This window comes from Musca autumnalis, unplaced genomic scaffold (assembly GCF_047663935.1).
Source record: "Musca autumnalis isolate F117 unplaced genomic scaffold, ASM4766393v1 scaffold_1, whole genome shotgun sequence".
Taxonomy (NCBI): domain Eukaryota; kingdom Metazoa; phylum Arthropoda; class Insecta; order Diptera; family Muscidae; genus Musca; species Musca autumnalis.
Window position 1 is genome coordinate 274775176 of NW_027411644.1, and position 144179 is coordinate 274919354.

Genomic DNA, 144179 nt, shown 5'->3' on the forward strand with positions numbered 1-144179 from the left:
TCTATTCTTTGGCCTTCTAATTCTGCGTGCACCGCCATGTGGCTCCAATTTATACGCCTTTTTAGTGGGTTGATCATCGCTCATTCTTATGATATGGCCTAGCCAATGCAATCGCTGTATCTCGATACGTTTAACTATGCGGGTGTCGTTGTATAGCTGATACAGCTCGTGGTTCATACGATGTCGATATTAGCCGTCAACGCAGATTTGTGAGTGCACGCCAAGCACTGCCTTATCTGCTTGCGCAAGTACTCAGGCTTCGGAACCATACATCAGCACGGGTAGTATCAGTGTTTTGTAAAGCGTTATTTTTGTTTGACGAGTTGTGGCTTTGTTGTTAAGGTGCTTACTTAAGCCAAAGTAGTATCTGTTGGCCAATACAATTCTTCTTTTTATTTCACAACTGATGTCGTTTGTTGTGTTTACGGCGGTGCCGAGATTCTTCAAAATTTTAGGAACCCCACTTCAACAGTTGGTCCGATCTTCTCGCCGTTTACCGCCAGACCCACTTTAGCAGATTCTCCTTCGACCTTCATAAATGTAGCGGTTACTTCCTTTACTGATCGTCCCATGATGTCTATATCATCAGCATAAGCAAGTAACATGTGGCTATTGGTGTAGATTGTGCCACTTATTTTGACGTTTGCCTATCGTATAACCATTTCTAGCAGGATGTTGAAATGATCACACGAAAGGCTGTCTCCTTGCCTGAAACTTCTGTTGGTACAAAACTCTTCGGAGAGGTTCTTTCCTATTTTAACTGAAGATCTTGTGTCAGTTAGAGCCATTTTACAAAGCCGAAAGAGCATTGCGGGGATACCAAATTCAGACATGGAATACCTTTGAACGTAGCGGGCTGTCGAAGGCTGCTTTATAATCGACAAAAAGGTGGTAGGTGTCGATTTGCATCTCTTGGGTCTTCTCCAGGATTTGCCACAGGGTAAATATCTGGTCAATGGTGGATTTGCCAGGTCTAAAGCCGCATTGGTATGGTCCAATTATTTCGTTGACCATGTGCTTTAGTCGTTCGCACAATATCGCTGACACTATCTTGTAGGCGATAGGGAGAAGATGTATGCCCCTATAGTTGGAGCATCAAGTCTTATCTCCTTTCTTATGGACGGGACACAGGATGCTCAGGATACAATCGTCGGGTACGCTTTCTCCCTGCCAGATAGAGCTAACTAGCTGATGCATACACCTTATCAGCGTGTCGCCTCCGGCTTTAAACAGCTTCTGCTGCCTTATTATTCTTCAGCTGGTTTATTGCTGTCTTTACCTCACCTTGACCGGATGGTATACATTCAATATCATCTTCTGGGATTGGATCTGTGGTACCATCGTTACCAGATTACCTTGCCAGTTCCAAAGCCATTAGTTTGATATTACGCTTTTTGGTAGAATTTTCGGACTTCATTCTGTCTCCTGTACATCTCGATTTGTTCACACTCCCGCTTTTCCATCTCTCTCTTTTTCCTGCGGAAAAGACGTTTCTCCTCTCTTCTTTTCTCCCGATACCTCTCTCGTGCGCTACGCGTTGCTACTGATTGTAAAGCAGCCATATATGCCGCATTTTTCTCTTCAATAGCAGCACGACACTCCTTTTACCATACCAAGGATTCCTTGGTGGAGGTCTCTGGTATCCAAGTACTGATTTTGCGGCTGTTTGAATGGAGTGGGCAATGTTTTGCCATTGTCCTGATATGTTATCGGGACGAGGAGTGCTTTGATTAAGCGGTTGGACCAGTTGAGTGGAATATGCTGTGGCTATCTGTTGTGAATGCAGCTTAGCGATGTCCAATTTCCGTGTTGTGTCTGTTCGCACTTTGTTTGCTATGTTTAATCTGGTACGTACCTTTGCTGCAACAAGGTAGCGGTCCGAGTCTATGTTTGCACCTCGGAACGATCGTACATCCAACACACTTGATGCATGTCTTCCATCTATCACAACGTGATCAATTTGATTTCTTGTTCTCTGATCTGGCGACAGCCAGGTGCCCTTATGAATATCGAGATGATTAAATCTGGTACTGCTAAATACCACGTTTTTTGCAGCTGCAAATTCTTTTAGCCTCATACCATTGTCAGATGTTTCACTGGGGAGACTGAATTTCCCGACTGTTGGGCCAAAGATATTGTCATTTCCAATTTTAGCATTAAAATCGCCTAGTATAATTTTAATGTCATAGGCAGGGCAACGGTCATAAGTTTCTTCTATGCGCTCGTAAAATATATCTTTGGTCTGTTCGTCCTTGTCTTCAGTGGGAGCATGAGCGCAAATAAAGCTGATGTTGAAGAATTTTGCTTTTAATCGAATTACAGCGAGTCTTTCATTCACTGGGGTGAAGCTGGAAACCAGATGTTTTAACCTCCGACCAACTACAAATCCATAACCAAACTCATGCTTTGTGTCATGGCAGCTATAATACAGTGCGTCATCTTTAGGTGTTGTCGTGACACCTTTCCCGTTCCATCGTATTTCCTGTATGGCAGTAATGTCGGCCTTGTACTTTTTAATTACATCTGCCAATGCGTAAACTGCACCTTCTCTACAAAGAGTGCGAACATTCCAGGTGCAGTTTCGACGTTAGTTGGGCAGCTCTTCAGACATATCGACTGTGGAATGGCTTCTCTGTCCTCGAACTTTTGGTTTTCCAAATGCAAATGTGTTGTTATACAATAACTGGTTTGTTTTTCTTTTCTTTCGTTTTTTCATAGTAGGCTGTTTTTTCTAGGGGAGGGTTGCTAACACTGTGCAACACGAAAATAATTAACCATATTTTGACACAGCAGCGTGATAGAAGATGATACTTGTCCCGGCGTTTTTCCCTATCACTTCTACTTTCACGGTTATGGGCCCCCAAAAACCTGAGGCCTTGATGTAAAAAGGGATCATTTTGTCAGGCACATATCTTCTAAACCACTAAGAATTTGGGTTTACTCGTAGAGGAAGAGTTGTAGCGCTCGTCATAAAGAATAATAAAATCATAAAAGACATTCAACCTCACATTCAAGGTCAAAATCGTCAAAGTTAAATTTCCCTTTTAATTTTTTCTCGGATTTTAGTCTGCAGATATCCGATAACCGATCAAAATTGAAGCAAACAACCAACTAGAAACATGTACCTTAGATCTTAGTAAACTACTTTCTAGAACATACGAACTCTGTAGAAACTGTTCTTAATGGTCAAAATAGCAAATGAAATGCAAGGAGCGCAAGCTGAAATTCAGAAAAAAAATTAAATTATTTTAAACGTTTCCCCAGCTCATGTCTGTTCTAAACTCAAGGATATTTGAAAGGTTTGTAATTTTGACCTTAGAGAACCGTTCCTAGAATCTTTTTATGTTCTAGAAAGTTGTTTATTGAAATCTTACGTACATTTTTGTAGTTGACTGTATCCTTAATTTTTGGGCGGTTCGGTATCTGTGGACCGTATCGGAGAAGTATAAAAATCGAATATTTTCAAAAGTTTTTGGCTCTTTTTATATTTAAGAACCGGTCACAGACATTTCGAATGTTTCAGAAAGTTCTTTGCTGATATCTTTGCCACATTATTGTGGTCGATTGTTTTCATGAATTTTGAACGGTTTAGTATCTATGGAGCAGGAACAGAGAAAAGAGGATAAAAATTTGATTTGCTATTTTGACCATTAAGAACCGTTTCTGGAGAGTTCGTATGTTCTAGAAGTTGTTTACTAAGATCTAAGGTAAATTTTTTTAGATGATTGTTTGCTTCAATTTTGATCGGTTTGAGATCTGCAGACTAAAATCCGAGAAAAAATTAAAAGGGAAATTTGACTTTGACGATTTTGACCTTGAAGGTGAGGTTGAATGGATTTTATGTGTTCACAATTATTATTCTCTAAGACGAGAGCTACAACTCTTCCTCTACAAGTAAACCCAAATTCTTAGCGGTTTAGAAGATATGTGCCTGACAAAATGATCCCCTTTGACATCAAGGGGATCATTTTCTGTTGGCAACCCTGTTGTGATAGTTATCAAATTTTTTGTGCTCCGTGCTTTTTTTAATAAATATAGATTTTACTTAGTAAATTGTGTTTTTGTGTGATCAGAAATTATTTAATTATTTTTATAACTGTGTTCACTATTTGCTGTGCTTATTGGTGCATTGAATGTTAACCTTTTTAACCTGATTGTGCTAAAACAAGTTTTCTGTGCTTCATAATAATTGTAATCTTCTTTTTGTGCTTTATTTTCTATTCATTTGTTGTTATAACATTTCGTTAGTCGGTTTTATTTTGTTTTTCTATACAGAGTTACCAACGTTGCTTCTTTTTATTTAACATAAGGAAAGTCGAATTCCCAGTTACCGTAGTAAGAAATCATTAAAGAATTTAAAAATAATATTCTAAGATGGCGAAATATGTAATATTAAGGATGATAATGAATTGTGTTTTAGCTGCTGGTTTTGCCTTGACCAATGGCACGTTAAGTGTGCTCGTATTAGTGCAAAAGTGGTAGATACAATTAATCAAAATGTTGGTGTTCGTTGGTGTTGTGTAAATTGTAGAAAACTTTCTGCAGATTTCTATAATTTTGTAAAAGATTTGCAAAATGAATTAAAATCAATAACAGAGGAATTTATTTCGGTATCATCGCGTTTTGAAAGGTTTTCTAATTTATTTGATAAATATCGTGATTTGGATGATTTTGTATCGTCGCCGTTCGGATCTGGGCAGAAACGTAAGAGAGCAGCGAAAAAGGCACCTAATAAATTTGTGCCTATTCGAAAAGCGCTCTTACCTGCTGGGAATACTAGATCACAATTGGTTTCAACACCTGACAAAATTGAGGCTGTGTGTGATCAGTCATATGCTGGTATTGCGGCACAGCCGGCTTTGGAGGTTGGCAAATGTTCGGTTGTTGGGGTTGTGCCTCTTGAATCAATGAGTAATGGTAGCGTAGCCCTGAAAAATGCTTTACAGCCTTCTCAGAGTATTCAGGAGCCGCAGGTTCCTACAACTGTTGCTGCTTCAGGAGCTGGTTCTGCAACAAATGGCAAACCCTTGCAGTCTGACCAAAGACCATTATCAATGACTCCAGTCACGAAAGCGGTCTTTTTGTCTAGGTTTCCATCGGAAACAACGGCTGATGATATAAATTATTATATCAAATCAAAGATTGAAGGTGACTATTTTCTACGAGTTTTTAAGTTTCGATCGTCATTTTCTATAAATAGATCGTCTTTTAAAATCGTGGTAAATGAGAATACTTTCAATCAATTGATGTTGAAGGAATTTTGGCCTGCTAAGGCGTTCATAAAAGAATTTGTTGAAAGATCTGACAATTTAGCCCATTTTCCTCAGAGACCAGTTTCGATGTCAAAAAACTAAATAATTCCTTTTCTATATGTTATCAGAATGTAAGAGGGTTAAACACAAAATTAACTCGCTTATTTACTGATAGTCTTGGATTTGATTATAATATAATTGCATTCTCGGAGACATGGTTAAAACCATCGGTATTAAGTACTGAAATTTTATGTTCAAATTATCAAATATTTAGAAGGGATCGCATTGATAAAACAGGTGGTGGAGTTCTCATTGCAGTTGATTGCAAATATTCCACCAACTTAATTGAAGTAAATTACTCGGACATTGAATTTATTGCCACATCCACTGAATTTCACAATTTTAAGTTATTTGTCACTTGTTCTTATATACCTCCATCATCCCAGCTTGATGCTTATAATAAAAATATATTAGCAATAAGCTCAATACTAAAAAATGAATGATTCTGATAGAATTTTGGTCCTTGGTGATTTTAATATGCCGTCTGTTAAGTGGCTTTCATTGCCCGATTCTGAAGCATTGACTCCTTTAACATCTGATGCAAATATTAATCAAGATACATTTGATATTGTTAATCGTTTTTGTGACCTCAGTATTCAACAAATCAATAATATTCGAAATAGCTATGATAGAATTCTAGACCTAGCATTTGTAAATTTTACACAATATTTTGAAATAATTAGAATTTTTCCAATTTCTACACCTGAAGATAATCATCACCCTACATTATGCATATCCATGATCAATAATAATAATACCATTGTAGACAATCAGTCTAATTCAACCAAATCCGTTCTTGATTTTAAAAAAACCGACTTTAGAAAACTCAACTCCCTAATTTCTTCTGTTGATTGGACTTCATTATGCCTCTGTAAGAGTCTTGCTGACCTTGAATTTGCATTAGATAGATTTTATAATATCCTAGATCGATTTGTTTCAGAATGTGTCCCAACTGCTAGAATCAAAAACTCAGGTAAATATCCATGGATAACACCTGAACTTTCGTCAATAAAAATTCCAAAAATAGGCTTTTTCGAAAATATAAAAAAAAAACTGGCTCATCTGTTGACTATGCCAAATACTCCATTGCTCGATCAAAATATACTTTGGATTCCAATAGATTGTATAATAATTACCTCGATCAAGGATAGTTTTGAATCAAATCCAAAATCCTTCTATGAATTTGTTAACTTGAAAAGAAAAGTTTCTTCTAAACCTACTATCTTGAAATTCAATGATCATGAGTAGGTAAAAGACTCTGATATCGCTGAAGGTTTTAAAAAAATTTTCGCTACAACATATTCAAATGCAGTTTATCAATTTAAAGATACATATCCTTACAAGATAGATAAGATAGACCAAATTTGTATGCCATATTTAAAAACTCAAGACGTTTCCAGAAGTCTACGAGCTTTAAAGTCAATTAAAAGTCCAGGCCCTGATGGGATTCCCAGTATAATTCTTAAGTTCTGTTCGTCTACATTATTAAATCCGTTAACACAATTATTTAATTATTCCCTTAAATTTGGTCACTTTCCTGCTTTATGGAAATCATCTTATATTATACCTTTACGTAAATCTGGCAGTCTATCAAATGCTTCGAATTATAGAGGAATTGCAAAATTAAACGCTATTCCTAAATTGTTTGAAAAAATAGTCACGGAAGTAATTTCCAAAAAAATTCAACCCATTCTAAGTGGTCTCTCGTAGTGGTCTCTCAACAATAACAATACTTATTCAATTTACATCTATTGTAATAAAAGGATTTGTTCGACGTTACCAAGCTGATACAATCTATACAGATTTTAGCAAAGCTTTTGACAGAGTCAACCACAAGCTTTTGCTATATAAATTAGATTGTATAGGATTCAATGAAAACTTAGTCAAGTGGATAGCATCTTACTTGCACAATAGATCGCAAGTAGTTCTGTTTGACGGATGTCGATCAACATCGATTATAGTTCCGTCGGGTGTTCCTCAGGGAAGTCACCTTGGGCCGGTTCTCTTTCTTCTGTTCATAAACGATTTACCAAGTTCAATAATGCACTCAAAATTGCTAATGTATGCCGATAATGTTAAGTTGTTCATTACCCATAATTCTGTGAAGCAAGCTGATTTACTTCAAAATGATTTAAATAACCTTTTTCAGTGGTGTAAGGTAAATTGTATAGATTTAAATTTGAATAAATGTAAACATATGTGTTTTTCCAGATCATCTTCTTTAATAAAGCAATTCATTATTAATGATTTTGTTTTATCTTCTGTAGAATCGTTTGTTGATCTTGGCATTTCAATGGATCAAAAATTAAATTTTAATAATCATGTTATTTCTATGGTAAATAAAGCCTATGGTGTCTTAGGATTTATAAAAAGATGGGCCGAAGAGTTTTCTGATCCATATATAACAAAGCAATTATTCACTTCCCTTGTCAGATCTATATTAGAATACAGGTCTGTCATATGGGATCCGCAATATGCTTTTTAATCTGATAAAATCGAATCAGTGCAAAAACAATTTCTACTTTTTGCATTGAGGGGATTACATTGGAGTAGTAATTTTGAACTGCCTTCATACTCTAGCAGGGTCGGGGCCGGGACACATATCTTCTTATTTTTCATCTTCTGTCACGCTGCGGTGTCAGAATATGGTTAATAAACTATGACTCAAAAAATTACACACAGTGTTATTCAAATAATTCAATTTTCGTTTAAAACGATGCATAGTGAAAGAAAGAAAGTCGCCAAAAAGTTTCCCGTGTAAATATCAAGCTAATTTGCTGGTTACAAATTGTTTTAAGAAACCATGAGCGTAGAATTCTCCCCTATTTCCCTTTTGGAGGGGGTATACGATATGAATTGTTCTATGCTGTTAATACAAAATATCTTGAACAGAAATATCGATTATCTTATGATGCAAAAAATCTGCATGGGGAAACAAAACAATCCACAAAAAATCATAAAAATAAACGAATTTACTGGGTTAAATAGACCAAAATTTTTGTCTGAAAACTGGTGGGCATCATGACTACAAGCTTAAGTCAAATTTAAATATATGATCGAATTTGCATTATAAAATACACTGAAAACATACAGCTAACTGGAATTCCACAATTATCTCCTACTTCAAAATCTATTATAATATTTTGCAATAGCTATTAGTTTCGCGAACTTTTGAATAAATTTTCTTGCACGTAAATTGTAAGTTGTACTCACAACAAAAATATTAGTCAAATGTTCCGAATTTTGGGGCAATATTTAACAAGAACGCGTTCGAATGAAACAAAAACTAGTATACTTTAAAAAAGGTCCATGTCATAGCTGTCAGATTTGCCAGATGTTGTACCAAAAATTTCACATTCAGTTTTTTATTTTTGGCCAATGGGTGGAACCACTGTGCTTGGGCATGCCTTCGCTGTTTATACCCTTAGCATTTATGCTAACGAGTGTATATACATACACTTTCATACGGGCAAAATGTGCCTAATCGAAATAATGGTTTTAGACCCCAAGTATGTTTGGACGAAATCTGTTTCAGACAATTAGAAGTTGATTTAGCACTGTCCGTCTGTCTGGAGCGCTCGATAGGATCAACCGATTCGGTTAATAAATTGGCTTTTGTAATATTTTGTCCAAACTTAGTTTAAGTTCGAAGATGGGCCATATCAGTCCACTGCTTCAGGTACCTCCCCCACAAAAGTTTGAAAATGTTCGGCAAACTTGTGCCCACGATAAATCTTAAAGGGAGTAACCGATTTGGTCAATACTTTGCACATCGTAAAATCTCTACCAGACTTAGATGAGGTTCCAATATGGACTCTATCGGTCCACTCTTTCGAATACTACCTCACACACAAAATTTCGGAAAAGTTCAGTTTAGGACCTGCCCTTGAATTGCTTCGATTGTTGTTTTAATAACTTGTATTCGCTTCCCTCCATACGAGTTGCATCAGGGGCAAGTCCATACTTCCTGAGAAAATAGCCTGAAAGTTGAAAAAACCCTACGACACCGTGTGTAGTGGTTGGAGAGCAAGATAACACTGGAACGGATCTGCCGGATCTGCCTGGTCCAAAATATGAAATTCGTAATATTTTTCCAAACTTAGTTTAAGTTCGAAGATAAGCCATATCATTCCACAAAGGTTCAAAAATGTTCGGAAAATTTGTGCACATCATAACTCGTAAACGGAGTGACCGATTTGGTCCCAATATTTCTACCAGATATAGATCAGACTCGAATATGGACTATATATGTTCAAGACCTGCTCTCGGATCACCTTGATTTTCGTTGAATCATATTGCATTCACTGCTTGAAATAGGTTGGTAAAAGTTTTTTCAGGGGCAAGTCCATACTTTACACCTCAGGTGTAGAAACCCTTTATGTAGTGGCTGGAGAGCACGAAAACTCTTGAACTGATCAACAGTCCAAAATTTGGACTGCGTCATATTTTGTCCAAACTTGGTTTCAGTTCGATGATGGGCAATACCGGTTCCCAACTTCCGGTACTTCCTTGAAATATTTAAAAAATTCCACTAAAATGGTATGCACGATATCTCTTGAACAGGGCAACCAATTTACCCAATGGCCCATATCGGTCCTCTCCTTAGGTACCTCCCCGACAAAAGTTCAAGATTTATGTCTTAGTGCAGTTTAGGGTCTGATCGAAGATCCTTTGGAAATGTATACCGATGCTGTTCGTTGTGTTCCTGTTTACAGCGATATTATATTTTCCTTGGACAAGTCCATGCTTCCTGGCATACTGGTCCAAACTTAAATTACTAGTGGGCCCGATATCTATGGAAAGGTATGACTCCCAAAATAATATCCACTTCCATAATGGACTACGACGGTCCATTTCTTTAAGTACCACATCCGCAGCACTTTTGAACTTTAATCTTAATCCACATTTTTGTCGGGTCATACGCCCATAATTTTGAAAAGTTATGTTTTTTGGTTGAGGATATGTCTCTGTCGGCAAAGCCGACTGATACTTTTTTTACTTGTTATACCCTCCACCATATGGAGGGTATAATTAAATTTGTCATTCCGTTTGTAACACATCAAAATATTCGTTGGAGGCCCTATAAAGTATATATATTATTGATCAGCATAAAATTCTATGTCGATTTGACCATGTCCGTCTGTCCGTCTGTTGAAATAAAGATACAGCTCGCAATTTTAAAGATAGAGAGTCAAAATTTGTTACAGAAGTTTTTATTACTTGCAAGATGGTTGGTATTGAAAATGGGATATATCTGTCCACGTTTTGATATAGCCCTCATAGAACGGTTCCTCCCGATTTTTCGTATTTTGAAGGTTGTGTCTTCAATATTCCATCAAAATGGCTGAAATTTGGTATTTAGTCTTCAATGTGATATAAAACTGTTCGCCAGAAATATGCCTGTACAGGTCCACGCTTTCATATTGCCTCATTTCTGACTACAATTCGTCGGTATATGTCCACGTTTCGATATAGCCCCCATAGAACGGTACATCCCGATTTTCGTAATACTGAAGATTGTGACGTCAATATCCAACCGAAATGGCTGAAATTCGTTATTTCGTCTTCCAAGATTTATAAAATACTGAAAATCAGCCGAAAATATATATAGAAGCTATATTCAAATCTGATCCGATTTCGATATAATTTGTCCCATTTATTTCTAGAACGTCACGCTTTCGAAATTTCAGTGAAATTGGACATATATAGCGTCTTTGAAGCATCAAATTCAGAAAATCGGCCGAAAATATATATAGGAGCAATATCTAAATCTGAACCGATTTCGATATAATTTGGCACATTTATTTCTAGACCAAGTTTTGTAAAATATACCAAATTTCAGCGAAATTGGACATATATAGCGTGTTTGGTGTATAAAATACAGGAAATCGGCCGAAAATATATACAGGAGCTATATCTAAATCTGAACCGATTTCGATATAATTTGGCACATGTATGTCTAGACCAAATCCCGTTACGCATTCCAAATTTCACCGAAATCGGACATATATAGCGAGTTTGGTGCATCAAATACAGCAAATCGGCCGAAAATATATACAGGAGCTATATCTAAATCTGAACCGATTTCGATATAATTTGGCACATTTATTTCTAGACCAAGTTTTGTAAAATATACCAAATTTCAGCGAAATTGGACATATATAGCGTGTTTGGTGTATAAAATACAGGAAATCGGCCGAAAATATATATGGGACCTATATTCAAATCTGAACCGATATCTATATAATTTAGCACATTTATTTCTAGAATAAATTCCGTCAAACCCTCCAAATTTCAGCGAACTTGGACATATATAGCGTGTTTGGTGCATCAAATGTGGAAAATCGGCCGAAAGTGTATATTGGAGCTATATCCAAATCTGAACCGATTTCGATATAATTCGGCACATTAATGTCTAGACCAAATTCCGTTACAAATTCTAAATTTAAGCGAAAGTGGATATATAAACAGTGTTTGGTACATCAAATGCGGAAAATCGGCCGAAAATATACATATATAGGAGCTATATCCAAATCTGAACCTATTTCGATATAATTTGGCACATTTATTTCTAGACCAAGTTTTGTAAAATATACAAAATTTCAGCGAAATTTATATATTTATATATATGTTATAGCGTGCTTGGTGCATAAAATACAGGAAATCGGCCGAAAATATATATGGGAGCTATATCCAAATCTGAACCAATCTCAATATAACTTGGCACATTTATTTCTAGAACAAATTCCGTCAGAAATTCAAAATTTCAGCCAAATTGCACGTATATAGCGTGTTTGGTGTATTAAATAAGGAAGTCGGCCTAAAATATATGTGTATGGGAGCTATATCCAAATCATAACTGATTTTGATATAATTTGGCACATTGGAGCATGTTTGGTACATGAAATAAGGAAATCGGCCGAAAATATATGTATGTGGGAGCTACATCCAAATCTGAACCGATTTGAATATAATTTGGTTAATTTATTTCTACATCAAATTCCGTCACACATACAAAATTTGGAGATTGTATCTGTAACAGTTCTAAATATATTTGCATACAAAATCTAAATTTGTTGGAGGTACCTCCGGTTTTGATGTTATATCTCCAGATCAACGCGAAATTTCAAAAAATGATATAGCCTATTTTCATTTCAGGCAATGTAGCAATGTGCCCTAAAAATTTCACTAAGATCTGTTCAGCGGTTTTCGAGTCTATAAGGCACAAACAAACAAACGTACAAACAAATTTCAATTTTATATATATAGATTTATAAAATGTCCACAAAATTGCAACAATTTCATTTAAATATTTTTCTTACATTAACCATCATGTAGGATGAGGTGTAAATGACAAAGTCATTATCAACAATGAAGTTAAATTTTGTCTTCATCCTCATTGACCCATTTCAATTTTGTTTTGCCATGGATGCTAATATGCATTCAGCTATGGCATAGTTTTTTTTTCTTTGAATGTTTCTAAAAGCTGTTTGAAGACATTTAAATTCCATTTATAAACATTTTAATTTTCTTAATGTACAAACGAGAAGGACAAACAGCAGTCGTACGTAAGAAAAAACATGCATTCATCATATTTGGCTGGTGTCGCAAAAGTAGGCCTAAATGAATGGAATGACAACAAAAAATTAAGTCTACAGTGAGTTATGCTTAAATTATACTGTGTTTTTTTTTTAATTTCAATGTGGTGGTGCAGGGTTTTACAATGAGGACTGTGCATTTGCTATAAGGGTATTTCAATATTTATTTTTCCGATATAAAGTGTCTACTGTAAGTCAATAAGTAAAAAATAAAAAACCTGTTTAGTCATTCATGTTGTGTCCTTCTTGGAAACCAATACCAACACTACATAAAAAAGCTAAGAAAATGAATTTAATCATTTATATGGAAGAGTGGACTTGTAGTAGGCCCTAATCTAGTGTAAAACACAGGCCGGTAAAGCACACCTTTTTCATCCACCTCCAAGAACAAAGATGTTTGTTTTTTTTTTATAGAGAAAAAATAGCTTTTAATGTTATTAAAAACAATACGTTAATGATGAAGATAAAAAGGAAACAACACACAGATGACGTTATTTTGTCTATCATTGGATCAGAAGGTAGACGGACAAAGCTTCTTATGCAGGACGATGAGTTTCACATTTAAGTAAAAGATTAGACGGAAGTAAAAATATCAAATTGAATTGGAAAGGATGACAATGATGAAGTAAATTTGTTGTAAGATTTTTTTAATACATCTTTGTTGTTGCTGTTTTTTTTTAGAAAATAAATTTAGGTTATGTGATATTTTGAAATTATTTCTATAATCTTTAAAACCGTTTAGACATTGTTGATTTATATCTTTCTTTAGTTTTGTTGTTACAAAGCACACACGCACATTAGCTTTTGGCTTTATTTAAACCCTTGTGACTCCTCTTTAAGCAAAGAGTTCATGGTAACAATTCATATGTGCATGCATGGGATATGAGGAATGGAGCAAACACTCGAGAACAAGTGTATGCTGCTTGCTCATGGCATATACAGGGAACAAATTATTTTGAACCCATGGCAAAAACAAACAAAATTCCACAATAATATTTTATAAATCCAAAACCTTTGCATATTTGCTTTGCAATTTCCTGTATTTTTGGCCTCAGAATTTTCTCGCTAAATAATTTCAATTTTTCTTCGGGTGTATTGTATGTCAAACGGAAACGGATAAAATGTGAAATATCCCTTTTTATGTTTTCTGTGCAACATAACCAACCTAACGTTTATCTAATCTATAAATCTAAAGGTTTTTGTTAACAGAGAACAAGAAAAATAAATTCTTAGCCTATCATTGTTTAAAGTATCAGGGCAAAGATTTATTACCGGCATTTCATGGAAAATATGTGACGTCCGTTATTGTTGTATTTTGCTGGTGATATACTACACATTATCAAAAAAAAGCAAACAAAAGACTAAATAGAAGAGAACAAATGACAAAAGATTGAATGCATGCATTGTATTGTTGGTGGTAATATCTTGATTCCATAATCCTCTGCTTAGAATAACATCTTGACAATGTTCATAAAGAAAAATACAGCAAAGTAAATTTTAAAGTTTGTAAATACATATTACGATATTTCACCAGTTAAAGTTATAAAGAAATCCCATATGTACAATTATTACTAGGGCTACTATACTTATAAAACAAATAAGTAAGCAGGGCGTTAAGTTCGGCCGGGCCGAACTTGTTATACCCTCCACCATGAGTTGAAGTAAAATGGAACAATTAGTTTCATTGCGTTTAAAACAATGTGGCTAACCTTCTATGGGGGCTATATAAAAACGTCGATCTATACCGACAAACTTCTGGCGGAAAGTATTTAAACTCAAATACTAAATTTAATCAAAAACAAGTAAGAACGGCGTTAAGTTCGGCCGGGCCGAACTTGTTATAACCTCCACCACATGTTGTATTGAACTAATATGGAATAATTAGTTTCCTTTCGTGTATGAAGAAGACTTAATACTAAATTTCAGCAATTTCGGTAAAACAATGTGAGGCACCGTTCTATGGGGGCAATTTCAAAACGTCGATCTATACCGACAAATTTCTTACGGAAAGTTTTTAGACTCAAAGAAGACTAAATACCAAATTTCCTATATTTCGGTAAGAGAATGTGGCTAAAACTTAAAAATACCGAAAATCAAGAAGTACGCTTTTATGGGGATATAGGCAGTGTTCGAAAATAAACATTATGGTATCGTACCGTACCGTTCTGTACCGTACCAAGGTGGATAGGTACACTACGATAGTGTACCGCTCCGGAACACAAACACTAAAAAATATTTTAGTGATACTGTACCGGAACACAACGATAATCGTAGTGTACCGCATGCCGGAGCACTAAAAATCGAAGTGCTCCGACTGCGGAGGACTAAAAATCGTAGTGTTCCGACTGCGGAGCACTAACAATTTTAGTGTTCCGACTGCCGGAGCACTAAAAATCGTAGTGCTCCGACTGCGGAGCACTAAAAATTTTAGTGTTCCGACTGCCGGATCACTAAAAATCATAGTGCACCACGTGTTGGAACACTAAAAAATAATAAAGGTATTATGTTTTCTTAGGAAAATTAAATATTTGGTTAAATGTGATCAAATAAAAATTAAGATAAACTGTTACATCCATGTATGTTTAAATTAGTTAAACACATTGCGAAATATGGTCAAAATTATGAAAAAAACAATATTTAGTTTTTGTGGAATGAAGCAGAAAGATCGTCGTGCCGGAGCACTAAAAATCGTTTTGTACCACGTTTTGAAACTATAAGGTAATGAACCATACATTAATTTATTATGATTTCTGAGGAAATTAAATATTATATATATTTTTTTAATAAATAAAAATTAAAAGAAAATGTGAAAAACATTTGATTTGGTTTTTGGACAATGGAGCACAAAAAAATTTTAGTGTTCCGACTGCCGGATCACTAAAAATCGTAGTGCACCACGTGTTGGAACACTAAAAAATAACAAAGGAATTATGTTTTCTTAGGAAAATGAAATATTTGGTTAAATTTGATTATTAAAAATTAAGATAAAATGTTACATCCATGTATGTTTGATTTGGATCACTAAAAATCGTAGTGTTCAACTGCAAAACATTAAACATCGTAGTGATCCGACTGTCGGAACACTAAAAATCGTAGCGTACCACGAGCCGAAACGCTAAAAAGTAACGTTAAGGTCTGTTTATTATGATTTATGAGGGAAATTAAATATTTTATGTTTTTAGGATAAATAAATACATATTAATAAATAAAAATTAGAAGTAAATGTGTAAAATATCTGATTTGATTTTTGGACAATGGAGCACTAAATCGTAGTATTCGACTGTGGAGCACTAAAAATCGTAGTGTTCCGACTGCTGGATCACTAAAAATTGTAGTGTTCCGACTGCCGGATATCTAAAAATCGAAACAATGGAACAATAAAAATCGTGGTGTTCGGTTGTGGAGCACTAAAAATCGTAGTGTTCCTATTGCCGGATCACTAAAAATCGTAGTGTGCCGACTGCCGGATAACTAAAAATCGTAGTGTACCAAGTGCAATACGAGTACAATAAGGTAATGTACCACACATGAGGTTATTACGATTCGTGAGGAAAATTTAATATTTTATGTTTTTTTTTTTTTTTAATAAATACAAATTAAGAAATAAAAATTAGTAGGAAATGTGAAAAACATCTGACTGGTTTTTCGACAATGGAGCAGTAAAAATTTTACTGTTCGACGTTTCGGTAATCATCTGTTTATTATGATTTATGAGGAAAATTAAATATTTGATGGCTTTTGGGTCAAGTAAAAATTAATAAATACAAATTAAGATGAGCATGTTATATCCATGTACTTAAAATTAGTTACAAAATTTGAGAGCGTTAGTTAGCATAGTAGCAAATATGACAAGATGTATGCGGTACACATTTTTATAAAACACTATATATTACATTTTTTGTTACATATAATCTAAAATATTACACGTTACTGTGGTTGCACATTTAGACGCTCAGTATATACGTATCAGAATAACAATACTTAGTTTCATAAAGATGTACATATTCGTATAAAAATTGTCTTCTTGATCTTCATGAATTACTAAATTTTTTTAATGTGAACAAAAGAAATAAGGAACGGAAAATATTGATAACAACACAATGTTTGCGGAAATTGTACCTGTAACTTTTTGTATCAAAAAAAAAAAAAAAAAAAAAATTCCTCAGTGAATTCAATTGAAGAAAGTGTGTGGATTTTCCCAAGTAGACTCGTAGGTTTGAAGACACTTATTATTTTGGGGAAATTGTACCTGTTGATATTTGTACAATAAACAATATCACTCAATGAGAATGTGCTGATTTTCCGCAAGCAGGATTGTACATTTAGAGTCAACATTATGATTTCGGGATAAATACTACCACACACGTATTATTTTGGGGAAATTGTACCTGTTGCCATTTGTACAAGAAACAATATTCATCAATTAATGATGATGATTTTTTTTTCTAATTTTCTACTAAAGCTATCAACGTTTGTAATTAATTTAAAACACGTGCATTTTATTTATTAATTTTTACTCGTCCCACACCCCATAAAATATTTAATTTTCCTCAGACATTATAATTAACAGCGTTTCGATTTTTAGAGATCCGGCAGTCGGAACACTACAATTTTTAGTGATCTGACAGTTGGAACACTACGATTTTTAGTGATCCGGCAGTCGGAACACTACGATTTTTAGTGCTCCGGCAGTCGGAACACTTAGATTTTTAGTGCTCCGGCAGTCGGAACACTACGATTTTTAGTACTCCGCAGCCGAACACTACGATTTTTATTGCTCCATTGTTTCGATTTTTAGAGATCCGGCAGTCGGAACACTACGATTTTTAGTGATCCGGCAGTACACTACGATTTTTAGTGCTACGCAGCAGAACACTACGATTTTTATTGTTCCATTGTTTCGATTTTTAGAGATCCGGCAGTCGGAACACTACGATTTTTAGTGATCCGGCTGTTGGAACACTACGATTTTTAGTGTTCCGACTGCGGAGCACTACGATTTTTAGTGATCCGGCAGTCTGAACACTACGATTTTTAGTACTCCGCAGCCGAACACTACGATTTTTATTGTTCCATTGTTTCGATTTTTAGTGATCCGGCAGTCGGAACACTACGATCTTTAGTGCTCCGCAGCCGAACACTACGATTTTTCTTGTTCCATTGTTTCGATTTTTAGAGATCCGGCAGTCGGAACACTACGATTTTTATTGTTCCATTGTTTCGATTTTTAGAGATCCGGCAGTCGGAACACTACGATTTTTAGTGATCCGGCAGTCGGAACACTACGATTTTTAGTGCTCCGACACCGAACACTACGATTTTTATTGATCCATTGTCCAAAAATCAAATCAGGCGTTTTGCACATGTTCTATTAAATTTTATTTTTTAATTTGTATTTATTAAAAAAAATTATAAAATATTTAATTTTCCTCACAAATCATAATAAACTCATGTATCCACAGTCAGAACACTACAATTTGTAGTGCGCCATTGTACAACAACCGAATCAATGCTTTTCATATTTTCTACTTAAGTTCCCAACGTTATTAATTAATATGTATACATACATGGATTTAAGAGGTGTATCTGAGTTTTTATGTCTTAATTTGTACTTATCTCAAAAATTATAAATATTTAATTTTCCTCGCAAATCATAATAAACTCGTGTGTGGTACATTATCATTACGTTATTTTTTAGTGTTCCGACATGTGGTACACAACGATTTTTTAGTGCTCCGACTGCGGAACACTACGATTTTTAGTGTTCTGACTGCGGAGCACTACGATTTTTAGTGTTCCGACTGCGGAGCACTACGATTTTTAGTGCTCCGACTGCGGAGCACTACGATTTTTAGTGTTCCGACTGCGGTACCCAACGTTTTTAGTGTACCAAAATGTGGAACACTACGTTTATCGTTGTGCTCCGGAGCAGTATCACTAAAATATTTTTTAGTGTTTGTGTTCCGGAACACTAACGCTAAAAATATTTTAGTGATACTGTTCTCGGAGCGGTACACTATGTTAGTGTACTGTTTATTTTCGAACTCTGGATATAGGACGACCTGGACCTATACTGATAATACTCTTCTGGAATATTTTACAACTCTTGGAAGACGAAATAACGAATTTCAGCCATTTCGGTTGGATATTGACGTCACAGTCTTCAGTATTATGAAAATCGGGAGGTACCGTTCTATGGGGGCTATATCGAAACGTGGACCTATACCGACGGATTTTAGTCGGAAATCGCGCAATATGAAAGCGTGGACCTGTACAGACATATTTCTGGCGAACAGTTTTATATCACATTGAAGACTAAATACCAAATTTCAGCCATTTTGGTGGAATATTGAAGACACAACCTTCAAAATACGAAAAATCGGGAGGTACCTTTCCATGGGGGCTATATGAAGGCGTGGACCTATAGCGACAAATTTAAAGGGGAAGTTTGAGTACCCCCAACGAAGTGTAAATACCAAATGTCAGCCATTTCGGTGGAATATTGAGGCCACAACGTTCAAAATACCGAAAATCTGGAGGTACCGTACGTAGAGGTACCGTACGGAGGTACTACCAACGTAGACTAAGTACCAAATTTCAGCCATTTTGGTAGGACAATGAAGCTAAAACCTTCAAAATACCGAAAATCGGGAGGTACCGTTCTATGGGGGCTATATGAAGGTGTGGACCGATACCAACAAAATTCTGGGGGAAAGTTTTACACCCCTAAGGAAGACTACATACCAAATTTCAGCCATTTTGGTAGGATAATGAAGCTAAAACCTTAAAAATACCGAAAATCGGGAGGTACCGTTCTATGGGGGCTATATGAAGGTGTGGACAGATACCGACAAAATTCTGGGGGAAATTTGTATACCCCTAAAGAAGAGTACGTACCAAACTTCAACCATTTTGGTTGGATAATGAAGCTAAAACCTTAAAAATACCGAAAATCGGGAGGTACCGTTCTATGGGGGCTATATAAAAACGTGGACCGATATATCCCATTTTCAATACCAACCATCCTGCAAGTAATAAAAACTTCTGTACCAAATTTTGACTCTCTATCTTTAAACTTGCGAGCTGTATCTTGATTTCAACAGACAGACAGACGGACGGACGGACATGGTCAAATCGACATAGAATTTTATGCTGATCAATAATATATATACTTCGTCTCCGAAGAATATTTCGATGTGTTACAAACGGAATGACAAATTTAATTATACCCTCCATATGGTGGAGGAATCAGTCGGCTTTGCCGACAGAGATATACCCTCAGCCTATGTGAATTGAAACTTTTATCTACGGACAGATCGAATGTATTTAGGGTCTTTTCAGAATTTCGTGGCTATTTTTGGACATTTTAACTTGCGGATAAAAATGTGGATTAAGATTAAAGTTCAAAAGTGTTGCGGAGAAAGTACTTAAAGGAATGCACCGACATAGTCCATTATGAAAGTGGATCCTATTTTGGGAGTCATATCTTTCCGATCGATATCGCGCCCACTAGTAATTTCAGTTTCTTATAACTTTTGGACCAGTATGCCAAGAAGCATGGACTTGTCCACCGAAGACATTATATCGCTGTTAACAGGACCACAACGAACAGACCCTAAGCTGCACTTAGACCCAAATTTTGAACTATTGCGGTGGAGGTAACCTAAGGTACCTCCATTTTAGAAGTTAATCCAAATTTGGACAAAGTTTGGAACAAGTGAACTTTTTTAAATGTTCCGGGGAAGTACCTGCAGTTGTGGACCGGTATTGCCTATCTTCGAACTGAAACTATGACAAAATATAACAAAACCCAAGTTTTGGATCAAATTGGTTGATCGGTTCGAGAGTTATCGTACTCTCCAGCCACTACATATTGTGCCATAGTTGTTTTTACATCTTTCGGACTGTTTTCTCAAGAAGAATGGGATTGCCCCTGAAAAACAGTTACCATTGTAATTGAGGCAGCGAATGCAAGTTGCTTCAAGAAAAATCAAAGTGATTCGTGAGCAGGTCTTAAAGTGAACTTATCCGAAATTTTGTGTGATAGGTACCCAAAGGAGTGGAGAAATATATACCATATTTGAACCTGATCTATATCTGGTAGATATATTAGGATGTGTAAAGTATGGACCAAATCGGGCACTCCCTTCAAAGTTAACGTGCGAACAATTTTTTCGAATAATTTGAACTTTTGTGGGAGAGGTACCTGAAGAAGTGGACCGATGTGGTTTATCTTCGAACTTAAACTAAGTTTGGACAAATTATTACCAAGGCAATATTTTGGACCAAATCACTTGATCCGTTCGAGAGTTATCTTGCGCTCCAACCAATACACACGGTGTATTAGGGCTTTTTTGAACTTTTCAGACTATTTGCTCAGGAAGTACGGACTTGCCCTGATGAAACTTATACTTATGGGGGGCAGTGAATACAAGTTAATACACCAAAATCAAAGCGATTCGTGAACTGGTCCTAAACTGAACATTTCCGAAATTTTGTGTGGGAGGTACCCGAAAGAGTGGACCGATTGAGTCCAGATTGAAACCTCAATTAAGTCCAGTAGAAATTTTACGATGTGCAAAGTATGGACCAAATCGCTTACTCCCTTCAAGAGTTATCGTGCGCACAAATTTTCCGAACATTTTCGACCGATATGGCCCATCTTCGAAATTAAACTAAGATTGGACAAAATATTAGGATAGCCAAATTTTGGACCAAATCGGCTTACCCGTTTGAGAGTTATCGTGCGCACCAGCCAGCCAGACAGAGGGACGGACATTGCTAAATCTACTTCAAATTGTCTAAAACACATTTTGACAAACATACTTGCCCCCCATACCATTGCTATCGCAAACGATCCGTTTTCGAATGTTTTTCGATAGTTTTGCGGATATTTTGTTCGAAAACGACACACGAGAACGAATTGAAAACGATTCATTCGTCGCTCAGTTTGTGGCAGGAAAACCATCGAATTCGAATATCGTTAATAATATTATTAGCGAATGAAAGATGATAGTTTTTACGATAGTGGCGAAAAACATTTTTTGTGGAGTTTCTTGATGTTTCTGTTATGTACCTTTTCCGTTTTTATTTCTTTATGTTTGCGCCTCGATATGTAACTGTTGATAAACATTGTTGTCTTGTGTTTGGCAACCTACCCATATGTTGTCTTTATCAGCACTTATTGTCTATATTATACGTAGCATTTATATCGAAATTATTTGAAAAAAGCAAATGGGAATTTTTTACAAACAATATAATTTTTTTTTTTTGAAACAAAAAAATTTTCAAAGTAAAAAATGTTTCTCGAAACAATTTTTCTTTTGAAGAAAAATCATTTGCCAAATGTTCGAAAACGATATCGTTTTTAAACTTTTGACGAACAAAAGAACAACGTGCTGGTGTACACCCGAAAAACATTTGCCTATTCTTCGAATGTGATATCGTTTTCGAAAGTTGTGCCGAACATTCGAATAATATCCGCAATTGGTATGGGGGGTGGGGTTTAAAACCATTATTTCGATGAGGCACATTTTGCCGGTATGAAAGTGTATATACCCTTTCTAGCCTAAATGCTGAGGGTAAAACTAAAAGCAAATAGAAGAAAGCTCCAAAAATCTTAAGGAGGAATTGTGTGCTAAATTGGAAGTAAATTCTAAAGAAGTGAAGGCAATCGCTAAGATCATTAAGGAAAAAATAGAAGAAAATTCTAAAGAAACAAGTGTCAAATTCGACATTAAAATAAAATTCTAAAAGTCTGAAGATGGAATTAGAGGCAAGTTCTGGGAAAATTAACGAGAAACTCAAGAACATAACATGTGTTATGGACAGGAAAGTAGAAAACGTAAAAGTACAAATAAATGATTTGGATAAGAAAATTCAGTACGTTGATGAGAAAATTCTGGCTCAAGTCAAGAAATTTCTGGATGTTGAGAAGACAATGTTATGTCCCATAAGAGTTATTGATAGCACTATGAACGCCAAAACTCCCGAGTTCGTTGCAACTACTTCATTTACTGTATTCAAAATACAGTTCGAGACTGTGGCTTCCAAGCTAGTGGAACACCATGGAAAGGTGGGACTACCGATGTAATACAAAGTATTCCTGATAAATTTTCTGTATAATGTTTTACTTGTTATCCTCAAGTACTTAATAACAGTTATTCATGGATGAAGTCTTTGAAAATATTGTTCTCATTACTAGATAATTTTGGCAATTTTAAAATCCCACAGTTCCCTTTTGCAATAGCACATTTCTCAGATGGCTAGCAATTCTTCTAACTAGGTCTTAATTCAGAGCATCAAGTAGATCACTTCAGTATTTTATAAATAAAAGATATTTTATTTATTGTCTATACATACATATTTACGTGTATATGTTTGTATTTGGATATTGTGATACCTTTGTACACACATTTATTTGTTTCCTCATATCTAAATAAAATATGTACCTCTGTCCTTATTTCTTCTTTTGTAAACATGTATGTCCATATGTTTATACTCGTATTGTCCACTTATACCACATTCTGGTACAAGTGTGGTTGATGACATTCATTGGGTGTAATTCCCATTCGGTTCTGGTCCATTACTTGTGTGGCAAATTAGCTCTCATTTGAAAGATTGCTAAGGACAACCAAATTGGTCAAAGTAGGATCATTGATGTCATTGGTTTTTGCGGTTATTGTCTACATTTGAACTTTGAACGTAATATCGAGTGAAGTGCCTGCCATCAGTTGGAAGTATTCCAAAATTGATATTTTGACTTTTGAGGGCAAAAATGTCCTGTTGTGTTAGTTGACTTTGTAATTGTTGTGGTGAATACATTGTACATACATATGTATGTTTATAAGTTTGTTGATGCACAGAGAAAAAGTTTGATAACCACCAAAGAAACAAGGAACAATATATTGTAATGGAAAAACGATGAAGCATTTACAAAGGTATATACCAGCATTTTGTCAAATTTTTCCAAAAAAATATTAGCAGGTGCTCTTTAAATTGGTAAGCATTGGGGAAGCCCACCAAGTTGTGCCAGCGAGCTTCTGGATCATGTTGTTTCTTGAATTGATTTTTTGAACAGTTTTATCTAGGTCCTGTCTGAAAGACAAGATTCTGTTTTGGGTAATACCAAGGTATTTCGGGTAGAAGTGGTGCCTGAGGAGGTTGCCGTTTGTGAGGATAGACAATAGATAAGGAAGACATTCTTGAGAAATCTGAATCGAGAACCTTTTGATACCGATTCCGGAAAAACTGAGCCTGGTGCAAATCGTTATCGAACTTTCTCGTTCTGATTGAGGTGTCGCTTAGATGAACTCTAAAAAATCGTTATTTGATGTGGCTGAAAATGGCCTAAAACAATTTTTTTGCTTTAGGATTCTTAATATTCTGTCTTAGGTCTTACCCTTGGGCGAAAACATTATCCGCTTAAAACCATGTTTTAAATTGAGTCAAATTTTTTTCCACGACTTTTCCACCATTTTTTGCAAGTGTAGCGTAAATCACTTGCTTCACAGACATTGGCATTTTATTGACCCACTTAGAGCCACTGGTCGTTTAACCGCCACAAATATGGTTGCAAAAAATTTACGTAAAACTCGAGAATTTTCGTATATTTTCCTGTGGTTTTTTGTACTTTGTTATAGTATTGTCTGTTATCTATCATTCTACGCTTATAACGCTTTATTCGGTCCATGCATTTCAACACAATTGGCCTAAAACGCAATCAATTCAGAAAAATCGACTACTTTATAATTTTCGACCTTTGGTGACAAATTTAAATATGCGTTAAAAATTTAATCATAAATGTTACATTCATATAAAGTCAGGGAATCGTTAGGAATATAGTAAGAGTATTTTCTGCATCAAAAGCCACGGGATTGCCAGGTAAAAATACACAGATATTACCCTTCCAAGTTTTTAAAAGGAGGCACGATCACAGAAAACCTTTGTTTTAGAAAACAAACCTTTTTTTAAAACAAGTAAGAACACGTTAAGTTCGGCCGGGCCGAACTTGTCATACCCTCCACCAGGAGTTGTATTGGGGGCTATGTTAAGACATGGACCTGTACCGACAAGAGTCTGGGGGGAAAGTTTTATACCAATAACGAAGACTAAATATCAAATTTCAGACATTTCTGAGGAATATTGACGCCACAATCTTCAAAACACCGAAAATCGGGAGGTACGTTTCATTGCGGCTATATGAAGGCGTGGACCTATACCGACAAACTTCATATGGAACGTTTAATACCTCAAATTAAGACCAAATACAAAATTTCACCCATTTCAGTGAATTATTGAGGCCACAAGCTTCAAAATACCGAAAATTGGGAGGTACCGTTCTATCGGGACTATATGAAGGCGTGGACCTATACCGACACACTTCATATGGAACGTTTAATACCTCAAAATAAGACCAAATACAAAATTTCACCCATTTCGGTGAATTATTGCGGCCACAACCTTCAAAATACCGAAAATCGGGAGGTACCGTTCTATTAGGGCTATATTAAGGCATGAACCTGTTCCGAAAAATTTCTGGGGGAAAGTTATATACCCCGAACGTAGACTAAACACTAATTTTCAGCCATTTCGGAGGAATATTGAGGCCACAACCTTCAAAATATCGAAAAGTAGGAGGTGCCGTTCTATGGCTATATGTAGGCGTGTACCTATTGGGACGAATTGAATACTTAAAGTTTTATACCCCAAAAGAAGACTAAATACGAAATATCAGCCATTTCGTTTGAATATTGAGGCCACAATTTTCAAAATACCGAAAATCAGGAGGTACCGTTCTATGGGGGTTATATGAAGGCGTGCACCTATGCCGACATATTTCGGTGAGAAAGGTTGAAACCCCCATCGATGTTTAAGTACCAAATTTCAGCCATTTTGGTGTGATAATGAGGCTAAAATCTTCAAAATACCGAAAATCGGGTGTTACCGTTCTATGGGGGTATATCAAAACGTGGACCGATATAACCCACTTGCAATTCCAAACATCCTAGGAGTAATATAAACTTCCATACCAAATTACAAAGCTCTATCTTAAAAATTGTGAGCTGTATCTTGATTTCAACAGACGGACGGACAGACGTACAGACGGACATGGTTATATTGACTTAGAAATTTACCCTGATCAATAATATACAAACTTTATAGGGTTGCCGATGAGTATTTCGATGTGTTAAAAACGGAATGACAAATTTAATTATACCCTCCATATTATGGTGGAGGGTATAAAAATGCTTAAAAAGCTTCAAATCTATCATTTTCATACAACATTTTATGTTTTCACGTAAAAAAATTGTCGCTAAGTGGGTTAAGTAACTTATAAGTTAAACATATTTTATTTCCTCAAAAAAGTATTTAACCTCAAAACCAACATTCTCTCATTGACATCCTCGCATTCCACATCGATCAAATATTCAATAGTCTAATCTGTAATCCACCATCCGCAACTCAAACACCTGTCTTCATCTGTTTTTTCCCCTTGGTGTTTGAACAATCTAAGATACGTTTGATGTATTAGTCTATTTGACCAGAAATTGTATTGGCATTGGCGTTAACAATTCACAGAATGTGTCACTCAGCCGTTTGAACATCAAAATTGGTAACCTGAAACATAGCACGATGGAATTCCTTTAGAACACCACGACTAGATTGTGGTGTTATGTCCATTCTGTCCACTTGTCTGTTTTGCTGTACATTTCAATTCGTTTGTTCTGCTTTAGCCTTTTGTATTGGATTTTGGCCAATAAACGTTTGTTTGGCCAATTGGTGGGGGTTTTCTCTCTTCCAGTCGCGCTTTGTTGCGCTCTTGTAATACGATTGTCAATCGGTGTTGTGTTACAGAGTTAAGTGGGGGAAAGAATAGACGATTTTCTGCTTATAGAATTACCACCATTTGGTGACAAAATTTGATGTTTGCATGTAATAGGGTGGAGCGGGGAAAGTGTGGATTGACTCCTTTTTAAATGTTTATTTTTTGCCCTTGTGATGCTCGTACCAATATAAATGGGAGTTTGGCTCGAAAAAAGTTAAAAATAAGAACAGTTCTAAGATGAACTACGTCGGTACCTCCTTCGCAATAGTTTAACTCTTTTGCGAAGTCATTTAATATATATTGTTAAAATTTGAAATTCCTGTGATCAAGAGCTTATTATTTATTAATTTGTATTTTTCGTCAAGGGTAAGCTAAGACTTCCAGAGCTGTGAACTCCGAAATATCCCAATATTTAGGCCATTTAGGGGGATGAAAGATACCAAGCAACGGCCCTGACCAACTTTAATATGACAAAGCCCGGGACCTATGTTGGTCCATCTTCCAATCCAATCTGAAACTGAAATGTCCGAACCCTTTTGTAGAGAAGGCCCAGTTTCGATGGACTAAGAGGGCGTTATAACCTAATGCTGATGCACTCTAGTATACGAGGGCTGAACTATAACTATCTGGCCTAACAATGAAAACGCGATTATTTACCATCAAAAACGATTTTATTGTTTTCTTAAGTAGTCTCCAGCATGATTTTTACACTTTTTCGTTCGCTCAAACCTATTGGCGAAGCACTTTTTCCACTCCGATTGAGACACCTCCAAAACATGGTTTTAGAATGCGTTTATAGCATCTTCAGGCAAAAAAATCGTTGATCACACTTCAGGCAAACACATTATAGTGTACCACTCAGAATTAACCGTCCTATATTTCTCAAGCCGTATAGTCGCCAAATGGTCAGTTTTTCTGAAGAAACAGGCAACCTTTTGCTTGGAAGTGCTTCTTATATTAACTTCTTTCATTTGATTTGGCTCGCTTTCGAAGACACAAGGGGCCGATTGCTAGATTCATCGTCTGTGACGATCTTATAAACGTCGTTTGAAGCAGCGTGATCGATTTTATGCTCCATTTCTTTGAACCAATTCACGGGAGCCTTTTTGTCCAATTTTGCTGGATCTAACGAGAAAAATCCATTTTTGAGGATTTTTGCAAAGTGATTTTTTTTCAAGTCACTGTAAACAACAGAACGCATGGTCGTACTACAAACTGTCCTAAGTAAGTGTGGGCTAAAAACTGTCAAACTTTCCAAAACATTTTTCAAATGGCGACTGGCAATACTCGGTGTTGCCTAGTAGCTGCTATGACATAAAGCTTGAGTTTGGTTTCTAATTTGTAATTGATCGAAGGTTAAGACATCTGGTCATTCTCCAACTGAAGGCAATGACGAACAGACCAAAGAGATATGTATCTTACTAGCGCTTATGGTACCAAACTCATGCTTTATGACATTATGTCAGTATCAGTTCGGAGAAGTTGTACCAAACTGTGGTATTCGACAAAGATATTGCGTATTCATTTTCATTATTAATTTGGTTTTTAATATAGATATATATCTATATATATAAAAGAGCTTAGTGATAAGTGAGTGAGTGAGTGAGTGACATGTATATCATCGCCCAGACGAAACCGCTGAAGCTAGAAAGCTGAAATTTTGACAGTGGGTTGCTGTTGGTGTGTAGGGGTGAGATAAGGCTGGGTTTTTGGAAATTCGACCTAGAAGGGTACGAAAAGTACTAAAAGGTACTAAATATGGAGGAAGAGCTAGAATTCTGAAATTTGGAATGAGGGTAACTGATGGAGCGTTAGAAAGATGTACCAAAGAGTTTTTGGAAATTCGACCTCTAAGTGTGCGAAAAGTACTAAATTTAGTACCAATTGTATATTTTGAAAGGATTTAGCAAAAAACTTGGAATTTGGTATGGAAATGAAGGTTGGGAAGTTTTGATTATAAAAGGAAATGGTTTATGAAGTGTGTACTTATGTGTACGAAAAATACTAAATGGTACTAAATTTAGTACAATTTGGATTCGTGTGAACGGATAGAGCTGGAAACCTGAAAGCTGGAATTAAGATTACTGTTGCAGAGTAGGATTAAGATATATGGGTAGTTTTGGAAATTCGTACCTATGTGTACGAGAAGTACTAAATGGTACTAAATGTGGTACAATTTGGAATTGATTGAACTGATAGGCCTGGAGATATGACATTTGGAGCTAAGATTACTGTTGGAGTGTACGATTGAAGAAGATTAGGAAATTCGTAATTATGGGTACGAAAAGTACTAAATAGTACTACATTTGTTACAATTTGTATTTGGGTGAACGGATAGAGCTGGAATCCTGAAATTTGGAATTAAGATTAATTAGGATTGAGGAAGTTTTGGAAATTCGTACTTTTGGGTTGAAAATACTTTTCGTAAATGGTACTAAATATGGTACACTTTAGATTTGGGTGAACGGACAGAGCTGGAAACCTGAAATTTGGGATTAAGTTTACTGTTGCAGTGTAGGATTGAGATATAATGTTAGTTTTGGAAATTCGTACTTATGTGTACGACAAGTACTAAATGGTACTAAATTTGGTACAATTTGGAATTGATTGAACGGATAGGCCTGGAAACCTCACATTTGGAGTTAAGGTTACTGTTGGAATGTAGGATTGAAGAAGATTTGGAAATTCATAATTATGGGTACGAAAAGTACTAAATAGTACTACATTTGTTGCAATTTGTATTTGGGTGAACGGGTAGAGCTGGAATCCTGAAATTTTGAATTAGATTACTGTTGGAGTGTAGGATTGAGGAAGTTTGGAAATTCGTACTTATGGGTATGAAAAGTACTAAATAGCACTAAATTTGGTACAATTTGGATTTGGGTGAACGAATAGAGCTGGTATCCTGAAATTTGGAATTAAGATTAGAGTTGCAGTGTAAGATCGAGGAAGTTTGGAAATTCGTACTTATGGGTATGAAAAGTACTAAATAGCACTAAATTTGGTACAATGTGAGTTTGGGTGAACGGATAGCGCTGGAATCCTGAAATTTGGAATTTAGATTACCGTTGGCCTGTAGGATTGAGGGAGTTTTGTAAAATTCGTATTTATGGTTACGAAATGTATTAAATTTCGTACAATTTAGATATGGTTGAACGGAGGGAGCTGGAATTCTGTATTTGGAATTAAAGTTACTGTTAACATGAAGAATTGAGGTAGTTTTGGAAAATCGTACTTATGGGTACCAAGAGTACTAAATGTAATCAAGATTACTGTTGTTATTTTATATAATTGTCAGTGTAGGGTTGTGGCATGTGGTTGACAAAATACGTACCATAAGTTTACGAAAAGTACTAAATGGTACTCAATTTTGTGTTGGGTGTAGGGACGGAACTGGAATCTGTATTTTTGGAGTTAGGGTGAGTATTGGTGTGTAACATTGGTATATTTACGAAAAGTACTAAAGATGTCTAAATGTTGTATCGGGTGCAGGAACGGGTGGAATTCTAAACTTTGTTCTTAGAGTCACTGTTGGTATGTGGGGTTAAGATATGGTGATGGTTTTGGAAATGCATACCACAAAATGTACTAAAAGGTATAGAATTTGATATAATTTGTTATTGTGTAAAGAGGTTGGTAGGAATTTTTTGGAATTTTAGGATGAGGTTTCGGAAATTCGTTCTTATGTATTTATATGTACTATAGTACTATAATTGAGATTGAGGGAACTGATTGAGCTGGAAATGAGAATCGCGGTTGGTATAAATGGTTGATATAAGAAGGTAATTGTTTTAATACCCACGTGTTCGAAAAGTACTAAATTTGGTACGCCTTTGTTATTGCATGAACGATAATATAAGAAGTTTTTAATGCGAACAAATTCTGAAAGGAGGGTCGTTAATGGCTGAAATGATATGGGAAATACTTACTATTAGGTAACGAAAAAGTACTAAATGGTACTGAAATTTGGAATTAAGATTACTGAGGGTTTAAGTAAACTTTGAAATTCGTTCTTATGTGTACCAAAAGTACTAAATTATATTTAACGTGAAAAATTTTTTTCTTTGGTCAACGCATCGAGCTAAAATCCTGAGGATGGCAGTTGGGGTATAGAGTGGAGAACAAATAGAGCTGTAAATGGGTATCGTTGTTTCGATATAGTTTTTAATATGGGGATGTAATTTTTGAAACTATTACATATTATAAGTACTATATTTGGTACAGTTTTGGTGTTGCATAAAGGGATATAGCTGAAATTTCGGATTTTTGTATTAGGTTCTGTGTTAGTATTTAAGTATGGAGGTCGCTGAGGGCTGAGGTATTGGGCTGGTGTTGGAAATGCGGAAATAAATTTTGATATAACGAATTCCGAAATTACAGCTACTTCGGTTGGAAAACGTGGATACATTTTTTAAACTACCTGTACCGTTATAATGAAACGTAGTCTGAAGTTTGAAATGTTGACTCGAGGATGCGACAAGGTATTTTTTTTTTTTTTTTAAATTAGAACTAAAGGTGTACGAACGGCATTTAAATGAAATTAAATGCCAATTAAAATAGGTATTGATACATCAAAATTGTTAGTGTTCACCATTTTCATATAAAGTATTGTTTATTTCCATATTCTTCCTTGTCCGCATACGAAGTAGCGGGCATTTTGCTAGTATAAATATAATTTTTTCTTAATTTGTAGTAGTAAAAAATTGCATATTTTTACAAAAATTTTGTATTTTCTTAAATTGTGAAAATATTTTTGAAAAAATCGCGCGATTTTTTTCAAAAATAATTTCACCTTCAGCGCTTTTCGTTTTTCAGAAGGTATTTGCATAATTTCAAACAACTTTTTATTTTCTTAAAATGTGAAAAGCACCATCTGGTGGAAAGAATTCGAGGTTTCAGACAAGGAGATAGCATTTCGTATAATCTCTTCAACATCCTGCAGGAAAAGGTTATACGAAATGCAAACGTTAAAAGAAATGACACAATTTACACGAAAGCCACATGCTACTTACTTCTGCAGTCGACATTGACATAATGGTCAGTAAAATAAGACGTTGGAAGGGAAATCTGCTAAAGTGGGTCTGACCGTAAACAGCCTCGGTACAGCCATAAACAAGAGCAACAGATGCTACTTTGGTTTAAGTAAGCAGTTTAAGAACAAAGCACGATATTATCCGTGCTAATGTATGGTTCCGATAATGTACTATATGGGCGAGCATAGTTTATATAGACGTCGTATGTATCACGATCTGTTTGGGCTATACAACGGTTGCTTTGGCTAGGTCATGCCATAAGAATGAGCGATGATAAACCCGTTAAAAGGCTAATAAATGTGGGCCGCATGGTGGTACACACAGAATTGTAAACCCAAGGTTTTGAAATATTTTCTTAGTTCATATAACAACGATAACATTTTGTTTTCCATACCTCCTTCGATGGGAGCCCCGAAAGTTTAACAAGTAGGAAAAGCGTTAAGTTCGGTCGGGCCGAACTTTTTATTAGAGTTGATTTTTTGGTCTCTGGAGACACAAAATACCAAACTACAACCAATTCGGTGGTAAAATGGGACAAATATCTTAAAAATGCCTTAAAACGACGACGCGTCACGCGTCATTTTGTATGGGGGCTATACGAAAGCGTGGACCTACATAGCCCGCTTTCAATACCAAAAGTCCTACGTACATATAATAGATTTTCCCAGAATTTCATCCACCTACGTCAATCCCTTCGGACGCTAGAGTGATTTCCACAGACGGACAGACGGACGGACATGGCTATATCGATGTAGAATTGCACGCTGATCAAGAATATATATAGTTTGTGGGGTCTACAATTATTATTTCGAGTAGTTACAAACGTAGTGACGAACTTAATATACCCCCATCCTATGGTAGGGGGTATAAAAAAAAATCATAAATTAGGGTACCCTTATATGGGGGTTATACTTACGGTGACCAAAATTTTTGGATGAAAATAGAGTACACATACGAGGGCTACTACAGAAGTTTCTGGGCTAGACAACAATGTCAGGCGCCATTTACCATTTCCATTGGAAAGCTTAACATTTTCTAGCATAAGCGTACTCAGTACGGTTTGACGTACCACGTATTGCGTTTTTACAGGACTTGAAAATTAATTTGCAAAAAAATGTGGAATTTACTTGTGAATATTTTCGTCCGACAATTTATCACAATTTTCTACGCGATGAAGCAACATTCTATAGTCAGTAGTCGATAGGGTTTCGTAGTCTGCGTTGGAGCCGAGCAATTATGCTGTAGTCGGAGACTGAGTCAAAAAAATAACTTGGCTCCAACTCCGGGCAACAATTTTTTCTACATTTATCAAAAATGAATTTCAAGAACTTTTGCGGTCCAATTAATACTCTAAAGCAAACTTAAAATTCCATGACAATCGTATTAGAGTTTCAACTTAAGCGTGAATTTGTAAGCTGGGTCGATTTCTTAATATACGATAAGAAATGTATAAATATTTTGGAATATCCAAGAAGATAGTGATCTCAAACTGCTCATATTCCCGAGCGAAAGCCTGCCCACTTCAGAACATCTTACACAGAGTTTCAAATTACTGTGATCTTGTATTTTTATTATAATCGTAGAAGTTTTAAACAAAGAAGTTTTGTATGTAGTTGTGTATTATATTCGACAAAAGTTATTTTCAAGGAACACCGCAGAAAATGCCCAACATATAGGAAAAATTTGGAAACTTTTGTATATTTTATTCATTGAGTGCTATTAGAAATTGTCTTGTGAAAGGTTTTCCTTAAAGTAAATTGAGTTTTTGTGAAATTGATTGTAGAGGAGCTCTATCCTTCCCGCTCTATACCAAACATTCAATATATTTTACGGCAAACTTTGTACGTCCAAGAGAAACGACACCATTTGTCAGACAAGGGCCCTATTCCTCGAAACAACTTATCGCTTTTCATTTTGCACTTATCAAGAAGAAGTTATTTTGAAAAGTGATAACCTTTTTTTGTTCCAGAAAATTACTTTTCAATTTCCCTTGCACTTAGCAAATTTGTCTATCACTGTTCTTTTAGCACAGTTGTTGTGCTCTCTTGCTCAATTTTTCCGCCATATTGGTAAGTCTCTCAGTTCTCTTGCAAAGTGTGAATGATATTTGTTCCACAGAAAGTTTTATCATCTTTGCATTATTTTTACTTGGCAATAATAAATAAGACATGTAAAATTGAGACGAGCGAAAAAATGAAAAGAAACTGATATTATTAAAAGTAAATAAAATAAAATGAAATAAAATAAAACAAATAAATTAATATGAAATAAAAATTAAATAAAATAATTTTATTAATTTTCTCGTTTAGAGTTAAGCTTAATGATCTGAAATTATTTGCAAGTGAAAAAGGAAAGGCATGGACTCGAACCCACATAGTCACCAAATTACGTTACCTGGTTTCATTGGTGGTAAAGCAAATCTTCGGACGTATCGACTATGTAATGGCTTCTCTGTCCTAGAACTTATCGTTTTTCAAATGCAAATGTGTTTTTATACATTAACGGATATTTGGCCGTTTTTGAAATGTATTTTCTTCACAACAACCGCTTTTTGCGATGCCTTTGAAGTTATGAGTTCTGGCTTTGAACGCTAACACGCCGTGACAACATTTTTTTGATATGTTTTCAAGGACGTGGGTTCAAATCCCAGCCGGGCTCAGCCTATTTTTTATTTTTTGAAATTTTGCCTGTTAGGGCGAAGATCATTTTTTTAATGATTTTATTAATTTTCTCGTTTAGAGTTAAGCTTAATGATCTGAAATTATTTGCAAGTGAAAAAGGAAAGGCATGGACTCGAACCCACATAGTCACCAAATTACGTTACCTGGTTTCATTGGTGGTAAAGCAAATCTTCGGACGTATCGACTATGTAATGGCTTCTCTGTCCTAGAACTTATCGTTTTTCAAATGCAAATGTGTTTTTATACATTAACGGATATTTGGCCGTTTTTGAAATGTATTTTCTTCACAACAACCGCTTTTTGCGATGCCTTTGAAGTTATGAGTTTTGGCTTTGAACGCTAACACGCCGTGACAACATTTTTTTGATATGTTTTCAAGGACGTGGGTTCAAATCCCAGCCGGGCTCAGCCTATTTTTTATTTTTTGAAATTTTGCCTGTTAGGGCGAAGATCATTTTTTTAATGATTTTATTAATTTTCTCGTTTAGAGTTAAGCTTAATGATCTGAAATTATTTGCAAGTGAAAAAGGAAAGGCATGGACTCGAACCCACATAGTCACCAAATTACGTTACCTGGTTTCATTGGTGGTAAAGCAAATCTTCGGACGTATCGACTATGTAATGGCTTCTCTGTCCTAGAACTTATCGTTTTTCAAATGCAAATGTGTTTTTATACATTAACGGATATTTGGCCGTTTTTGAAATGTATTTTCTTCACAACAACCGCTTTTTGCGATGCCTTTGAAGTTATGAGTTTTGGCTTTGAACGCTAACACGCCGTGACAACATTTTTTTGATATGTTTTCAAGGACGTGGGTTCAAATCCCAGCCGGGCTCAGCCTATTTTTTATTTTTTGAAATTTTGCCTGTTAGGGCGAAGATCATTTTTTTAATGATTTGGGTTCGAGTCCATGCCTTTCCTTTTTCACTTGCAAATAATTTCAGATCATTAAGCTTAACTCTAAACGAGAAAATTAATAAAATCATTAAAAAAATGATCTTCGCCCTAACAGGCAAAATTTCAAAAAATAAAAAATAGGCTGAGCCCGGCTGGGATTTGAACCCACGTCCTTGAAAACATATCAAAAAAATGTTGTCACGGCGTGTTAGCGTTCAAAGCCAAAACTCATAACTTCAAAGGCATCGCAAAAAGCGGTTGTTGTGAAGAAAATACATTTCAAAAACGGCCAAATATCCGTTAATGTATAAAAACACATTTGCATTTGAAAAACGATAAGTTCTAGGACAGAGAAGCCATTACATAGTCGATACGTCCGAAGATTTGCTTTACCACCAATGAAACCAGGTAACGTAATTTGGTGACTATGTGGGTTCGAGTCCATGCCTTTCCTTTTTCACTTGCAAATAATTTCAGATCATTAAGCTTAACTCTAAACGAGAAAATTAATAAAATCATTAAAAAAATGATCTTCGCCCTAACAGGCAAAATTTCAAAAAATAAAAAATAGGCTGAGCCCGGCTGGGATTTGAACCCACGTCCTTGAAAACATATCAAAAAAATGTTGTCACGGCGTGTTAGCGTTCAAAGCCAAAACTCATAACTTCAAAGGCATCGCAAAAAGCGGTTGTTGTGAAGAAAATACATTTCAAAAACGGCCAAATATCCGTTAATGTATAAAAACACATTTGCATTTGAAAAACGATAAGTTCTAGGACAGAGAAGCCATTACATAGTCGATACGTCCGAAGATTTGCTTTACCACCAATGAAACCAGGTAACGTAATTTGGTGACTATGTGGGTTCGAGTCCATGCCTTTCCTTTTTCACTTGCAAATAATTTCAGATCATTAAGCTTAACTCTAAACGAGAAAATTAATAAAATCATTAAAAAAATGATCTTCGCCCTAACAGGCAAAATTTCAAAAAATAAAAAATAGGCTGAGCCCGGCTGGGATTTGAACCCACGTCCTTGAAAACATATCAAAAAAATGTTGTCACGGCGTGTTAGCGTTCAAAGCCAAAACTCATAACTTCAAAGGCATCGCAAAAAGCGGTTGTTGTGAAGAAAATACATTTCAAAAACGGCCAAATATCCGTTAATGTATAAAAACACATTTGCATTTGAAAAACGATAAGTTCTAGGACAGAGAAGCCATTACATAGTCGATACGTCCGAAGATTTGCTTTACCAGCAATGAAACCAGGTAACGTAATTTGGTGACTATGTGGGTTCGAGTCCATGCCTTTCCTTTTTCACTTGCAAATAATTTCAGATCATTAAGCTTAACTCTAAACGAGAAAATTAATAAAATCATTAAAAAAATGATCTTCGCCCTAACAGGCAAAATTTCAAAAAATAAAAAATAGGCTGAGCCCGGCTGGGATTTGAACCCACGTCCTTGAAAACATATCAAAAAAATGTTGTCACGGCGTGTTAGCGTTCAAAGCCAAAACTCATAACTTCAAAGGCATCGCAAAAAGCGGTTGTTGTGAAGAAAATACATTTCAAAAACGGCCAAATATCCGTTAATGTATAAAAACACATTTGCATTTGAAAAACGATAAGTTCTAGGACAGAGAAGCCATTACATAGTCGATACGTCCGAAGATTTGCTTTACCAGCAATGAAACCAGGTAACGTAATTTGGTGACTATGTGGGTTCGAGTCCATGCCTTTCCTTTTTCACTTGCAAATAATTTCAGATCATTAAGCTTAACTCTAAACGAGAAAATTAATAAAATCATTAAAAAAATGATCTTCGCCCTAACAGGCAAAATTTCAAAAAATAAAAAATAGGCTGAGCCCGGCTGGGATTTGAACCCACGTCCTTGAAAACATATCAAAAAAATGTTGTCACGGCGTGTTAGCGTTCAAAGCCAAAACTCATAACTTCAAAGGCATCGCAAAAAGCGGTTGTTGTGAAGAAAATACATTTCAAAAACGGCCAAATATCCGTTAATGTATAAAAACACATTTGCATTTGAAAAACGATAAGTTCTAGGACAGAGAAGCCATTACATAGTCGATACGTCCGAAGATTTGCTTTACCAGCAATGAAACCAGGTAACGTAATTTGGTGACTATGTGGGTTCGAGTCCATGCCTTTCCTTTTTCACTTGCAAATAATTTCAGATCATTAAGCTTAACTCTAAACGAGAAAATTAATAAAATCATTAAAAAAATGATCTTCGCCCTAACAGGCAAAATTTCAAAAAATAAAAAATAGGCTGAGCCCGGCTGGGATTTGAACCCACGTCCTTGAAAACATATCAAAAAAATGTTGTCACGGCGTGTTAGCGTTCAAAGCCAAAACTCATAACTTCAAAGGCATCGCAAAAAGCGGTTGTTGTGAAGAAAATACATTTCAAAAACGGCCAAATATCCGTTAATGTATAAAAACACATTTGCATTTGAAAAACGATAAGTTCTAGGACAGAGAAGCCATTACATAGTCGATACGTCCGAAGATTTGCTTTACCACCAATGAAACCAGGTAACGTAATTTGGTGACTATGTGGGTTCGAGTCCATGCCTTTCCTTTTTCACTTGCAAATAATTTCAGATCATTAAGCTTAACTCTAAACGAGAAAATTAATAAAATCATTAAAAAAATGATCTTCGCCCTAACAGGCAAAATTTCAAAAAATAAAATAATTTTAATAAAGATTAAATAACACTTAAATGAAATAAATTAAAATAAGATCAAAAAAATCAAATGAAGTAAAATAAAATAAAAAATGAAATAAAATAAAAAATAAATAAAAATAAAACAATATAAAATGAAGTGATATAAAATAAAATTAAGTGAAATAAAGTAAGGTAAATTGAAATAAAATAAAGTTAGAAAATAAATAAAATAAAACAAAATAAAATTAAGTGAAATAAAATAATCTAAAATAAAATGAAGGGAAATACAAATAAAAAAATAAAATACAATAAAATTAAGCGAAATAAAACAAGTAAAAAGCGTTATGTTCGGCATAGAGTAATTAGTTTTCTTTCTACACAAAGTGGAGAAGTTACTTGCCAAATTTACTGCTATATGGGGGCTATAAAAAACGTAGACCTATATCCATAATTTATTGTGGAGACGTTTCTTGGTGATTGACTGAATTATACCTAATTCGACCTGGAAATGTAGCTAATAACCCCAAAGTAGCTGAAATTGGGCGGTATATGGGGGCTATAATAAAAGATGGGCCTATGTCGGTAAGTTTTGGAAGCATAATTTAACCAATTCGTTCTGAAAATGTAGATAAAAACCTTAAAATAGCTGAAATCGACGGCACTGCTATATGGGGGCTATAACAAAGCTCAACTTCCAACTTGATTTAAGACACGTGTGAACAGCATTTCATCCCCCTATCTCAACTCGTTCAGAAGATAGCGTGATTGCAACAGACTGACGGACGGATGTGGTTAAATCAACTTAGAATTTTACGCTGATCAAAAATATATGTATATACCTTATAGGGTCGCAAATGATTATTTCGATGAGTTATAAATGAAATGACAAACCTAATATACCCTCCATATTATGGTGGAGGGTATAGTAATAAATAAAAATAGTCTCTCAAATAGAGTTTAGTCTAAATGTAAAATCGAGAAACATCGATTTGTGAGGTTGTTCGAAGGGCGGAAGTTCGGAATGGGGTTGTTCGTAGGGTGGAATTTCGGATAGTGAGAGTTCGAAGTAGGATGGTTGATTCAGAGGGTAGAAGTTCGGAAAAATCTTTACAATTTCTTGTCATAACCTTGTTTTTACTATTTCCGAACAAAATCTCGCTTTAACAATGTACATTGGCAAAGAGAACGTTTACCTCGCAAATTTAAGGCAAACTTATCAAAATTTGATCTGCAAAATCAAAATGCAGAGTTTTCTGTGGAACGAAAGAGCAAATTTTTTTTGCAAAATCTTAGCAAAATACGGTTTGCCGTTACAACTTTTCACTTAGCAGAAATAACGTTTGTGGAACAGAAATCAAAAAAAGAGCTACATTTTTTTGAAAAGTAAGCAAACTCACTTTATAATTAGCAACTTATCACTTATCAAAATATAATGGTTCTGTGGAACACTTAACTTTGACAATTGTCAAAAATATTGATAAGTGCAAAATGAAAAGTTGATAAGTTGCTTCGTGGAATAGGGCCCAGGTGACACGATGGTTATGTCTGTGACACTTGCCGCTAATTCATGGGCTTACATCCCATACTGTATGAAAACCTGGCCGTAAAAAAGGTTTCGTATCGGTGGATTCCGTACAGATTGGTGCAAGAAATTTCAAAAAAAAAAAAAAAAAAAAACGATCGCTGTATAAACCTTATACGATGCGTATTAGCCCGAAACAAAACAGCAATCGACAGAACATGCTGTTGACACGTTCAAAAACCACGTTTTGGCTTGAGCGCGTGCAGAAGTGTTTAAATCAATAAACAGTGATTTGAAACTGATTTCATTTCAACAACGACAATATTTGGTCAAATTTCTGCCTAGGTCTCTCGGATTTCATTGCATTACCTTGTGAAACAAATCATGTATTTGTAAAACAAATCAAAAATAGAGGACATAGAGTACATATGATGAAAATAGAGGACAAATAGAGTACGTTGAAAAAATAGAGTACGGACACCTCAAATAGAGTACTGTCCTCTATAATAGAGTACGGTTGGTCACCGTAGTTATACCCCAACGTGGACCTATGTCGACAATTTTTGGTGGAGAAATTTTCCAAATTTTCAGATATATAGCAAATTGTTCGGAATTTGATGTAAGGTTATAAAATTATGTTTCATTTATCGCAGCGAATGGCAAATTGAAATGGTGTTTTTTTTTCTTAAAATAAAGTAATTTTGATTTTTTTTGCAACATCGACCACAAGTGATCAAAATTATGTCGGTTCAGAACAATTCTAAAATTGAAAAAAAATTTAATAATTTTAGAGGGTTCCAAAAATATGTTGATCTCAATGGTTTGGCTGTTACATGCCAAAATGTCTAAAAAACGTGGATAAAAAACTTAAAGTCAAAATCGGGAGGCTCGATTTTCACCGTAGACCTATGTTCTAGTGGACTTTTTTTGCTCAGTTCAATCCCAGGAATCAGAAACGCGAAGGGCCCATTAAGGTTGTTTCCTTCCATACAAATCGCCCCGGCCTAGCCTAAAGGCTGAGAGTATAACAATACATTTCTAAAACTCTGAACTTTAATTTTTGATTTACAAGGTTTGAATTTATTATGGCAAAGATGGGAACATTTATTTGTTATTTTGTTGCATGTGATTTGCAATATTTTGCATTTGTGTCATAAGTGTGGATATGGAAAAATTCGACAAAATGTTCTATATAAATCCTGTCAAAATTATAAATATTTTCTTCATTCAGCTCCAAGCAGTTGTGGCGCAAAAATTCAAATGCGATTATCCTAAAACAAGAGATTGGAGTAGGGAGCACTTAAGCATTACACCTCCACAATAAGTAACCTAGAACGCTTTTGCACGCGGGTATCTGTTTTTCCTAGATATGGGTGTCACCGTGGTGCAATGGTATACACCAGGGTTTAAACTGCTAACGCCATATTAGCAAAAGCAACGAATATTTGCAGCTTTGCCTGCTAAAATTTCTTCGAAATATATTTAGCAACAATGAACAACGGCAACATGTAGCAACAGATTTCACAAAAATATTGCTAGCGATGCTGATGCTTTTTGATATTGTGGCTTTAATAAAATAGCATCGGGCACGCATACTCATATTTTGCAGCACACATGATCAACACATACTATCAGAAAAGAGAATAAGCAACAACGTTTCAACGGCTTAGCCATGTTTTCAGCAAACAATTGTTTTTGAGATCAGGGTTACCAGTGCAATGTATTAAAAATCACGATATAATTAATTCCACTTTTTCGTTCAAAGGACATGTGAATTTTTGGTGAAGCCGTTCAATATAGGTATGTATATATTTTTTATTTTTAACAATAATAATTAGTATTCTTTATGTTCTACCATGTGATGGAGGCATTTTGACATTAAATGACACCTTTTTATACCCTCCACCATAGTATGGAGGGTATATTAAGTTTGTCATTCCGTTTGTAACACATCGAACTAATCATTTGCGACCCTATAAAGTATATATATTCTTGATCAGGATAAAATTCTAAGACGATCTTGCCATGTCCGTCTGTCCGTCTGTTGTAATCACTCTAGCGTCCGCAATAATTGAGATAGAGTGCTGAAATTTTGCACCCGAGGGTCTTTCTTCCATAGGCAGGTCAAGTTCGAAGATGGGCTATATCGGTCCACTCTTTGGTATAGCCCCCATACAACGGTACCTCCGGATTTGAGGTATTTTGACGTTCTTCGCCACATTTACAGACCGAATTAGCTATAATTTGGCACTTCCTAGTGATCAACAAACTTATATCCCAAAGGATATGGGTATAGGTCCATGTTTTGGTATAGTCCCCATATAACGGTACCTCCCAATTTTCGGTATTTTGAGAATTTTAGCCACAATTTGTAACCGAACTATCTGCAATTTGACATTTGAGGTTCTCAGTGGTCACGAAACATCTCCACCAAACATCGTCAACATAGGTCCATGTTTTGGTATAGCCCCCATATAACGGTACCTCCCGATTTTCGGTATTTTGAGTATTTTAGTTACAATTTTTAACCGAACTAGCTGTAATTTGCCATTTGAGGTTCTCAGCGGTCATAAAACATCCCCACCAAACATCGTCAACATAGGTCCATGTTTTGGTATTGCCCCCATATAACGGTACCTCCCAATTTTCGGTATTTTGAGAATTTTAGCCACAATTTGTAACCGAACTATCTGCAATTTGACATTTGAGGTTCTCAGTGGTCATGAAACATCTCCACCAAACATCGTCAACATAGGTCCATGTTTTGGTATAGCCCCCATGTAACGGTACCTCACGATTTTCGGTATTTTGAGCATTTTAGTTAAAATTTTTAACCGAACTAGCTGTAATTTGCCATTTGAGGTTCTCAGCGGTCATAAAACATCCCCACCAAACATCGTCAACATAGGTCCATGTTTTGGTATGGCCCCCATATAACGGTATCTCCCGATTTTCGGTATTTTGAGAATTTTAGCTGCAATTTTTAACCGAACTAGCTGTAATGACCGGTATTTTGAGAATTTTAGCTACAATTTTGTCTATTCAAAAATAATCGTCAATATAGGTCCATGTTTTGGTATATCCCCCCATATAACTGTACCTCCCGATTTTCGGGAATTTTCAGTGGTCACGAAATTTCTTCACTAAAATTCGTCAACATGGGTCCATTTTTGAGGGTCTACATTGTTTTGATGAAACTACCCTAAATTTGACTCTTGAGGTTCCCTGCAGCTATAAAACTTTTCCGCCAAAAATTTAAAGATAGGTTGACTCTTTGATATAGCCTCGTATGTGGTACCCTTCACCTCGCTGAACACATTTTTTTAGATTAGATAACACTGTGCAACAAAATGGAGGTGAAAGTCTGGGGCACGGAAAATTCCTCTTGAGGAAGAAAGGCCTTGGTGAGTATATTATGAACCCCGAAGGACAGATCCGCCGTTAGTCGAACTTCCTCGTTATGGCGTGATGAAATTTTTGTTAGAGACCCTGTGGGCCATCAGGAATTAGCGTTATATCTTTGTTCACTGTTGCTTAAGTGCTCTACAAAAACAACAAACAAAGATATAATGCTAATTCATTTTGGCTTACAGGGTCTCTTGCAAAAACTTCATCACGACATAACGCTGAAGTTCGACTCACGGCGCATCTGTCCTTCGGGGTTTTTAATATACACAAACCAAGGGCTTTCATCTCAAAAAGGAATTAATTCTGCCCCAACATTTGTGTTCACAGTGTAATTTAAGCAATAGTGGGAGGCAGTAGGAGTCTATTCATTGTCGAAAAGTTGTTCCGGGCCGAACTTAACGACTTTTTACTTGTTTATTACTGCTTTGGCAACTCTAATCAAAAAACCACCCTCGAATGCTAATTCGTTCTTACGAATGGTCAGCCCACTGCTAAATATGTAGCGTTTTTGTCGACTATGCCTAACGCAAAATAAATTAGTGTGTGTCAATATTGCAGTAGCAGTTGAAGTGTACAGCTAATGCTAATGTTTTTAGATGCTGGCTTTTAAACCCTGGTATACACACCCGTATTGCACGCTGAAGGTCGTGGGTTCGATTCCCCGGACAGGCAACATCAAAAATTTCAACGTTGGCAAAATACCACTCAGTAATGTTCACGACAGTTTCTGAATATTTCAGCCATGTGAAAATTCTCCCCAAGGGGTGCCTTAAGACACGCCATTCGGACTCGGGGATAAACAGTAAGTCCCATGTCATTGAGCTAATATGAATTGGTGTTCACTCATTCATATAAGAGAAGTCTCACTTGTCCTGCCCCCAGTTTCCAAGCATTCGCAAAACTTCTCCGACAAAAATGTCAATATGGCTCCATTTTTGGTATACCCCCATATAACGGTACCTCCCTATTTTCGTTTTTTCAGGATTTTAAGTAAAATTTTTTTCTTATTTTAAGGATTTTTTGTTCATTTATAGGCTGAGGGTATTTAGCTATTTGGAAAACCGCCCGATTCTTTTTTTCTTGCTAATATTCACCCTAATATCTAAAAAGTTCAATCTGTCAATGATTAGTGTTAGTGAAGATATTTGACAGGACAGCAAATTGAAATGTCTTTGTGCGAATATTTATCTTTGACTTTTTGCTGTATTTCTGTACGAATGTCCAACATTTTATGGAGAGTGGCAATGTGGTCATCCATATCTTTCACACGGTACCAAGAAAGAAGATTATTTTCGTTATGTCTGTGTGTGTTTTGCTGTTAGTTTGTCTGTTTACAAATGGACAAGTTGTAAACATTTGCTTTTTTTTCTTCCTTTCCTTTGGCTTTGCTTCAAGAGATTGATTATGATGACTTGTGAAAGTGTTTTTTCTTCTCTTCTCTGTTGCCTCAGCCAATTGAACATTGGATATTTGCATTGACATTAGATTTAATATGCATCACCTCAAGCAATATTTGTTTTGCCAATATTCGCAGCACCATGGGAAAAGCAGCAACAACAATAATAATTCCATGAATAGCTAATGGCAGTTTCTTATCGGTTTAATTTTTATTTCAGATCAATAAATATTTATTATTAATTTTGTTGCAAATCCCTAAAGTGTCCCTCTGAGGAGGTATTCGTGTTTCACATTGCCGTGAACAAAAGGGGGTGTGAGAAGAAAAATTACAATTAAACAATCAGAAGGAGTAATTTGTTTTTTTGCAACAATGGGTACTTTATTCTACATCGAATCCCCCTCTTCCAGTCACACACATGTTCGCCTTATTCAGGTAGACATAATGATGCTGTGCGTGTCCTTTAAACATATAACATCATACCCCACCCCTTAGCATGCCCTTCTGAATATGGCCTAATAATCCATGTGAAACATGCATACAACAATAACAATACCATTTCATTTTATTTTATTCGTGTTATTCGCAACATTGCCGTTGTTATTGTTGTTGCTTCTTTATGAGCACACAATTCTTTGTGCTACTTCATTGTTGTGTAACGATGACGGTGTGTGCTACATTAATTTCCTATAATGTGCCGGTAGTGGATAGTGGATGAACCAGTCCTCATGCAAATATTGAAGTCGAACAAGAATCGTCGACATCAGCAACAACAACAACAAAAATATGAAGATGATAACACAAACATATAGCATTCATTCATTTCATCTTTAGTATCCCTGGGGTTGTGCAACACACGGAAATGTTGCACTTCACAGTATTCGGCCAAATAATTATTGTAGATTAAGTTTGCAGAAATAAATAAAACATTAAATGCAGATACATAAGATCTATGCATAAGATATAAGAGCTTCGGGAAACCTTTAGGGATTCAGTCGAATTATTAATTTTTTATCCTCAAAAATTCGACCAAATTTTGTCATAATAGCTCAACAAGAAAGATAAGTAATTTGAAAGTAATACATGCCCTCTCCAATATTTCGGTAAACCACTGTTACTCACTCACATAAATATGTTCTTCATAAAATAACATAATTTTTGTTCATTTTGTATTGATAGAAGTTGTTATTGTTAATGTTTTGCAAAAAAGAAATAACATCGATGTTATTAAAAGATTCCTTTTTCCAAAGAAGCCACTAAAGAAACGCATAACTGGAAATGTAATGAAATAAAATGAAATGTATGTAATTTAATCAAATAACATACCCACTACACACAATGAGATATAATTATGGTTATGTGCTGCTTACATGCGCTAATCCTTTTGTATATTGTGGCTGCAAATGGAAAATTTTCAAGTAAATTAATAATTGTTTGATTACAAAACGAGTAAAAAAGGATCAGTCGGTTTTGCCGACAGAGACATACCCTCAGCCTGTGTGAATTGAAACACTTTTTTCCCAAAAAATTAATATATTTATGGGGGTTTCAAAATTTTGGGCGTATGAACCGACAAAAAAGTTTTGCGGGAAAAATATCTAAAGGAATGGACCGACACCGGGTGTCATTCCCCTCGATAGTTATAGCGACCACCTGTCGTTTTGCGGGAAAAATATCTAAAGGAATGGACCGACACCGGGTGTCATTCCCCTCGATAGTTATAGCGACCACCTGTCGTTTCAGTTGGTCACCATATAATTCTGAGGTTTTGCACCATTATATCAGGAAGCATGTACTTGCATACGAAAAACGTAATATCACTGTAAGCAGGACCACTAGGTAAACATTTTCAAGGAATCCTCGAACAGACCCTCAACGGGTTGCTTTCTTTATGAGATATCGCGCGTACCATTTTAGCGATTTTTTTTGGTGCCATAGAGGGTTTTTACACCTTTCGGGTTGTTTTCTCAAGAAATATGGACTTCCCCCTGAAAAAACTTTTACCATCGTAATTGAGGCAGCGAATGAAAGTTGCTTCAACAAAAATCAAAGTGATTCCAGAGCAGGTCTTAAAGTGAACTTATCCAAAATTTTGTGTGGGAGGTACCCGAAGGAGTGAACAAATTTAGTCCACATTCGAAACTGATATATATTTGGTAGATATATTAGGATGTGTAAAGTATCGACCAAATCGGTCACTACCATCAAGGGATATCATGCGCACAATTTTTCCGAAAATTTATGAACTCATGTGAGGGAGGTACCTGAAGGAGTGGACAGATATGGCATATCTTATCTTAAACTAAGTTTGGACAAAATATTAAGAACACCAAATTTTGGACCGAATCGGCAGATCCTTTCGAGAGTTATCTTGCGCTCCAACCACTACACACAGTGCCATTGGCTTTTTATACCTTTCAGGCTATTTTCTCAGGAAGTATGGACTTGCCCCTGATGAAGCTTGTACCGTCGTATAGGGGACAGTGAATAGGAGTTGCTACAACAAAAATCAAAGCGATTCTAGAACAGGTCCTAATCTGAACATTTCCGAAATTTTGTGTGGGAGGTACCCGCAGGAGTGGACCGATTGGGTCCATATTGGAACCACATCTAAGTCTAGTAGAAATTTCACGATGCACAAAGTGTGGACCAAATCGGCCACTCCCTTCAAAATTATAGTGATCACAATTTTTCCCAACATTTTCGAACATTTGTAGGTGAGATACCGGAAGGAGTGGACCGATATAACCCATCTTCGAACTTAAACTAAGTTTGGACAAAATATTATGAATGGCAAATTTTTGACCAAATCGGTTCATTCGTTCCAGAGTTATCGTGCGCACCAACCAGCCAGACAGACGGACGGACATTGCTAAATCGGCTCCAAATTGTCTGAAACGGATTTCGTCCAAACACACTTGGGGTCTAAACCCATTATTTCGATGAGGCACATTTTGCCTCTTTAGCATAAATGCTGAGGGTATAATAAGGATGTGGAAATTTACTCAATTTAATTTGTTTATTATTCTTACTTACTTAGATGGCCTATTAAACATTTGTCCAATAAGCCGAACTAAGAAAAGATTTCCATTCCTTTCTGTTGGTTGATTTACTTTTTGAAATACCGCGTCTTTCCATCTCCTTTTCCACTTGTTTGCTCCATCGAAGCTCCAAATAAGCAAGTAACATGTGGCTATTGGTGTAGATTGTGCCACTTCTTTTCACGTTTGCGTCTCGTATAACCTTTTCTAGCAGTATGTTGAAAAGATCACACGAAAAGCTGTCTTCTTGCCTTAAACCTCTTTTGGTACAAAACTCTTCGGAGAGGTTCTTTCCTATTTTAACTGAAGATCTTGTGTCAATTAGAGTCATTTTACAAAGCCGAATGAGCTTTGCGGGGATACCAAATTCAGACATGGTTTGGAATACCTTTGAACGCAGCGGGCTGTCGAAGGCTGCTTTTTAATCGACAAATTTGTGGTGGGTGTCGTTCTGCATCTCTGGGGTCTTCTCCAGGATTTGCCACAGGGTAAATATCTGGTCAATGGTGGACTTGCCAGGTCTAAAGCCGCATTGGTATGGTCCACCTATTTCGTTGACTATGGGCTTTAGTCGTTCGCACAATCTTGTAGGCGATAGGGAGAATACTTATGCCCCTATAGTTGCAGCATAAAGTCTTATCTCCTTTCTTATGGACGGGGCACAGGATGCTCAGATCCCAATCGTCGGGTACGCGTTCTTCCTGCCAGATGGAGCTAACTAGCTGATGCATACACCTTATCAGCGTGTCGCCTTCGGTTTTAAACAACTCGGTTTAACCATTCCATCGGTTTATTGCTGTCTTTACCTCATCTTGGCCGGGTGGTATACATTCAACACCATCTGCTAGGATTGGATCTGTGGTATCTTCGTCGACTTCGCTACCAGCCAACGAAGTGAATCGAATTTTTCGGCGGCGGCGGCTCATCAAATGTAAGCCCGCCGGCGGCGGCGCCCTGCCAATATTGTCGGCGGCTGAATTTCGGCGTATTATGAATATGAAACAAAAACCAAATATGCCATTAATAACAAGAAAGGTGACCGGTTATGAAAAAATAAAAAATATTGGTATGTTCCAGAACTGGAAGAATCTAGCATTCTTTACTATTTTTTCCGATAACATCGTAGCAAAAAATAGTAGCTTCTTGCAGGTTCTGAAACAGAGCATATATAAATAAAATAAATTGTCAAAAAATATTGAATAATAGGGTCGTTCTTGAAAGTTTCTTAGGAAAAACATAAATCGCTACTATTGAATACCAAAAGTTGAAAAAAATGCTCTTTCCATATCCTTAGCACACTATCTGTATCAGTTACCTGATTACCTTGCTGGTCTCTACAGGATGATGTGCCAGTTCCAAAGCCATCAGTTTGATGTTTCACTCTTTGGTAGAATTTTCGCACTTCATTCTGTCTCATGTACATCTCGATTTGTTCACACTCCCGCTTTTCCATTTATCTCTTTTTCCTGCGGAAAAGACGTTTCTCCTCTCTCCTTGTCTCCCGTTACCTCTCTCGTGCGCTACGCGTTGCTACTGATTGTAAAGCAGCCCTATATGCCGCATTTTTCTCTTCGGTAGCAGCACGACACTCCTGGTGATACCATGGATTCCTTGGTGGAGGTCTCTGGTATCCATGTACTGATTTTGCGGCTGTTTGCATGGAGTGGACAATGTTTTGCCATTGTCCTGATATGTTATCTGGACGAAGAGTGCTTTGATTAAGCAGTTGGGCCAGTTGAGTGGAATATGCTGTGACTATCTGTTGTGATTGCAGCTTATCGATGTCCAATTTCCGTGTTGTGTCTGTTCGCACTTTGTTTGCTACGTTTAATCTGGTACGTACCTTTGCTGCAACAAGGTAGTGGTCCGAGTCTATGTTTGCACCTCGGAACGATCGTACATCCAACACGCTCGATACATGTCTTCCATATATTACAACGTGATCAATTTGATTTCTTGTTCTTTGATCGGGCGACAGCCAGGTGCCCTTATGAATATCGAGATGCTTTAATCTGGTACTGCTAACTACCATGTTTCTTGCAGCTGCAATGTCTATCAGCCCCATACCATTGCCAGATGTTTTACTGTGGAGACTGAATTTCCCGACTGTTGGGCCAAACATATTCTCCTTTCCAATTTAGGCATTAAAATCGCCTAGTATAATTTTAATGTCATGGGCAGGGCAACGGTCATAAGTTTCTTCTAGGCGCTCGTAAAATATATCTTTGGCCTGTTCGTCCTTGTCTTCCTTGTGGGAGCATGAGCGCAAATAAAGCTGATGTTGAAGAATTTTGCTTTTAATCGAATTGCAGCAAGTCTTTCATTTACTGGGGTGAAGTTGGAGACAAGATGTTTATACCTCCGACCAACTACAAATCCGCAACCAAACGCATGCTTTGTGTCATGTCACCTTTAGGTTTTGTTGTGACGCCTTTCCCATTCCATCGTATTTCCTGTATGGCAGTTATATCAGCCTTGTACTTTTCAAGTAGATCTGCCAATGCGTAAACTGCACCTATTCTATAAAGAGTGCGAACATTCCAGGTGCAGATTCGCAGATCATGATCCTTAAAACGTTTGCAGGGTTCGTCAACTTCAGAGGGTTTTTTCTTTCGTTTTTTCATAGTAGGTACCAAGATAAATTCTGGACTTTGCCATGTTCAAGCTGGCCAGGACCGTTCCTTGGTATCTTTTATCCCCTACGTTTAATTTTAATTTTAGGCCATATCAAAATTCGATCCGATTTTCAAAATTTGTTGTCCTGGTTTACTTGTTCTGATAAATGTTTTCAATTCCCTTTATTTGTATGTTTCCATATCAGTTCGTAATGGATTACTTACGTGCATTCTAATTTGCTGAACAAATGTTCTTTTGCATTGCCGTATGCATATTCTTCCCTTAAGCAGTGTCCAAATATTTCGTTGTATGAACAAGATTTTCTTATTTTTTTATTTATTTCACTCATTTCCCAGAAACATTGCAATTTCCAAAAAACCCGTATCCAATCGTATGAAATGCCATCAATACCATATACATGTGAAATATGCCATTGGGTATGGAGGTTATACTCGTCGGAACAATTCCAATTACTTAAGGCCAAATGGTCATGTCATTCCTATGCCTACCTTCTGGGGGCAAATGTGTGGTTGAATTGATATTTCCGGTTGCAAGATGTAACCAAACGTATTTTGTATTCCTGCAGCAAAGCGTCCATTAACTTGTTTTTAGCCATCGCACCACAAGCAATATCTAGAGCAACAACAATGACTACATGTTGATAGTTTTTAACCTACTTGAGGGTTATTTTGTGCTTTGCACGTTCATCTCCCGAGATGCATAATAATAATAATGAAGGTGTGGTGGTCAGGGCACAGGTATGTAACACATTTATATCTGCCTCCAACAACAGCAAAAACAACTAGATAAAGGATAACCAGACTGCATTCGTTTTGAGATTGGAATTTTAGGTGACTTGCATACAAATGATCCAGGAACAGCATCCAGCAACAGATATCAATGTAAAAAATGGCGAATCTAACATTTCCAAGCATTGCCACGTAAGATGAAGACAAATTAAATGGTGTTTGGAAGCGTGAAAAAAAAAACTAGTAAATGGACAGTTGGGCGATTACGTGATGGCCATATGTGTATTTTCAGACTAAAAAAGTGGATATATAATTGCATTTGGTGGAAAATGTAAGTAAAGGTATAAGGTGTCCATATACCCCAATCATCATTGTCAATGTATTTAGAAGGTGCAACCCAATGTAATTATATGTAATGGGTGTTAAAGCAATTCCCATTTAAGACCTTATTGCCTGTTAATATCAATCATACGCCCCATTAGCCAGGCGTACATTTTTATATTTTTATTTTATTTTCCAAATGGACAAGTTTAAAGTTAGTCTGTCGTTGTTTCTTAATTCCATGGCTTCACAGTTTTGCATCCTTTTTTGTCAGCTTCTGCTTTGATAATTCCCCGAGGCTACTAATGACTTTTGCATACTCTTTAAAAAAACTTTTGCTCATTAATTAACGTTAAAGAAACGGTAACGTTAGTTTATTCTCTGGCTGACTGATGTTTTACTTGTTATGTGCGAAAAAAAAGAAGAAGAAAAGGAGCAAATCAACAGAACGTCAGTAACAGTTGGAACATATTCGTTTAAAGTAACCCTACGTCGTTTTGAGAAAGTTTCAGTTTTTAATCGGTTTTGGTAAATGTGAGAAAAATGGAAACGTAATGTGACATTTTTTCTGGAGGAAGAACTCAGTGAAATGAAGAGCTCACCAGAGACACATTGTATACATCACACCGATGCTATCCGATATGTCGTTTTCTGTAGGGCAAACCTTTGTAAACGACGTCAATGGCATTTCTTCCCAAAACCACACTGACGACAACAGTTGGTTGGAATTCCGCGTTTGCTACAGCTTCCTTCGGGTAGACAAACGGGATCCGGTGCCTGACAAGGTAGTGTCATGGCTCTACTATACGGTTGGTTTATGAGATCCTCAACCCCGTTGTATATGTCCTTACGTTATTATTTGTGGACGTGAACACCACATTGAGATATGAACCAAACTGAGGTAAAGCAGGTAAAGGGTGCCCGAAGTATACGCAGCTATCTTAGGCTAAGGGGTTGAGCAAGACTCGCACCTTCCGTTGAGGCTGAATCTTCCCAGGGATGTGCAAGTACGCTTCGGTCGTCATCCTCATCCAGTTCCTTTTGCTAATGTCCAAGGCATGAATGAAGGTGTGATGAGCCAGTTTGCAGATGCGGCAGCACCCTTGTGATGGGCAAGCCGAGATTCTGTGACTCATGCGAAGGCAGTTCACACAATACCGAAAAATGCGCACAAACAACATTTTCACCTTTGGACCCAGTTGGAGGAAGGTTCTGCAGTGACACAAAAAATGCTTGGAGTGGCAGATGGGACACGTAAAGTGATCGTTATAGCTCATCTACAATGAAGAGAGAAATCAATGAGATGCAACAGTATTTTAAAGGTAATACTTTATGGAGAATATTTTTTTCGAACAAGACTTCAAGGGACAACATTGGCGAGCCTGCAGCAGGGGACTTATTCTGAATGAGGAAGAAGGACAAGTTTGTGAATCGGGAAAGACAGGGGTGGAGAGATCACCGACAGACTCCAGATGGATGGCCTTCGAACAAACAAACAAACAAATATACCCCTTTGAAATCCGACAGCCTCGCCCGTTAAATTTCTGAAATTCTTCCTGTAACGCGTTTTCACCAGATTCCTTCCACAGTGGTTCGTCTGCCTGTGGACATGATCGACATGCGACGGCTCTGCCAAAACTCCCATTACCAAAATAGGTATTTATATAGCATTTTTTGGTAACTACTTACAAATCTTTCGATTAACCCATTATTTCAACAACCCTACGAAATTTTGCTAAGAAAAATATGTGTCGGTGAGCGTTGAACTGACAACTCACTGTTTTATAGTCGGTGTGAGTGCCACTGTTAATCATTATTTATAACTAAATAAAATAAGTAGTTTTGCCTTTTAAATTTTTAAGGAAATATTACATTACTAGCAGACCCCGATCCGCGTTGCTGGCCCGTCGTAATGAGTTTTATTGACAATTTTTTATGGGCTTTATATGTTGACAATTCAAAAATAGGTATTTTCTAATTCACTTCTTCGGTCCATTGTCAAACCTATGAGGATTTTAAATTTATCAACACATTTTGTCTCTAACCTTTCTTTTCTCTTACGGACTTTGTCGGATTTTTTCGCCCATTGATGCTGTTTAGGATTTATTATCGTCCATGCCCCCAGCCTTTATACTAAAGCGATCTTATTACATATAAAAGTTAACAAACTTTTAAGTCTAATTCTCCCGCTTATATGTTTTAGTTGTTCATGACCGTTGAACCTCACCATTTAAGGAAATTTGTAAATGTATCGTTTTTCTTGATCGGGGGCGCAATCATCGCAATTTGCAAGCCGATGCACTCATAAGTTTAACAAATATAACGATTAGAAAACAATAGGCCCCCGAAATTCGCCTACAAATATATAGCATTTTGAACCACGGGACATTCCTGAACATTTTTTGGAAATTGCATGAAATTAGGTTCAGTAGTCTTGGAAAAATATGTATTGAAAAGAGTGAGTGTCGCAGTCAGTTTTGAAGATATGAAATATTTAAAAACCACGTCCGGTACTTTGGCTCGAAATGTGTACCTAAAGTTCACACAACTCCATTGCCTCCCAAAATTTATGCTGAAACCAATAAGTTTGGCTTATACATATAGCGTTTCAAAGAAAACCTTCTCCGAAAATTTACATAACACCGAAAAACCTTGATCTTTTGCTGCCAATTTCAAAAAAATCGGTTCAGTAGAATTGGAGATATAACATATTTAAAAAAAGCATGGTCGAGTCTTTAGGCCCCAAAGAAGTACCTATATTGTAGACTAATTCGTACATTTTTAAACCGATACATTCGTAATTTTTGCAAATATAACGAACAACATTTGATTTTTATTTATATAGATATATCATTTTTAAAGAATTCAACAAAATATTTCACCAAGGGACATTTTCACCAAGGGACATTGCTATACATTCCCTGACAATTTCAGGAAAATAAGTTCAGTAGTTTTATATAGATAGTATTTTTAAAGAAATATGGTATAGGGGAAGCACCCCGCCCCTCCGAAATTCAACAAAATGTTTAGCCCATTTGAACCGGGGGCTCTCCCTGTACATTCCCTGACAATTTCAGGAAAATCGGTTCAGTATTTTTGTAGAAAAGATAAAAATTGACAAATTGCAAACAAGTGGGCGTGTTCAAATGTTCTTTGCATAAAAACATAAGCTGGGTTATGGAGAACATTTCACAAAAAGAATTACCCAACGAACAACATTTGAATCTAAAATCTAAAAGAAGATACCGACAACATCAGTTCGTGCTATGGGATTGCCATCAAATAAACAGTGGGAGATATCAATTTCAGGCGTTTTTATTATTATTATTTTTAATGTAAAACACCTCTAAAATTATATCACGAATTCCCCAGAAGAAGTCGCCAAAAAAGCGACGAAACGTCGGGAAGAAAAAAGCAATAAAATCTTTGTTTTATTTGCTTAAAATATCTGAGGTCTTAAAGCTTAATCAAAAAATACAACAAAAACCTAAATTGACCAAATCACCAACAATAAACATTTGATTTTAATTTATAAAGATACTAGCAAAATGCCCGCTACTTCGTAAGCGGAAAAGGAATAATATACAAATAAACAATATTTAATATGGAGAACACTGAACATTTTGATGTACTAATACCTATTTGAATTGATATTTAATTTCTTTCAAGAACTACTCGTATACGTTTTGTTCGAATTTCAAAAAAAAATACCTCTACACTTCAACAGCGGCCTACATTTTAAATTCCAGTCCATGTTTTATTAGAACGGTATGAGTATTTTGAAAATTTTATCCACATTTTCCAACCGAATTTTGGAATTTGTGATATCAAAATGTAGAAAACCTTTATTCAGAAGATGTTACCCTATAACAGTTAATTTTTGAGAAATTTTTTTCTCAGGATGTAAAAACCTTCTCGTAAAACATTAGCCGCATAGATCTACCCTTTCAAATGAACTTACTATAACATTTAGAATAGACAACAAAGATAAAAACAATTTTGTCGAAAAATTACGTTTGACTTTTTGATTTCAGTACATTATTAGGAACCGAATTCGTGTTAACCTAGAAACAATAGTACATTATTCAGTACAAGTTTTAAAATCCAGGACCTTAGCTCAAATGTTGCAGTTTTAGCTCTACCTTTTCACCAAATGTCAATGGTATTACATGTAGAAACCTTTCATACACTTAAAGCCGGATTTAAATAAACATTGTGATCCAATCTCTACAGTTATCCTCATAACAAATTTCATTTATCGATTCACCCAGTACCAGTGCTTTAATATTTAGTATTATTTAATACTTCTAGTACACTTATTACAGGACCACCTCTAACAATGAACCTGACAAATCAATAATATATCAGAATTTCACTTCTATTCCTTAGCCCAATACCAAATTTATTGCAATTTTGTACTTTTTACGCACTAGTGATATAATTCCATCTTCATTGCTACACCCAACGTCAAATTTAATAGCATTTAGTACATTTCGTATTTCTCAATAAATCATCCAGCCCTCAGCCTAATTTTAGAATTTGTATGCATTTCAAAACATCCGTATCTAAACACCAACACAATCCCTCATACAACAATTCGAAATTCCACCTATATCCCATAATGCAACACCAAACTGGTACCAAATTTAGTACTTATAGTATGTATAAGTTTCAAAAATTACTTCCTTTTATCCAAAACTATATCCAAACCGCGATTTAGTATCTTCCGTATGCATTAGTACGAATTTCCAAAACTTCCTCCCTATCTCCACTCTAAACGTCAACTGCTATACTAATACCGAATTTCACAATTTCAGCTCTACCCCTTTACACAATAATAATTTGGACAAAATTCTGTGCCATTTAGTAATTTTCGTACACTTATTGTACGTATATCCACAGCCACATCCATATCTCAACCCTACACACGAACAGCGGCTATAATACCAAATTTCCGAATTCCATAATATCCATAATACCATTAACACTTTTCGTATGAAAGTACGAATTTCAATAACTATCTCCAACAGTAATTGCGAATTTCAGCATTCCACCTCTATCCGTCCACCCAAATCTAAATTGTACCAAACCATTTATTACTTTTCGTACCCATAAGTACCAATTTCCAAAACTTATTCAATCCCACACTCAAACAGTAACCTTAACTCGAAACTTCAGGATTCCAGCTCTATTCGTTCACCCAAATATAAATTGTACCAAATTTAGTACTAATCGTACCCATAAGTACGAATTTCCAAAACTACCTCAATGCTACACTCCATAAGTAAACTTAATTATAAATTTCAGGATTCCAGCTCTATCTGTTCACCCAAATCCAAACTGTACCAAACTTAGTACCATTTAGTACTTTCCGTACCCATAAGTACGAATTTCCGAAACTACCTCAATCCTACACTCCATAAGTAATCTTAATTCCAAATGTCAGGATTCCAGCTCTATCCGTCCACCTAAATTTAAATTGTACCATATTTAGTACCATTTAGTACTTTCGTACCCATAAGTACGAATTTCCAAGACTAAGTCAATCCTACAGTCCAACAGTAATCTTAATTCCAAATTTCAGGATCCCAGATCTATTCGTTCCCCCAAATCCAAATTTTACCAAATTTAGTACTTTTCGTACCCATAAGTACGAATTTCCAAAACTTCCTCAATCCCACACTCCAATAGAAACCTTAACTCAAAATTTCAGGATTCCAGCTCTATTCGTTCATCCAAATATAAATTGTACCAAATTTAGTACCATTTAGTACTTTCCGTACCCATAAGTACGGATTTCCAAAACAACCTCAATCCTACACTCCATCAGTAACCTTAATTCTAAATTTCAGGATTCCAACTCTATCCGCTCAACTTAATTTAAATTGCACCAAATTTAGTACCATTTAGTAATTTCCGTACCCATAAGTACGAATTTCCAAGACTAACTCAATCCTACACTCCAAAGGTAACTAAATTCCAAATTTCAGGATTCCAGCTCTATCCGTTCACTCAAATCCAATTTGTACCAAATTTAGTACCGTTTACTACTTTTCGTACCCATAAGTAAGAATTTCCAAAACTACCTCAATCCTTCACTCCATCAGTAAACTTAATTCCAAATTTCAGGTTTCCATGTCTATCTAAATCCAAATTGTACCAAATTTGGTACCATTTAGTACTTTTCGTACACATAAGTATGAATTTCCAAAACTACCCCCATATCTCGATCGTACACTTCAACGGTAATCTAAATTCCAAATTTCAGGTGTTCAGTTCTATCCGTTCACCGAAATCCAAATTGTACCAAATTTAGTACCATTTAGTACTGTTGTACACATAAGTACGAACTTCCAAAATCATTTCCTTATATCAACACCACTTCCCAACCTTGATTCCCATACCAAATATGAAGATTGTAGCTATGTCCGCTCAAAATATACAATTGGTACCAAATTTAGTAACTTTTTGTACACTTATAGGTCGAATTTCCAAAAACCCTTTGGTACATCCTTCCAACTATCCATCAGTGACCCTCATTTAAAATTTCAGAATTCTAGCTCTTCCCGTTTGTCTAATACAAATGGTACCGTATTTAGTACATTTTAGTACTTTTCGTACCCTTCCAGTTCGAATTTCCAAAAGCCCAGCCTTATCTTACCCCTACACACCAACAGCAACCCACACTCAAAATTTCAAGCTTCTAGCTTCAGCCGTTTCGTCTGGGCGATGATCTGTCACTCACTCACTCACTTATCACTAAGCTCTTTTATATAATAAGATTCCTATCCGCCCTATGCACGGTGTTCTTGAAGCAAATTGAAATGGAAGGCGCTTGCACCTGGGAAGTTTTTGCAGATTCTGAAACTACAATGATCATAGGTGAGAAAAATCAAAAACCAAAAAAATCGCCGGAGCGCTTTTTAAATATATCGCGATTCAAGTAGACATTTTTAGGGGTTGTTTAGGTTTTTTAGATTTTGCTTGGAAACTGCCTGTCCTATCAAAATGGTGCTTAAGAAAATGTTGTAGCTATGAAAATTTTCTACAAGATTGGTCTTTATGGTATCCTCGTCGGTTTTACCGTTTTTAAGATATAGAAGTTCAAATTGGGAAAATTCAGTCATTGTCCCAATTTCAACTTCTATATTTCAATAATGGTAAAACCTACGAAAATACCATAAAGGTCAATCTTGTAGAGAATTTTGATAGCTATAACATTATCGTTAGTCCCATTCTGATAGGACTTGCGGTTTCCAAGAAAAATCGTGAAAACATAAACAACCCCTAAAAATGTCAACTTGAATCGCGATTTATTTAAAAAGCTTATATTTTAATATTTCTCGCGTCAAAAAGATGATAATATCAGTCAGATAGGAGTTCAGCCTTTCACAAATGACATCAGGGAAGGTACATGACGACAAGCTTGTACAATCATCCGCATATGTTACGATCTCGATGTCATCTGCTGCTCTGCTACTTTGCTAATGCTGCTCCTCAGCAATTTTCAGATTTTTTGTCTAGCGGTTTCACAGATATCGCGCCTTGAACAAATCGAATTCTGTAAAAACTAAATGCAAAAAATGCTCATAATATATTTACAGCCAGTTTCTGTATGTCGAAAGAAGAATGTGTGCGAATGAAACACGCCCGAACTTTAGTTTTCGAAATAATTTTACCTTTGCTTTTGCTTCAAAACAAAAAACAAATTTGAAAAACACACAAGAGTTTGGAAGTGTTTCTTTCGCACACATTCTTCTTTCGACATACAGACACAGGCTGTTAATACTGGTCCAAATAGAAAAGTATTTTTTGTTTTGTTTTTATGAGCTATCTAATAAAAAATAGAAAACAAATTGCACAGTGGGTGCTATTTTCGCAATTTAATGTTTAAAATCGATTTTTATCAATCATATTACTTTTCGGTGTTCTTGAGTTTTCCCTCAGCCTTTAGGCTAACGAGGGTATATATACTTTGATACGACCAAAAATGTGTCTCATCGAAATAACGGTTTTAGACCCCAAGTATGTTTGGACGAAATTTGTTTTAGAAAATTTGGAGTTGATTTAGCCTGGCTGGTGTGCACTATAACTCTCGAACGAATCAACCGATTCCAACCAAATTTTGCACTTCGTAATATTTTACCCAAACTTAGTTTAAGTTCGAAGATGGATCATATCGGTATACTCCTTCAGCTACATCCCCCACAAAAGTTCGAAAATGTTCGGAAAAATTGTGCGCACGATAACTCTTGAAGGGAGTAACCGATTTGGTCCATACTTTGCACCTCGTCAAATTTCTACCAGACATATTTCTACCATCGGTCCACTCCTTCGGGTACCACCCACACAGCATTTCGGAAAAGTGCAGTTAAAGACCTCCTCTCGAATGGTTTCGATTTTTTTTGTATTCGCTGCCTCCATTACAACGGTTTAAAATTGTTCAAAGGCAAGTTAATACTTCCTGAAAGAATCACCCGAAAGCTGTAAAAACCGACTAAGGCACCATGTGTAGTGGATGCTACGCACGATAACTCACCAACGGACAAACCAATCCAAAATTTGGCAATCGTAATATTTTGCGTAGACTTAAATCAAGTTGCAAGATGGGTCATATCGGTCCACTCTTTGGGTACCTCCCCTAAGTTCAACAATTCCATACTTTTCCCTAAAATGGTGCGCACGAAAATTCTTGAAGACAGTAACCTATATTACACGAAACAACTTATTAACTTTTCATTTTGCAATTAGCAATATTTTTGACAATTCGCAAATGTTTGAGTTCCACAGAACCCTTATTTTTGATAAGTGATAAGTTGCTAAAGATAAGTTGAGTTTGCTAAGCTTTTAAAAAATTATTGCTCTCGTTTTGATTTCTGTTCCACAAACGTCTTTTTCTGCTAAGTGAAAAGTTGTAACTGAACTATATTTGCTAAGATTTTGCAAAAAATTGTGCTCTTTCGTTCTACAGAAAAATGTTGATAAATTTGCCTAAAATTTGCGGGATAAATATTGAAGACACAGTAATGACTAGAAATTATAAGGATCAAATTAATTTTTCCGAACTTCCACCCTCCGAACCACCTCCTCTGAACTTCCCCTCTCCAAACTTCCACCCTAAGAACCATCGCCCTCAGAACTTCCACCCTGCGAACAACCCCATTCCGAACTTCGACCCTGCGAACCACCCCATTTCGAACCTCCAACCTCCGAACCACCCCATTCCGAACTTCCAGCTTCCGAACAACCCCCTCCGAACCACCCCACAAATCGATGTTTTTGGTTTTACACTAAGACTAAACCCTCTTTCAGAGTTTTTTATTTTATTTTTTTTTTTTTTCATTACTCATTTTTAATGAAACCAGTTTCTTTTCATTTTTTTGCTCGCGTCCCATTTTTAGGTGTCTTATTTATCATTGCCAAGTAGAAAAGAATGCAAAGATAATAAAATGTTCTGTGGAACAAATAGCATCCACATTTTGCAAGAGAACGGAGAGGTTTAGTAAGATGACAGAAAAATTAAGCAAGAGAGCACAAAAACTTAGCGAAAGAGAACAGTAATGCTAAAATTTGCTGAGTACAAAGAGAAACTGAAAAGTAATTTTGTGGAACAAAAAACAATTATCACTTTTCAAAATAGCTACTTTTTGATATGAGCAAAGTGAAAAGCGATAAATTGTTTCATGGAATAGGGCCCAAGTTATAACATGGAATATATATGTACATCAACTCATTCGGGTACCTCCACACAAAATTTCGAAAAAGAGCAGTTTAGGACCTCCGCTCGAAAAGTGGCTGGTGCACACGACAATTCTCGAACCGAATACTGCATATTATAATATTTCTTCGAATATTTGACAAAATTCGAAAGTGGTGCTTATGGGTTCACTTCTTCCGGTACCTTCCTCACAAAAGTTCAAAAATATTCCCTAAGACGGTACGCGCTATACCTCATAAACGGAGCAATCTATTCGGTCCAAACTTTGGATCTCGAAATATGTTGTCGAAACTTAGTTTATGTTAAAAAGTGGGCCCTATCGGCCCCCTTTAAATGCTTTATATAAGTGCCTTAAAGGGTCCGTTCGAGGATCCTTTGGACATTTTTAGCGAATGTACTACTAGTGTCCCTGTGTACAGCGATAATATTTTTTTCGTGTGTAAGTCCATGTTTCCTGATATAATGGTCCTATGGTCTAAATTATATGGTGACCAACTGAAATTACTTATCTATGGAAAGGAGTGTCTCCCAAATTAAGAACCACTTCCAAAATGGACTATGTCGGTCCATTCCTTAAGGTACCTCCCCGCAAAACTTTTGAACTTTAATATAAATCATACGCCCTAAATTCTGAAAACCTACTAAATAAATACGTATCTCTGCAGGCAAAGCCGACTGATATAACTTGTTTTTGTATAAAACTACGATTAATTTCAATAATTTTAAGTCATATTTTTTAATTTGTCAATACAATTTTTGCTTTATTCCACTGTGAAATATTTGTTATTTTAAAACAAATAAAAAATACATTTTCTTAAAAACTGTTTCATTCTTCGATTTCGAAAATGGTTCTATTTGGACCAATAAGTTGTGAGCTTTTTTTGCATATAGTTTTTACAGAATTCGACGTAAATCAAAAAATCTGGAAATATACTAAACCGATTTGCCGAGGAACAGCATCAACACATAAAAAAAAACAAGTAAAAAAGTGTAAGTCGGCTTTGCCGACAGATATATACCCTCAGCCAATGTGAGGTGAAACTTCCACCTAAGGTATTTAGGTGACCTAAATGTTGTGGCGCTTTTTGGACATTTGAACTTGCGGACAAAAATGTGGATTAGGAATTAACAAATGTTTGACCAACTCGGTTGAACAGTTCGAGAGTCATCGTTCTCTCCGACCGCCACATAGGTGACATAGGGGGTTTTTACACCTTTCGGGCTGTTTTCACAAGAATAATGGACTGGCCCCTGAAAAAACGTTTACCGTCTAATGGAGGTACTGAATGCAAATCGCTTCAACACATATCAAAGTGATTTGAGAGCAGGTCTTAAAGTGAACTTATCCGAAATTTTGTGTGAGAGGTAGACGAGAGGAGAAGACAAATATAGTCCATATTCGAACCTGATCTATATCTGGTTATCTACCAGGGATGTGCAAAGTATGGAATACATCGGTCACTCCTTCAAAAGTTATCGTGCGCACAATTTTTCCGAACATTTTTCAACTTTTGTGGGGGATGTACCTGAAGGAGTGGCCCGATATGGCTTATCTTCGAATTTAAACTATGTTTGGACAAAATATTACGAAGGCCAAATTTTGGACCGAATATGCAGATCCGTTCGAGAGTTATCTTTCGCGCCAACCACTACACACGGTGTCGAAGGGGCTCTTTGCAACTTTTAGGCTATTTTCTCAGGAAGTATGGACTTGCCCCGGAGGAAACTTATACCGTCGTATGGGGGGCAGTGAATACAAGTTGTTGCAACAAAAATCAAAGCGATTCGAGAGCAGGTCCTAAACTGAACTTTTCCGAAATTTTGTGTGGGAGGTACCCGAAGGCGTGGACCGATTGAGTCCATATTGGAACCTCCTCTAAGTTTGGTAGAAATATCACGATGTGCAAAGTATGGACCAAATCGGTTACTCCCTTCAAAAGTTATCGTGCGCACAAATTTTCCGAACATTTTCGAACTTTTGTGGAGGAGGTACAGGAAGGAGTTGACCGACATAACCCATCTTCGAACTTAAACTAAGTTTGGACAAAATATTGCGATAGCCAACTTTTGGACCAAATCGGTTCATACGTTGGAGAGTTATCGTGCGCACCAGCCAGACAGACGGACGGACATTGCTCAATCGACTCCAAATTGTCTGAAACACATTTCGTCCAAACATAATTGGGGTCTAAAACCATTATTTCGATGAGGCATATTTTACCCGTTTGAAAGTGTATATACCCTCGTTAGCATAAATGCTGAGGGTATAATAAAAGTATCCGATCTCACAAAATTCTCCACGTTGCACTATAGGTCAAACGAGCCATTTTATTGGCCAAAAGTCTTAAAGTTAAAACAAGTACAGTTGAACCTCGATTATCCGTGAATCGATTATCCGGGAACCTCCATTATCCGGGATAGAAATGAAATGTTGGTATTTTCCCCATTTCCTCTATTTTTCGTTATATATATTATCCGGGAGTAAAAGCACACCTTCCAATTAATTTGATTAAGCAAATAATAGGTAAACCAAAGAAAACTGCTCCCATATTACACAATTTGTGTATTAATGGTATGACAAAAGCCATGGGACAAAGTCAATTCAGATGAATCTGATGATGATATCATGTATCCTTCTAAAATTTGGTGGATTACTTTAATAAATATTATAAAAAATGCAGACTTTATTATTATTGTACAATACTATGCAATTTTTACTTAAAAATGTGTTCAAAAACTGCATTAAAAACACCGTAATGCCTCCGGTCCCGACCATCACGGATAATCGAGGTCCGACTGTATTTGGTTTAAGTTAATATAGCGTTTTTGGATTCAGGGAGAAAAATGGAACAACGTGGGCCAAAAAATTAAGTCTTTATGGGTCAAAGACACAACTGGTACCTTAACCCTTTGGGGACAACAACTGGAAGGTCTGTTATTTGTCTACAGAATTGAAGGCATCGACGTCCGATAAGTTCAGAAGCTTGTTTGTAGTGTTTCGTTTTAGTTTTAATATGAATATGCCTTAAAATTATTACCTTGAAAATCCCACATTATGATGTGACATTTTTTGACAATAACTGTATATATTTATAAAAGATTTGTAAATAATTTTACTTTAGAACACAGCAGAATGCTGTAGACTCCAATTTGGCTAACATTATTTGGTAAGATGTTTAACCCTGACTTCAAAAGAATCAATATTAATGGAAATACGGTAACCTAAAAAGAGTTGTATAATTCTTGTCGAGCTAATTTACGCAAAATCACATAAAATTTTCTGCATTTGGCACGAGTTAATGAACCAATTTCGATATTCACTTTTATTGCCGAACGTTGCCGAGACATAACCTCAAAATGTTCTACTTTCTTCGAAAATTCAAAGTTAACACCCATTTAATAACTATTTATACACATAAATGATGATAGGAGAGCATTTTTGATAAACAGATATCGAATACTTTCTCATCAAATCGTTACTTATGCTAATATTGTGATTTTGTTTCACCCTGAACGTATACAAGTAAACATGTATCGTTAATAAGTTTTTAAAGATATTTGGATAATACATACTTGGCAGCCTGCCATGTAACGGTATAATTTCTCATACAAAACAACATTTTTATACCCTCAGCCTTTAGGCTAAAGAGGGTATTTACACTTTGATACGACCAAAAATGTGCCTCATCGAAATAATGGTTTTATACCCCAAGTATGTTTGTACGATATTCGTTTCAGACAATTTTGAGTAGATCTAGCAATGTCCGTCCGTCTGTCTGTCTGTCTGTCTGTCGGTCTGTCTGGCTGGCTGGTGCGCACGATAACTCTCGAACGGATCAATCGATTCGGTTCAAATTTTGGGTATCGAAATATTTTGTCCAGATTCGATTTAAGTTCGAAGATGGGCCATATAGGTCCACTCCTTCAGGTACCTCCCCCACAAATGTTCAAAAATTGTCGCAAAACTTGTGCGCACGATAACTCTTGTAGGGAATAACCGATTTGGTCCATACTTTGCACATCGTGTAATTTCTACCAAACTTAGATGAGGTTCCAATATGGACCCTATTGGTTCACTCTTTCGGGTACCTCCCACACAAAATTTTGCTTAAGTGCAGTTTAAGGCCTGCTCTCCAATCGCTTTGATTTTTGTTGCAGCCACTTGTATTCACTACCCCCATTACGACGATATAATTTTTTTCAGGAGCAAGTCCATATATCCTCAGAAATCAGCACGAAAACTGCAAACAACCCATATAATACCATGTGTCGTAGTTGGAGTGCACGATAACTCTCGAACGGATCAACATATTTGGATAAAATTTTGGGTCTTTCAATATTTTGTCCAAACTTATTTTAAATTCGAAGAACGACCATATCGGTCCACTCCTTCCGGTACCTCCCCCACAAAGGTTCAAAATTTTTCGCCAATATTGTGGGCATGATAACTTTAGGAGGGAATAACCGAATTGAGCCAAACTTTGCTATTGGTAATATTACTTTCAGGCATAGATCGAGTTCTAATATGGACTATATCGGTCCACTCATTTGAGTACCTCCCACACAAAATTTGGAAAAAGTATAGTTTAACAACTCCTCTCTGATCTTATTAATTTGTGACGCAGCAGGTTGCACTTGCGGCCCCTGTTACGACGTTGTAATTTTTTTCGTGGGAAAGTCCATACTTCCTGAGATAATGACCCAAAAAGGTCCAGAAAATCCTACCGGCACCACCTAAACTGGATAATGTGTAAAATAACCCTTTAAGAGAGAAATCGATTTAGCTCAAACTTTGTAAATTGAAAAGTAAAATTGTAATATATTTAAATTCAGAAAATTAAGTACAACATATTTAATTATATAGTCTGTAAGGAAAATATCAATAAACTAATAAAGAACAAAAAATATTTCGTACAGATTTGTATTAGGTCCGAACATGTACTACATCGGATCACTCCTATGGGTACACCCTACCCAAAGTATGGAAAAAATGCACTCGTCTTGGATCATTCTGAATTTTGTTGCAACATGTAGTTTTTTGCAGCCCTTTCCATCCTGGAAAATTTTCCCAATAGCTAAAAACCCACAGAAGTATTGCGTTAACTTTTTTTCTTCGGGTACGTGGCTGAGGGTATATCTCTGTCGGCTCAGCTGACTGATACTTTCTTACTTGTTTTTTATTAAATTTGAAGTGTTTCTTACAAGAAAGTAACACAAATAATTGAAAATACAAAGTGCGAAATCTGACTTTTGGGCAGTAAAATGGGCTGTTTGACCTATAGTGCGTTGGCCTAAAGCCTGGGGGTAGAATCAGCGTTGTCTGTATTGGGGATTTTTCCCCAAATTGGGGAATTTTTATTTGAAATGGGAAAAAATTTTGAACTTGGGAATTGGGAAAATGTTGAGGAAATCTGAAAAATATTTGGGGATTTTTGGGGAATTTCTATTTTGACTAATTATTTCTGATTATCTGATCTTTTTTAATTTCAGTACGTGAATGGTAGTAGCGCACGTGTCACGCACAAATAACATGCATCATATGCTAACTGGTCTCGAAGACTGACAGCGTACTAGAACAGTGGGTTGAATTGAAATAACATTTTCCATCATTTCCACTGCTGAAGGGGACTTAACTGCAGAAATGATTTCTGGATTGATGGGCAATGATGAAATTAAACTTTATTTAACATTCATAACTCCAATTATAAAAGAGATAAATATGCTTAGGCTCGTTATTATATCCTTTTTTTAGTTAAATGTTGGCCGATATCGGACAGATAACTCGTTTTTTATTCCTACAAGTTTGCTTTAATAATAAGTGTCAGATAAATTAAAAGGAACTTTGTGAGAAAAATTTGAGAGCAAATTCAAATCTACCAATCCGATTTGAGTAAATTTGGAATGGAAGATGTATTAACAAATCCCTGGTAATGCGAACTTTATTCCCTATTTTTCTTAAAGTAAGGTATAACAAAAAGGGATTTTAAGGAAAAGATGTAAGAGCGGGCTTAATCTAAATTTTCAAAACCGATGCACATTGCTAATATGCATTTTTCCCTGTGCCATTGAATATTGAAACCATTTATAAAAAATTAAGAAGATATTGAAAAATAGTGGAATCGATCGAAAACGACTCGGAATATTTACCATGAGGAACCATGGACCTAGGCTCTAATTTTGACTTGTACTTTTTTTGAGTAAACAATTATTAAAGTTAAAAAGACCAGTGCGAAATATCTTAAACGCTGTTAATACAAATGCTGAAACCGATGTCTACAAATATGCATTTTTTATACATACAAGCAAATTTACCCCACTATTTGTAGCAATTCACTGGGTCAACACAATTTTAGCTCTATACGAACCTTTTTAGAACCAGTTGTCAACACAAAAATCTCCACGGATGTTTTCGAATCGCAATAGAGAAAGTTATCATTCGTAAATTGGAGATGGTATTAAATATGCTTTCCATTCCAAGAAATAATTCTTAAGTAGAAAGAGTCTTTTATTTTGAACCATATTCGGAAATAAAATGCAGTACGAGTTACTAGAAAAAATAATCAATTTTCTAACAACTCCATTTGTTGTAGAAATGTTGACCCACCTAAAGAAATGTTACAACTCTTTCATTATACAAATTTAAATAAATCCAATGAGACTAATGATTCTGAGTCACTTGAAAGTGAAGTTTTCAATATCGTTAATTTAAATCATACATAAGTGCATAGAATACTTTACAAGTTTAATGATATGAGTTTCAATAGTAATGCCATGTTCATACTAGAATTTGAATCACGTAGTTCGTTCTCATAATTACGTACACGAATTAACCCGTTCATACGACATGGTACACAATTAATAGCAACATGATTCATATTTTCATACTTTTTATTTTCTGATTTTAAAGAAAGTTTCGTCCAAAAGACGAGTAAAATTAATTGATATGAACTGAAAAACTATTTGTCCTTCTTTCAGATATCTATTTAATATTTAATTACATTATTTTCATTCAACTTTTCTATTTTTTTCTCACAATTTTTGTGTTTTCAGCAAATTAAAATTATTTTTCTATTTTCAAAATTAACGAGAGAGAGACCTGCCAAAATAACTTTTTGGTATACAGACTTTCTGGCAGGCATTTGATTTTTGTTTTTAAATTTGTACGCGAATTTGAAACGATGGACAAGAAATGCAACTGCAATAAACGAAAATAGAAAATTTGCTATGATTTACTTTTCATTCAGGTTTTGCAGTTTTACTAAAAAATTTTGGGTTTTTAATAAATTTTAAATTTTATATTTTTCCTGTCATAATTAATTTATTTCGATAAATTCTCTCATTTGTTAGAGATGGGACATATTTTATCGTCGTTCTGAGAGTAATTTAAATTGAACAAAGTACACAAATCGTTGTTCGTTCTCAAAATTTTGTATGGGAAATGAAGTAATTATATCGTAATTTGGGGTGAACAACGAATAGAGAACGAATTACCGTCAGTCTGAACAAGGCATTAAATAAAACTACTTTTGATTTTTTTGTAATTGTTTGTTAAAAAATCGTTTGGGGATTGTTTTGAGGAAATTCAATGAAATCTGGGAAATTTTGGGGAAAAGTTTTGGACAAGTTGGGGATAAGAGGCTAAAAAATACTGGCAACGCTGGGTAGAATAGATATTAACCCATATTTTTTTAAAAACAAAGCGCTTTTTTAGGGTAATTAGGACCCACTGATGTCAAAAATTAACTCAAAAAATTTTTCCGATTTTTCGTTTTCCCGGAAAGTGGTGTTCGAAATTTCGAATTTTTCAAGGGAACAATTTTTTTTATTTGCTGACAGATTAGACTTTATACATATACCAAAACTTGTTTAAAATTTAACCTTTTTCATCTATAAATATTTTTTTGAAAAAAGTGATTTTACTGTTCGAAAAATCGAACACCAAGTAAGAAAAGGGTTAAAGGGTGTTGCAGTAGTTCGTTTACATCCAACATTTTTTTCTGATAAAACTCAAAATTGTATGTTACTGGTTCTCTTGATAGCTGCCTTATGAAGTTAACAAGCACGTAGCACGTACAGACAGAAGTATGAATCCATGAGGCTAAAACATTTGTTGCTACATCAAACTTCATTTGAAATGTGCGCTGTTTTTTTTTCTTCTGTCAGTTTGCCATACACAGGTGGGGACTTTGGCAATGAATGGCATGAAGAGAAAACTTTAAAGAATAATGAGAAAAAACTAAAATTTTTCTTTGGTTGAGGCTTTTAATTAATATGAGATGCCCTTTCCCAGGAGAGGTAAAATTATAAGCAATCGTCGTCATGATAAGCCAGAGCCATGGATGAGTGGTAACAAAGTTTGACAACAAAACTCTACTCCTCATCACTGTTGCCATTTGCAAAATACGTTGCCCAAAAATACAAACGCCAAAAATTTCTCACACCAATAAACTGGAGTTTACAAATTTATATGCTAAGCACATAGCAGTAGTCAGAGGCAGTCGTCAGCAAGTAGCACGCACAAACATTCAAGTGCATTTAATAGACCATTATAAAAATTAAGGCTTTCATATAAAATGATGATGTTGATGATCGAATTAAAATGGTCATTACATCAATTTTACAGCTCATTCATCTACCACACATCTAGTCGCATGGTCGTATAGACGAAGAAGAATATCATGGGAGTGTTCTATAAAAAGGACATGTTAAATGGTAGGTGTTATCTAAGCTCGTCACATACACCCGTACATTGGCATGTTACAATTTGTAGTACCTTTGTACGTATGCATTTGCAAACAATTACATCGGCAATCACATGGACGTGTTAGTGGCATTCGCCACGCTTTGCCATTGGTGGTGAATGATACTGACACCGATGCTAAAATGAGACGAATATTTAAACAGTTACAAATGACGGTAACAGAAAAAATTGTTTTGTTTCGTTTCATTTTATTTGCAGCAATAAGACAAATTGTTATCATCTTATTTTCGCATTCCAATCAAGTCGGTTTTTGTAATGTTTTGGAACATTTCGTCGAGGGTGTTTTTTTATTTGCCCGCTGTGCCACGGTGGTTCGTGTGTGCATAGGAAATTTGAAGAAAAAAAACGAAAATGGCTTTCCTTTCGCATCAATTGTAAAAACATTAAATGTAATGTCTTCACACATACGAATTGATTGTTGAGTAGATTCGAGAAGATTTTTTTGTTACTTTATTACGAGAGAGAAATTCATCAATACAAAATTGAGGATACCTTTAATGATTGGGATTCATTAAAAATTAATGCAAACATGATTGCATTTTTTTGAGGTTTGGCACATTTTATTTCAAGGTTTATTGTGTGAAAATGAATTCTAATGTTCTGGCGGAAGGTTTACATGTTGGGCTTTTGTAGTGGGAATTGCCAAGCGAAAGGAATTATTATATTTATTCATTTAGCGTATTCCTTCAGGAACATAAGCCATTTACATAGAATCTCCATCTTTGTCTATCAGATGCAATATATTTTAATTCATTGAAAGTTTTCCAGGTTTCTGTAAAAATTGTGCGCCTCCACGTTTTCCTGTTCCTTCCGCGGCCTCTGTTTCCTTGGGGGTTCCATTCTAGAGTTGCGTGGAATATTTCGTTTGGTCTTCTTAGGGTATGCCCCAGCCAGCAGTATTTCCTTCTTTTGATTTGCAGATTGATGTCTTCCTGTTCAGCCATTTCTAGAAGGTTTTCATTCGATATGGTTCTAGGCAACCAGATTCTGAAGATGTGTCGCAGTCATCTATTTGTAAAGGTTTGCAGTTTTCGTTTAATTTCTTCGTTTCCGTCCATGTTTCTGAACCGTAAAGGTAGCTAAACTCTGTGACGTTTTTAATTGGGATGTTGTTGAGATGGAATGCAGTTTGATTGCTATTCCCCTTTATAACCATAGATTTGGTTTTGTCTGCGTTGTTTCGAAGTCCACATTCTGCAGCCCGTTTAGAGAGATCATTTATTTTATGTTGCATGTTTTCGTTTGTTGTGGCTAGTAGAACAATGTCGTCTTACTTACTTACTTAGCTGGCCCATTACAGAACATTTGTTCCATAGACCGAACTAAGAAAAAATCTCCAATTCTCTCTGTTTCGTGCTTCGCTTTCTGGAATACCTCGCCTTGTCATCTCTTCATCCACTTTTTTGCGCCATCTATTCTTTGGCCTGCAATTCTGCGTGCACCACCATGTGGCCCGAATTTATAAGCCTTTTTAGCGGGTTCATCATCGCTCATTCTTATTATATGGCCTAGCCAACCCAATCGATGCATCTCGATACGTTTAACTATTATTTATTTATTTATTTATTTATTACATTAACTAGTAGTAAATACAAAGTTAATAAGAGGGTAGCTTTGGCTACAAAGGCCATCAGCTAACGTTTAACTATATTGATGTCGTTGTATAGCAGATACAGCTCGTGGTTCATACTACGTCGATATTCACCGTCAACGCAAATTGGTCCGTAGATCTTTCGAAAAAAATTTCTCTCAAACACGCCAAGCACTGCCTTATCTGCTTGCTCAAGTACCCAGGCTTCGGAACCATACATCAGCACGGGTAGTATCAGTGTTTTGTAAAGCGTTATTTTTGTTTGACGAGTTTTGGCTTTGTTTTTAAAGTGCTTACTTAAGCCAAAGTAGCATCTGTTGGCCAATAAAATTCTTCTGTTTATTTCACAACTGATGTCGTTTGTTTTGTTTACGGCGGTGCCGAGGTATACGAAGTCTTTTACTATCTCAAAATTATAGGAACTAACAGTTGGTCCGATCTTCTCGCCGTTTACCGCCAGACCAACTTTAGCAGACTCTCCTTCGACCTTCATAAAGGTATCGGTTACTTCTTTTACTGATCGTCCCATGATGTCTATACACTATAGACACAACACGGAAGTTGGACATCGGTAAGCTGCAATCGCAACAGATAGCCACAGCATATTCCACTCAACTGGCCCAACTGCTCAATCAAAGCACTCCTCGTCCCGATAACATATCAGGACAATGGCAAAACATTACCCACTCCATCATCCACAACATTGCAAATAGCCGCAAAATCAGTACTTGGATACCAGAGACCTCCACCAAGGAATCCATGGTATGACCAGGAGTATCGTGCTGCCACCGAAGGAAAAAATGCGGCATATAGAGCTACTTTACAATCAGCGGCAACGCGTAGCGCACGAGAGAGATATCGGGAGAAAAGGAGAGAGGAGAAACGTCTTTTCCGCAGGAAGAAGAGAGAGATGGAAAAGCGGGAGTGTGAACAAATCCAGATTTACGGGAGACAGAATGAATTCCGAAAATTCTACCAAAGAGTGAACCATCAAACTGATGGCTTTGGAATTGGCACATCCTCCTGTAGAGACCAGCAAGGTAATCTGATAACTGGTACGCTAAGGATATGGAAAGAGCATTTTTCCAAACTGTTGGTATCCTAGAGTAGCGAAGTCGACGAAGATACCACAGATCCAATCCCAGAGCATCCCGTGTCCCGTCCATAAGAAAGGAGATAATACTTTATGCTCCAATTATAGGGGCATAAGTCTTCTCCCTATCGCCTATAAGATAGTGTCAGGGATATTGTGTGAACGACTAAAGCCCATGGTCAACGAAATAATTGGACCATACCAATGCGGCTTTAGACCTGGCTGTGATCTTTTCAACATCCTGCTAAAAAAGGTTATACAGAGAGACAAACGTCAAAAGAGCCACATGTACTTGAACAAGGCCGTATGCGTACTCTAAATCTTCGAGGTGTTGGTTTATTCTCCACTGCAACCTTTGTTTTGATTGTTGATGTATGCAGTATATCGTCAAGGGTACAGATGAAAAGTAGTGGCGAAAGTAAGCATCCTTTTTTTACGGCACTGTGGGTTTTGAAGGAGTCGCTGATTTTAGCGAGGTGGGACACTCTCATTGTGGCGTCCGTGTATTGTGCTTTAATAAGATTAATTATTTTTGTTGGCACACCTTTTCTTTCTAGAGATATTGCAGTCGAAACTTCTAATAGCGTAGGAGGATTTATGTTTATGGTACCCGCGGGGCTTTGGTGATTGTTCTGCCTGACATGTAGTATTTAAAACTTCTTCGAAATGTTCTTTCCACCTATTAAGTTGTTTTTCATCGCTCGTAAGAATATTTCCGTTTTTATCTTTAATGGGTGTTCTCGTATTTATCTTCTTTCCCGAAAGTTTTGAGGTCACCGCGCTGGGTTGCTATTTCGGCGTCACTAGCCATTGTATTACGTTTGTCATATCTGGCTCTTCTTTTAACATTTTTCATTAGCTGAGATAGCGTTGTTTGAAGTTCAGCTTTTCGTACAAGATTATTTTCTTGCATCATAGCTTCCCTTGCTTTACGTGGTTTTTCAACCAGATTCCAGAATTCGGGAGATAACCATTCCTTTTTTTCGTTTCGTGCTATGCCGACGATGGCTTTTGCTGTCTCCTTGAATGAATTTTTAATTTTGTTCCATTTATCATCCACGTCTGAATTTGTGGGGGGAGGTATGGGTGGGAGTTGTATCTAATATTAATGCTGTTTGCGAAAAGCTCTTTAACTCCATCCGATTTTAATTTGAGTCGGTTATAGAAGTGGCTTAGCTGAATTTTCGTTTCTTTTGTATTTTCTGAGTGTGAGTTTTCGGCAATCAAAAGATAATGGTCGGATGCGATGTCTGCACTCCGTAGCACTCTTGTATCAATTTAAAACGCTTCTTGTTGATACAGAAATAGTCTATCTGGCTTTGAGTGGAGAAACGTGGATCTCACGACTGCCAAGTAATTTTGTGGTGAATTTTATGGGGAAGTATGATCCTCCAACTACAAGATCGTAATTCGATCACGTTTCCATTTTCGTTTTTTCTCCAGGGCTTTGCCTTCCCATAACCTTTTCAAACCCAGTGTTATCGCATTAAGTGCGTGCGTTCATATCTCGCATTAATATAATAATGTCGTATTTGTCGACACTGGTCAAGGTGCGATTTAATTCGTCGTAGAACTTTTCTTTGGTTTGTAACTTGGTTACCTCAGTTGGCGCGTAACACTGTATTACTGTAATTTTTCCTATGCTGCTTTTAAGCTGTGCTTTTATAATACGTTGAGAGATTGCTGTCCACGAAATAAGGGAGTTTCGGAATTTCCTGTTTATAAATATTCCCACTCCGTGAGTATGGGGACTTCCTTCGTTTCGGCCAGAGTATAAGACGCGATCACCTTTTGAGTTTGTGAAATCACCGCTGTCGTTCCACCTCATTTCGCTGTTAAATATAACTGCAATGTTGAGTCTTGTGCATTCTGCTGATAGCTGGGCTACTTTTCCGGTTTGATATAGCGAGTTAACGTTCCATGTAGCAAATCTTATCCGTGGGCAGGCGAGAGTCGTCATCAGTGTATCGGTTTGCTTCGTTTTTCTGCTTTGGGTTTGGTTGAAAGTAATCTGTAGAATTCGGCTGCAATGGGTGATTGGCTTATTGCTGCCTTGTTTGGTGGTAGGGCTGCTACCTTATGTGGGAATAAATTGATTTTAGAGATGTGGCCTCTAAACTTGCCTACGTCTAGTTAATTTCATGGTGTCGGCAATTTTCTGCTAAGCATCGGATGTTAGAATGTTGTTCCGCCTATGGTCGGTCGCCATTTCGCCATCTGTGGCAACGGGAGCCGCCGCGTGAAGGCATATTGGGCTTTTGTAGTGGGAATTGGTATTCGGGTGAGGTAGGGGGTGGAAGATACCAAGCAAGTAGTGAGCAACACCAGGTTCCAAAACCTCGACAAACACAAGGCCGCGTGGATGTCCTCAGATGGGAAAACCAGAAATCATATCGATCATGTTGTGATAGATGGGAGACACTCTTCCAGTGTGTTACATGTCCGATCGATCCAAGAAACAAACATCCATTCGGACCATTTTTTTGTAGCAGCCAAGGTACACACTCGTCTAAATGGATGTCGAGAAGCTGCAAACTGTTAAAAAAGAGTTTATTACAAATTATTCACTCATTGATTTTTAACTTTTCGTTTATAGTTTTATTTTCACATAGTGAATTTAAAAAAACGTCGAGACTTGCTCTCCAAACATACAAACCAATGAAATTGCACAAAATTTACAAAATAATAATGATACCAATCAAATGAGTAACGAAAAACTCAGACTACCTCCCGTAATTGTATCTGGGGTGAGTGATTATTTAAAATTCCACGAAGAATTGAAGAACACAGTGAAAGGCGCCTTGCTCCTTAAAATGTTCGGTAATGAATCATACAAAGTAAACACGTTTAACTCAGACGACTATAGGAGTTTAACAAAATACCTATCGTCGAACGGAATTGCATGGCACAGTTACGAAAACAAAAGCACTAGGCCCATTAAAGTTATGGTTAGAAATCTGCATCATAAAGTCAACGTCGAATGGATAAAAAATGATTTGACATCTCAAGGATACAATGTACTTGAAGTCATAAATAAATTGCAATTTAAAACTAAAAACCCACTGAACATGTTTATAGTGTCGTTTGCTTCATCGGACGATATATCTAAAATATTTAAAATCCGTCAAATATGTGACACATCTGTAAAAATTGAACAAATTAAACAGCAAAAAATAATACCCCAATGTAAAAAATGTCAAGGTTTCGGACATACTAAAAATTATTGCAACAAACCTTCACGCTGCGTTAAATGTGCTGGAAAGCATAGTTCAGTAGAATGTAACACGGAAATAGACCATCCCAAATGTTGTAACTGTGGTAAACAACACCCCGCATCATACAGAGGATGCGAAGTTGCAAAAGAACTGCAAAAGCTGAGAGACAGAAAATTGAAATCTAAAGACTTACTAACGAAAATACACTCTAATATTATAATGCCTACTTATGACTTATGATGGGTGCCACCGTGGTGCAATGGTATGCACGCCCGCCTTGCACGCAGAAGGTCGGTGGTTCGATTCCCCGGCCAGGCAACATCAAACATTTTTCAACGGTGGCAAAATACCCCTCAGTAATGTTGGCGACATTTCCTGAGTATTTCAGCCTTGTAAAACTTCTCTACAAGTGGTGTCTTTAGACACGCCGTTCGGACTCGGCGATAAAGAGTAGGTTCCATATCATTGAGCTAATATGAATCGGGGTGCACTCATTGATATGAGAGAAGTCTCCCTTGTCCCGTATGGGATGTTGTGGAACAATGTTTTTTTTTTATGATGATACAGAAATGGTGTATCTGGCTTTGAGTGGAGAAAAGTGGATCTCGCAACTGCCAAGTAATTATGTGGTGAATGTTATAGGGGAAGTATGATCATCCAACTACAAGATCGTAATTCGAGCACGTTTCCAGGAAGAGTTCTCCATTTGCGTTTTTTCTCCAGGGTTTTGCCTTCCCATAACTTTTTCAAACCCAGTGTTATCGCATCCAATGCGTGCGTTTATATCTCGCATTAATATAATAATGTCGTATTTGTCGACACTGGTCAAGGTGCGATTTAATTCGTCATAGAACTTTTCTTTGGTTTGTAACTCGGTTACCTCAGTTGGCGCGTAACACTGTATTACTGTAATTTCTACTATGCTGCTTTTAAGCTGTGCTTTTATAATACGTTGAGAGATTGCTGTCCACGAAATAAGGGAGTTTCGGAATTTCCTGTTTATAAATATTCCCACTCCGTGAGTATGGGGACTTCCTTCGTTTCGGCCAGAGTATAAGACGCGATCACCTTTTGAGTTTGTGAAATCACCGCTGTCGTTCCACCTCATTTCGCTGTTAAATATAACTGCAATGTTGAGTCTTGTGCATTCTGCTGATAGCTGGGCTACTTTTCCGGTTTGATATAGCGAGTTAACGTTCCATGTAGCAAATCTTATCCGTGGGCAGGCGAGAGTCGTCATCAGTGTATCGGTTTGCTTCGTTTTTCTGCTTTGGGTTTGGTTGAAAGTAATCTGTAGAATTCGGCTGCAATGGGTGATTGGCTTAGTGCTGCCTTGTTTGGTGGTAGGGCTGCTACCTTATGTGGGAATAAATTGATTTTAGAGATGTGGCCTCTAAACTTGCCTACGTCTCGTTAATTTCATGGTGTCGGCCCTTTTTTGCTAAGCATCGGATGTTAGAAGGTTGTTCCGCCTATGGTCGGTCGCCATTTCGCCATCTGTGGCAACGGGAGCCGCCGCGTGAAGGCATATTGGGCTTTTGTAGTGGGAATTGGTATTCGGGTGAGGTAGGGGGTGGAAGATACCAAGCAAGTAGTGAGCACCACCAGGTTCCAAAACCTCGACAAACACAAGGCCGCGTGGATGTCCTCAGATGGGAAAACCAGAAATCATATCGATCATGTTGTGATAGATGGGAGACACTCTTCCAGTGTGTTACATGTCCGATCGATTCAAGAAACAAACATCCATTCGGACCATTTTTTTGTAGCAGCCAAGGTACACACTCGTCTTAATGGATGTCGAGAAGCTGCAAACTGTTAAAAAGGAGTTTATTACAAATTATTCACTCATTGATTTTTAACTTTTCGTTTATAGTTTTATTTTCACATAGTGAATTTGCTATTGTCTTTTTTTTCAATAAAGACATAATTTTGCCTGTCGTTGGTTTTGCTTTCGAATTGGTTGGTCGTTTTATTTATTAACTCTGCTAACAGGATATGGGCCCAGAGCCATAACAGAAAAAAATTTGGACTGCTGGAAATTCACATCAAAGGAAAATGGAGGAAATCATTCCTAAAATGCAAGGATTCCATAATATCTTAACTCGAATTTTTCGACAAAAAAAAAATAGAAATGGGCGGAACTTGCCCCCACCTACTTTGGTTACTTTTCGATGTAAACTTTAAAAACGCCAATACACGTGTCTCATATTTTTAGCTCTACTTTCATAATCTACTGGGTTTTTCCCATCATTTAAAAAAAATTGAATTTTATTGCACAGTGTAATATGTAGGTTTTTTATAAAATAACATAATTTTTGTTCATTTTGTATTGATAGAAGTTGTTTTTGTTAATGTTTTGCAAAAAGAAATAACGTCGATGTTATTAAAAGATTCCTTTTTGAAAAGAAGCCACTAAAGAAACGCATAACTGGAAATGTAATCAAATAAGATGAAATGTATGTAATTTAATCAAATAACATACCCATTACACACAATGAGATATAATTATGGTTATGTGCTTCTTACATGCGCTAATCCTTTTGTATATTGTGGCTGCAAATGGAAAATATTCAAGTAAATTAATAATTGATTGAATAACAAAATAAGGATATTGAAATTTACTCAATTTAATTATAATTGAAACACAACAGGTAAGAAAAAAACTAAAACCTTTACCACAGCTTTTTTAGGCATTAACTTTAAACAGATAAAAAAACAGATACCTAGTTTTTAAGAAACCGCAGTGATATTTACATTTAATCTTAATTATAATGCTTTTATTTTAGTATAATTGTTGTGTCGTAAATTTTTATTGTCAATTTGGTAAATTTAAATGTAAAAACTTGATTATATGTAAGTAAAACTTGTCTCAGTACTAAGGTGAATACAACATATCGTCACATGAAATGCCCAAAGACGTAACCCCCAACGTAATCCTTTGAGGGTTACATCTTTGGGCATTTCAGGTGACGATATATAAATTGTAATCCTTATTCTGTATCTATTGTTGCCCGATTTAATAAATTATCCCTGAAGATGTTGGGAAACACCAACTTTCGTATCAAACATCCGAGAAGTTTCCGATTTTCGGATCAAACATCTCGATTTTTTCGAACTTGTTCCGATATTTTTCAGAATCTCGGAATAAATGTTCAAAAACATTTTTATTTTCAACCGATTTTCGTATGTTTTTTCAGAGTTTTGTCCGAAAATCTAAATTTCCCTTAGAATATCCTCAGAATTTTTTCCGAATTCTAAACGAATTCGTTTAGAAACTCGAATGTTTCTGCCGACAAAACTTTCCGAATTCGGTGGACACGTCCATACAACTTTTGTACCGAATTCGGAAAGAGTTCGACATCAGAATCGGACCGAATTCATTCATTTCTTGTTATGCAATAAATGCCAGCAGTGCGATGTGAATGAGTGTTTGTTTTTAACCAGCAGAAAACACGATTAGCAAAACTACTCATCTACTACTTCTCTTTGTCAAACCAACCACCGCTTGCTTAGCTTCATCAAGCGGTTTTCAGCAATATTGTTTCACTGAAAGAAAAAGCGTCGTAATATAAACGAAATCTTACGTTCCATATGCGAAATTTGTCATTGATTTTGAACCAACGCACGGTTGTCGAAAGCACTGATCTAGCGGCGCGAAATTAATAACTTGCAAACGAATTGAGATACGTCACTGAAATTTGGCACAAACTCAGCTTGTACCAGTGGGTAATAATGGGCCAAATATGAACAATATCGGCTGATGTTTTGGTATAGGCCCCATATAACGGTAGCAAATTACCTGTAATTTGGTACTTAGGTTTCCTAGTGGTCACAAAATATTTTCACCAAAAATTATGGACATAGGTGCACGTTTTGATATAGCCCCCATGTAACTGTACCTCCCAATTTAAGGTATTTTGAATATCATGACCACATTTTTAAACCAACTTGTTTCGATGTTTCGATGTAGCCCATTTTATGGTACCCCCGATTCGTTGAATTTTTACTTGTTATCCCATATTTAATAACATATTAAGCTATAATATGGTATTATAGTGTCTCCGGGGGTAGAAATCCTCCTTGCAAACATTTCTCAAGATAGGTCCATATTTTGATTTAGCTCCCATACAAATGCACAACTAAATTTGTATGAATTTCATGCAAAATCCCTTATTTTAAAAGTGCAGTCATCAAAAGATTTGCAAATATTTGCAGCCCTAATGTGGTTATTCCGTATCCAGAGAGTCCAATTTCATTCCCCAAAAAATAATGGAACCTAAGTTCGGCCAAGTTTACAAGATGCACTCTATGGAACAAGCGCGTACAACACATAAAAACACAAAAAAAATAATTTTTTGAAAATTTATTGCTATATAACTAAGTACCTCCAGACCCCAAACTAATTTTTATAATTTAAATCTCACCCTCTGCTATTATTTGAATATAAATCTTGTCCAGTTTCATTACGAATGCATTTAACATTTAAACAAATATGGAGATAATTTTTTGCAACAATTTTTTAAAATCTGATGCAACAAAAACTCTTGCATTTGATAGTGAATAAATGAGTGAATATTTACAACAACAAAAATTAATAAACAAAATCTTTGTCTGCAAAGTGTCTGTAATCGATACAATGGAAAATATTTCGCAATTTTATTGTTCGATTTCAGTGTGCAACGTAGAGCTTCATTCAATAAACGAAACCATTTTCATTGAGTTTCATTGAAGTAAAATTAACGAATTTGTTCATTAATGCAATGAAACATGTTAATTGATGCAATGAAACTTTTTCATAAAGGCAAAGAAACTTCTTTATTGATGCAATGGAACTTCTTCATTGTTGTGTTTCTTTAATGCAATGAAATACATTTATTATTGCAATGAAATATTTTTATTAATGTAATGAAATACTTTCATTAATGCAATGAAGCCTTACGTTGGTTCAAATCAATGATTCAATGAAAATTTAGTCAATTGTAAATATGTTTAATACATTTTATTGCAATTAGTTTTGACCATGGATACAACACATCATTTTTAATTCCTCAGGTATTAACCACATACATTTATGATACCATTGGGCGTAAAATTGAAAGAATAAACAATTTGTTAACAAATTAACTGGTTTTCTAACCAATACTTTATTATCATATATTGCCGCTGAGTCATCCCCTGTGTATGTCCATGATGTTTGGATGCATCATACAAAATTCACTTAAAACAACTGTATACATAAAAACTACATAAAATAGTTTTAGTTTTATATTTGTATTTTCTTTTCACATTAAACACTTCATACCTATGTACTAGTCTGTGATGCTATTGGGCGTTGTCTCCAGTAAGTAAAATTGAAAATCATAAAAAAATTTAGTAATTTATTTGTCGTTTGTCGCTGGACACCAAACTCTGGCATTTCCTCCGTCATTCCACTCTTCTTTAGATTTTCAATGGGTTGAATCTATTACAACGAAAAAAAAACAAACAAATAAATGAAAATTCACTTAAATAAACAAATGAACACATAAAATCTACAAGAAATAGTTTACCCAATATTCACATACTTACTTTCCTAAGCTAAAAACAATAATCATAAAATCACTTTTTATATATCCACACTTGGTGGTGTTATAATAGTTGTATCTTTTTACGTGATAATTTGTAATAATTATTACGAAATGTTACTAAATGCTGTCATTTTACACAAAAGTTACGTAAAAGCAAAGACATAAATACAGCTAAGACTAGACAAAATGCATGCAAAAAAAAAATGTTTACGAAACTTTGTATAGCAACATTACCCTTAACAGGTTGCAGTTAATTCAAAATCGCAACCAAGGAGGAACATTTCATGTAATATTATCAGAAACGAAATTTATGAATTCAAGGATCTATTCAAGAATAATTCTATGTCAATTGGATCGGTAAATTCGGTTAAATACGTAAAAATGTATAAAAGAAAAAAAATGTTATATCACCATATCGTAACATTATATTATGTTAAATTCAAAAGCCATTCACTGAAGAATGATGACAAAAAATGTCTTATCTTGTTGTATTTATGTAGTTGGTAAAAGAGTGCGAAGTGAGAGAACAATTTTGACAGTTGTTTGCTGAGAAATTGCTAAAAGTTGCTGAAAGAATTTTTCCCAGCAACATTTAGCAAGTTTGAACAGCTGTTTTTTAATCATCTGCTAATGGTCAGCTGCTCAATGTTTGCCTTATTTTTGTGGAAAAATACTATAAATATTACGATTCAGCTATATTTATTGATTACTGTATTAATATATTAATATTTTTTTATTTATTTTGCTTAAAATTGAAGAACTTTTTCATTGCTTTGGAGTTAGTTTTTCTTTCATGCATTGGCGCCAATGTTTTTGTTTTGGTTATCAACTGTTATCTTCCTAAAGTTTACCAAATTCTGTCTTTTTACTTTTTTCTCTATTTTCCTATCAACGAGTAAAATCTCTCTTACTCTCTGAAAAGAAATTACTGAATAATTATTACTGAAAACGTAAAAAGACACAACTATAGTCAACTAAAACAATGTTGTTGAAAATTTGCTGATCAACTGAAGACAGCACTTATTGTTGTGACAGAGAGAGGGGTTGTTTTGCCTAATCATGTTTTCTTCTTGTTAAACGCACATTCACACCGCACAGCTGGAATTTACTTCATAACAACAATGAAATAAATAACAAAGAGCAACTGAGAATAACATACAGTGAGAATAAGTCATAATCATTGGTGTCCAAATTAAATGAGAGAGAATTGATGGGAGAGTAATGTCCCTTTGTTAAACAACGGCTAAGATAGCTCTCATTTAAATTCGTTATTCTCTGTTGTTACGACAACGTGCAGGCTTGACATCAATGCTTAATACACGAGTAGAAAAAATGAGACAAACTTATTTTAAATAGAATGAATATGTGTGTATGTCAAAGCCAATCGCTGACAGAAAAGAATTTGTGTAAAGTTACGCTGTTAGTGAAGCTTCCGCTAGGTTTTGGAAATACTCATGCATAATATATGTATGTATGTGATTCAATAAACACTAGAGTGGTTTTAAAAAATCGATGTCCGATTTTTTTGCGGCACCCTCCTAAAAAGTTTAGTTTTAAAAATTAGTGTTAAAAATTAAGATTGACAAAGTTTGAGGTCAATCGGAATATGTTAACACGTGCCACTTACTTACTTACTTAGTTGGCCCATTACAGAACATTTGTTCCATAGACCGAACTAAGAAAAGATCTCCATTCCTCTCTGTTTTTCGCTTGACTCTTTGGAATACCGCGCCTTTCCATTTCTTCATCCACTTGTTTGCTCCATCGAAGCTTAGGCCTGTCGATTCTGCGTGCACCGCCATGTGGCATGTATTCATACGCCTTTTTAGCGGGTTCATCATCGCTCATTCTCATGATATGGCCTAGCCAACGCAATCGTTGCATCTCGATACGTTTAACTATATTCATGTCTTTGTATAGCTTATATAGCTCGTGGTTCATACGACGTCGATATTCACCGTCAACGCAAATCGGCCCGTAGATCTTTCGAAGAATTTTCCTCTCAAACACACCAAGCACTGCCTTATCTGCTTGCGCAAGTACCCATGCTTCGGAGCCATACATTAGCACGGGTAGTATCAGCGTTTTGTATAGTGTTATTTTTGTTTGACGAGATGTGGCTTTGTTTTTAAATTGCTTACTTAGACCATAGTAGCATCTGTTGGCCAATACAATTCTTCTTCTTATTTCACAACTGATGTTGTTTGTTGTGTTTATTGCAGTGCCGAGGTAGACGAAGTCTTTAACTACCTCAAAATTGTAGGTACCAACTTCTACAGTTGGTCCGAGCTCTATGGACGCTTTGCGCGTCGACACCATCAATTTGGTCTTTTCGCCGTTTACCGCCAGACCCACTTTCGCAGATTCTGCTTCGACCTTCCTAAAGGTATCAGTTACTTCCTTTACTGATCGTCCCATGATGTCTATGTCATCAGCATAGGCAAGTAACATGTGGCTATTGGTGTAAATTGTGCCATTTCTTTTGACATTTGCATCTGGTATTACCTTTTCCAGCAAAATGTTGAATAGGTCACACGAAAGGCTGTCTCCTTGTCTGAAACCTCTTTTGGTACAAAATTCTTCGGAGAGGTTCTTTCCAATTTTACCTGAGGACCTAGTATCAGTTAAAGTCATCTTACAAAGCCGGATGAGCTTTGCGGGGATACCAAATTCAGACATTGCGTGGAATACCTTTGATCGGAGGGGACTGTCGAATGCTGCTTTATAATCGACAAAAAGGTGAAATATGTCGATCCGCATCTCTTGGGTCTTCTCTAGGATTTGCCGCAGGGTAAATATCTGGTCAATGGTGGACTTGCCAGGTCTAAAGCCACATTGGTATGGTCCAATTATTTCGTTGACCATTGGCTTTAGTCGTTCGCACAATATCCCTGACACTATCTTATAGGCAATAGGGAGAAGACTTATGCCCCTGTAGTTTGAGCATACAGTCTGTGGTATCATCGTCTTCGCTACTATTGGATACCAGCAGATTGGAGAAATGTTCCTTCCATATCCTGAGCACGCTATCTGTATCTGTTACCAGATTACCTTGCTGGTCTCTACAGGAGGATGTGCCTGTACCAAAGCCATCTGTTTGATGTTTAACACTTTGGTAGAATTTTCGGACTTCATTCTGTCTCCTGTACATCTCGATTTTTCACACTCCCGCTTTTCCATTTCTCTCTTTTTCCTGCGGAAAAGCCGTTTCTCTTCTCTCCTTTTCTCCCGATATCTCTCTCGTGCGCTACGCGTTGCTACTGATTGTAAAGTAGCTCTATATGCCGCATTTTTCTCTTCGGTAGCAGCACGACACTCCTGGTCATACCATGAATTCCTTTGTGGAGGTCTCTGGAATCCAAGTATGGATTTTGCGGCTGTTTGCATGGAGTGGGCAATATGTTGCCATTGTGTTGTTATGTTATCGGGACAAGGAGTGCTCGCGTTAAGCAATTGGGCTAGTTGAGTGGAACGTGCCACTGGGGCCTCAAAATTTCCATGGGCCCTTTATATAGCCAATATTAAGATCAACCCGATTTTTAAAATTTTTTGTACGATTACTTGTTTAGCCACTACAAAGAACTGGTAAACTGTTTTCATCGATTGGACAATAAATGTGGTCTGTAGAGCGATTTTCTTAAAATTTGTATGGGGCCAAAGGAAAATTTGTATGGACTACAGACCACATTTATTGTCCGATCGATAAAAACAGTTTAACAATTCTTTGTAGTGGCTAAACATGTAATCCTACAAAAAATTTTGAAAATCGGGTCAGATTTGAATGTTAGCTATATAAAGGGCCCATGGAAACTTTGAGACCCCAGTGGCACGTGTTAACATATTCCGATTGAGCTCAAACTTTGTCAATCTTAATTGATTTTGGTAATGGTCGGATAATATTTAGGGGTCGGAATGGGCAAAAAACTTATGCGGATAAAAAGACAACGTTTTTTTTAAAAGCGAATATCTCAGCTTCTATATGAGGTATACAAAAAGCAACCTGACAATGAAAGTAGAAAATATAACCTTTCTATGAGGTAAAGAAGGTTCTCGTAGGTGATCAAACAACGAAGATATCACAATAGTAGCAAATAAAACCCAAATTTTCATTTTTGCGATTTTAATAAAAATGACGGATATCACACCTTTGGCTGGGGACCTTCTAAAAGCAAAGCCTGACTATGAAAGTAGAAGATCGCATCTTTAAAATAATGCAAAGCAGGTTGGAGTAGGTGGTCAAATAATAGAGATATCTTTTTCTGCAATCACACTACAGGTCGGAATTTTTATCGGATCATCACGAAATTTTCTCACAGAGATAGGAGCCTATTGATGTTGGTGATGTCGATAGTAGTCAAATATAAAATTAAATATTAATTATTTTGGTTCTGTTCATATTAAGTCATTTAGTATAAAAGCCGGATAGGTGAAAACTTTCATATCTCCCTAAAAGAAATGTTTTCGAGTGAAAAGATAATGAACAGAGGTAGAGGTGTAGGGTATCACATAGTCGGCCCCGTACCGACTATAGCCTTTTCTCACTTGTTTAATTAATGAAAATGTTTCATTTATTTAATGAAACTGTTCAATTTAATTAATGAAACTATTTCATCTATTTAATGAAACTATTTCATCTATTTAATGAAACTATTTCATTAATTTTTGAAACATTTTCCACAATTTTCTTAAAAGATGTTTGCGTACTAGTTTTTAAGCACATACTATTTAGTATAATTTGAATACTCACATATTTTTCTTAAATTTAAAGAAATAAAAAGTTTCATGACATTAATGAAATCCGTTTCATTTATACAATGAAACCAAAAATCATTAAATTTTGGGTTTCATAGCTTAAACGAAACATTTCATTGTATTAATGTAACATCTAATTTAACATTTATTAATGTAACATAGCATAAATGAAACACGTGCATTGATACAACGAATCAATTTTCTTTCAGTGTGTGCACCTTTGGCCATCTCTTGTTCCAGATCACGTTACATACATGTATTTTGACGGCTTTAACGACATATTCCATCTGAATTAGCAGTAAGTTTTCATTAAAAATTTTATGTAAATTTTTTTGTTCAAATAAAAAAGTTTTTGGAAAAATTTAATTGTGTAAATCGACTTTAATAAGAACACAAGGCTTTTCACTGGAGTTCAGTAAGTCCTTTTCGAAAAGATCTCAAACCAATATTCCTTCGAGGATGCAGAAAAATCGAAAAATCGGGCCCCCCCCGAAATGATTTGGTCGACTACAATTTTTTTGAGCTACTTTAACAAATTATTAAGTTTTTTCTCTAAAATAATTTTTATTTTTGGAATTTTGAAAAGAAAAGTTCGATTGTTCTGAAGGTTATGTACTAAAAATGTACTGTATAAACAAGTTGTCTAAGAAATATTTGAAAAATTTTTTTGTTTGAATACTCTTTTCGAGAAAAACTTCCAGTAAAATCTGAATTACTTCTTTATCTCATGTAATTTCATTATCAAATAATAAAGGGTCGAGGAATTCTATAATGAATATAAAGGTCTTGAGGCTTTAAACTCACTCTGTATTCAAAAAATGACGAGTTTATTATTGTGCGGATTGGAAGTGCATGAAATGACATGTTTACTGGACAAAATGTACGATATATCAAGTGTTTTCCGTGGAGTATATCTCTAAAACCAATTAGAAAATTGTTTTACTACCTTAATTTTTTTATTATTTATTTAATGGAGAAAATTTATTGTTGTGCGCCGTAACGTGCTAATATCTGCTATAAGTAGCATACCCACCAGAATTTTTTTCCTACCATTAACAAAGTTGTAGCTGAAAACAACCGTAAACGAAATTAATGCTAAAACATTGGTTAAATGGTATTAAAATCTGCTGTAATTTCGGCCTTTAGGCTAACGGTAAAAATGTACCTCATCGAAATAATGACCTCTGACTTCTCATATCTTTCGACAAAAGCCGCTTCAAATAATTTGGCGTCGATTTAGCAAAAATATACCAAATATTTCGCTAAAATGATGCGCACAATAACTCTCGAAGGTCCAACTCGATTTCTTCGAGACATAGATTAGGTTCGAATGTGGATTATATCGGTTCAATCCTTCTGGTACATCGCACACAAAATTTCAGTATCCGATTTCACCGAAACTTTGAACATCCAAAATTACTTCCGGACGTACATATCGCTCATTTACTCAAAAAGTGTCACATTTAAAAAAAATCGAGTTTCGAGAAAAATGCGTTTTAAGTTGGCGATTGAAATTTGACTTCCCAACTTAAAAAGAATATTAAATAAAAAACAAAATAACTACGTGGACCATATTTTTCAAATACCTAGCCAGATATCAGTGTTAAATTTCTGTGCAAGACCAAGCATGATTTGAAATATTTTATTGCTTCATAAACTCCAAAAACTTTTGTTTTGAACTATGCGAAACTCGTAGTAAATCAGCTGTAACTCGTCGAGTTTTAGAGATATCACCATGAAAATTTGACACAAGATAAAGTAGAAGTCGTAGAAAAAATAGAAATTGCTAACTCAGAAAGTGCATTTTTTGAGTTATGCCACTCTTTTAGTAATTGAGCGATATGTATATCAAGTATCAAGAGGGTCTATATGCGACAACATCTTCGGATACCTCCCTCACAAAATTTCAACATAAGTGCAATTTATGGGCTGTTCGAGAATCCTTTGGACATTTTGACCAATGCTACTGCTTGCGGTCTTGGTTACAGCGATATTCTATTTTTCGTGGTAAGTCCATGCTTCCTGCCATCACGGTTCAAAAGCTCTAAATCTTACCATGATCAACTAAAATAACGGCTTGACACCATAACTATCAAAAGGAATGACTTCCAAAATTAGGTCCACTTCCAAAATGGACCATTCTTTTAGGTATCTTCTCCACAAAAGTGCAAAACTTTTGCGCTCTTATCGAAGTCAAACTTATGAGCTCAGCATAAGCTTTTAGTCGCAACACCCACAATCTTGAAGTTATATACACAAATGTTTCGATATTTTTGTCGAAAATTTTATACGTCCAAAAAAGCCACGAAATTCTGAAACTCCCTGACTACACAATTTATAGGACAAATATTTTGGTTATGAAACCCGACTGATATTTTTTACTTGTTTTCGAGAAAACAAAAGTTATGAATTTTCATAAGTTTACCTTATGTCATAGTCCTTGGAAGGTTTAAAATGTCTTCGAGTTCATAAACATCTAATCGTACAATTAAGATAGAAATAAGGCGGAACAACAACCATTGGGATATCAGTAGAGCGATTCTCTAACTCAATTTTTGAGTTACCGACAATTGTCGGTTAAATTAAAATACTTATAATTTCGGTAATTACCGATTTTTTCGGTATGTTAGCGACGAATAAAAAACAGTGTAAAGTTATACCGATAGTAAAACTGTTTTCAATTTTTATTGAACTTTTCATATATAATTTTGGGTTTAAATTTTACCGATTTTTGTCGGTAACTCAACAAATTTGTTAGACAACCGCACTACTGATGGAGTTTTTCGACTTAACCTATTTTGTCAGGACTTAGCTAAAATTTTGCCGAGACAGAATGTGGATTTCGTAGTCTCAAACAGTACTGCGAGTTGAATTCGGAGTCTATGAGTCGTAGTTGGTATCGCCCGACTCCTGATAAAAATGTTTTCACTTTTTTCTAAATGCCTTTTCCAGAACCTTCAGGAATCTACACATTTTTGCTACTAAAAATGAGTAGATTCTTGTAGTACTGGAACAGACCATAAATGTAATTTTCTGATTTTTTTAGTTGGCTTGCATAAACTCTAGCTGTGTTCCAGAACTAAAAAGTTTTTACAATTTTTACGACTTTTACACATTTTACTCGAAAAAGCGTTCCCGTACACAAAAAAGTGGTAAAATGTTCACTTCTCTTTAAACAAAAATGGCGCTGAATGACGCTCTCTTCAAAAACTTTTTACACGACGAATTTGGGCGAGTAAAAAAATAGTAACATGGTTGCCGGCGTCTGATTGGCTGATACGCCGACTTTGACATTTGTTCCAGTTTTTTTGACGTATTTTCCATTTTTCCGTTCCCGAACTATTTCAAAAAACTTGTGTGCGAGAAAAAATTTTTTGCAGTTCTCTCTTTTACGAGTTTTACCATTAAAAAGTACGGGAACGAAGCTTCTATCACTTCTGGTAAAATAGTAAAGTTTTGGTGTTTTTATGACATAAAGGAATATTATTTTCTAACAATAGTTCGGTACAACCCCAATCTGCACTCGCGGATTCGATTTATTCTTTTTTGGAGTTATTGATTTCAATTAATTAATGGTATACATATAGCTGCCATGACGTAAAGCATGAGTTTGGTTGTGGATTCGTAGTTAGTCGGAGACTAAAACATCTTGTATCCAGCTTCACTCCAGTGAATGAAAGACTTGCTGCAATTCGAATAAAAGCTAAATTCTTCAACATCAGCTTTATTTGCGCTCATGCTCCCACTGAAGAAAAGGATGAACAGACCAAAGATATATTTTACGAGCGCTTAGAAGAAACATATGACCGTTGCCCTGCCCATGACATTAAAATCATTCTAGGCGATTTTAATGCCAAAATTGGAAAGGAGAATATCTTTGGCCCAACAGTCGGGAAATTCAGTCTCCACAGTGAAACATCTGACAATGGTATGAGACTGATAGACTTTGCAGCTGCAAAAAACATGGTAGTTAGCAGTACCAGATTTAATCATCTCGATATTCATAAGGGCACCTGGCTGTCTCCAGATCAGAAAACAAGAAACCAAATTGATCATGTTGTGATAGATGGAAGACATTCATCGAGCGTGTTGGATGTACGATCGTTCCGAGGCGCAAACATTGATTCGGACCACTACCTTGTTGCAGCAAAGGTACGCACCCGCTTAAACGTAGCAAACAAAGTACGAACAGACACAACACGAAAGTTAGACATCGGTAAGCTGCAATCACAACAGATAGCCACAGCATATTCCACTCAACTAGCCCAATTGCTTAATCAAAGCCCTCCTCATCCCGATAACATATCCTCCTGTAGAGACCAGCAAGGTAATTTGGTAACTGATACAGATAGTGTACTCAGGATATGGAAAGAACATTTTTCAAATCTGTTGGTATCCAATAGCAGCGAAGACGACGAAGATACCACAGTCCCAATCCCAGAAGATGGTATTGAATGTATACCGCCCAGCCAAGATGAGGTAAAGACAGCAATAAATCGGCTGAAGAATAATAAGGCAGCAGGGGCCGATGGCTTACCAGCCGAGCTGTTCAAAACCGGAGGCGACACGCTGATAAGGTGTATTCATCAGCTAGTTAGCACCATCTGGCAGGAAGAACGAGTACCCGACGATTGGAACCTGAGTATCCTGTGCCCCGTCCACAAGAAGGGAGATAAGACTGTATGCTCTAACTATAGGGGCATAAGTCTACTCCCTATTGCCTACAAGATCGTGTCAGGGATATTGTGCGAACGACTAAAGCCAATGGTCAACGAGATTATTGGACCATACCAATGCGGCTTTAGACCTGGCAAGTCCACCATTGACCAGATATTTACCCTGCGGCAAATCCTGGAGAAGACCCAAGAGATGCAGATCGACACATACCACCTTTTTGTCGATTATAAAGCAGCCTTCGACAGTCCGCTGCGCTCAAAGGTATTCCAAGCCATGTCTGAATTTGGTATTCCCGCAAAGCTCATCCGGCTTTGTAAAATGACTTTAACTGACACGAGGTCCTCAGTTAAAATAGGAAAGAACCTCTCCGAAGAGTTTGGTACCAAAAGAGGTTTCAGACAAGGAGACAGCCTTTCGTGTGACCTCTTCAACATCCTGCTAGAAAAGGTTATACGAGAGGCAAACGTCAAAAGAAGTGGCACAATCTACACCAATAGTCACATGTTACTTGCTTATGCTGATGATATAGACATCATGGGTCGATCAGTAAAAGAAGTAACTGATACCTTTATAAAAGTCGAAGGAGAATCTGCTAAAGTGGGTCTGGCGGTAAACGGTGAGAAGACCAAGTTGATGGTGTCGACGCGCAATGCGTCCATTGAGCTCGGACCGACTGTGGAAGTTGGTTCCTATAATATTGAGGTAGTAAAAGACTTCGTCTACCTCGGCACCTCCGTCAACACAACAAACGACATCAGTTGTGAAATAAAAAGAAGAATTGTATTGGCCAACAGATGCTACTTTGGATTAAGTAAGCAGTTTAAAAACAAAGCCACATCTCGTCAAACAAAAATAACGCTCTACAAAACACTGATACTACCCGTGCTGATGTATGGCTCCGAAGCCTGGGTACTTGCGCAAGCAGACATGGCAGTGCTTGGTGTGTTTGAGAGAAAAATTCTTCGAAAGATCTACGGACCAATCTGCGTTGACGGTGAATATCGACGTCGCATGAACCACGAGCTGTATCTGCTATACAACGACATCAATATTGTTAAACGTATCGAGATGCAGCGATTGCGTTGGCTAGGCCATATCAAAAGAATGAGCGATGATGAACCCACTAAAAAGGCGTATGAATACATGCCACATGGCGGTGCACGCAGAATTGGCAGGCCAAGGAATAGATGGCGCAAACAAGTGGATGATGAGATGACAAGGCGCGGTATTCCAGAGAGCAAAGCAACAAATAGAGAGGAATGGAGATCTCTTCTTAGTTCGGCCTATAGAACAAATGTTCTGTAATGGGCCAGCTAAGTAAGTAAGTAAGTAAGTAAGTAATGGTATACATATAACAATAGTAGGTTTTCAGATAGATCTTCTTGTCAGAATCAGTCCTCGTGGTGAAAATGTGTCCAATTGATAACTTAATAAAGCAAAAATAAGACAAAACTTTTTTTATGGGACTAAAGTTAATGTGGGATATATGGATATCCCTTTGAAATAGAATCGAAAATGCCAAATAAGAGCTACTGTGGTTAAAAATTCTGGGATACATTAAAACGTAAACATATATGGTTCTGGTATGGTTAATTTCAATTCTAAACATCCAAAGACTAATTTATTATACTCTGTTCCAAATTTCAAAGTTATATCTAAAATATTGTAAACTCTCTCAATTGAAATTATATACTTTGTATCAATATCTATATTAATAAAAGAGTAAAGTGATTGACTCACTGACTGACTGACTGACTGATTGATTCATCAACGCCCAGACGAAACGGCTGAAGCTAGAATCCTGAAATTTTGGGTGTGGATCACTCTTGGTCCGAAGGGGTCAGATAAGGCTGGGTTTTTGGAAATTCGAACTGGAAGGGTACGAAAAGTACTAAAAGGTACTAAATATGGTACCGTTTGTATTTGGCGAACCGGTACAGCTAGAACTTTGAAATTTGGAATGTAGGTCACTGATGGAGTGTAGGAAAGATGTGCTAAAGGGTTTTTGGAAATTCGAACTATAAGTGTACGAAAAGTACTAAAGTGTACTAAATTTGGTACCAATTCGCATTTTGTGAACGGATAAAGATTAAAGATTGAAATTTGGTGTGAGAATCAATGTTAAAACGTACGGTTGACATAAGGAGGTGGTTTAGGAAAAGTGTACACATGTGTGCGAAAAGTACTAAATGGTACTAAATTTGGTACAATTATGATTTGGGCGAACGGATAGAGCTGGAATCCTGAAATTTTGAACTAAGGCTACTGTTGGAGAGTAAAATGGAAGTAGTTTTGAAAATTCGTACTTATGGGTACGAAAAGTAATAAATGGTACTACATTTGGTACAATTTTGTTTTGGGCGAACGGATAGAGCTGGAATCCTGAAATTTTGAACTAAGCCTACTGTTGGAGAGTAAAATGGAAGTAGTTTTAAAAGTTCGTACTTATGCGTACGAAAAGTACTAAATGGTACTAAATTTGGTACAATTTGGATTTAGGTTGAACGGATAGAGCTGGAATCCTGAAATTTTGAATTAATGCTACAATTGGAGGGTAGAATGGAGATAGTTTTGAAAATTCGTACTTATAGGTACGAAAAGTACTAAAGGGTACTAAATTTGGTACAATTACGATTTGGGCGAACGGATAGAGCGGGAATCCTGAAATTTGAATTAAGGCTGCTGTTAGAGAGTAAAATGGAAGCAGTTTTGAAACTTCGTACTTATGGGTACAACAAGTACTAAATGGTACTAAATTTTGTACAATTTGGATTTAAATTGAGCGGATAGAGCTGGAATCCTGAAATTTTTTAATTAAGGCTGCAGTTGGAGCGTAGTATGGAAGCAGATTTGAAAATTCGTACTTATGGGTACGAATAGTACTAAATGGTACAAAATTTTGTACAATTACGATTTGGGTGAACGGATAGAGCTGGAATCCTGAAATGTTGTACTAAGGCTACTGTTGGATAGTAGAATGGAAGTAGTTTTGAAAATTCGTACTTATGAGTACGAAAAGTACTAAATGGTACTAAATTTGGTACAATTACGATTTGGGCGAACGGATAGAGATGGAAACCTGAAATTTGAATTAAGGCTGCTCTTAGAGAGTAGAATGGAAGCAGTTTTGAAAATTCGTACTTATGGGTACAACAAGTACTAAATGGTACTAAATTTTGTACAATTTGAATTTAGGTTGAGCGGATAGAGCTGGAATCCTGAAATTTTTGAATTAAGGCTGAATTTGAAGGGTAGAATGGAAGTAGATTTGAAAATTCGTACTTTTGGGTACGAATAGTACAAAATGGTACTAAATTTGGTACATTTAGGATTTGGGCGAACGGATATAGCTGGAATCCTGAAATTTTGTACTAAGGCTACTGTTGGAGAGTAGAATGGAAGAAGTTTTGAAAATTCGTGCTTATGGGTACGAAATGTACTAAATGATACTAAATTTGGTACAGTTATGATTTAGGCGAACGGATAGATCTGGAATCCTGAAATTTAAGATTGATGTTGTAGTATGGGATGGAGATAATTTGGAAATTCGTACTTATTGGTTACGAAAAGTAATAAATTTGGTACAATTAAGATTTGGGTCATCGAATAGAGCTGAATTTCTGAAATTGGGAATAAAAATTTGCTGCAGGATTATAAGAATGGCTACCGTTGAATTGTATAATGGAGTTGTTTTGAAAATTCGTGCTTTAGGTTACGAAATGTACTAAGTGGTACTAAATTTGGTACAATATGAATTTAGGGTGAACTGATAGAGCTGTAGCCTTAAAATTAACATTGATGTTAGAGTATGGGATTGTGATAATTCTGAAATTAGTACTACGTAGGCTACATTTGGAGTGTAAAATGGAAGTTTTGAAAATTCCTACAAAAAGTACCAAATTTGGATTTGGATGAACGAACTGAGCTGGAATAATGAAATTTAGAATTAAACTTCCTGTTGGGGTGTAAGATGGAGTTAGTTTTGCAAATTCTTTCTTACGGGTAAGACAAATACTAAATTTGGTACATTTTGGATTTGGGTGAACGAATAGAGCTGGAAACCTTAAATTCGTAATTGAGATTAATGTTGAAGTGTCGGATTGAGGTAGTTTTGGAAATTCGTACTTATGAATACGAAAATCACTAAATTTGGTATAATTTGGATTTAAGTCAACGGATAGACCTAGAATCCTGAAATGTGGAATTGAGATTTCTGTTGGAGTGGAGGATTGTGGTAGTGTTGGAAATTCGTACTTATGGGAACTAAAAGTACTAAATTTGGTACAATTGGGATTTGGAATCTGGAATCCTGAAATTTGGAATTGAGATTACTGTTGGAGTATAGGATTAAAGTAGTTTTGGAAATTCGTACTTATGGGTACGAAAAGTACTAAATGGTACTAAATTTGGTACAGTGGGTATTTGGGGGAACGGATAGAGCTGGAATCCTGGAATTTGGTAAGACTACGGTTGGAGTATAGGATTGAGACATGTAGGTAGTTTTTGAAATTCGTACTTATAGGCACGAAATACACCAAATGGTACAACTTGAATTTGAGTGCACTGATAGCGCTGGAATCCTGGTTTTTGAAATTAAGTTTACTGGCGAAGTAAAGGATTAAGGTAATTTTGGAAAATCGTATCTTATGGATACGAAGAGTACTTAATGGCACTCAATTTGTTGTTGGGTGTAGAGACAGTTCTGGAATCTGTATTTTTTTTGGATTTAGTGTGAGTATTGGTGTGCAATGTTGGTCTCGCTGTTAACATGTAAGGCTGATCTTTTTGATCTTTTGAAAATCGAACTACGTACGTACGTCCCTGATGGGGGCTATAGCAAAAAGTGGACCCAAATTGATGATTTTTTGGCTAAAGTATTTTTTACTTAGTTTTACATTGATTGAAAAATACAATTATAAATACATTTAAATGTTCTCCCTCCATACTCCAAGTCTTCGTACTCCATTAAAACATCTCTCTTACTTTTAATTAAGTTAATTACAAATGCTTTGTAGAATGCAAATAAGAATGTATACGTCAATGTTAACGCGAAAACGCGATGCAGTTAAATTTACTTTTTTTAGGAGAAGTTGAAAAACACTTTTGCGTTTTTTACGAACATAAAAATTCTCACACAATGCAATGAGAAGTTGGATTTACTTAGAAACGAGCAGTTCGTTCTTTTTTTAACAACGTAAAACAAACTTTTGGTTTTTTGGTCGAGTGAATGAATGTTCCCACCTAAACACAAAGTAAATTGTTTCAGTCCATCTGGAACACTTGCCGGACTTTGTTTGGTTAACAACAAACAAACGTTGGGTGAGGATAGGAATATGTAAGAGTGATGAAATTGTATACCTTCTTCTTTTTTCGGGATGGCTTTAAGTGGAGAAAGGCTTATTGTAAATGGATGTGGATAAGGTATTGGTAAATGGATCTGAAGGAGACAATATAGAAGAAGCACATGATGTATAGGTGTGATGTATGAAGATTGTAAAATGTATGTATGTTTGAACTTGTAAAAAATTCACAATCGTGGTTTTGAATATTCGTCTTAGTAGTTAATGTTGAAGTCATTTTGAACTCAGCATTTAATAAATGAATTCCAAACTAACTATTGAATTATGATTTTTTGTTTTGAAGTCCTTTATTATTTCTAACTTATCTCACCTTCCCCTGTTCTCTGTGTTTTTCCTTCAGGCTTTGAGAAAAAGAAACTAAAGCCACAGTTTCTTTTTTTGTGTTTTTCTTCGCATAGCAGCATTGTTCCTAAGCATACAAAAAATCGTCGGTATCATGACGAGCTTAACTTGTTTTCGTTCTTTTCTTTGGTAAAACTGAATGTTGCTCACATATATGACTTAGTTAGCTAGTTGGATAGATGGATGGATGGATGGTTGGTTGGATGCATGAGTGATTGTATGTACGTACATACATACATACCTAACTCCGTACACCTTGGTTGTGTACCGAGAACAAATACCGCGCAACATAAACATCAGGTGTTTTCATTTAATTTGTGAAAAATGTTTGTCTTCACAGATGAAAGGGGAGGAAAAGGAATTGAAAATATCCTAAGGATATGTAGAACTTATCGCACTACATTCAGATTTCAATGTGTCTGCAACTGTAACAATGGTTGTTATTTTTTTTGGAGTTGTATTTTCGTATTTGTTTCCCCAGTTTTTGATTCTGGAAAGGAATGTGTTCCTCTAAGATATGTGTGAGTATGGAACACCCAAAAACACATTCACTCATTTGTCATTTTTGCTAACAAAAACAGTTTTCTTTCATTTTTTTCCCCTCCCACTGCATAGCATAGGGAAGCAAAATAATGAGTGTTGTAAGAACTCTTGAATCAGTTGCAAGAATTGTCTGGAATTTTTCTTAAAATTGCAAATAATTATTGAAGTTATTTTATACCTCATAGCTCTTCTTTTGTTTGATAAGATTGTGGGTATATTGCATCATTTCTGTGCACAATGTCTCCAAAAGTTGCAATCAATCATAAATCACTTAAATGTTTGTGTACGCAAGAAGACAACACTGTGTTGAAGGTGAAGAAAACTCGTTTGAGAGGGCCTTGTCAATTTTTGGGAAATGTACTTATATTAGAGGATCGAAGACGTTATAAACAATAACATCACGGTTTGTAAAGTTATTTTGTCTTAATTACTTACTTAGCTGGCCATCTACAGAACATTTCGAAACTTTTCAACAAAAGGGTAGTAACTCAAAAATTTAAATTTTTTACTTTTTATTAAAAAACGATACATAATGTTGTTGTTGTAACAGTGTTTGTTAGTATGTTTGTATGTTCGTTCTTCTGTTCAATCTGGCTCTGGGTCTATCTCCAATTCCAGGAAAGTGGCTGCTTCGATGGGATGTAACCACAGATCCACTGGAGTTAGATGAGTAGGTTTGGCTGGGCAGTTAAAAAGGTGTTTTGTGTCGTGCGGGCCCATGCCATATACTGGGCAGATGTCTTGCACGGCGCGGTCGATTTCCGCCCAATAAGAATTTAGGCGACTGCAATATCCCGAGCGTACTCTACTCTACTCTAGTTTGTCGTGGCAGCTGACGCTCCTCAGCTGCAATAGATGGGGGATGTATTTCGAGGACTTTATTCACACTATAATTACTTAAGGCCTTGGCAACTGCATCCGTGTGAATACTATTTAAACCTGCTTGATCCGCTTGTTGATCTAGGGGTTCTCTCCTGTATCGTTGGACCTCTCCCTCTAGAGCATCGATATCCTCCCTGATCTGCCTGTATGTGCCGGGCCTACCCACAATATGGTAATTGGGATGGCTCGCACGGTAACATCCAAGCAGGTACTGCAACGAAAGCATCTCATTGTGTTGCTTTACTGGAATAATCTTTGCCTCCTCATGTAGATGGTCCACTGAAGATTTGAGAAGGCACCCTGTTGCTGTTCACAGGGCGGCATTCTGGCAAGTTTGAATCTTTTCCCAATTTATATCACATAATCTCGGGGACCAGACTGGCGCCGCATAGCTAACCACAGACCGACCTATCGCGTTATATGTGGTCAACAAGGTTTCTTCATCTGCACCCCAAGTGCTGCCGGCTAGGGACTTGAGGACCTTGTTCCTACTTTTCAGTTTGTTGCAGACAGCTGTGGCGTGCGCGCACGACTTGAAAGTAGTGTCGAATGTGACCCCTAAATTTTGGGGCAGTTTGTGGTCGGAATTCTGCTACCGTCGACCACGACATTCAATTCTCTTCCAAACTGCGCTGTCCATGTGGTGAACAGAGTGGCTGTTGATTTTGTGGCGGAATTCTGCATGTTCCTCGAATGAAAAAGGTGGTAAGATCGGTTAAATGGTTGTTCAGTCTCTCACAGATGGCATCAGGGAAGGTATATGACGCCAGGATCGTGCAGTCATGCGCATACGTTACGATCTCGATGCCGTCTGGAGGAATACAGGAGAGGTAGAGGTTTAGCAGTTCCGGAGATATCACCCCACCTTGAGGAACTCCCTGTTTCACTCTACGGGGTTTAAACTTCTTGTTCCTGAATTCCACGTACGACTGGCGTCCACACATATAATTGACTATCTAACGTTTCAAGCTTGGCCGGAGGGTTGTCTGCTCAATGTCCTCAAACAGCGTGGAGTGCCTGACTGTATCAAAGTCAAGCGCCACCATCACTGTTCTATAGCACGGCCGTCTCTGGTTGAGTCCTTGACAAGTCCTTGCTGTTTACGGAATGATCGGCAACTTCATAGCTATTTCTGATACTGGGAAGGACTAAGGCCTCAAGGGTCTTTGCTACGGCATCCTTTTGCTGGCATCCTTGCCGGGCTTCCGTAGTGGGACCAGCCTGCCCATTTTCCAGACTTCGGGAACAATGAGGGTGGATAGCGACAAGTTGAGAACTTTAGTGAGATACTCCACTCCCGGCTCATCCAGCTGCTTCAGCATTACCATGGAGATTCCATCAGGGCCTAACGCTTTGGATGATTTAGCGTTCCTGATGGCATTGGCAACATCATCCATTGTAAACTGTGGCGGTTCCTCCTCGGCAGGAAGAGATCTGATGCGACGTAATATTCTTCTCTTCGCCCTGTCACTCTCGGGGTGCTCGACAAACTGTCGAGTCAGTCAAACGTCGCCAAACGTGACTGAGGTCCTATCTTCCTTTCTTCCAGGGTTCGAAGTGACTTAACCGTTGCCCACAATTCACCTATACCGACTCCAATGTTGCAACTCTTCAGATGATTTAACCACTTGTTCCGCTTATGCTCGCCGACCAGCTTGTCAACTTCCAGTGTCAGCTCCCTGACTCTGGGGGTTGGTTCGACGAAACTAATCACGCGCATTTGCTAATCCCGTCGGCTCTGCTGGGAAGTTTGGTCTTACTTCGGGTGTTCGACCAGCAGGGATATGGCGAGCGGCTGCAGCAGTGATGATGCCTCGGAACGTCCTTTGCGCTACCCGAACATCAGAAGGATTGGGAAGTTCTCTGAAGCGGTGATTGGTGAACTCTCTGAAACCCGGCGAATCAGCTTTCTTATGATTGACGAATGTGCGGCGTTCAGAGGTAATGTAATCGGGTGGTCTGCTAATAGAGACAATTATTGGGAGATGGTCTGATCCAAGGGAAATGACGGGTTGCCAGGTAACGTCATTTGTCAGACCAGGTGACACGATGGTTCTGTCATGGTTATGGCTGTGACACTCTCCTCTAATTCTGGTATGGGCGTCCTCATTGACCGTGCAAAACGTAGAGCTGTCAATCTGCTCGGCCAGCGCTGTACCTCTCTGGTCGTTCCAGAGGCCCGAATGCCACATCTCATGATGCGCATTAAAGTCCCCCAGGACCAGACGATTATGATCATGAAATCTATTATTTCCTCGATCTTACCTCGGAGTCCATTGCAATTAAATTGCAAAAATGATGCATTCTCCGGGATTGGGACAACAACGGCTGGTGTTAAAGGCTGCGTGTGCGGTTGTTGTCGAAGGGACTGCGGGGAAGTTTCGTAGTCAGACGACGAGGGAGTTTCGTAATCCGACGACGACTCACTGGGGACTGTGTTCACGCAGCATGCAGCAACATAGTCCCTGTCGTAGTCCCTCAAGTGGACAAGTCCAAAGCAACCCATTAGATGCACCCACTCCCGAAGGTTGGAAGTGGGTGAAGATGCGGATGTGACAAACTGAGCACAGATATATTGGTCCTGGGGTTTCCTCCGTCCCGACACGGACCAAAAGAATTCGGAGCAGGCATTCCGGGATATGCTGCTCCCAACACAGAAAAACGAAACAAATACAAACATATGTACACTGAGGTGACAGCCGCTGGCCGGAACCAACGGCACCGGGTTCTTTCGTACCGGATTGACCCGGAACAACGATACATAATAATCAACTCCGCCTACTGTAAAAATCTTCCATTATTTTATCTACTCTTTCATGCAAAAATGCCGTTATGACACTCTTCATGTCTCCAGAGTTACTAGTAATGTATCAACAGTTTTTTATACCCCCAGCATTTATGCTAACGATTGTATATACACTTTCATACGGGCATAATGTGCCTCATCTAAATAATAGGTGTGTACGATAACATTCCCAGCAATAATTACTCAGCAAGATCCAGCAACTTCTCTCAGTGAATTTTACTTTCTCAAGCAAGAAAAATTGCATAAAGTTATCGCTTTAACATTTTTAACATTTTCAAGAACTTGCAAGAAAGTCAGCTGTTTCCGAAAATGTATGAAAATTGTTTTTGTTTCTTTTGATGTTTCAAAACAAATTTTAAAGTTCCATTTGACTTATTTAAAGCAGTAATCCTATCCACACCGCTTTAAAATCTAAAAAAAATTGAAAATGTGAAATATTCTTGGTCAAAATGTTAACATTTCAAGTTGTTTACATTGAACAGCTGAATAAAAGCCAGCTGGACGAACTTACAACTTTTTACGGGACAAATTTTCCCAGCAAAAATTTGCAAGTTCTCAGTAACAGAATTTGTACAAATTTTTGTGTTATCGTACAGACCTAATGGTTTAAGACCCCATGTATGTTTGCACGAAATCCGTTTCAGACAATATGGAGTCGATTTAGCAATGCCCGTCCGTCTGTCTGTCTATCTGGTGCGCACGATAACTCTCGAACAGATGAACCGATTTAGTCCAAAATTTGGCTTTCGTAATATTTTGTCTAAACTTAGTTAAAGTTCAAAGATGTGTTATATCGGTCCACTCCTTCCGGTACCTTCCCCACAAAAGTTCGTGAAATGAGCGTTTTAACAACCTATAATCTTGTCTTTAAGCGAGACAGAATCTTCAATTCAAAATTTCAAGTCAAAATTTAGATTTTAACGAAAAAAGCACCGATTATTGCCTAAAAATCGACCAAAAATTTAAAAAAAATCTGTCTCGCTTAAAGACAAGGTTTTTATGTATTTAGGCTCACCAAATATACGAAGATCGCACTATCCATTTTCGAGCTATCGTTGGCAACGACTTCAAAAATGGCATTTCGAGAAAAAAACGCGTTTTAAGTTTTTATTTCGGTTTACATAAATAAAAAATGTATTTTTGGTAAAATTACAAGGAGTCATATATTCCTGGTCCATACAGGAGCTCTTCCGCTGACGATGCAGCTTGTAAAATGTAAATTTGGTGTTGCCTTCGCATTTTTTGTAGCATATTCGTGTGCGTTTTGTCCACAGCACACTCCGATCGAGCTCAAATAAAATAGCAATGATTTTGTACCTTCGTTAAAAAGACCAATCGCAATGTAAGCTGCTAAATTTACAACGAGTGCTCTACTTGAAAGGGTTTTGGGGCAAATTTTCCAAATAAGTTGATTGAAGCTTTCGTTGCTTTTTTGATTGAAGCCGCCGACGCATCTTTCGAGTAAAGACTCTTTACTTAGATCGTTGTATATAGGTATAATACCATCCAAAACATTTGATGGAAGTGGTCTGTAATCGTATATGAAAGCCTCTTTTCTTGTCCGAGCTCGTTGATATGAACACCGTTTGGACATCTCTCGTGACGTGGATTTGTATCGCTTGAACTGTAATAATCAAATGTCGCCCATATTGCCTCATGCATATTGTGAATTGAATTCGAATGGCGTCGAATTACAAATCCATAGTAGATAGCGAGCTTGTCAATCAATTTTCCTGTCAACATTTTTTTGCCTCCAAGCTTTTTGTTACCTTTACTAAACCTCGAAGGCGGGACCCCATATGCTTTTGGACGTGTCCGATACATTCCTTCTTTATGACTTCTATCTCGCCATATAGATTAGAATGTAATAGGTCTCATTTATAGGTTTCAAGTGAATTTATTTCAGGGAGTTCCCAGCATATATCCATTGTGAGGTACATTAAAATTATGCAAAACGAAGTGGTATAATAAACCAATAAAGTACGCCTAAACACACAAACCACTACGGGTTCTCCACTTTGAAAGGTCATATCTCAGCCAATTTTGCTCTGATAGACTTGAATTTTTTTGCGGCACACTCTATACCACCTGTAAATAAGCCAATAATTTTTTTTCGATTTTTTGAAATGGACAAGTAGGGAAAACCCCTTAGGGGAGTAACTGATTTGGTCCATACCAGACTTAGACGAGGTTCGCAATCGGTCTGGACTCAATCGGTCCACTCCTTCGGGTACCTCCAACACAAAGTTTCGGAAAAGTTCAGTTTAGGACCTGCTCTCGGATATCTTTGATTTTTGTTGAAACAACTTGTATTAACTGCCCCCATACAACGGTACAAGTTTCATCAGGGGCAAGTCCATACTTCCTGAGAAATTAGACTGAAAGGTACAAAAAAAACCCCTATGACACCATGTGTAGTGGTTGGAGCGCAAGATAACTCTCGAATGGATAAACCGATTTGATCCAAAATTTGGCCTTCTTCAGGTACCTTCCCGACAAAAGTTCGAAAATGTTCGGAAAAATTGTTCGCACGATAACTCTTGAAGGGAGTGACCATATATATCAGGTTCGAATATAGACTATATTTGTCCACTCCTTCGGGTACCTATCACACAAAATTAGGATATGTTAACTTTAAAACATGCTTTAAAATCACATTGATTTTTGTTGCAGCAATTTGCAGTCGCTGCCTCAATTACGACGGTTAAAGTTTTTTTTGCAGGGCCATGTCCATACTTCTTCAGAAAACAGCCCGAAAGGTTATAAAAACCCCCTATGGCGCCATATGTGGTGGCTGGAGAGTAAGATAACTCTCAAACTGATCAATCGCTTTGGTCCAACATTTGGCCTTCTTCATATTTTGTCATAGTTTCAGTTCAAAGATAGGCAATACCGATCCACAACTTCCGGTAATTCCCCCGAATATTAAATATCGAAAAGATATGACTCTAAAATAAGATCCACTTCCATAATGGACTATGTCGGTGTATTCTTTAAGTACATCCTCTGCGGCACTGTAATCCTTATGCATATTTTCGTCGGTAAGTTCAAATGTCCAAAAAAGTCCACACAATACTGAAAATACCCTAAATACATTCGATCTGACCGTAGATGAAAGTTTCACTTTACATAGGCTGAGGGTATATCTCTGTCGGCTAAGCCGACTGATACTTTTTTACTTGTTGTTTATACTGAAAAATAATAAATTTTGAGTTACCACCCTTTTGTTGAAAAGGTGCGATTTGTTCCATAAACCGAACTATGAAAATATATCCATTGCTCTATATTTGTTGCTTTATTTTGCCAATTCGGGATATCATGTTTTCTGATTTCTTCTTCCCCTTGTTGACTCCGTCTAAACCTTGGCCTTCCAGTTCTGCGTTTACCGCCATGGTGATCGTATTTATACGTCTCTTTAGTGGGATCAACATTGCTCATTCTCAAGACATGGCCTACCTCACGCAATCGTTGCAACTAGATACATTTAACTATACAGACGTCGTTGTATAGACGATACAGATCGTGGTTCATAAGACGTCGATATGCACCGGTAACGCCGATTGGGCCATAGATCTTTCGAAGAATTTCCCTCTCCAACCCACCAAGCAGTGCCTTATCTGCTTGCTTCGGAACCATCTATTAGCAGGGGTAGTATCAGTGTTTTGTAAAGCGTTAGTTTTGTTTGACGATATGTTGCTTTATTCTTTAAATAACTGCTTACTTAGCTCAAAGTAGCATATGGTGGCCAACACTATTCTTCTTCTTATTTCACAAATGATGTTAGTTGTTGTTGACGGTGCAGATGAAGTCGTTCACTACCTCAAAATTGTAGGTTCCAACATTCACAGTCGGCTGGAGATTGTGGATTGTGGACGTATTACACGTCGATACCACCAATTTATCGCCGCACAGTGGATCAGGAATCGATTTTCCTGGCCAAAAACCCAAATTTTTGTAGTCACAGATTGTTAATTTGTATATGGGATTCGATAGTAATAAATTTAAACAAAGGAAAGCAACAACGTTTCGTCCTTTTAACACTTTTTTTTCATACCGTTTCCCATATGAATTATTTTTATACCCTCAGCATTTATGCTAACGAGGGTATATATGTACACTTTCATACGGGCAAAATGTGCCTCATCGTAATAATGGTTTTAGACCCCAATTATGTTTGGAAGAAATGAGTTTCAGACAATTTGGAGTCGAATGGGAGAACCGATTTGGTCCAAAATTTGGCTTTGGTAATATTTTGTCCAAATTTAGTTTAAGTTCGAAGATGGGTTATATCGGTCCACTCCTTCCGGTACCTCCCCCACAAATATTCGGAAAATTTGTGCGCACTATAACTCTTGAATGGAGTAACCGATTTGGTCACATCGTGAAATTTCTTTGCACATCGTGAAATTTCTATGAGGTTCTAATATGGACTCAATCGGTCCACTCCTTCGCGTACCTCCCACACAAACTTTCGGAAAAGTTCAGTTTAGGACCCGTTCTCGAATCTCTTTGATTTTTATTGTAGTAACTTGTATTCACTACCCCGCTTACGACGGTACATGTCTCATTAAGGGCAAGTCCATACTTCATAACAAAATAGCCTGAGATGTAAAAACCCCTATGACACCGTGTGTAGTGGTTGGAGCGCGAGACAACTCTCGAACGGAACAACCGATTTGGTCCAAAATTTTGCCTTCGTAATATATTTGTCCAAACATATTTAAAGTTCCATCATAAGCCATATCGGTCCACTCCTTCCGATACCTCCCCCACAAAAGTTCAAAAATATTCGGAAAAACTGTTCGCACGATAACTCTTGAAGGGAGTGACCGATTTAATCCATACTTTACACATCCTAATATGTGTACCAGATATAGATCAAGTTCGAATATGGATTGATGGGTTATATCGGTCCACTCCTTCGGGTACCTATCACACAAAATTACGGATAAGTTCACTTTAAGACCTCCCATCGAATCCCTTTGATTTTTTTGAAGCAACTTGCATTCGCTGCCTCAATTACGACGGGAAAAGTTTTTTCAGGGACAAGTCCGTACTTCTTGAGAAAACAGCCCGAAAGGTGTAAAAGCCCTATGGCACCCTATGTAGTGGCTGGAGAGCACGATAACTCTCGAACTAACCGATTTGGTCCAAAATTTAAGTACAGTTTAAGGTCTGTTAGAAGATCCTTTGGAAATGTATGATGATGCTGTTCGTTGTTGCCCTGCTCACAACGGTATTATGTTTTCCGTGGACAAGTCCATGCTTCCTGGCATACTGGTCCATACGTTATACGATGACCCACTGAAATGACTAGTGGGCGATATATCCCAAAATATGATCCACTTCCATAATAGACTATGTCGGTACATTCCTTTAAGTACCTCCTCTTTTGAACACTTTTGAACTTTAATCCTAATCCAAATGTCCAAGAAAGGCCACAAAATAATGAAATACATTCGATCTGACCGTAGATGAAAGTTTCAATTCACATATGCTGAGGGTATATCTCTGTCGGCAAAGCCGACTGATACTTGTTTAGTTATTTTTTACACAAATGAAAATTTTTTTAATGAGTACAATTTTTTATAGAATTTATATGAGTTTCATGAAAACCCAAAGAATTTTTTTTTTTATTTTTGGAAAAATATTTTAATTTAAAAAAAAAATTAAATAATAATTTTGGATAATAATAAATGAATATGAAACCAAAACCAATATGAGTCCATTTTTTTTATAACCCCCATAGAGCGATAACACCCGATTTCAGGTGTTTTGAGGTTTTTTTCCTCTGCAACAGTTAGACCTAATTCGAATGTTTTTAATGCATTGGAAATCTGAATATGTTATTTGCCAAACAAATTATGAAAATAGCTCTATGCGTTCAAAATTAACAGAGTTTTGACCAGGGAACTTTGCGAACATTCGTCTGCTCGGCACTCCTAGATCCATAACAAGACTCATTACTGGCTAACCGACAACTTCTCTGTCCCTTTTCTCCTTTAATACACCGAAGGCTTAAAATTCTACAACTCATGACCTCGCTGAACGGAGGTCCATGGCCCAATAAACAGCATAAACTGCTGGAACTATTATTTGACGGTTACCTGCAAAAACTGTTAAAAATTTTAAAATAAAAATTGTTTATTTACGTTTTTATAATTTTTTCTTATTTTTTTTTTAAGTTTTATTTGTATGAAGATTAGGTAATAAGTTGTAAAATAAATTTCACTGAAAATCAACACAAGTTTACATGTGTGAAAATATTTAATAATTAAGTAAGAAAGTATCAGTGCTGATGGAGATATAACCTCAACCATTTACAAAAAAAAAAAAAAACAACAACAAACCCAAACAAAACGGATTTTGTGGGGGAGGTACGAGAAGGAGTGGATAGATATAGTCCATATTCTAACCTAATATATGACTGGATGAAATAATACGATGTGCAAAGTCTACACCAATCAAAAACTACCAGCAAGAATTATCTAGCGGATTTGCATTTTGGTTGGTGCCGTCAGAGTTTCGTGGAGCTTTTAGGACAATATCTCAGGAAGTGTGGACTTGCGCAAGAAAAAATTGTACCGTCGTAAAGGGAGCCGCAAGGACAACTTACTGAAGGAAAATTCAAAACGATCCGACAGGGGCTCTTAAACTTCACTTTATCGTGCACACCATTTTACAGAAAAATTTTGATTGATTTGTGTTTGAGATACCCGAAGTAGCGGACCGATATGGTCCATCTTCGAATTTAAACTAAGTTTGGTCAAAATATTACGATGCGCAGCAGCCAGCAAGACAGACGGACGAACATAGCTAAATCGACTTTAAATTGTCTAAAAGGAATTTCGTCCAAACATACTTGGGGTCTAAACCCGTTATTTCTATGAGGCACATTTTTGGTCGTATCAATGTGTATATACCGTCTCTAGCCTAACTTGGCGTTTACAAAAAACAGACTGTCTGCAAATACAACTCTGATTTACTAATACATACAAACATTTGGCTAGTTGCCTCGGCACTGTCTGGTAATTTTTGTAGACAGTAAACATAGAAATTTTTGAATAAATGAAAACAAAACTATTTCAAATAAGAGAAAAGACAACAGAACTGGGAAGAAACAAAACAAAAACAAAATATGTGAACGGAAAACAAAAAGAAATCGACGATTTTCATTCATAATTTCACAACCGTTTTTGCAGTTGTCTGGACGCTACGTCACACTGGTAAGTTTTGGGTTTTTGACAATTAATATATGTACTCAACTGTCCTGTCATGTGAAAACGCAGGGTAAAGGCTGAGGATATAACTTTTCTAGCCTAAAGGCTGAGGGTATAAAAATAATATAATAATTGTTCCACAAACATTCCAGGCGGGACAGGGGAGACTTCTCTCATATCAGTGAGTGCAATCCGATTCATATTAGCGCAATGATATGGGAACTACTGTTTATAGCCGAGTCCGAACGGCGTGTCTAAGACACCACTTGTAGAGAAGTTGTACAAGGCTGAAATACTCAGAAAATGTCGCGAACATTACTGAGGGGTATTTTGCCACCGTTGAAAAGTGTTTGATGTTGACTGGCCGGGGAATCGAACACACGAACTTCAGTGTGCTAAGCGGGTGTGCATACCATTGCACTACGGTGGCACCGGTGGAGGGTATAAAAATACATTTACAAAAAAATTAAAATTAAACATTTCAAAAAGCTAAAAAGCCAATTGATAATTCCCTTCGCCGGGATGAAATCATGATATTGGTAGCGATCAGTAAAATTTTTCAACACTGTCAGTTCGTTTTGAAAAACATTACTATCTGTAACAGCAAGTAATGATAAAGTTTAAGCCATTGGGGTAATACTGAAACTTCAACCAAAACAAAACAAACAAAAAATTAAATTTTTTTATTCATTACGATTTTTTTAGGCATGCTCTAAGAATGTGTAAGAAAACAATTAAAAAGTATCAGTCGGCTTTGCCGACAGAGATATACCCTCAGCCTGTGCAAATTGAAACATTTTTTTTTCACAAAAAACTTTCAAAATTTTGGTCGTATGAACCGACAGAAATGTTGATTAGGATTAAAGTTCAAAAATGTTGCAGGAAAGGTACTTAAAGGAATGGACCGACATAGACCATGGGTGTGCCATAGGGGGTTTTTACACCCTTCTGGCTGTTTTCTCAAGAAGTATGGACTTGCTCCTGAAACAACTTTTACCATCGTAATTGAGGCAGCAAATGTAAGTTGCTTCAACAAAAATCAAAGTGATTCAATAGCAGGTCTTTAAGTGAACTTATCCAAAATTTTGTGTGGGATGTACGGGATTCCGTTCGAGAATTATCTGACGCCTCCATCCATAAAAATGGTGTCATAGGGTTTGTTTTTTAACTTTCAGGCTATTTTTTCAGGAAGTATGGACTTGCCCCTGAGGAAACTTGTACCTTCGTATAGGGGACAGTGAATACAAGATGTTACAACAAAAACCAAGGCGATTCGAGAGCAGGTCCTAAACTGAACTTTTCCGAAATTTTTGTGTGGGAGGTACTCGAAGGAGTTTACCGATTGAGTCCATATTGGAACCTCATCTATGTTTGGTAGAAATTTCATAATGTGCAAAGTACGGACCAAATCGGTTACTTCCTTCAAGAGTTATCGTACGCAAAAATTTTCCGAACATTTTCGAACTTTTGTGGGGGAGGTACCGGAAGGAGTGGTCCGATATAATCTATCTTTGAACTTGAACTAAGTTTGGACAAAATATTACGAAAGCCAAATTTTGGACCGAATCGGCAGATCCGTTCGAGAGTTATCTTGCGCTCCAACCACTACACACGGTGTCATAGGGTTTTTTTTGTAACTTTCAGGCTATTTTCTCCGGAAGTATAGACTTGCCCCTAATGAAACTTACAGCGTCGTATAGAGGACAGCGAATACAACTTTCGTAAACAAAAATCAAAGCGATTCGAGACCAGGTCCTAAACTGAACTTTTCCGAAATTTTGTGTGGGAGGTACCCGAAGGAGTGGACCGATTGAATCCATATTGGAACCTCATCTAAGTTTGGTAGAAATTACACGATGTGCAAAGTATGGACCAAATCGGTTATTCCCTGCAAGAGTTATCGTGCGCACAAGTTTTGCGCCAATTTTTGAACATTTGTGGGGGAGGTACCTGAAGGAGTGGACCTATATGGCCCATCTTCGAACTTAAGACCGACAGACAGACAGACAGACAGACGGACGGACATTGCTAGATCTACTCAAAATTGTCTGAAACGGATATCGTACAAACATACTTTGGGTCTAAAACCATTATTTCTATGAGGCACATTTTTGGTCGTATCAAAGTGTAAATACCCTCTTTAGCCTAAAGGCTGAGGGTATAAAAACCAAAATAAAATCATCGACATGTTGCAAATATTACAAAAAAATATTATTTTCGCTCTCCAGATTTTTAGACTTATGTTGTTATGTGTGAAAACTAAAGATCTAACCTAAATGGCTAAAATTTGGTATTAAGTCTTGTTTTGGGCTTGAAAACTTTTGTCAGTATAGGTCCACGTTTTTATATAGCCCCCGACAGAACGGTACACCCGATTTGCAATATTCTGAAGATTATAACCTCATTATCACACCAAAATAGCTTAAATTTGGTACTTGGTCTTCTTAAAACCTGCAAAACGTTCCCCCAAAAAATTGTCCTGATTTTTTTGAAGGTTTTAGCCATATTTTCTAACTTAATTAAAGATAATTCTTTAATCATTATTCGACATTTAAGGTTTTCAAGAGGTTAGAAATTTTCTCTACGAAAAATTTGAGCCATTCCTCATTTTGGTATTACCCCCATATGGCGGTACTTTGAGGACTTTGGGTATATGTGCCCTTCATGGTTTGTGGTAGTTAAAAAACTTATCCACAAAAACTATATACCTACATAGGTCCATATTTTGGTATAATCCCCATATAACGGTTCTTTCCGAACGAAGTTGCTGTAATTGCGTACATCAGAATCTCAGATTGGATGGAATACGGTACCGCCCTATGTGAAGTCTTTTAAAGAATTTCGACCCTTTTCCCATAACATGATACTTCCTGTGAGGTGGTAACATCGAACATATAATTTCGAAGTACATGCATGAGTGAGTTAACTGCACACGATCTAAAGTCTACAGCCATTTCGGGCGCAGTTATTTCAATCTCTATCGCAGACTGGCCATCCACAATCGTTGGATGCCTTCGGTAGGTCTTGGCTATGCTTCCCTGGTGGTCGATGCACATCTAATAACTCATTAATTAGTTTAAAATGTTAACATTTTCCATTTGATCCAGTTTCTGTATAAAAGCCAACTCTTTGAAAAGGGCCTTTTGTCACCAGACATCCTTGAAACGGTTGCTTCGGTTCGTTAAGTTGCATAAATCACAAAAAGTGGTGCATCTTTTACGATGCACTTTCAGAATTCAGTTCCTTTGAAAGGAAATGTTGATACATTTTCTCAATGATGCTCGCAGACATTTTGATGGAACACAAAGTTGACCAGATGCCAAACGAAATGGCCAACGGTGATGACTTGCACTTACCAAGCAAAATATATAAAACATTAAAAATAAACCGTTTAAAGTGTTGTACACTTATTGATGATGATGCTGCTGATGGTGCCGTAATGGTGTTGCTGCGTTCACAAAGGGGTATCTAATTTAGCAAACGAATGTCAACCACTTCTGACAAAATCTTTCGAATGAAAAATACAAATGAAGAGCAATGGGAGTGTGTTGGGTGGGGTTAAAAATCACAATACATCACGAGACGATTTATTACGATATTGCTGGGAAAATGGGTTCCGTGCTGTTCTACATCAACCAAACAACCAACCAACCCCTTCTCTGCGAAACCCATTTAGTGTGATAAATATTTCTGTTTTATTTCAGTCATTGTGTTACGACGTTATGCTTTATGAATGGCTGCTGACTGGCATACAAACCGCAACAGACTCATTGGCAAAGCAAAAAACGGTGTTGTGGTGGATTTTATGTGTTTTTGGTCTGTTTGTCATTCATGCAAAGTGACATCATTATTTTTGCATTCTTTATGTGTTTTTGGTGCGAGTATTACACGTAAGTGATGTAAAGTTGGAGTCGGATGGAGTGGCTTATGTCCTTGGACCCCCGACTGCATGTCAATCTGTGTACATGTGTGTGGTTGAATGCTGGGGCTTAATACTTTCACTCATTTCAGCCGCCGCCTTCACCCCACCACAAAAAAAGACATTCACTTACTGGCGTCATTAAAAAGCGATCACATTTTTTCGGGATTCATACATTCCCTTCCCCCCGAAAATGTAATTTATTTCGTTTTGATACTTCTATTGTTCGCTCTCTTCACCTTTACTGTGACACAAATAAACCACTTGCTACAAATGTTACCACAATATTGCCAAATAATAATATTTCCATGTCAACATTAGGAACTTATGGTGTCATTGCTGTCTTCATTTTGTTGTGGTTATTGCTTTTGTTCTCCTTACAGCAAGGATTTCTATGCACCAAAGCAGAAAAATATTTCAATGATTTACTAGGTGAATACTAATCAAATGTTGTGTCAATGTTTTATGGTTTTGCATAATAACTGTGTTCTGTTGCAAGTGTAGTACAAATTGCAGCACATGTAATAAATTGTTTTAGAAAAGGGGAAAATAATAGCAGATTTATGTGTTGTTGTTGCATTTGAAGTCTTTTTAAATAAGTCACAATGTAATGAAATATGTACATGAAGTAGTTGAGAAGTATCCGTAATAAATCTTTACAAGACAAACAAGAAAGGAACGAGTATAGCCGTTCAGGTTGGATGATGTGATATCCTGGACCAATTAATGTTCAGAATATAATCCCAGCAAAATTTGACGGAAGGGGTTCTTTGCGATGACGTGATTTCATGTCATCTTTTGCATTGGTTCAAAGGAAGTCGTGAAAGATCCGATCTTTTCATTAGGATTTGAACCAATGCAAAGGAAGTCGTGAAAGATCCGATCTTTTCATCAGCATTTGTACCCATTCCATCGATCCAATAGAGATGATGTTTGTGTTCCAGTACTGCAAAAATCTACTAATTTTTACTATTTTTTCCGATAATATAAAGGAAAAATTGTTATCGTAGTAAAAATAAGTAGATTCTTGCAGTTTCTGGAACAGACCAAAGTTGTTAGAACTGTCGTCGTGATGTTGTCTTACATTTCCTGCATATCAAACAACTAAAACTTCTAAACAATTGGTATTATATAAAGTCCCAACCATCGAGCTAAAAATAGAATCGGACTGCACACATTGCTATTTTAAAAGTTCCCTTGTCTGTTCTAAATCTGACATAGAATGAAATCAATCAAATCTCGCTTCTTGGAATTTGGAAAAAAAGTCCGAAACGAAAAGGAACAAGAATCTGAAAATAAAGAAGAAACTACTTTTGGAAAGAAACAATTAAAAATAAATTAATTAAGCATAAATGGTATTTTCCATAAAAAGTCTCTCCTCCCCGTTCGTTACATTTTGTTCTTAGAGATCCCTAAAGCAAGCCGGGTTGTAGATCCCTACATATTTCCGTCACTAAACAAAAGAGTATAAATTACCAAAATGTTGTTATAAAATAACAAAATTATAAAATAAAAGTAATTTACGAAATAAAAATACTTAAAGGAGTGCATTTGGAGTCCATGTTGAAATCAGAACTGGTGATGGGAAGATAATTGAAAAAACCTTTTGTAAGATGAAAGAATATCAGTTGCGGAGAACGGAGGAAGTAATCTTTTGCGTTGCAGCGGTGGTGATTACATTGCAATTTTGGATGTAAACTTTTGAAAAACTAAACTGATAAATAAATTGTAGCTATTTCATGAATTCGTTTGAATTAATAAAGAGTTTTGTTTTTCATGAAAACCATATTTCAATACAGCATTTCCATTTTCCAAACAAGACATGAAAATTTCATGCCAAGGGGTTGGTGAAAATGACATGCCAAAGCATTGGTTAAAATGACATGTCAAAGCATAGGTGAAAATGACGTGTCAAAGCATTGGTGAAAATGACATGTCAAATCATTGGTGGAAATGACATGCCAAAGCATTGGTGGAAATGACATGTCAACGCATTGGTTAAAATGACATGCTTAGGATCCAGAAAAGAACGTCATCTTTTGGGGTCCACGCTCATATAAAATTCATCGATGAAGATGCTAAAAAGATGACATGCTAGATCACTTGCACCCATGATTGAATGTCATCTTTGGCATCGAACATTTTGCTGGGATTTTAAGAACAAGTAATTCCCCCTATCGACGTAGTAGGAGGTTGAAATTCATTGATCCTTAGATAAAAAAACCTCAAGGCGTTTGAATAGTTTTTGTTGAAGTTGTGTGTACTTTATATTAAAGCTCTGGCGGTCGGCTTTAATAACACTGTACAACACAAAAAAAAAAAAAAAATAACAAGATAATTCGGCCAGATTATGAAAGAGGACCGAAAAAAGATGACACGTGTATCGTCGTTTTAAAAGTTTACGACGGCTAGTAACCTAAATAGGCGTGGCAATTTCCGCCCATTTCTACAGGTTTTGAAATATTCGACATCAGATTCTTTGGAATCCTTGCATTTTAGGTATAAAGTGTCTTTGGCAATATTACTGACAACAATGCGGGATATCGTTTTGTGAAAAAATTAACCCCCATGCGAGTCACTAAACGGGACTTTTTGGTCCTTTTTTTCAAAAACGTTTAAAAACTCCTTTAACATGTGATCGTATCAGATCAAAATATTCTACAAAATTATTTTTCATAAAATTTTACTATAGATCCCCGAATACACCAAAACTCTAAATCGTACATAAACGCCAGGAATCTGCCAAAAGTAAAATCACGTTTTAGGGTTAATGATGTACTTTATCAGAGTTCTTAATTTTTGTCCCACAAAACTTCATTCTATATAGAAGACGTCAAAGACAAAAATATTCTCCATCAAATTTCAATATAAGCCGCCGAATAAATGAAATATGAATTTGGAATATATATCAAGAAAATATATACATCAAATATGCCAACAAAACCACCCAAATATTTTTTGAATAAATTTGTATTGTTCTTTTTTCGAGTTGATGCATGAAAGTGGGAATACAAAGTAAAAGTTGGAATATAAAGCAAAATGTGGGAATATAAAGTAAAATTTATCAGAAGGTATTCTTTTCAAATCAATTATTTCGTCGCAGTAGTAAAAGTGGCAATGTTGTGAGAACTGATTTTATTAAAACTTTCATGGATGGACAAATATGTATTTCCTGATATTAATAATACTGTGCAACATTTTTAAGGTAATCTTGTGCAAACAATTTGAACTGAGTATCTTTTGAAAGTATAGACCCAAACAGCAAAAACCCTAGTTGGGTTTTGTTGTATGAGATCCAGGTTGGAATTTATGGCCCCATCTAAACATGGTTAAATATTCAGTTTTAAAAGCAAATCGGGGCTCCATCTCTGAAACCAATGTCAATCCTCTTCTGTCCTCTGAAGCAAAATTTGTTGACAAGAGCAAAAAGAAAATATTTGGAGAAATAATAAACTCGAAAAAACTACATTTATTGCCTTAAATTTAATAATATATCTAAAAATTCCATAATTTGTATACATTTAGCACCATATCTCAAAAATTGTTTATTTTCTTTTTAATGTGTTCTCTTCTGCAAAAAATTATCAAAGGATCAGTTGATGGAAGACCATGCAGAGGAAGAAAAGAAGTTTCTTGGCTGAAAAATATTCTGACATGGACCGGACATCAAAATGAAAGAAGTTTATTGAATGCCGCCAAAAACAGTTATCTATATACCCTGTAATGTTATACACAACTCTTCAGAACACGCCATTGTTGTATAATGCCTCTATCACGCTGTTTTTAGTATATTTTGCAGCGACACTTGTATGGAAAGCAGTGCCAAAAAAAGTCGAGCTACCGCCTCGATATTTTAACATAGTTTTATAACGAGGCCAAAAGATAGAAAAAAAGTTAGTGGATGTGGGTCCTCATGTGGGTATAGCCTCGATATAAAGGTACCCCCTGTTTTTTGTGTGTTTGGTAAATTTTGCTCAATTTTCAAATCGATTTGGATGTACTTTCCGATTTTCGGAATTTTGACGATTTTACAGGCGTAGTATAGGGAAAACATCTTACCGGTTGGCGGATGGGGGCAGCTAGAATTTGTTTTATCGTAAACTAGAGACATTCCCCTGCATTTTAGAAAAGATATCGAGTTGCCCAAATGGGGCCAACATTAGTAAAACTCAATATAAATAAAAGTAATGATACTAAAAATACCACAAAAAACATTTAGAAAGAATTCATTATACCCTACTCCACAATGCACAGTGGATGCGTCCAACGATAAAAATAAAAAATGCATCTCATCGTTTTAAAAATTTAAAGATGCAAATCGCTTCAAAACATTCCCAATTTTTCAAAACTCAACTAATTTTTTCCATTTTTCGCGGTTCTTAAGAATAACATGACTAATTTTGAAGAAAAAATGTATTTAAAACTGAGAAAAAATAGTTATATTCTAGGCGAATTTATGAAACAAAGGGCTATTATTAACGCCTTAACTTAAGTTGAATCATTTAGTAAATTGTCTAAGCATCATTTTTCTAGTTATAAAAATTCCTTTAAATTACAGGGGTTGCCAAATATTTTGGTTATAATATTGGTCAAAATGAAAATATTTAATAAAGATGTATGGATTTCCTTAAAATTTTAGTTACTTTCCAAAAATTCGCAAGAATGGCCACTAGTACCAAATTGTAGCCTAGCGCCTGTAGATTTCACTTTAACAAATAATTTTTCTTTTTTGGGACACCCCAATGTTGGACCACGCCAAAACGTGGAGATTTTCCCTGCACTGAGAACTAAAAATACCTTATTACAGGCAATTCTGCAGAAAAAGGTAATTAAAACGTATAAAGTACCGAAAAAGGATGGTAACCCTATATGGAGGCTGTAGTCAAAATGGACCTATATAAATTTTTTTTATAAGGTGGTGTTCTGAACTCTGAGGTCATTATAAAAACCTATTTGGTTAGAATATTTGGTTGACATCTGTCCAAATAAATCTATATATAAATCATATGGTGAGTAAACCAAATCATGGACCAATACTGACAATTTTTCGAAGGTATGCTTACTATGCAATAATAACTCCTGGTACCGGAATACATCAAATTTGGTTGAGCTATGTCTTGGTAACAGTGAAATACTTAAATTCAGAATGATTCGTTACATGGGAACCACGCGAAATCATGGACGTAGGACTGCAAAAATTTTTGTTAGAGTGTATTTAGGACACGAGGACCCATTGATAAAAATTTCAGTTCGATATATTTTCTTGAAGTATTTTTGTCACACCTTCCCTTGTAAGTGCCACCACTGTGCAATGTGGGAAGAGTATTGTAAGTTTGTTTTGTTGAAAATTAATGTAACACCACGAAATATTTGTCGTGACCCATAATGTTATATACCATTTATCATATCTCGGCGAGATAAAGCGATATAGCGATGTGTGTCCGTCTGCCCATTATAAATTGTAATCAAACTCCAGGCCGCAATTATGGAACGATCGTCACGAAATTTGGAAAGGAGGTAGGTTTCACATCAGAATAGAACGCTGCTCTGTAGGTCGCAAAAATAGTGTGATCGGCGCGAAATTTTAAATAAGGTGTGAGCTTATGACAAGAAAAAAGCTAGCAATTTTACATGATGATCAGTTAGTTTTTAGCGGGTGAAATGGACCGAAACTTTTGTGTGAAAATTGGGAACAATTTTAAAATATATTTTATATCTTTATTCCTGGTAGACACATTCCGCTCACGTGTTACGACGGTACAATTTTTTGGGGGCCGAAGTCAATTCTTATTGGGATATCGGTCCAAAATTTAAAAAAAAAACATTTTTTTTTCAATGTGTCCGAGGCTGAGGGTGTATCTCCGTCGGACAGCTGACTGATACTTTCTAACTTTTTTTAATAATATGTAGCGAAAAAGTCCTGATTGGTCATTATAAACTACGGAAAATAATAACTTTTGTTTCCAGTAATGACGGCGTATGTATGTCCTATATCTCTGGTATGTTACCATGTATAACAACTTTTGTATGTATGGTCGGACGACTGAACTAGTGTACAAGTGTAGTGGAGTAGGGTATCACATGTTCGGCCCTGTCCGACTTTAACCCTCTCTTACTTCTTTTGTTATGGGGTTCTCAGTAGCCAAAAAATTTATTTTCTAAAAAAGTAAAATAAAAAGTATTAAAAAATAAGTTAAAGAGTTTTATTTATAAATGCACTGAAAACTAGAAAATAATTTTTCTCTTAGCCTCAATAAGTATATTCTTCTTCATGATGAGATCTCACAAATAAAAATTATTTTTTAATTTTTACTTTTAGAGTAAATAAATTTTTTGGCCACTGAGAACCCCATGACAAAAAATGATACCTTTACGTACCTCATCATATTTGTTGCTGGCATTTCCTTTGTAAACAACTAAAAATAATAAAGTACTCAAACCCCTTGACAGCCACTTCAGTTATTTATTATTTAATTTAAAATCATATATAGAGTTCTAATAATAACATTTCTAATAATATTTATTATTTCTTTAAGGATAATTGAAAATTACAAATTATAATTTGTCAAGCTAATCAACACGGAAACACACACGTACACTCACAGCAACTCAATTTCCAAAGATTTATTAATAACACAAAAATAAGGAAATTATTTAAGTATTAAATTAGCAGCAATAACATCCTTAAGATGCAATGGTTGCAGTTGTTGTTTATCAAAAACGATAATTCATGTGCTATGCATCGTTCATATTAAGAATAATTTACCAGAAGAAGAATAAGCAGCAGAAAACAAACAATGTTGCACATTTTGTGTTTATGTTGTTTTTGCTTTGTTTGTTTTTTTTTTGTGCTGTCCTGCCAAAGAAAATATATTTAAATGAAATAAACTGCTAATAGATTAAATCTATTTAAGTTGTGAAATGACTTTATAATTCACAAGAGAGATTAGCAAAATAGATTAAGTACCCTAAGCATCATTATGAACATACAATTTGTGCACAAGCAAACACATTCACACGCACGCACACACTGACATACATACATACATATACGATGCGAAATTTAAGCATGCCAAAAGTACGTGCAGCAGACAAGTTGTTCAACTGCACTTGAATAGCACTTGCAGCTGATAATAGGATAAGAGATGAAGAGCATCGGCAAAAAATCGAAAGGATGTTCTATACTCTTGTGACCATGTGCATGTGTTGCGGTGTGCATATTATGGGATTACACAAAGAAAAATAAATAGTAAAATGTGGTACTTCTTAAATTTAAAGAATTTCCACTAGATTTTCGTGCTGATGGCGAGAATTAAGACTACGATAAACTTTGACCGTTATTACTGCCTTGCTAAATAAAACAAGACACCAGTTGAATTTATTGCTTGGTTCACAATTCCCAAATTTCTTCTTGTACGATTTTAAATTTATCATGGCCTCAGAAAATAAATTGGTCCATACACATCGATTTCACATCGTCATACCCGCAAAGATTAAACTTTTTGAGCACATATAGAGCAGGCATGACCAAAAAGAGAACGGAGAAAATGTCAATTTATTCAAAATATTGCCAACTTATAACAGTGTGTTAGTAAGTTTGTATTCACGCAAGCTTGAAACAACAACATATCGAAACATTTGTTCTCTTTTGTACGCTCTTTCTGTGCATTCGGGTCGTGTGTGTGTAAATTGCCGAAAATCATCGGCACCGCCGTGCCAAATGTGAACATGCTTGATATAGAGGAACCCCCCATCCCAAATGTCGTATGAAATATTATCTTGTCAATCATACGCCACCACGGCCTTCAGAAATATTTTATGATATTGGTCATTAAATGAAGCAAGGTTCCAAAGTATAGGTGGCCAAAAAGAGAACAACAAAAATGTGAACGTAATTTAGAAATCGAAAGTATTGGATGTACTTGGTAAGTAAAAAGCCGATATTGTTGCTTTACAGGAGGTGGGCCAGAATCGGGCAGACGTAAAGATCACAAACGATTACACACTTTATTATAGGTGACATCAAACGAAACATGAGCTAGGTTTTGGATTTATGGTAAGTGGAGGCTTAAAAACCTGGTCTCCAGATTCCCTCCGATTGATAATTGAACTTTCTCTATCTGCATAAAAGCAAAGTTATTTAATCAGTCTCATCTGCGCCCATGTCCCGACGGAAGAGAAATATGAACAGTCGGGTTATGACTTTTTTTACAACCTCATATCCCTGTATGATATTTTGATGAGCTTTTACCTAAGATTACATAAAGTCTTAATTATAAATTGATTTGATAAATAAAGGTTCCGCACAAAAAGCTTTTAAAGCTTGTATTTTTCAGAACTTTTGAAAAATATTTGAAGTAACTGTAAGCAAATAATAATAATTGTTCCACAAACATCCATACGGAACAAGGGAGACTTCTCTCATATCAATGACTGCTCTCCGATTCATATTAGCTCAATGATATAGGGCCAACTGTTTATTGCATACTCCGAACGGCGTGTCTTAAAACACAACTTGTAGAGAAGTTTTACATGGCTAAAATACTCAGGAAATGTCGCCAACATTACTGAGGGGTATTTTGCCACCGTTGAAACTTTTGATGATGCCTGGTCGGGGAATCGAACCCACGACCTTCAGCGTCCAAGGCGGGTGTGCATACCATTGCACCACGGTGGCACCCAATCACTGTATCTTATAACTTTATTCCTTATATCCTTATTACTGGTAGACACATTCCGCCCACGTGAGTTATTATACCCTCAGCATTTATGCTAACGAGGGTATATACACTTTCATACGGGCAAAATGTGCCTCATCGAAATAATGGTTTTAGACCCCAAGTATGTCTGGACGAAATGTGTTTCAGACAATTTGGGGTCGATTGAGCAATGTCCGTCCGTCTGTCTGTCTGTCTGGCTGGCTGGAGCGCACGATAACTCTCGAACGGATGAACCGATTCGGTTCAAATTTTGGCTTTCGTAATATTTTGCCCAAACTTAGTTTAAGTTCGAAGATGAGCTATGTCGGTCCGGTACCTCCCCCACAAAAGTTCGAAAATGTTCGGAAAATTTGTGCGCACGATAACTCTTGAAGGGAGTAACCGATTTGGTCCATACTTTGCCCATCGTGGAGCGTGTACCAGACTTAGATTAGGTTTTAATATGGGCTCAATCGGTCCACTCCGTCGGGTACCTCCCACACAAAAATTTGGAAAAGTTCAGTTTAGGACCATCTCTCGAATCGCTTTGATTTTTGCTTTAGCAACTTGTATTCACTGCCCTCCATACGACGGTATAAGTTTCATCAGGGGCAAGTCCATACTTCCTGAGAAAATAGCCTGAAAGTTGCGAAAACACCCTATGACACCGTGTGAGGAGGTTGGAGGGCAAAATAACTCTCGAACAGGTCTGCCGATTCGGTCCAAAGTTTGGCCTTAGTAATATTTTGTCCAAACATAGTTTAATTTCGAAGATATGCCATATCGGTCCACTCCTTCAGGTACCTCCCCCACAAAAGTTCAAAAATGTTCGGAAAAATTGTGCGTACGATAACTCTTGAAGAGAGTGGCCGAATTGGACCATACTTTACACATCCTAATATATCTACCAGATATAGATCAGGTTCAAATATGGACTATATTTGTCCACTCCATCCGGTACCTCCCACACAAAATTTCGGATACATGTTCACTTTAAGACCTGCTTTCGAATCACTTTGATTTTTGTTGAAGCAACTTGCATTCGCTGCCTCAATTGCGATGGTAAAAGTTGTTTTAGGGGCAAGTCCATACTTCCTGAGCAAACATCCTTGAAGTTGTAAAAAAACACTCTAGTACCATATCGACACCTCCAAATAATAGTATGCTAAGTCTGAAAAGTGAGTTTTGCAGGAGAAGCTCTCAAAGTTTACAGTTTTCTTTGACCTTCACTACTATTCTGAGTAAACATTTGTTTATAACTTCTGTTCGGATTGACCGATCATTACCAAAATTTGACAGAATTAAAGTTAAAGGACGTAAAATGTAAAAATATAAAGAACTTGAAAACATGCTAAGTCGACTTAGCATACTATTGTTTGGAGTCGTCGATATGTAGTGGCTGCAGATCCATTCTTTTTAGTATCTCCTCCGCAAAACTTTTGATCTTTAATCCTAATCAACATTTTTATCAGTTCAAATGCCCAAAATTTTTAAAACTCCCTAAATACATGCGTTTTTGGTGAAAAAAAAAATTGTTTCATAGGCTGAGGGTATATCTCTGTCGGCAAAGCCGACTGATACTTTTTTACTTGTTTTTGAAAGACGATCTCTCGACCTTTCCATAGATGCCAATAATGTTGATGAACCTGCTCAGGTAATCAAGTTTAATACTGAAAATTTTTTACACGAGTTAAGAATTTTGGTCAAGGAAGATACCAACAATTTTGGATAATGATAGTTCTTAGCGGGTGAACTTTTATGGGAAAAATATCTAAATTCCATTATTGGTCTATATTTTATTTATTTCTGGGAGACATATTTCGGCAATCTACGAAAAAACTTGAAAACCAACATGAATATATATAGCGGTTAGATAATAGAACTACAGCCTAACATATAAGTGTTTTTTATTGTTGTGAAATATTGGTCTTTTTTCATTGATCGATTAGAAAAAAAAACACCGAAAACTATTTCTAAAATTCTTTAAATATTTGTTTATACCCTCAATTTTAGACGCCAAGTATGTTTGGACGAAATCCAATTCAGACAATTTGGAGTTGATTTACCCATGTCCTTCCGTCTGTCTGGAGGCTGGTGCGCACAATAACTCTCGAAGAATCAAATTTTAGGTCTCGTAAATTTTGTCCAAACTTAGTTCAAGTTCGAAGATGGACCATATCGGTCTACCCCTTCCGTTAATTACCCGCATAAAAGTTCAAAATTCGCACGATAGTTCCAGAACGGAATAATCGAATTGTTCCAACCTAGAGATGTGGAAATATTACTTCCATGCATATATCAGGTTCGAATGTGGACTATATCGGCCCACTCCTTGTGGAAAAATAGTTTAACAGATCTTCTCGAACCGTTTTGAATTTGTATGAAACATGTTCGCCTTGCGGCCCGTTTTACGACGTTGCAATTTTTTTGGGTCAAGTTCATACTTCCTGCGACGACACCAACTAAAAATAATAATTTACGTTTCCAGTAATGACCTCGTATATATGTATGTAAATTCTATATTTTTGGTATGTTACCATGTATATCAACTTATGTATGTATGACCGGACGGCTAAAATATGTGGCAATCATATAAAAGAAATTCCTTGGAAAATAGTGCCCAGGTGTAGTGGAGTAGGGTATCATATTCTTGGCCCTGCCCGACTATAACCCTCTCTCACTTGATGACGATTTTGACGAAAACCGGTTTCGGTTTTGTAACTCAAAACAGGTTAACCTGTTTCGGACAGCCTAATATGTAAACGTGTAGTAACTGATACCATAAGAAGTATCGTGTGAATCCGCCGTCATAATACCATAACTCCAATATCGGCAAAAATACCTTGTTTTGAAGATATTTTCCAACTTGGGCGTTAATTGTCAGTTGGTGTGTTCAGTGTAGGTCTAGAGAATCGCATCTTGATATCCACCATCTTGACAGACAATCAACCATAAAATAACATTAATATACTTATAGATTTGTTCCACCTACATCACATTTTTTGCAAGTGTAGATAAACTGTTGCTGCTACTTAGATTGCGAATACACACACACTGGCACTCAAATATTCGGCCACATACATACATACATATATATCAACAAATTCAAATTCACATGCAAGTGCTAAATTTGGAAAATATTTGATTAGATGTTATTTAATTTGAAATCGAGTTAGCATCCAAATGTTAAACTCTGGCGCATACATACACACCGGCACATATGAACATGCAATAGCTGGGACATTTGCAAAGTATTCACATGTGTATACAGCTTGCGGACATTAGGCAGAAGGAGAACTAGTATTTGATTTCTGCATAAGGAACAGACAAATACATTTAATGACAGTGTTGGTGCAGCAATGGTTGATGATGACGATGACGACTGGATGATGGTTGATGTTAATGTTTCTACTACTACCCGTAATGGAGTTGCTTGATACTGTTGCTATTGCTGCTGCTGGTGCTAATGGTGTTGTTGCTTATGGTTGGCAGGTTGAAGTTGAAGTATCATGACATTACACATGTATGGGCATACGATTTTGGTCGGTTGGCAAATTTTGTAGTAAACTACCACTACCCCAACTGTGACAAAAATAATGAATTCTGAAGTGCAGACAAATATCAATAGAATGAATCATTTTTCTTCTTTGTGTGGTGGGGGATATTTTCAAAATATTTGGAATATTTTATTGAACTATATTTAAATTTACATTGTGGACTAGGAGAAAATTTCTATTAGAGATAGATTATATGCCTAAGATAGTGGTCAAACTCTTAGAAGGAAATATAGAGTACTAACTACAAAATGTTAACATGTTTCGCCTAGATGCTTACAATCCATGCACATACATTCATTTGTTCCCACAAACATCTCCGTAGGTACAGGGGTTAGTTATTTGGTCTTTATCGCCGAGACCAAACGGCGAGTCTAAGACACCACTTGTAGAGAAGTTTTACACGGCTGATATAATCAGGAAATTACGTTGAGGGGTAGTTTGTGAAAATGTGATATTTTTCGGCCTGAAAATCGAACCATGGCATTCAGGTTGCAAAGAGAGTGTGCTCACCATTTCACAAGGATGGTACCCGCTGGAACTGTTGTTGTTATTTTTGTTGTTGTAGCAATGTAAATATGTTCGTTCGTGTGTTTATTTCAGTTATCAGTTTCTCAAAAATGCTGCAACTTTTACTTGTTGCGTCCATAAATAATCAGCTGATAAGTGAGTGGGGTGAGCTAAAAAAAACAAGTAAGAGTGCCGTTAAGTTCGGCCGGGCCGAACTTGTTATACCCTTCACCACGAGTTGTATTGATTTCAGCAATATCGGTAAAACAATGTGGCTAACCTTCAAAATACCGAAATTCGGGAGGTACCGTTCTATAGGGGCTATATGAAGGCGTGAACCTATACATTCAAAATTCCCAACGAAGACTAAGTACCAAATTTCAGCCATTTCGGTGAGATAATGAAGCTAAAACTTTCAAAATACCGTAAATCGGAAGGTATTGTTCTATTGGGGCTATATGAAGGCGTGGATCTATATAGACAAATATATGGAAGAAAGTTTTATACCCCAAATGAAGAATAAATACCAAAGCTATTTTGGTGGAATATTGATGCCCCAACCTTCAAAATACCCGAAATCGGGAGGTACCGTTCTATGGAGGCTATATGAAGGAATGGACCTATACATGCACAATTCTGGTGGAAGACTAAGTACCAAATTTCAGCCATTTCGGTGAGATACCGAAAATCGGGAGGTACTGTTCTATGGGGACTATATGAAGGCGTGGATCTATATAGACACATTTATGGGAGAAAGTTTTATATTATTTCAGCCATTTCGGTGGAATATTGCTGCCACAACCTTCAAAATATCTGGAATCGGGAGGTACTGTTCTATGGGGGCCATATGAAGGCGTGGACCTATTCAGACAAAATTCCGGTGGAAAGTTTTATACCCCCAATGAAGACTAAGTACCAAATTTTAGCCATTTCGGTGGGATAATGAGGCTAAAACCTTAAAAATACCGAAAATCGGGAGGTACCGTTCTATGGGGGCTATATCAAAACGTGGACCGATATAGCCCTTTTGCAATACCAAACATCCTAGGAGTAATAGAAACTTCTATACCAAATCACAAAGCTTTATCTTACAAATTGCGAGCGGTATCTTGATTTCAACAGACGAACGGACGGACAGACGGAAGCGGTTATATCGACTTAGAATTTTACTCTGATCAAGAATATATATACTTTATATGGTCTCCGATGAATATTTCGATGTTTTGCAAATGGAATGACAAATTTAATTATACCCTCCATATTATGGTGTAGGGTATAAAAACACACATGCCGGCCACGTGTTGGGTATCGCGACATCAATTCGAATCCGATACGAATTGAGGCGGCTGCATTGTCCGGACCTTAATAAGGCTAAAATCTCTCGTGTTTGCCTTGGCAACTAGTGTTCATCTGATCCGATGGATTGTGGTGGTCCCCAAGTACGGCTTTCACAGTGTATCTCTGCACTGCCTGCCCGACTGTATCAGTGTGAATGATATCAAAGCCTGCCTGCTAGGCTCGTTGGTCTAGATGTTCTCCTTTATACCTTTGAACCTCTATATCTAATTCATGAACATCTCTCCTGACGTGTCTGGGTGAGGGAAGCCTTTCTATTAAATCGTGACAGGGTTGCTCACTGCGATAAAAGAACTTCGCCTTATTATAAACCCTGTTGCGGTCCTCCGGGCGGCGTTTTGGCAAGCTTGAAATTTTTCCACTGCGTAGCGCTATAATTTGCATACCACGTTGGCGACGAATAGTTTACCACAGAACAGCCACAAATAACATCAGAAAATCTACCTGATGTCAAGATCATACAATCATCCGCATACGTTACGATCTCAATGCCGTCCGGAGGGGACAGAATACAGGAAGCCTAGGTTTTAACGAGTTCCGGAGATATCATTCCACTTTGTGGGACTCCCGGAGGGGACAGAATACAGGAAGGGTAGGTTTTAAAGAGTTCCGGAGATATCACTCCACTTTGAGGAACTCCCGGATTCACTTTACGGGGCTTGGACTTCTTATTCCTGAATTCCACTTACGACTGGCGTCCCCACAAATAATTGATTTGATAATCATGTTTCAAACTTGGCTGGAGTGTTGACTTCTCGATGTCCTCAAACAGCGTGGAGTGCTTGACAGCCGCCATCACTCTTTTTTCACACGACTTGCTATGGTTGAGTCCTCGACTAATATGTGTGGAGATGGCGCGCAGTGGTGTTATCGTGCTGCTTACGGAAGACATGCTGATGATCGGCAACTGGATAGCTATTTCTGACGCTGTGGGGGAATAAAGCCTCAATGGTATTTGCACAAGGCGAAAATGCGAAATCGGTCTGTACGATTCATCTTTGCTGGCATATATGCCTGGCTTCAAATCTCGGGAACGATGTTGGTGGCTAGGGACCGGTTGTGAACTTCGTGAGATACGTGAATCCCGGCACATCCAACTGTTTCAGCATTACCTTGAAGATTCCATATGGGCCCAATGCTTTGGACGATTAGCGTTCCTGATGACATTCACAACATCATCCATTGTAAACTGTTGTGGTTCATCCTCGGCCCTGCCACTCCTGGGGTTCTCGACAAACTGTCGATTATAATAACTAACATACCTCTTCGGGTCAGTCGCCAAACGTTACTGAGATCATATCTTCCTTTTTTCAGGGTTCGAGAATGACTTAACCGTTGCCAAAAAATTCACTTATTCCGGTTCCAATGTTGCAAAACTTCATCTGATTTAACCACTTGTTCCGCTTACGCTCACCGACCAACATGTTCACTTCCAGTGTCAGTTCCCTGACTCTGGAGTCACTTTGATAGGCACGACGAAGCTCCTCACTCTCATTTCGGGTATGTTTCGGAACGTATTTTCTGATACCCGAACATCAGAACCTCCAAAGGGTTGGATGGATCTGTGAAACGTTGGTTAGTGAACTCTCTGAAACTCGGCTTGGACGGATCTGTGAAACGTTGGTTAGTGAACTCTCTGAAACTCGGCCAATCAGCTTTCCTATGATTGACGAATGTGCGGCGTTCAGAGGTGATGAAATGGAGGGGTCTGCTGATGGAGACAATTATGGAGAGATGGTCTGATCCAAGAGAAACGACGGGTTGCCAAGTGAAGTAATTTGACATACCAGGTGACACGATGGTTATGTCTGCCAAACTGTGACACTCTCCGCTAATTCAGATATGGGTGTCCTCATTTAGAGGAGCTATCAATCAGCTCAGCTAGCACTATACTTACCTCTTTGAACATTTCCGAGGACAGAATGTAATAACTCATGATGAGCTTAATGCTCCCATTGTCCCCCAAGACCAGACGGTTATGACCTTATAAAAGCGGACTAATGTTGGGTCTACAACCTAGTATACAGCTATTTATCGGCGGGATGTAAGTGTTTAGCAACTCGGCAGTTCCACACCTGACTGCTACTGGCGAACATTCAATATACGGATCATTAGAGCCAGACTCAAACGAAATATGTCTGTATTGAACAGACTGATGTAATAGAAAAACTAATCCCCCACCTCCACTTTTGGTGCGATCCTTCCTCAGTACGTTGTAAACATCCAACGTTGTAAAATACAGTTGTTGTTGAGCTTGGTTTGCTGCACCGCCGCGACCTGTGTAATTCTTCCGGAGATATCACCACACCTTGGGGAACTCCCTGTTTCACTCTACGGGATTTGAACTTCTTGAATTCCACAAACGACTGGCGTTTCAAACACGGCTGGATGGTAGTCTTCTCTATATACTCGAACAGCTTGGCATGGTTGACGGTGTCGAAGGCCTTCGATAAGTCAAGAGCCACCATGACTGTTCGGTCGCATGGCCTGTTCTGGTTCAATCCTCTACTGATATGCGTGGATATGGTGTGTATCCGGAATCCATGTTGATGTTGGGCAACTGAAACGCTGCTTCTCATCGTGGGGAGGAGTAGTGTCTCTCGAATCTTTGCTACGATTCACCTCTGCTGGCATCCTTACCGTTGTGGGACTTCAGTAGCGGTACCACCATGCCAACTTTCCAGGTTTCGGATATAACATGTGCGGCTAACGACTGGTTGAGGACACTTGTTAAATACTAAACTCCGGGTTCATCCAGTTGCTTAAGCATTACCATTGATATTCCGTGTGGCCGAACGCTTTGGATGATTTTGCGTTCAGGATGACGTGTGCAACATCGCTCATCGTAAATTGTGGCTGTACCTCCTCTGCTCTGAAGGGCTTTTCTTATACGGCGTAGCACACTCCTCTTCACCCAATCTCTTTCGTGGTGCTCTATAAACTGCCGGTTAAAATACCACGCGCACCTCTTGGGTCAGTTGCTGGCACGCCGTGGAAAGTAACATCCGTTATATCATCTTTCTTTCCCGGATTCGAGAGTGATTTAACCGTCGCCTACTAGCCTAAGTAAGTTCTCCAAATCTTAGGCCTGTTGTTGGTCTTGGGGAGGAGTAGTGCCTCTAGAGTCTTTATTACTGGCGGCAGAAGTGAAATCGACCTGTACGATTCACCTCTGCTGGCAACCTTACCGTAGTGGGACTTCAGTATCGGGACCACCATGCCAACTTTCCAGGATTCGGATATAATATGTGTGGCTAACGACAGGAAGAGGAAACCTGTTAAATATTAAACTCCGGGTTCATCCAGTTGCTTAAGCATTAACATTGATATTCCGTGTGGCCGAATGCTTTGGATGATTTTGTGTTCGGGATGACGTCTGCAACATCGCCCATCGTAATTGTTGTGGTACCTCCTCGGCTCGAAATGGCTCTTCTTATACGGCGTGGCACACTCCTCTTCGCCCTATCTCTTTCGTGGTGCTCTATAAACTGCCAGTTAAAATACAACGCGCACGTCTTGGGTCAGTTTCTGTCACGCCGTGGAAAGTAACAGACGTTATATTATCCTTCTTTCCCGGATTCGAGAGTGATGAGTAAGTTCTCCAAATCCTGGGTCTGTTATTGGTCTTGGCCTGATTAATAAATGATTTTAGTGTTCTCTGTTCTGTTTGTCATACCAAGTTCTTAAAAATTTCCTTCGAATACACATTTCAAAAAAATAACCCACTGTGTGTTGGAGCAGTGCTACTGACCAATGTTACTCCGGAATATGATGATAGCCTTTTGGCCTCACAACACCACAGAGGCTAAAGGAGGGCGGGTACATGACATTTAACTCTACCATAATGCCCTGGTTGTTTCCCAAATTTGTGGTATTTGTTGAATTCAAACTGCAGCCCAACCCGAACACACACATATACACACTGAAAACAAAACACTCTAAACACACACGTCCAAATTATCAAAACTGCTTTAGGCACAACTTGTAGTTCGTTCTATTTTGCAAATAGAAGTAGCAGCAGCAACAGAAAGCTTCAACATACTTTGTATGCATTCGAAATGAAACCAAAATGAACGGTACCAGTGAACGAACGAACAAATGAATCGTATTGAATCGATTTGAAATCTAACAACTTCCAGCATCTAGCAGTACATGCAAATTGTGTTTCAATGATGGTTGATGGCCACCAAAATAATGTTGTTGGCCCAAATGGTATAATCTTTGTAACTTCAACCCATCATTAGAGCGGGGATATGTATTCGGGAGAGAGACCAATGTTCTTCAAAATGTATTGCTCCCTTCAACACATAGCTCGAAGTGTAATTAATTAGTATGTCTGTTACAGTTACATTTCAATCTAACATTGACGTTAAAACTGATGGAAAGTTGTTGCATTTTATTTTGGGAAATTTTCGTTAAACATGTTAGCCTTAGCACATCGTGCCACAAACTACCAACGGGTTGTAAACTCTTAAAAAATAACTGACTTTTCGACAAATGAAATAATTCCAATTATGTTGTCAGAAGTAGGCAGCATTTGTGGAGATAGAAGAATAAGTACAAGTTGTTACTAATGGGCGGATAAATGGACACTATTTAAATGATTCTCAGGATGAGTAAACCACCTTAATGGTAAAAAATTAGCCAATCACACACTGTCTACCATTTTACCTCACCATTATGCCCTCAGCATTTATGCTAACGTGCCTTATCGAAATAATGGTTTTAGACCCCAAGTATGTTTGGACGAAATGTGTTTCAGACAATTTGGAGTTGATTGAGCAATGTCCGTTCGTCTGTCTGTCCGGCTGGCTGGAGCGCACGATAATTCTCGAACGGATCAACCGATCCGGTCCAAAATTTGGCTTTCGTAATATTTTGTCCAAACTTAGTTTAAGTTCGAAGATGGTTTATGTCAGTCCACTTCTTCCAGTACCTCCCCCACAAAAGTTCGAAAATGTTCGGAAAATTTGTGCGCACGATATTCAAGAGTTATGGTTCGCAAAAATTTTCCGAAGTAACCGATTTGGTCCATACTTTAAACATCGTAAAACTTTTACCAGACTTAAATGAGGTTCCAATATGGACTCAATCGGTCCACTCCTTCGGGTACCTCCCACACAAAATTTCGGAAAAGTTCAGTTTACGGCCTACTCTCGAATCGCTTTGATTTTTTGTAACAACTTGTATTCACTGTCCCCTATACGACGGTATATGTTTCATCAGGGGCAAGTCCATACTTCCTGAGAAAATCGGTCCGCTCCTTCTGGTACCTCCCTCACAAAAGTTCTAGCGAAAAGCAAAGCAAAAGAAAATGACCCGAAAGCGGACGGTAAGTTTCGAATGGATCAGCCGATTCGGTCCAAAGTTTAGCCTTCGTAATATTTTGTCCAATCTTGGTTTAAGTTTGAAGGTGAGCCATATCGGTCCACCCCTTAGGGTACCTCCCTAACAAAAGTTTAAAAAATCTCACTAAAATGGTACGCACTATATTTCTAAAACGGGCATGCCGATTTGGTCCAAGGGGATCCAAAGATCTCCTATCGATCTTCTCTCTTTAGGGTACCTTCACACAGGCGTAGGGTATATCTCTGTCGGCAAAGCCGACTGATAATTTTTTACTTGTTTTCATTTCATTTATTCGTAATCTAACATGTATCCAAAGCCTTCAGACCGATTAATGAGAATACAATATGCATAACAATTTGATGTAACTACTCTAACAAATTCTACACAATGTCTCGACCGAAGACAAGGATTTTAAAATCATAAGTCCAAGACCATGGCATTAAAACTGTTCTCTTTTAAAATGTTCGATGTGGATATTCTCGGCAAGAGTGCATTGATCAAATTAAATTTTTGTATGTCGATAAAGGTCCATACTATAGCACTATCAAAAAGTGGTTTAATGAATTCAATCGCGGCCGACACTCGCTAGAAAACGAAAGTCGTGAGGGTCACCCAAAATCGGCCCTTGTGCCAGAAAAAAATTAAGCCGTGCGTGAACGGATAATACAAGATCGTCATGTTATAACATTTGATATTGCACGAAGCCTTACCGGATTTTTCTCCCTAGATCCAGCAAAATTGGTCAATGGCTCAAAACCGGCTCTTATGGATTGTTGCAAAGATATTGTGAATAAAAACAATCGCGGTCCTTCGAAGCAAATGGTCGCATGTTTCTTCGGCAAAACTAACCGTGTGGCTTGAGAAATGTGGGACGGTTAATTCTGAGTTTTACACTACAATTTGTTTGCCTGAAGTCTCCTGAGGAATTTGAAAAACGAACAAGAGAAGGCGAATCGTTCTACATTATGACAATGCGAGCTCTCACACATCGATTCTAACCAGAGCCTGCTTAAGAGGACAGAACGTGGAATTAATGGGTCATGCGTCGTACAGCCCTGACTAAGGATCCAATGACTTCATTTGATTCGAGCACATGAAGAAAAAAGGCTTGGTCAACGATTTTCGTCGCAGAAGATGCTGTAAAAGCGTTCAAAAACCATATTTTGTAGGTGTCTCAATCAAGCCACTGTATACAACTCAACACATGGTCGTATTTCAAACTGTCCTGAGTACGCCCAGGCTAAAAACTGTCAAACTTTCCAAAAAATGTCGCTGGTGACGCTGCCTAGGCCAGAAAGTTTTCTAGTGTCCCTCGTACAAAACCATACAGCTCGATTTTTTTCCCTCCACCATAATAGTGAGGGTTTAATAAAATTTGCCATTCCGTTTGTAACACATCGAAATATTCATCGTCTTGATCACAATGAAATTCTAAGTCGATGTAACCATGTTCCTTCGTCTGTCTGTTGAAATCACGATACAGCTCGTAATATTTAAGATAGAGTTTTTAACTTGGTATAATAATTTGTATTACTCCTGGGATGTTTAGTATTGAAAATGGGCTATCTCGGTCAACGTTTTGATATAGCTCCTATAGAACGGTACCACCCGATTTTCGGTTTTTAAAGGTTGTGGCCTCAATATCCTACGAAAGAGGTGAAATTTGGCAATTGGCGAAAGCGAAAAACATAAAATTTGGCATTTTGTCTTCGTAGGAAGTACAGAATTTTCTACCTTATATACATCGGTACCTCCCGATTTTCGGTATTTGGAGGTTGTGGCCTCAATACCCAACCGAAATGGCTGAAATTTGGCATTTTGTCTTATTTAAGGGTATAAAACTTTCCACCTGAAATTTGCCGGTCTTCATATATCCCCTATAGAAGGATGCCTCCCGATTTTCTGTAGTTTTGTCCTAATTATCCAACCAAAAAGGCTGAAATTTTTCATATCTCTTCGTGAGAGGTTTGGACTATAAATTTGTCGGTATACGTCGACGTCGTCATATAGCCCCTATAGAACGGTACCTCTCAATTTTCGGTAGTTTTTAATTATTTACCGCAATGACATTACATTATTAACCGCACTGGCTGAAATTTTGTATTTAGAAATGAAAGAAATGCAATTTTGTAGAAGAAATTTCTCGATAAAAGTCAACGTTATCATACAGCCGCCATAGAACGGTACTCCCGATTTTCTGTATTTTGAAAGTTTTAGCGACATTATTCAGCTGGAATTACTGAAATTTGGTATTTAGTCATCTCTAAGGGTAAAAAATATTTAAAACTGGTACCAAAACATCCCTTGCACATCAAAACATCTTTCTTTTATCTTCTGAAAATACGGTTCTTATCTTTCCTTTCTCCCCGATATTTTTCCTGGGCACGTCTTGTTGCCGGATTGCTCTCTATGCCTCGTTCTTCTCTTCGGTACCCTTACGACACTCCTGATTTTAAGGTGTGGATGGATTTTAAGGTGTGGTTTTTGGTACCCAAGTATAGTTTTTGCGGAAGTTTGATGAGTGTGAGCTATTTGTTGCCACATCGCTTCCACATTATCGGGACAAGAAGTGACGTGTTGCAGCATGTGGGTCAGTTGAGGGGAGTAGGCTTTTGCTATATGCTGTGTTTGTAGCTTTCGGCATCTAGCATTCGTCCTGTGTTAGTTCGCACTTTGCCGCAACATTAAGACTAGTGCGTACCTTGGCTGCTACAAGGAAATGGTAAGAATCGATGTTCGAATCAATAGGACATCTAACAAACCTGGGAAAGTTTTTGTGGATTCTGAAACTACAATGTTCATAGATGAGAAAAAAAAAATCGCCGGAAGTATTTTTAAATAAATCGCGGGCAAAGTTTACATTTGTAGGGTATTTCAGGTTTTCAGGATTTTGCTTGGAAACCGCAAGACGTATCGAAATAGTATTAGAGAAAATGTTGTAGAAGTGAAAATTCTCTACAACATAAAGGTCAATTTTGTAGAGGATTTTCACAGGTACCATCCCATTTCCATAGGACTTGCGGTTTCCAAACAAAATCCATTGTGTTCGAACCTGATGCTGCTCAGTACAATGTTATTTGCCGCTATAAAATCGATCAGCTTCATTCCGTTGTTGGTTGTTACCTCATGGCGGCAGAAAATTTGCCAAAGATTTTCCCTTTCAAATTTCAGAATTAAAACTCATAGAACAATCTGAATATAATGGAAAGGGGAGGGGTCATACACGCTTTCTAGACGCTAGGGTTGATATTTATCTTCACTGCGATTGACTTGTTTACGGCAAATTATACAACTTTATTACAGACAGGGATACAAAGACTACCTTCTGTAAAAATTCTAAAACGATTCTCAGCCCTAAATCATAAATCTTCGTACTTTTTTTGTAGTTCTTGTTGTATAAAAGTAAATATGTTCCTTCGTATATATTTCCAGTTATCATGTTCTGGTTCCTCGGTATCCAGACTCAAAAATTCTGCAACTTGGACTAGTTGCGTCCAAAAAGAATCAGGAGACAGGTGAGTTGGGTTAGCTGAACAGCTAAACAAATGCAGCGTGTCGTGTGGTCTCAATCCCCATGCCGGGCACGTGTTGGGTATCGTGGCATCAATTCGGGTCCGATACAAATTGAGTCGGCAGCATCGTCCGTATCTTAACTGGACTAAAACCATTCGTGTTTGCCTTGGTAGATGGCGTTCTTCTGCTGCGATGGATGAGGCGTGGTCCCCAAGTAAGGCATTCATACTGTATCTCTGTACTGAATGCGCGAATTCATCAGTGTGAATGCTATCCAAGCCTGCTTGATAGGCTCCTTGGTCTAGAGATTCTCTGATTCTGAAGATATCTCCTGACGTGCCTGCGTGGGGCAAGCCTGTTCATTAAATCGTGCTAGGGATGCTCACTGCGATAATACCCAAGCATGTACCGCATCGACAACATCCTGTTGTTTGATGCACCGGTAAAACCTTCACCTCCTCATTAAGATGGTCACCTGGTGTCATGAGGAGGCACCTTATTGCAGTCCTCCGGGCGGCGTTCCGGAAGGTTTGAATGTTCTTCCACTGCGTAACGCTAGCATTTGCATACCACGTTGGCGCAATATAGATTACCACATTGCTTTGCAAGTGGTCAAAAAGGTTCCTTTGTCAGCATCTCAAGAGCTACCGGCCAGTGATTTGGGGACCTTGTTCCTACTGCTGATCTTATCGCAAATATCTGTGTCTTCCGTGGATGACTTAACATGCTATCGAACGTTCTACTCGAAATTTTGGGGTAGTTAGCGGTCAGAATCAGTGCACCATCAACCGTTTTATTCAGCCGTCCAAGTGGTAAAGAAAGCGGCAGTGGATTTAGCGGCGTATATTTTCATATTTCTCAGATGAGAAACTGTACTAGGTCAGCTATGTAGACATTTATCCTATCATACATGTAATCGACGACAGGGCCCGACGCCGAGATTGTAAAATCGTTCGCATACATTACGATCTGTTTGCCGTCTAGAGGGTGAGGAATTTCAGAATTAAAGATTAAACAGTTCCGGAGATTTCACCACGCCTTGGAGAACTCCATGCTTCACTCTACGGGTTTTGCACTGAATTCCACAAAGGACCGACGTCCGCACATATAGTTTATTATCCAAAGTTGCAAACATGGCTGGATGACGGTCCAGGCTTCTGGTGCATAATGATAGTTTGAGGACACTTGTTAAATATCCAACTCCAGGTTCATTCAGTTGCTTAAGCATTACCATAGATATTCCGTGAGGGTCAAACGGTTTGGATGATTTCGGATGACGTCTGCACCATCGCCAATCGTAAATTCAATCAATTCAATTCAAATTCAATCGTACGGCCATGGGATCGATTCGGAGGAATCATCGACCCGGGGCCGTAACTTAAACAATTAAGTATGTGTTTGTGCTCGTGTATTTTTTAACTTTTGAGGGGAAGATAGCCGAACTTGTTTTAAGTGTTTAAGGAATCGGTTACTCCATTTGAGAGTTATGGTGTTAACCAGCCATCATCTGATCGTCCCTCCTCTGTGTTCAATTGGCTTCTCTTTCTTATATAGATTTCGGGGGAGTACTTAGGGATGGACTGAGAAACAACTAAAGGAACTAAAGAACATCTGCAAAACTGATATATGAAAGGTAGCAAATATTAATACAACGATTTAAGCGAAGATGTGAGTGTGTGATCAAAAATGTATCATCAATTACGCAATATTTTCGTTAGACGTCTAACGATGCTATTACCTGTTATCTAAAAAACGAAAAAAAAAAACAACAATTACTCGCACCATTACAACAAGGAATTCTAACATTATGATCAGTCATTTGCTCCGACATTTTGTTCAATGCGTTTTGTTTTTCTTCTTGCACAAAGTTACATTTCCTTTATTTCCTTGTCATTTCCAATGAGGAGGATGTTTCTCTACCCCCTAGTCATTCCGTTTTGTTGGTGATTAATACTCACGGCTCCATTTCCCTCTCACTCCTAAAGGAACTCAGAGGAAATGTTTTAACCAATATAAATGTGTTTTAATTTGTTGCCGCCTGAGGTTTACAAATGATATCTGCTGCTGTTGCTGTTTGGGATTGTATTAATTTTCCGTGTCTTTGCTGATGTCGTTTTCGTTCTGTTATGTTATGGGGGTTTTTTCTGTTGTGCGATTATGCTTTGTATTTAGTCCTTTTTTGTCGATTTCTATGCCTTTGCCTTTTGAACCATTTATTTCGGAAGCGACAGCAACAACTTGTTGTCGGCGTGTAAATGAGTTGCCGTTTTTTCTCCACTGCTCAGTGAGTTTGAAGCAAATTGTTTTGTTTTATGCGAATGATGATATTTTATGTTCGCATTATTTTCCCCCACACATTTCAAAGTACTCTACTGCCCGCCACCCTTGCAGTTGCTAAAATAACCGATTGCAAATAATAAATGTGAATTTTGGGTTAATTTCGCAAAAGTGGGGAAAATTCCATTGATTTTTATTTTGCCGTTTGTCTTTGTGGAAAAAAGGGCAGGTTATTGTTTTTTTTTGCCTTTGAGAAGATTAATTTTCTTTTTTGACATATTAAAGTTGTTGCCGTTTTTTTTTTTTTTGTAGAGGGTGATTTGTTCACAAATATTAGGCAAACTTGTTGAGTTAAAGCTTGTTTTTTAGTTTCAGGCTTTGTTCCTTTTTCCGAGGACCATAATAATGGAAGAAAGACTAATGATGCTCATTGAGATTGACCCTCATTGTAATTGCATTAATCAATTGTGGTCATCCCCATGATTTGCACGGTCTTTGTAGCATTTTTTTTGAACGAAGTGGTCATAAATTTATTGCAAACGAAGCGCGGTATATTTGTGATGATTTGCTTTATTTAATGTAGAATGTTAAAAATTTAAGGAATGCATGGGTTTGTATCCCCTAGAAACCATTCCAATGATGAATATGTAAAAGCATATAATTATTGTTATTGTAGAGAGCTAGAAAAAAAGTATCAGTCAATTATTCTGTCACTGTACAAAAAAAAATCTATAAGTCACTGGTACTAAACGTTCTAATGAATGGATCAGATGCGGAAACAAACACGCGATTATTGAATATTTTACTTTCAAAAAGTCATATTTGGCCTAGTGTTGATCATGCCCAGCAAAAATCCTCATAACCTCCTTTCCCACCCATTATTTTAACAAGAGCATGTCGCGCGAAATATCTGGTTATTTTGTAACCACTGAAATAAGTAGTCAGAATCTACTAAGTATCTACTTATTTCAGTGGTTACAAAATAACCAGATATTTCGCGCGACATGCTCTTGTTAAAATAATGGGTGGGAAAGGAGGTTTGTAATGAGGGTTTTTGCTGGGTGTGGACACGCCGAGCATTCTAACCCACAGCACCACTTGTGCACACAACTACACACACACAAATATGATTATTTGCTAATATTGACAACATTATTTTGGAAAAAATATCAATTAAAAATTATGCCTGTTAAGCAGAAATTATATTATGCCTCTCCTAAATATTGTTATAGGACATGAGTAATGCATTCCACACACACACACACATATGCACATATTTACATAATCGCTAAAGTGTATTTTATCAATGCAATTATTTTTATCATCAAATGATTTTCATCAAAAATTGTAGAGGTCATGGAAAAAAATGTGAACTTTTGTTTCGTTTCACAATCTCATATTTTATTCAAACTAATTTATGCTGTTCGGTGATATATAAATTTAGTTAATTAATTATTAAATATGCTTTGAAAATTGCCATAATTTTATGACGAAAGAGAGGGGGGAGGGAGAAAAACTCTGCGAATTGCAAAATGTATACAACAAAGTATTTAACATAAATTAAAATTTTTATTATTGATAATTAGTTATTTTAAATTATGCATTATAAAATTATGTATTTTCAATTTAGCTAAATACATATTTTCATGTTTTGCTGATTTTGCTATGACATTAATTTTTATCCTAAATTAAATATTTAATGCAGTTCTAATGGAAATGTTACAAAGATTTGAATATATTTGTGGTAATTATTTTTGTTCTTTTGTTTAATAAAAAATAATAATTAGCAAGTAAATTGAAAATGTTAAATGAAAGCTAAAGCATTTCAGCGAAGAGGTTAATCTAAGAGGTTTTTACCTCATGTCGATTTTTGATAGAATTTTTTTCCAATAAACGTGGACTTTTTAATGAAAAGGCCATTAGACCAATAAACGTGTATTTTTGGAGAATATTTTTCCAAGGCTATCAGATCAACAAAGGTGGATTTTTTAAAGAATATCTTTCAACTTGGATTTTTAAAGAATATTTTTCAATTTTGTTTTTTTTTTATTATTTTTTTAAAACAACTAATTTATTAGCGGAACAATGCCAATCTTTAAAATAATAAAACAACAACAATGGGATTTAGCCAGACTATTTTGAAAAACCAAATTGTACTAGCTATCCCAATAAAAAACGACGCCACCAATGTTCGATTTGAGAAACACCGGCACCGTTTGTATGGTTGGCTGCGACAAGCTACCATCGACATTTTGTTATGTGCATTCGTCGATATTCAACGACACATAGCAGTGGAGGAAAGAAAAAGGTTTGGTTTGTTTCGCAAACACTTTCGTCGGAGTTGTGTTAGGTTGCCAAAAGAAAAACTTCTCATTGAAGTTTTTTCTTTGTTCTTGTTGAAGAAGTTATTGAAAAATAACTTCGGTAGAGAAAATCCACGAACAAGAAACAAGGAACTAATGAGATCCAGTGGCGTGGATCGAAACTAGTCTTCCCTGCTTTATCCCTTGGCGAACAATGCCAAACTTTTTCCACTAATAAATTAGTTGTTTTAAAATAATAAAACAACAACAATGGGATTAAGCCAGACTATTTGAAAAACAAAATTGTATTAGCTATCCCAATAAAAAACGACGCCACCAATGTTCGAATATTTTCCAATCGGGATTTTTCAACGCGGAATTTTTAGAGAATATTTTTTCAAAGTCGGTTTTTTAAGAATTTTTTTTCAACAATGATTTTAGTTTTTAAATAACATTTTTTCAACGTGGATTTTATTTTTTAAAGAATATTTTTTTTTCAAAGTAGATTTTATTTTTTAAAACGTAAAACAAAAATAATCTTTGTTGTGATTTTAATTTTTAAAAAAATATTTTTTCAGCTTGGATTTTATTTTATTAAATAGATTTGTTGGTTTAGTTCGACTTTTAGGTCAGAAATAAAAAAAAACAAAGGTTATGTTTTTTAACTTGTTTTTATTTTTCCAATTTCGAACGTCAACGACGATCATCATCAGGGAATTTTAATTTGCTTTTATTCTTTACCGACTTTCGGTACCCATCTTTCCTTGAGGAATATTGAGGCCGCAAATATGTGGCCTTCAAAATAATGAAAATCGGCATGTATTGTTCTATAAAGGCATGGACCTATATTGACAAATTTCATATGGAAAGTTTTGTACCCCAAATTAAGACAAATTTCAACAATTTCGGTGGAATATTGATGCCACAAACTTCAAAACACCGAAAATCCGAAGGTAGCGTTCTATGGGGGCTTTATGAAGGCGCGGACCTATACCGAAAAATTTCATATGGAAAGTTTTATGAAGACTAAATACCGAATTTCATCCATTTCAGTGGGTTATTGTGGCCACACCATCAAAATACCGAAAATTGTGAGGTACCGTTTTATACCACCAACGTAGACTAAGCACCAAATTTCAGCCATTTCGGTGTGAAAATGCTAAAGCTAAATCTACAACCTTTAAGATACCGAAAATCGGATGGTACCGTTCTATGGGAGTATATCAAAACGTGGACAGATATAGCCCATTTGTAATACCAAACATCCTAAGAGTAATAGAAACATCAATACTAAATTACAAAGCTCTTTCTTAAAAATTGCCATATTATGGTGGAGGGTATAAAAATCCATGTTGAAAAAATATTCTTTTAAAATCCAAGTTGAAAAAATATTCTGCGTTGAAAAAATGTTGTTTTACATATATATTCTTTTCAAAATCCTCGTTGAAAAATGTTCTTTAAAAAATCTGCGTTGATAAAATATCCTTAAAAAATCCATGTTGAAAAATACTCCTGTAATATCAGCGTTGAAAAAATGTTATTTTAAAAATTTGCGTTGAAAAAATATCCTTTTAAAAAACAGTGTTGAAAAATTGTTCTTTTAAAAATCTGCGTTAAAAAATATCATTAAAAAATCTACATTGAAAATTATTCTTTAAAAAATGCACGTAGAAAATCTTTAACAATTAAAAAAGTATCAGTCGGCTTTGCCGACAGCGATATACCCTCAGCCTGTGAATATTGAAACAATATTTACCCCGTTTGGACTGACAAAAATGTTGATTAGGATTAAAGATCAAAAGTTTTGCGGAGGAGATACTAAAAGGAATGGATCGACATTGACCATTATGGAAGTGGATCTCCAGCCACAACATTTGGTGCCTATGGGGTTTTTACACCCTTCGGGCTGCTTCCTCAAGAAGTATGGACTTACCCCTGAAAAAAATTTTACCATCGTTGAGGCAGCGAATGCTAGTTCCTTCATCTTGATTATCCGAAATTTTGTGTGGGAGGTACCGGATGGAGTATACAAATATAATCCATATTTGAACCTGATCTATATCAGGAAGATATATTAGGATGTGTAAAGTATGGACCAATTCAGGTACTCCCTTCAAGAATTATCGTACGAACAATTTTTCCGAACATCTTTGAACTTTTGTGGGGGAGGTACCTGATGGAGTGGACCGATATCGCTTATCTTCGAACTTAAACTATGTTTGGACAAAATATTACTAAGGCTAATTGTTGGACCGAATCGTCAGATCTGTTCTAGAGTTATCTTGCGCTCCAACCACCATAGGGGTTTTTTGCAACTTTCATGCTATTTCTCAGGATGTATGGACTTGTCCCTAATGTAACTTGTACCGTCGTATTGGGGGCAGTTAATACAAGTTGCTAAAACAAAAGTCAAAGCGACTCGAAAGATGGCCCAAAACTTAACATTTCCAAAATTTTGTGTGGGAGGTACCCGAAGGAGTGGACCGATTGAGTCCATATTTCAGGATGTGCAAGGTATGGACCAAATCGGTTACTCCCTTCAAGAGTTGTCGTGCGCACAAATTTTCCGAACATCTTCGAACTTTTGTGTGGGAGGTACCGGAAAGAGTGGACCGATATAGTCCATTTTCGAACTTAAACTAAGTTTGGGCAAAATATTACGAAAGCCAAAATTTGAACCGAATCGGTCCATCCGTTCGAGAGTTATCGTGCTCTCCAGCCAGACATACAGACAGACCGACGGACATTGCTCAATCGACTCCAAATTGCCTGAAACACATTTCGTCCAAACATACTTGGGGTCTAAAACCATTATTTCGATAAGGCACATTTTGCCCGTATGAAAGTGTATATACCCTCGTTAGCATAAATGCTGAGGGTATAAAAATGCACGTTGAAAATATATTCTCTAAAAAAACCTCGTTGAAAAAATAGTCTTTTGAGATCGACGTTGAAAAAATATTCTCTAAAAATGCATGTTAAAATATTTTTTTTAAAAATGCACTTTGAAAAAATCGTGAATTTTTAAAAAAATATTTTTTCAATATGGATTTTTTAAAGAATATATTTTTAATGTGATTTTTTAAGGAATATTTGTTTAACGTGAATTTTTTAAAGAATAATTTTTCAATGTGAATTTTTTAAGGAATATTTATTTAACGTTGATGTTTTAAATAATATTTTTGCCAAGTGGATTTTGTTTTTAAATAACATTTTTCAAAAGTGGATTTTTTTACGAATATTTTTTCAATGTGAATTTTAAAAAAATATGTTTTTTACGTGGATTTTTAAAGAATATTTTTTCAACGTGGATTTTTGAAAGAATATTTATTCGACGTGAATTTTTTAAAGAATATTTGTTCAACGTGGATTTTTTAAAGAATATTTTTTCAACTTTGATTTTTTAAAGAATATTTAAATAATGTACAGAAGACATGTATTCACAGCATTGTGACTCTTTGGTCACCCGAGGTGGTTTGGTTACAGATGGAAATGACTTCATCAACATTGCATAAAAGAAGACTTTATCATGCCAAAACCAACTCGAATTGCTTTTTGATATCTTGTTGTTTAAAACAATGATGGGCTGCGAACCAAAATTGAATCAAATTTCACGAATTTTCCTGCATTTGGTGAAAAACTCATAAACAGCAACTTTATATCGTACATGGTTCAGGTGGGTAATGACTAGCCACGAACATATGTGAAAGACATACACATTTTCATATGCACATACATACATATATGTTAGGAGGGGAGCTACTATAAAAAATGACAGTGAAATCATAAAAATTACACAATAGCAACAAAGCAAAAAACATAAATGTTATTCTTTTATATTAGCACGAGTGATAATAAAAAAATACACAACAACAAATAAAAAACACACATCAAGTACTTAAGACAAATCGCGGTAATAAACTATAGGCATTCCGAGACGAAGAACAAATGAAAATTACCCTCCAAGAAAAAAAGTAAAGAAGTATTTCATAAACGACCCAGGATATAAAATGAAATACTTAATATGGCAGAACAGAAAAAAAACATAACCGACAAAATCACCACTAGACACTGCTGTTTAGAAATTCGTGAGATTCTTATAATTCACCGCCAGGTCATAAATATCAAAGGACGCACCCCTTTTATTAGACAAAAATTTTGTGCCGCCAACACGGCCCAGAAAGTGAAGGATGGCACCTTTGGTGGAATGGGAGGTTTACCATTTATGCCACTGGAGTGAAGAGAAATTCTGTAGTGGCAACAAACAATGCCAGCTCAAGTTCCATTGCAAAGTGCACAAATACACACACACACACACACACATCTATTCTGGTTTCCTCTAATACACAACAACATTGTACAGAGACAAAAGAAAAAGCACTCCTGATGAGAAAATACTTATTTTTACTTTTATTAATAATAAATAGCTTAAATACAATAATGCTACTGCTGCTTTACCTTTGTGCTTTACCTTTACCACCTTTCTTGGCTTTTTATTGTTGTTGTTGAATAAATGGAACGTAGAAACGCACTTGAACTCAAGTATGCCACATCCACTATGGTACTTTAAGGAAGCCAATAGCAGAGGTGGATGGAAGTAACACAAAAGAACATTTTTATCTTTGTTAGCTTGATTTTATGTTTTGTTTTTGTTTTCTTGGTATTTTGTGAAAACTTTAAATATACAAAAAGGAATACCTGTGGCACTGGGATAACACATTCACTCTTCTGTTCTCCAGGGTATATTCAATCTATGCAATCTGAAGTTAATGCAGTTGTTGTTGCTTTTGGATTCCAAAAACAACTATAGCTACTTAAAGAATTTCTAGACAAAGCTTTAAGATTTTTTAGATATATCATATGTACGAGTATTCATGTCGGTATCAGTAGGTATCAGAAAATAAACATTGGACATTTTGTAGTGTAAATTTATATTGCACCCACTTGGTTAAGTATAATTAAATTATTTTGCATTAATTAAATTCAATAGTAAACAATAAATGAACAAGTAGGGGATGAAAGATACCAAGTAACGGTCCTGAGCGGCTTTAACATGGCAGAGTCCAGGATTTAT